Raw genomic sequence first — 123059 nt, forward strand, 5'->3', positions numbered from 1 at the left:
ATCATTTTCTTTTGAAAAGCAATGTTTATCTTTATCGAAGAAAATTGTAAATTCAAGAATTTAAGCTTTAACCTTTATAAAGAATTCAATTTAAAGCATTCTAATTTACAGATGAATGTGTATATTTATCATGCCCAAAAAAACATTCTCAATGAAAATAACAATATTTTTTTAAACTTCAAAAGTAATGAGTTTTTGTTTGTTTTGTGTGTGTGTTTTTTTTTTTTTTTTTTTAGTTTTATAAAGAAAGATGGTCCTGTAAATTTTGAAAAAAATAATAAAATTTGAAAAAAAAATATTTTGAAAAAGTTGAAAAATAAAATTGCGTTTAACTTTTCGCGAGCAAGATTTTTTTTTTTTTTATTTTTTTTTTTTTTTTTATTTGTTAAAATTGTTTTATTTTTATGAATCTTCGTGATAATTGTTCGAAAATTATTTGCAAAAGTTTAGATATTTTGAAATATTATCAACATTGCATTTAAATTCCTTGCATTTTTTATTACGTTTCTGACTCTGATTAACGGAACACCGAGACTCTATTCGGCACTGAAGCAAATATCTAAGCTGTTTTCCTTTTAAAAAAATATATATGCAGAGTGCATGCATGTGTAATGCATCCAAATTGTAAGATTGGAAGGTTCATTTATTCAGGTTCCTCTAGTCATTGCATTTGTTAATTAATCGGTACGCATAAAATTAAATATATCAGTTTACATTTCCGAGTGGTATTTAATAAAAGACCTTTTCTTCTCTATTTCTTTCTCTTGTTCCAATGAAAGATAAAAAGCGGTCAGTATTTGTTAACATGTATAGATTTGTTTCAGAGTGAACACGAAATAAAGATTAACCTGCTATTTAAACGACTGTATTTATTTCATTAACAAAACCTTCAGCGGAATACATTGTTTGGTATGTCCTGCAACTATAACTCCTGTGCGTAAGTGGTGAATTTTCCGTTGGCTCTTTATTGTATTACAACATCAAGAATTCTTTCGGGGAACTGCAAAAAAAAACCAGATATGTGATTCACACAATAGGATATATCCAAAATGAATAGTAACACCAAAATGTAAGTTTGAACTCATTTCCTGATGTAAATTTATTTCATTTTACTGCCATATGAATTTGATACAATTCACGCCCCCACCCCCACCCCAAACCCAAACCCACAAAGAAGAAAACAAAACCGGAAAAAAAACGTAAAAAAAACGTAAAAAAAGAATAAATGAACAAAATATAAAATAAAACAATATATAGTTATGCAACTTATACAGCTGTCAATTGATTTCTGGAAATTTGAGTTTTTTATTTATTATTTCAATAAATATGTATGTACGAGTCAACTTGATAATGTACTTTGTAACGAATAAAGATATACGCACTTTTAAATCAGGTTTGCTATTCCAGAATGTATGTATAAATATACACAAATAACCTGCACCACAGAAAAATACAGTTTTGGTCTTCGTGTATATAGGGAGTTGTAACACGACATTGGACACACGAACGCAACCCCTTTCGGCATCACGACTGTATACTTTATAATACTTAGTAATAAAGTACGTCCTATTCGAGACAAATCATGAAGAAGCTAGGGGAGACCATTTAATTTTCTGTGAAGGGGAGAAGGTATTTTTTTGCGGTTGATAATTTCATTTCCATCTGCAGCAAATTAATTCACACCCTTGCACAAAAGTTTTCTTGATTTTCTTGCAACAGGTTATTGATATTGATTTTCATCCTGTCTTGGGTAGGATTTACCCCCCCCCTCCCCCCCGCCCCCTTCCACCCCCTTTTCTACCGCATATAGTAAAAAATGGTTGCCATCTACTTTCGAATAGAAAACATTAAAGTCTTGGTTCCAAGTATGTAGATTATATGAGGATGTTTGTTTTCTTAGATGTCACTTATGAATTGAAGATTAAATGGAGAGCAAAGACATGAAAATTATCTTATAGTTGTTTGTTTGCCAAAACAAAATGTTAAGTGAAAGGGGAGGAATATACTTGTCTTACACATTGGTTACTTGAGTGACTATATAACAATGCTGTCGAAATTGTTAGCATTAATTAATAAAATTTCATGCAGTAATGTTCCTTCTGCTTTAGCCTATATTGAAAAAAAAAACGTACATCTGAAGGCCTGTTATAAAATTTGTCTTTAAAGAATGAAAATATATACAGAAAACAAAAATCATTTCGTCTTTTTTTTTGTGATTTTTATTAAAGAGCATATTCCATTTAGTTTGAATTTTGAATTTCAATCTTTAAACGTTCCCGTACAATTGTTCAGAAAGGAACATTTGTTCTAAAAGTGAGACCAACAGAATCTTGATGAATTATTATTCTATATCCAAAACAGCAATATCCGCCGACAATATCAGTTTATAATTTCAAACCATACATACTCAATGATTTAATTTATTTTTCTACAAATATTTTAGCTTGGTATATTTAAAGAAGAGAGACCAATATCTCCGTATATAACCGAAGAAGGGGTTATGGATTTTAAACAAAGTAGTAATTTGAAAACTTAACGATTCACTCTTTCCATTAAATCAATATTTTCGAAACCCATGACCTCGCAGCCAAAAAAGATCTATTTGATATTGTTACACTCAATTTCTGTTCTTTCCTAAGCCTGACACGTTTGTTGCTTTTTTCTTTGACTAATTATTGTTTTCAAAACTTTGAGCTCAAAGTCACGGAAAGATAAATCCCCATGTATTTGAAGTTTTTACAATTTCTATTTTAGAAACTTTTCTAAAATATTATAATTTTGTGTTTGTCCAAGAAGGATATCTCATATAACCTCCTTGGTTTGTCCAACTTTAGAAAATTGTATTTAAGTTTTCTGCACATTAGACACTTAACATGCTCTACAGTAACCATACAATTTGTGTTGATAAGTTGGTAAATCCTTGATTCGGTAATTATACCAATATATAATAACTTAATTCTCAAATTCAATACTGATATACTCTGTCTTCGAGTTGTTGTCTCTTTGACACATTCCCATTTCCATTCTAAATTTTATCATTTTAATAAAGTTATTTCTCTCGAATTACGACAATTTTCAACTCGTTCTTTACTGAAATACAAAGGCAGAATATCTATAAGAATGGACATTCATAGGTGTATATGTAATTTTGCACCAAGATAAATGCCTGCATAACTTAAAGGTTAAGTAAAAAAGAGAACTAGACGTCTTATACGATGCACCGACACACTATGTACAATTAAATACTGTTCTAATTTTATCAACAATGGAAGACATCTTTGATGAAAACCCTTGACCAACTCTCATGGAAAAGAGCTTTATCCAATATTTTTCAAATTTGATATAAAAAATGGCAGTCATTATTTATTTTCCACCATAAAACCAATTGAAGCAATGTTAAAGGAAATAGGTAAATGCCAAGATGATCAAACATATATTAAACTACAGATGAAAAGGCAGTCTTATATATATATATACATACAGACACATTTATTACAAGGAATAGATATACACTTCTTGTTTTCCTTAGTTACATTTTTCATTTCATAAACTGAATCGTTTATATTCTATTTTAAGGACAAACACAATAACACTTACAATAAAAAAACAACATTTCGATTCATATTCTATGAGATAAAATTGAGAATGGAAATGGACTCGTTTCTTGGAGGTCTTTTATACAGAACCATAATTTGTTTTTGTTATTAAATTATGAACTTTTCGTTATGACGATTTTTTTATGGAAAACTTTTTTTTATAAGAACGTGAATATAGGGAAAATATTAATAGTTTTAGGAAAAGTTTCAAAAAAAGAGGAAAGGAAGTTATTTATTTGTTTTCTTTTTTATTTCGCTTCTTTTTACAACTATAATTTTATATGGTCTTTCTTTTGTTTTTGTATTCCAAAAATATCTTACGAGTACAAATTGTGTATTTTGCAGTGACCACACAGATGGCAGTTTTCCTCTATGTTTTTTTTTAATTTCATTTAATTTCATTTTGATAACTTTTCCTTATTCTAGATTAAAACAAAATATTGGATAATAATTTCAATATATATACGGTTTTCAAATGTTAATAAAGATGGTTCATTTATCTACTTAAAATTGTGGACGAATATTCACGGGTATTAATCTTGCCGAAAATAAAATTGTGTCTATCATATTAAAAGAAAAACTGTTTATACGATTTTAAAGATTGTCTATACAATTTTAAATGTGTTTGTACGACTCAAAAAGTAAAAAAAAACGACCCTGCTCGTTTAAAAAATCGTTTGTTCAAGTTAAATAGTTGCTTGAACGATTAAAGAAACCGTGCAAACCATGATCGGCTACCTGGCCAAACAGACCATGGCATCCATTACCATCACTTGGCTGTAAGTCATCATAATCAACGGGTTTACTTGTGGAATTAAAAACGCAACCTTTTAATGAATCTTTAAAAAAAACCCTGTAACATCGCTGCTTTAAAAATTGAGTTAATGTGTTTGACTGATCATGAAATCTCCTATTCCCAATTCATGATTTTTTCCTAGAAAATTATATGTTGATGATACATACATTTTACGGATTAATGATATAAAATAATATGTTCATCGACTCCGTTTTTATGATATACATCTTTTAAAGTGGTATAATAAGAGAACAAACTTACTACAAAACGTCAAATTTAACGTAATTGTCATCGCGTAGTAATCCATTAAACGTCGATTCTTGACGTTTTTCAAAATCAACAAAAAAGCTTAATGAGTTATTCAAACACCAAGAACGAAGTTGTAGGCAATATATAGCGTCGATGGGCTTGTGAAACGTCGTTTATGACTTTTTTGGCTAAAATTACGTTTTCATACAAATCGTCTTGGCGGGAGGCACTCTTTGATACTCCAAAATTGTATACAGCTAGACCAATGAAAAACATTTGAAATACGACTTGTGACAAAATTGCCAATCTTAATTTCTTGTAAAGTTTGCTTCCAAAATGTTGTATGTAAACTTATAAAGTGTTGTATAATGAATTTTGGAATCAAATACTTGTACATTTCTTTATTTGTGTTAAAATCAATTTAGTTTTATTGTAATCCACTAACGTCATAGTTTTGGTTTCACTGCCATTTACAAAATTATTCAGGGGCCGTGTCAATGAAAGTATCCTAGGACATGTCCTAAGATAGGTCTTAGGACATTATTTAGGATGGTCTTAGGACGTGTCTGAGACATGTCTTAGGATGTAAAACAAAGCTGTCTTAGGACAGTCCTAACTACGATGGTCCTAGGACCATCCTAACACATTTATTTAATTGAAAATATATGTAGAAATTTGTATGACATAGATTGAATTGTATTTTAGAACATATATGTAAAGAGAGGGAGGATGACTCTTATATAGAAAACAATTAACGCAAAATAAAAATTAAAGTTTTTACGGAATACTAATAAATATGTTATTAAATATGATAAAAGATATAAATGAATTTAATACGAAAACAAAAGTAAATGGTCACAAAACTTTGTGATATTCGTGCTGCAATTTTAGTACATAAACTAGTTTTGTCCTTAGGTCCACTCGATTTCATTACATGTATCGAATCAGGATTAGGTAAAAAAGAAGTGAACTTTTTCCCATATTTGAAAATATGTTGCTTATGATGATAGTATTGTTTAGGCTTTAAAAAAGGTATCACGAAATAATTTATTATAATACAATTAAATCTTTAACAAACATTAAACAATTTTTTTTTTTATTAATTTTATCTAAAATAAATGATAGTTTAATATTGTATTAGTATTTCTAGTATTGAGTTTATGCCATATTTGTTGTTTTTATTACGTTTTAGGACGATGTAACCTTTAGGACTATTCTAAGACACCTAATTGTATATCCTAACTTTAGGACCAAATTTAGGACATATCTTATTTTAGGAGACTTTCGTTAACCCGACTTAGGACTAAGACGTGTCCTAAGACCATCCTAAGGCATGTCTTAATCCTAGGACAGCTTCGTTGACACGGCCCCAGGTTCACTCACGACATTTTGATTGCATGCATTTCAACTTAATTTTCAAAGCCTGTTTGTGAGATATTCTTTTTTTTTAATGTAATTTACAACATTATTGGAAGCCAAGCGACGAATTAGGATTATTGTTTATTTTTAAAACCTTTTTTAAATATAAACCAGTAATGATATGGAATAATATACGCTAGCTCAGTTATGTAACATACCGGTATGTTAGCTATTATCATACATTGAGACTTTGATATATTTCATAACACTGGTGTAAATAAATGATAGTAAACCATAAACAACAGAACAATGTTTTTGTTTCATGTTCGTTAATCTTACGTGTTTTAATTGTCTATAATTGAACAACATGTGACCGGCATTAAGAACAATAAATTCATACAATGAATCGAAACGTTCGTTAAATATACATTACCGAATATAATTATCTAAATTATGACGGTTTCATGAAAAGTCTATGCAAATTAAAGGAGTTGTAGAGTGTAAATTGATTTTATTGGAAGAACGTACAAATATGTTTCGTAGAATATAAATGAAAACTGGAAAATAATCATACTTTAGAAGTTCAATTAATATGGTCAGGTATTTCCTCATAAGACCGGGTACTTAATCGGATTCAGTAGAAAGAAATCACGACGGATAAATATAAATCTTACATAGTCTGATCGATCAAGGACAATTACAATTAGATAACCTATACACTGCATGATACGTGAATCAATTTATAACAAAAACTAAAAAAAAATATGCTTTCCCAACAAGCAAAATATTTAATTCGCTACTAGAAGATTTATCAATAGAATATCTGAATAAGAAAATGTAAAGCCAAGGTACACATCAACTCCAAAGCGTTAAAAGTACCAGTAAAACAAATAAGAAATAAACAACACCAAGTCAAAAATTTCCAAACAATAGTACAAAGCCAGATTTCATGGTTATGAAAGGAACTCCGTTAGGAAAATCTTTCACGAGTAGATTCCAAGTTATTAAAAAGATGACATGAATAAACGAATCAAACAAAAAAGTTTGGAAAAATACAATCATAAATACTCTCTGAAAAATATACGTCCAACGAAAGATAGGAAAGCATTGTTTACAAATCTTACATAGTCTGATCGATCAAGGACAATTACAATTAGATAACCTATATACTGATACGTGAAATCAAATCACGTTTCTCATATAAAAAGATAAAGCAACTGAAACAATCCGTTTTCAACAAACCAAGACGAGGTTATTGGAAATAAATAGAGGACATGTATTAACTCACGAGGATAATGAACATAGTCTTACAGTATTTTTCGCCTACATAAAAGATGACAAAAGTCATAAATTATGGAAACGCACCAAATACAAAGCAATAAAAAAGGAAACGATTCAATAAATAAGGCTAACGTACAAAACGATCTGATCATATATGTCTATTCCTCTGCCGTCAGTAAGAGGGCAACAGTCCTTTTGCGCCAATTACTGTTTTTCTGGTGTATCATTTGCGCCAAATATAGTTTTCCAAATGTATCATTTGTGTCAATTTACCTGTAAGCTACTGCATACATTGTACCCATGCAGCAGCAGTAAGAAGAAAGTATGTTTCAGAAAAGGAAACATTTGCCATGTATAAACTGCCGGTTCAAAGTCCTAATAAAGGAGGAGGGAAGTCATTTTTCTTCTAATTGCGCCAATTAGAAGAAAAAATTATTAGGACTTTGAACCGGCAATTTATACAGGGCAAATGTATCCTTTTCTAAAACATACTTTGGAGGAGGGAAGTCATTTTTCTTCTAATTGGCGCAATTAGAAGAAAAATGACTTCCCTTCTCCTTTATTAGGACTTTGAACCGGCAGTTTATACATGGCAAATGTTTCCTTTTCTGAAACATACTTTCTTCTTACTGCTGCTGCATGGGTGCAATGTTTGTAGTACTTGTCGTATGTTTTATTTTTGGCGCAAATGATACCATGTAATTTTAAAACAGGTGGCGCAAACGTAGCATTGGAGAAAGAAAGTTGTGGCGCAAATGGACGTATTTTTGGCGCAAACTGGTCTCTCCCAGTAAGAGAACCTACTACCGATAAAAATTGTCACGAAAAATTGTCACGACAACCAGGAAAACATTAACCCCAGAGTGGAAATGCCTTCATATACCACTAGTAACGACGTTAAAAAAAAAACAGAAAAATCCACAATTACACTTTTCAAAGGAGACAGGAAATACTCAATGAATGAGGAACTGCACATGTCAGTCCCAGAAATCCAAAGGCCTATATATCTTATATGAACCCTTTGTTAATACATAGAAAATGTAGTCACCAGTGTTAAAGACATTTTACTATACTTTCCATACTTTTTGCAACATTGTTATAGGGAATCAAAGTTTTATTTAAAATACAGCTCTTAATTCATTGGGAATATTACAAAAACCTGGAACACGTCATCATGGAATCAAAAGTATTAACAAACGTTGGGGATGAAGGGAAATTTTCGATTGAATACAGTAAAAACATTAACAAAAATAACGAAAGGAGGAAGTTAATAAAAACTGCCAAAATCAAACGTTAGGATGGTCTGAGGACACGTCTTAGTCCTAAGTCAGGTTAACGAAGGTGTCCTAGGACTAGGACGTGTCTTAGGATGGCCTTAGGACACGTCTTAGTCCTAAGTCAGGTTAACGAAGGTGTGCTAGGACTAGGACGTGTCTTAGGATGGTCTTAGGACACGTCTTAGTCCTAAGTCAGGTTAATGAAGCTTTCCTATAACTAGGACGTGTCTTAGGATGGTCTTAGGACACATCTTAGTCCTAAGTCAGGTTAACGAAGGTGTCCTAAAATAAGATATGTCATAAACTTGGTCCAAAAGTTAGGATATATAAATAGGTGTCTTAGGATAGTCCTAAAAGTTACGATGTCCTAAAATGAAATAAAAACAACAAATATGTCATAAACTCAATAATAGAACAATACTAAAACAATATTGAACTGTTATATTGTTATTAGCATTAAACTAATTAAACAAAATATTTTTTTGATATTTGTTAAAGATTCAATTGTGGTACTTTATTTTCAATTTGTAAACAATTTGATGCATAAAATACTTCCTGATATCAACAAAGAGCGTTTATAGACTAAGTATATTCAGTTTGATCTTTAATTAATGATAGGCATATTACAAGAACTTTGTGTGTGTCTTCTAGAACTTATTTGGTTCATATGTATAAATACATTGAGATATTGCGAAGTCATTTTGGTGAAGTTGCTTTTCTAATTTAAATCACTTGTCTATAGACATATTTGTATTCTCTCCAAAAAGTATATTTTACGATGTCACAGTATTAAGCTCATCCTAAATAAATTGTGATGCCCTTTTTCGAAGCTTTAAAAATACTATCATATATATATATACAACATGTTTGCACTTGAACATACATTGCAATAATAATTTTAATGTGGAAAATGAGTGATCTCCTTTTTAACTCATCCTTATTCAAATACAACAAATCAAATCGAGTGGACCTAATGACAATTTTTAAACAAGTTCGTATACTAAAATTGCAGCACGAATATCGCATTTAATCAAGTTTTGTGATTATTTTATTTTTATTTTTGACGTAAGAAATTCATTTATATCTGTTATCATATATAATAACGTAGCTTTTAGCATTACATTAAATAAAATTGAGAAAGGAAATGGGGAATGTGTCAAAGCGACAACAACCCGACCAAAAAGCAGACAACAGCCGAAGGCCACCAATGGGTCTTCAATGTAGCGAGAAACTCCCACACCCTGAGGCGTCCTTCAGCTGGCCCCTTAAAAATATGTATACTGGTACAGTGAAAATGGACGCCATACTAAACTCCGAATTATACACAAGAAACTAAAATTAAAAATTAAAACTTATATTTTGCGTTTTAAAATGTTTTCCATATAAGAGTCACCCTCCCTTTCTTTACGTATATACTGAAATACAATAAACTATAGGCCTTTCACATCTCTACATAATTTTTCCAATTAGATAAATGTGTTAGGATGGTCTTAGGACCATCGTTGTTAGGACTGTCCTAAGATAGCCTTGTTTTACATCCTAAGACCATCCTAAATAATGTCCTAAGACATATCCTAGGATACTTTCATTGACAAGGCTTATACATTTTTCGCTCGAAACGCGTTTCGTCAACAAAAGACTCAACAATAAAGCTCGAAGAAAAAACGGAATTAAAGAGAAGTATCACATATCGAGTTTTTTTTTCTTTTGTTCATTGTTTTAAACAAAAATGTCTTCCGCCTCATGGTTTAACAAAGTGATATGTAGAATGCGACCCGACCTGATCGTTTAACTGATAGCAAATCAAGATGTTAGGATTAAATTTGTTCGCCTATTGATACTAACGTGTTTTATATGAGGTATATGTTTTATTTTAATTTCTTAAATCTTTAGTAACTTAAAAGAATATTATTATTTCTTTTTTGTTTTGTTGTTTTTTAGGGAGGGTGAAAAGATGCCTGGAGGAGTTTAAACTCTTATTATAGCCACGGAACAATATAGCCTAGATAGTGAACATTTTATTTGGAATCATTGTGTACGACTACATACATTAAATGTGTGCGCTGATTTGAAATAGTCATAACTTTCTTTCACACTATGACATTGTCATTACTTTTCAAGCTTTGTTTTAAATCAACAATATATTCCATTGCTTGATCATGAACCCCCAGATTGTTCGTTTGTTGTTTCACATTTACACAGAGGATTAATATAGACATCTGTATTACATTTTATTATTTTATTTCTGTTTTTAGCCACATAATGCAATTAAATATTATCAAATTGTAGCATGTGTTGTCAGTATCATTGCATTTAAAAAAAAACCTGTTTTTCTAACCCAAAGAATAATAGGCTAATAAATATATGGTCATATGGACTGTAACCGTCCTACAGTAACTCCCATACTTAAATATGTAACCACGTCAATTTACCATTACGGCATTTACTATGATGGTTGCATGCTCTTTAAACAATACATAACCCTTATCATTACAGGTTCCAGGGTTTGATTCAAGGAAAAATATCTTATCCTATCAATCATTTCCTAACCGTTACCTTTTCGACTCACTACAATGAAATATCTTTGAAATATCTTTGAATGTCAAAGGGGATATGATATTCCTATCGTGATTTCCTTGATAGAGGGTTGGTGATAACTAAGAAGCTGGTAAACCAAGAGTTTCAAGTGATGTTGAAATCATCCTTACGAAAATATTACGAACGCCGAAACGATCTCGTCGTAACCACAACCCCGCCTGCCTTTCTCCCCACAAAATTGACCTACCAAATTAGTCTTTTCACTGGATATTTACTAACACGAGTAGCAACACGACGGATGCTACATGTGGATCACGATCTGCCTACCCTCAAAAAGCACATGAGACCAACCCTAGTGTTTGATGGGGTACGTGTTTCTCAGTTTCTATGTTGTGTTTGTATACTTTTGTTTGTCTTTTGGTATTTTTCTTATTTTGCCATGGCGTTGTCAGTTTTTTTTCGACTTGTGCTTGTCTCTTATTTATCTTTCGCCGCTTTTGGATATACGAAGTATTGTTTATTTGATATAGTCCCAATAATACAAGGCATATAGTTGACACATGACATGATACAGCAATCAACCGATCTTCCTTATCATAATGCGGGTATAGAACAAATTAAAATATATAAGGTCAAACAACTACCTACTAGTATATATAGGTATAATAATAGTCTATATAAATGAAGAACGGATTTTTCGTTTTTTAAAGAAACGCGCAGCACAGCATAAACCCATCACAGATACCAGGATTAAACGTTTGTACATTAGACGAGCGTTTCAACTCATCAAAGGTAAAACATGTTCGAGTTGTCTTGTAAAAGTGATACAAGACAACGTGTTGAATTTTCTAATACTGTCTTCCTGAATTTGCGGTTACACAATTATACATTGTTTGTACTAAAAATAAGATAGATTAGGCAATTCAGTTTAATTCTTGCCAGCTCTGAGAAGCAAAAAAATTCTATGTAAACTTTATTACCACAAATGTTAAGACAGTGAATGTATGATCCACTTAAATTGTCATATAAGCGGGAGATTGGCTATAGCCTTAAATAGTTATCAAAGGTACCAGGCTTATAATTTAATATGCCTGACGCACGTTTCGTCTTCACAAGACTTATCAGTGACGCTCAGATCTAAATATTTAAAAAGCCAAAACATGTACAGGTTCAACCCACCATTTTGTCTTAAAATGTCCTGTACCAAGTCAGGAGTATGGCACTTGTTATAGTTCGTTTCTATGTATGTTGGCGTTGGTTTAGTTGCACTTTAATGTTCCAGTTGTTCTTTTGTTTTCCTCAAATACTTGACGTTTTTCTCTCGGTTTTGTTTTTATAGTGTGTGATAACATTGTGTGAGGGAATTCGACGTTTGCTGTACCACTGTTCACTCCAGCGCAATTTATGACAATACCACTGTATCAATCAGAATGATTTTTTTTGCAGTGTTTTAAGAAATGATTTTACTTTGTTGTCGCGTATTATTCGTGATACATACAATGTTTTAAAAAGGCGAATTTTCTGTATAAAGTCAATGATTATGTTGACTTTTGAAGGCCAAACTTTTTACAGCCTTAAATACGCAAATAAAAGATCCAAAAACTATACCAATACAGAATGACATGTTTATGAAATTATAGAAAATCTATTGGTTAATCAATTTTTATTCGTTGTTGCAAAATAATGAACTTAAAATATCTGTCATTTTCTCCCTACCCAGTTTACCCCTATACATTTTTATGATGTGGACTGGTCATTGTTATTGAATCGTAGGCAATTTGATTGGATTAAGTTGTTATTAGTTTACCTTCAAACTTGTTTATGCCTTTCATACATGACTATTGATTAATTGGTACGTGCATGAATGTGTACGGTAACTAAAATTATCTTCAAACTGGACACTGGACGAGTCAATATTATGTTTTATCAATGAAAGTTAAGGTATGAAAGGTAAGAATTGCCACTTCTTCTATTTTCACAAAATTTTCTGAATACACAGTTGAAAGATTATTTTTTAAAAGCCTATTGTGGAGATAAAAGAGAAAGTTTACAAATAAGACGTTTTGTTCCATTAAACAAGTCATTTCTTAAGAGAAATGCCGAAATATATTTTACGCACGACTACGGCAGGTAAAATTATTATTTATCATAACAAAAAAAAAGCATTTTTCAGTCTCATTGGAAAGTGTTAATTACAATTAATCCCAAACTTAAAAAGTCAGTAAATAAAGTCAAAATATGTTCGATCTGCCTATTTCTGGACATCAAAAGTCAATACGATCGTTTTAAAGTCAATTTCGTCTACCTCACAAAATCTTGTTAGGCACTATAACCCGAATTTGTTTTCTCTCAATCGATGTATGACTTTTGAATAGCGGTATACTACTTTTATTTATTAACCAAAGCTCTGATATATCTGGAAAATACAACTGAAAACACTTCTCCAAAGTCAAGGTCATTATTATTACATTCTGAGATTCCATTTTTTTTGTATGCACTTATCAAACACACGCTTGGGCAGGTAATTATCTTGTTTACTTACCGGAAATTAGACAGAAAAATCGAAACTCTGTTCTGATTATTAAAAACTATGGTAAACTAAGCTGCTGTAAAGGCTTGCAATACCTTATTAAACATGTATAAAATCGCGCACGTGTGTGTGTGTTTGTGTGTGTGTTTAAACCATATAATATACAAATAACTGACTTAAACACTGTTTGCAATTAAATGTAACTGTCATTTATATGAATAATAGACTTATAACCAATCATTATGCGCATTTGGATTCATTTGAATTGAGTGCAATTCAGTATTACGTCATAAGATAACAAACGATCTATGAAGATGAAAGGAATTACCTGTTAAATTGACATTTGTATTACAACAAGTGCACATTGTGTAAAAAGAGAACATAAATACCTTGATAAAATTATCTAAACGTGTAAAAATATGTTATTAAACATAAGTGATAAATGACATAATTTAAAGAGAATGTACATTTTGTCCCTGTTAATACAATAAACATGAAAAAGCTAAGTTAATTCCAACTACTTTTATTATTTTCTAATACAACACTTCGTCAAATTCTGCATAACTGCATGGTGTCATAAAATTCGATATCAATCTTTATTTGATTAAAATTCATAAATGACGTTATGTTTTCATGGGTTTAAAAGAGGGGGGAGATATAACAGAGGGACATTTAACATTCTTAGATTATTGTACACCTATTGCTGGAGTATCTGATTTAACCTACCAATTCAGAATGATGCACATTCCTTTATATATATATATATATATAATGGTAATGTGTTTTTCCAAAGAAATCAAACATTTTTAACTCAAGAAGATTTAAAGTTTTGAATATCTTATGTTAAAAAATTCCAATTACCGTCAAACCATCACGAAACTTTGATATTTTGAACGCTTTGAAATAATGTAGAATGTATTTCAAATAAATGATCAACAGTAAAAAATGAAGAATATATAAATATGCCAATCATAAACAATAAGTTGGAGACAAACAGACAAACCCAAAACCCACGGAAAAACAACAACCCACAAAACACTTAACAGAAAACAAAACAATCATCCTCATGAACTCCGGCATACCTGGAATAAAATCAACTTCTCAGGAAGTGTCTGCAGCTTCTGTGCAACTAGTCAAAATCATGCACGTTGTAAGTTGAATATTATATCCAATGTTCGTTTACTGTTGTATGTAACACTGACAATTAAAGGGTAACAGTCAATTGGATGCGATTACTAGTATTACACTCTTTCAGACACAAGTTTTGTGACATCAAAGAAAAAACGCATATGTCTTTTTCTAATCCGCAAGAACAACGATTATTGGAAACTTCTATAAAGTATAAACATTAAAACAAGAAATACATAAATATTACTTTGTACAATTTCGAAAACGACAGTTTAATATTCTTTTGTCAGGTCTGATTTTGGCGCTAGTCTGTGCTGGTGAATAATTGTATTATGAATTTTATATGTCTTTTGTGTTATTCTGTGTTCGAAAAGTAACTGTCATTTGATGGTTAGTAAGTTTTTATTGCAAAATAAATCCAGGATGTCTGTCTGCATCCTTGTCCAATATGTTATGTAAAAGATTATGATAAAATACAGCATAGTTGGTACATGATAGTTATCAATGGTACCAAGCTTATAATTTGATACGCCAGACGCGCGTTTCGTCTACATAAGACTCACCAGTTACGCTCAGTTTATGTAGTTAGAAAGCAAAAACAAGTATTAATTTGAAGTGCATTGAGGATCCAAAATCCCCCAAAAAAACTTGTGCCACACACGGCTAAGGTAATATATGCCTAGGATATGAAAATCTTTAGAATTCAGAATAATTCTGCTTTTGCGTGTAGTAACTTTATAAAAATGACGATACAATTGATATTCATGTCAACCCCGCAGTGCTTACTACTGGGCCTGTGATACCCTCGGGGACGAAACGTCCACCAGCATTTTCATTGACTCAACGGTGTAAAAAAAGTCAATGAATAGTGTTTGATGAATTAATAATACTTAAAGGATTTGTTTCTCAATAAATGTCCCATAATATTGCCTGCTATTACATTCTCCAAAATATCTTCAGAATAATTCGTTCTTTCATTGAAGCTTCTTTTTTATCCCTTCGATTAGAAAATGTCATTTGAAATCACGTTATTCGGATAAACATTAAGTAGTTTCGATATTTTTTAATCATTTTAAGCAAAACTGACAAAACTGTCAAAATGGCCACACTTTGGGGTCTGTCTATTAATGATTGGATTGAGTCAAGGCCTTACAAAAAGACAGTAATATTTTGTTACAAGCTTATGCTAAGATGTAATTGTAATTTTTATATTTTTTGTTGGGTTTATTTATACTTTTGTCAAACACTATAAGAATAAAATGTAAAAAGGCCAAAGAAATCAATTTCTTAAGGTTAATACTAAATTTTGATATCATCGGTGACTTAATGGAGCTAAATTATCCAGATAATATCATTCCATTCAGTTATTAATACAACTGGCTCCTTTCACTTTTCCGTCAGGTTCCTCTTGCATCGGTGAGACATTCTATCAAAATTTATGTCATTTTTAGTATTACTTTCATTGAAAAAAATGCCTGTTCTACAATTTAGCATAATACAATGTAGGACAAATAAAATATTGGAAGTATATGCCAAACTTGTAACGCATGTCTAAACTGCACAGCTATAAAACCAATTTAAATGGACTGTTGGATTTAATATGTATTTTAATACTTCTATACATAATCACCAACAATGAGATTAAATTGTCTGTTTATGAAATGAGTATGACCATTGTTCCCTATTCACTCATTAGGAAATAGGATATTTTTTTTTTTTTTTTTTTTGTTAAAGAATTCAGCAAAATCAGAAAAAATAAACTGGATTAAGCATTATCATGCATGAATGATATTACATATTAGAAGAAAATCTAAAATGCGTTTCCGAAAACGAGTGTTTCTTCGACATTTGTTCTTGTGCACATGGCGAAATACAACATACCTAAGTGAACAATGTTACACTGTCTTTGTAGTATATACATGATGAACATATTTTTATCAATTTCATTTGAATCGTTGAAAATATTTTCGTGAACTATATTTTTAGATTTTTTTCTCGAAAAGGAGAAAGTGTACTGCACTTATTAACAATTTAATTTTACATCAGTACAGTATTGTATTTCTGTTTTGTTTTGTTTTATATTTTTTTTCATTTATTTTCGTTTTGTTGTATAAATTTTTCTTTTATGTGTAGAAAACAAAACCAAAATCAAAAATTGGAACAGATTGGAGACTGCAGATATATGCTTCCAAATGAATGATTATTTGCATTTTGAACTGGTTTAATTCTAAAACTTTAAAGTTGACGAAGGTTAAGTTACCACAACAGAAACTGTGTAGATATACACCCCTTGTGAATAGTACTTTCCGATTTGAACTGGTATAAAAGATATGCTTCCAAAATTAATAGTTGTGCATATTGACCTTTGTTTATTCTTAAATTTAGATATTGACGAAGGTTAAGTTATTACAACACAGAGAAATACATTCCAAATTAAGATTACTGTCAGATTTGAACTGGTATAATTCTAGAATTCAAAGTTGACGAAGATAAACCAATTACAACAAAGACTGCGTATATGTCCAACTAAAAATGAATAGCACTTCTTTAAATATATCTGAAAAAATAAAAAGTGCTATACGTAGATGTGCATCTAAAATGAATAGCGCTATATAATTTGATCTTGTTTAATTCTAAAATTTTAAAATTACAAAGTAATTCCAAGAGACTGCGTATATAAACGTCAAAAACAGCTCTGTGCGAATTAAACTAGTATAATTCTTTAATTTCAAAGTTTACGAAGGTAGGGCACTAAAGAGGGTACTGCTTATTTTTACACCACAAAATAATAGTGCTGTGCGATTTCAACAGCATATATTTTATTAAATATATATGAGCCTATAAAAAGGATCAAACAGCATATTCAAAAAGTACCTGATCGTCTAGATAAGCCAATACTGCGCAGATAAGGACAAAATATTTCGGCAGAACAAATAGCCTTAGCCAATGCGAGTGAATTTGGCTATGTGGATAACTATTTAGTTGTAATATTTAGTTGTATACACCCATTAAACTTTAACTGTACAGATAGTAAATAATAAGTCTGTCGAACGATCTTCAAATGCGCATACAATTAATTTTCGAAATCAAGACAAACATTTTTTATACTTTTATTAGTATCGTCGATCATAGATATTTGCATTATTGTTTACTGTTTATTAAAAAAAACATATCGAAAGTTCTGTTCAGTAAAACACACAGTAGTTAGCATCCTTTTAGAACTACTTTATAACCTTATTATTTTGATATCATATACTCCTTTACTACAGTTGATTAAAATAATTTACTTATAACAATGCATTTTTCACATCACCGTCAAATGATACAAGTTATATCATAAACTCCAAACAACACCGAATTTCAGAGGTCACATTATTTAGTTTTTCTTTAATTTAGGTAAATTTAACCTTTACATTTATTTTGTGAAGTTATTACGTTAATAACCCCGTACAACAACCTCCCGATAAAATTCACGAATATAACAATTATTCAACATGCGACATCTGTGAAGATTGATATGAGGTTTCAATAAAGGACCACCAAATGCTGTGCAGCTGACTTTTATTAAGTGTTTCGTGACGTTTATTTTTAACTTTTCTCTTCAAAATTTAGCAGTTGCTCCTATTGTACAAATACTAAATTTGTTAAAAGGTGTCCAGGTACCTCAGAGTGTGAGTTTGCAGGATTGTGTGTTTTTAGGTGGATTGTGAAATATCATATGACAAATTTCTTGATCATGATCGCAAAGCATAATGCTTTAAAAGCATAAACATTGTGAAGGATGGCTGTAAAAAGAAGTACACTGATTCCATACGATAGTTACTTTTATATCAATTTGATCGTTGTTATATCGTACTATGTAACCCTTTTGCATATATTTTGTTATAATAAAAACCTTGCAGTTTAAATGACATATTAAAGATAATTTTTTCAAAGAGTCGTCTCGTTCAGAACACACCAGTGATATAAATCAGTTACTTCTTTGCTGATATTTTTGAGAGAACAAATACGTATTTTGATTTATTAGTTTTCGTGCAATACAAATACATTTTATGTCGATGAATTAATATTCACATAACACCTGTGACTACCTATCGTTCCTACAAAAAATTAAACCAGGTATGGCCACTTATTGCGGTAGGCAGTGGATAAATATAAACCTTTTCCCTCTTTTTTGTAGATATTGAAGACACGCTGGTTCGATTTAGAAGCATTATCGTATTTTAATGGAAGACTATTCATAATTTGTAAGAATTTGTACAGTAATGTGTATGTTTTATTAGGTTTTTTTTAGTTTAAAGGAGAGGCTAAAGATACTAAACGGATATTCAAAACTCAAAATTAAAACAAACTGACATTGTAATGACCCACAACAATGATAAGGAACCAAAAGATAAACACAGTTAACAAAACACATCATTGAAAACGCTAATTGACATTTCTATCCTATTTGCTCTAAACCAAACAATTACATTCGTCTTTCGGTACTTTTACGTAGACTTTTATATATGAATTTGCTTGGTTCCTTACTATAATAACGTCAAAGAAGTCGGGAAAATGTCAAACGTAAACTAAATATTTCAATCGATTGTTATAATGAACAATATAGTACATTAACAAAAAAATACAAGAAGGGAAAATCATTATTCATGTGGAAATTGCATTTAATATGACGTCATGTGCAGTCGATGACTATGCAATTTTATTTATAATTTGTTGACTTTTGAGGAGCACAATCGTCCGCTGTAACGTTAAAGTAAGAACGGGGAAAAGTTTTCAGCTTTGTTAAATAATTTGCCTTTTTGCAATATTTACTTCAAATTTTTTTTTAAGTGTTTATAAGAATATTTTAACAAAAATATTTATATTGAGATAAAATCTTGTCTTCATGGGTTAGTGGTTATTGTAAAAATTAAAATAACATGCAGCTCAAATATACAATATTATTTTTCAAAACGTCTACCTGTATTAAAATTCAATCTACTTCATTGTTATACGGTAACAAAGTGTGTAGTTTATTTTCCAATAAATGACATAGTTTAAATAGCTGTGTTACCTGCCAATTATAAAACGGCATGTCACAATATCTCATAGATGTTTCCGTGACAAGAACAAATATTGGATAGTGTCGGTCGGACCACGTGGGCATTCATCAAGGTGTTACAGGTAAATCAATAATTAAAAGGGATTTGTCAAAGCTTGTTCTGCTCTGGTTCATATACATGTTTACCTGAAGAAAAATTGATATATCTAATGGTTGTTGGTAGAGAAATCTTTATTTGAACTTTATTTGTTTATTAAGTACCGTACAAATCGATATAAAGATAATAATATTTCAGCAAAAGTTTAAAAATTTTCGGAACTGTTTTTCTATTGTACTTTATATTTTTCAGTAAAATATATGGACAAAGAAATGTTAAAAAAAGTAAATTTATTATATTTAGATTAAATTATTCATCGTTAATTATTTCTTGTTGTGATCTGTCAGGAATCAAGCAATTATAATCATTGTCGGATATTCATGTTAGCACAATAAAAAAAAAACACTGCCTTAAATGTGAACTCATTCATCGGATACGAACCGAAATGATATAACAAAAAAGACAGAATTATTTCTCTTTTGTTCAGCTTTCATATACAGGGGGTGAAACAATTAAGTTATCTGATAGTTTACAATCCTGATATTTTTCAAATTCAGATTAGTTTTTACCAAACGTCTACTGAATTAATTGGAGTCATACAAGTCGAAATTTTTTCGGTGCTTATGGTAATATTTTGTCGCCGTATTTGATGTTTCTGGTCTTCTCTTAAAAATGTTATATAAAAATGCTTCACTACTTACCCGATTTGAGGCAAATATCCGCTTGGATGCAAAAGTATAACAAAAATGTGTAGTGATGCGCGATTTGCACATCATTTTTTCACGAAATAAAAGACCCAAGAAATTAGTATAATTATGAAATTAAGGAGATAAGTATAATGACTTAATTATAATTAACTATCCACCAGTGTTATAATGACGTGGATGTTAGCAATTATTTTTTCATTTTATTTTTAATACCATTTCGTCAAGAAAATTCCTTTCATATCTGGGGAATTATAGGAAGAGGTGATTGTTTACCCAAAATTTTTCTCGTTAAAAGGAGAAAATAAGAAAAAAAGAACGTTTTCTAAAATATTATTATTTTAATTTTTGGACAATTGTGTACATTTTGTAGTGATGGCAGAATTTTAAACATAATTTAATTTTCATTCTGTTCGTCTGTTTGTGACGAATCCTCTTTGACTTTACTTGTATATTTGTGCACGAGAAGATACTAGAAATACTATGAAAGATAGTTACAAGGCAACGCTTTAAATATTGTCATTATTAAATTTCACCACATCTTAATACTAAGTATGATACTATATCAATGATGTGAACAGAATTTGAATAGTTTTGTTTTTTGCTACGATAAAAATGTAAATACAGAAATATTGAAGGCTATTGTTTTTTCATTCTGATCAATATTAAAACATAAGAAATACATATTTAATTATGGAAGACATATTAAAGACAAAGTTATCTTTAACACTTTAAGTGAAAATGTAGGCGCCTGTCTCAATTTTGCACACGCATATGCTTCGTAAGTAAGTACTATTTCTGCTGCATGTTTCACTACAAAACATACCTTCTAAGATATTTCATTTAAAAAAAAGTGAAAATGAACGTAAAAAAGATAATTTATTATGCTGAAACCCCAAGTTATACATTACAGGTTGTTAGATTGACTAGATGCAGATAAGAGGCGCAATTGACGTAGCAAAAAGAAAATCATCAAATATACCAGGCTCATATTTTGTACGCTAGACGCCCATTATGGCTACACACAAGACTCATTAGTGGCACTCGTATCAAACAATTTGAAGGCCAATCAAATTCCGAAAGGTTTTGCCAAGAAGTCTAGAAGTCTAACAAATTTATGCTGTTATTGGAAAGGTTCGATATTTCACAATCATAAAATTTACAGAAATTGAACCTATCAATGATATTTCATGTCAACAGGAAAGTCATGACTACTAGACTGGTAATACCCTCGGTTTGAAACGTCTGCCAACAGTGACATCGACCCAGTAACTGTAAACACTCATCCAAAACATCAAGCTTATGATTATAATTTGGTAATCCAGACGCGTGGTTTTTTTCAATACACTCGTCAATTGCAGTAAAAACTATCATTTGACAGACTCAATCAAATACGAAGTTAAATAACAAAAAAACTCCCGAAAATTCTGAAAACAGTTAGTTCAATACAACTTAGGCAATCTTTGCGTTGTGGAAGAAAAGAACTTAATGTTTTGATTATTACTAATACAATCACGTGTTATAATTGAATTCTGCAAATTTTAACAATTACTGATAAAAAAAATCCCACTTCACGTGCAGAATTGAAATCTAATCATGCCAAATTAATGTTGGTTGTCGAAAAGTTATACTATTAAAATATGGCGAATGCACCCATCGCATTGATGGACAAATACCATAAAGTATTAAAGTTAATCAATGAAAAATAAGTATACATGCTGCAAACGGAAATTGATATTTATCCTGCAATTGGGTGTTCTACTATACAGATACAGCCCTACAGATATCGCTATGCTGTATCTGTATACTATACAGATATCGCTTAAAAGCTCCGCCCACTGCCGGACTGAGTATTGTATGAACCTGCGTGACCTCAGAATGTGTATTGCAATCGCATTCCAATGACGTATCAATTGCGAATTAACGATTCCTTTTATGCGTTCTGTATGTTTTCTTTAGAGCAATAAGAGTCACACCAATTTTCTGATAACATACACACATGAACAGCAGTCTTTTCTAAGATGACAACTATCGATTTCAAAACTTGAATGTGTATGATTGTGTAATTACAAAAACAATTATGTCAATTTCAGCATGCATGTTTAGTGAATGACAAGTCTGAAGCGTAGGACAACTCGTACACTCCTGTTTCAAATTGGACAATGTTTTGTTATTTGTTTTTACTGTTGGAATTAGTTGTTATGTTAAAATAGATAATTATTCACTTTGAGCGAGGTAGTATTGTTGACCATTCGAGATTTTGTTTTGCGAACCCGTCTTCAGCTGAATGTGTGATTACTGAATCGCATTACTACACGGGCCTCAAGGGATTTCAAAAATCGAAAATAAATGCAAAACATGTGGGTTTGTTTTGTCTTTTAAAACACAAATAGCATACAGAATTAATTGCAGGATAAAGACAATAACTGTTTAGTGTCTTTAAATATCAGCTGTATTTGTACTCGGCTCGAAACAGGTGTAATAGCTCGCTAAAAGCTCGCATACACCTTGTTTCCTAGCCTCGTACAAATACAGCTGATATTTAATGACACTAAACAGTTATTGTCTATCTATTCGTTTACAGCAGTCACATGTTCTTCATAAAAAAAATGCCTGTATCAAGTCAGGAATATTACAGATGTTATCAATTTGTTCGATTTCTTCAAAGCTTTTAAAATATCTCAAATGATTATTGACTTTCCGTTTTTAATTTCATCGGATTTGTTTTTAATTTTTGTCTAGTTCTTTGTTTTCATATTTGTTAATTTGTACTATAGTGATTAAGATTATAACACAATGTTGGCTGATGTACCCCTATTTTTGACATTTTTACCTATTATGTCTGTTTGTCTTGATCACACATTGTTTTGAATATAATGAAATTATATCAGGAATATGACAGTTGTTATCCATTCGTTTGATCTGTTTGTGCTTTTGATTTTACCATTTGGTTAGAGACTTTTCGTTTTGAACATTCCTCGGATTTCGCTAAATTTTGTTATTTTACTTTTTGTTGTAGGTAACACATTTTTTTTTTACCTCAGTCTATTTAACTTTGTTTATTAAGTTTTTTTATGCAGCTAAATTAAGCAGCACATATGGAGCAAATATAAAATTCCAAGAAGTTTCATTTGTCGAAGCCATGTGCGATATTGTACTCTTTCTTTCATTAATAATATCACCGAATGTGACTTATCTAGGCTTAATATGTGTACACTTTCCAAAAGACTTGATAATTGGTTTAGAAGTGATTCATTTTGTCGATCTTGAGATGATAGTTTTTTTATTTTCTAGAATTTAGTTTTTCTTTTCCTTTAGTCATGGTGTAGTCGGCTTGTCAACCAAACAACTACAATACTAGTTTTGAAAAATCATTCCGATATTCACAAAACATGTAAGAGTACAAGACAATGCATTCAAAAATAAAGAACGACGGCATATATCTAGAGAACACACTATTCTATGTTTAGCTATAAACTGGTCTGTGCAAACTGTCAAGCTCTAACTGAAGAAAAGACACCAACTCCTTATTGATGATTAAACTAAATATTCCTTACAGAAAAAAAATGGTAGCCAAAGTATGCGAACACTATCCATAATATATATGACCCGAGGAAATGTCAACTTCTAGATAGGCCGATTCCAGGAAAGATGTGGATAAATGAACAGGGACAATAAAAGATCTGTTTTCCTTTTCAAACCCCCAGAAGAGACAAAACAAATTAACATGTGTCAAAATGCAATAAGTTGCGAGGTTATGAACAAGCGCATTGCTAATTTTGAGGGGGTGAAAATATATTTTCCCTTCCAATATGTAACTGGCAAATACTGTAAATATAAATTCACTCATCATAAAACCAGATTAACATTGTGTACGCCAAACGATATATCTATTTATTATATATATTTCTATATATTCAAAATGAAGCTAATTATACTACAATTAAACTATTATGTCATTAACAACACTAGAAATACATTGATGAATAATTAATATATATCCAACTACATTAAGATTATGTATCTGTACATATTAACCTGCTAATGATTGAGTATTCTTGACTTCTTTATACACACAAAGTGTACTGCATTTAGCAGCTGCGTCACAATCGAAAGTATCATTCAAAGGTAATATATAATATGCTGCTAAATATTATCTACGATGTTAACTTTAATAGTTATAATGTGCATTATTGATTCTCGTTGTGTAGATTTTACTGCAGTTAAGACGAATATAATGTAGATTTAATGCCTGTTGATACATGCACTACTTCAAAGTCCATTAAAAAGATTGTAGACTTGTTGATTGTACACGTCTTTCGATAACCCGTCGCTGTTTATCTTTATGCAGCACAGATACAGACTATGCGTAAAAAATTAGGTTGTACTATTTAACTCACCTACTAGTGAAATTTATAGGGCTACTAACATAAAACTAAAAAGAATTTACATGACATGGAGGAAGGAATCGAGTTGAACAAGTTTACAAAATCAGATATCTTAATCACCGTGTAGAACGCCACTTGCGGGGTGTCGGCTATGTTTGACATGGGGTGGCAATTTTGAAGCGACGAAAAAGTAACAAGGTAAGTTCAAGCATCAAAATTTCTTATTTCTAGAACTCTCAGTACCATATAATGTATTGCACGGAAGGAACCTCAACATAATCTATTTCCTGAAAGCAGAAGCAGTCGTTTTCAGTGCTCAGTTTTCTCAAACACCTCGCCCTAGTTTTCCGTGTTGCAGATTTTGAGGCTTTATATGCAAATTTCGGTATAAAAAACTACTTTACACAGCCATCCCCCGTATCATTTATATGGAATTGTATTCCTCTCATTGACTTATACCAAATACCAGTTTCTTAGTTAAAATTAATTGGTTTTAAAACTGTTATTCATCAAAATATAAAGTGTCGCTCGGGGTGTCAAATTTTGCGTCGCAAGGGGTAGAGGCTTGTCATAAAAAAAGAATACATTTTCTTATAAATCGATCTCTATCTGATACTTTTTAATTCAAACACACCTACACAAATATGAACATAAATGTAACAGAAATTCAACCTAGAAAAACACATGTTACATCAAATTCTTCAAATTTTATTCAATTCCGGTTCGTTTACAGATATGTATATAGTCAGAGTAGACCTTCAAAGTAGATATGATATGATAGATATGTAACAGAAAACGGGTAGTTCTAGCTGGGCGATTACGCACGAAATAGCTGTCTTGAATCATTTTTTCTTGTAAACCTGTTCCGTTGTATATTTGTGTACAAGTCGTTGTTTTCTCATTGATAATTATAGTATCATCGTCTTCAGGATTACTTGAAGTTGTGTTGTCATTCGCTGAAAAAGATGCCGGTGAGTGTTCCATTGGAGAGAGTGTTCTAATTCTTTTAGGAGTAATGGATTTTAGCGGCGTGCACGAGTGCTTTTTAGATGAACCTGGTGATGAACTATGATGTATTTTGGCTGGTGGAGGCTTCGGGCATATCTTATATTGAGGACTATTTTGTGATGTTTTGGTTTATTGAGCCATAGCCTTGACTTTTTTACCATGATAGTGACTGAAAAGGAAAAGAAATCGTTTACCAGCTTGAAAACTAAATATTTTAAGCCATTTTTTTTACTATGAATGAAATCAAAAGCACATTTTTTATAAGACCAAAAACAGGCAAAATGAAAAATCCTTATTTTGTCATGGTAAAGTAGATGTGAATGAAATCAAAAGCATATATTTTATAAGACCAAAAACAGACAAAATGAAAAATCCTTGTTTTGTCATGGTAAAGTAGATGTGTTTAAAATAAAATGTATCATATGAAGACTAATTTACAAGCAAATATGTATTTTTTATGACAAGCCTCTACCCCTTGCGACGCAAAATCTGACACCAGGAGCGACACTTTATATTTTGATGAATAACAGTTTTAAAACCAATTAATTTTAACTAAGAAACTGGTATTTGGTATAAGTCAATGAGAGGAATACAATTCCATATAAATGATACGGAGGATGGCTGTGTAAAGTAGTTTTTTATACCGAAATTTGCATATAAATCCTCAAAATCTGCAACACGGAAAACTAGGGCGAGGTGTTTGAGAAAACTAAGCACTGAAAACGACTGCTTCTGCTTTCAGGAAATAGATTATGTTGAGGTTCCTTCCGTGCAATACATTATATGGTACTGAGAGTTCTAGAAATAAGAAATTTTGATGCTTGAACTTACCTTGTTACTTTTTCGTCGCTTCAAAATTGCCACCCCATGTCAAACATAGCCGACACCCCGCACGTGGCGTTCTACACGGTGTTAATTCTATCAATAGTCAAAGCAAGTGAATAGTAGATTCAAAACCCTTTTAAAATCATGATTATGAATGAATTAAGGTTTGAAACACTCATTTACTATTCTCATCGTTTTTCTAAATCTCTCATTGACCAATACTTTTAGAAATGTACTTTATGCCTTTACGGTAAATACATATGCGTGATATTTAAATTGTTTAGATGGTTTATTATTGTATTCTTACTTACCTACACATATTGATATTTCTGTCTTGATTATAATTTAAGAAATGTAATGTGTTGTGTCTTTATGTCTTTTTGTTTATTTTTCTTTATTACCGTATTTGTTTTTATAATGTTTCGAATTATAGCACAATGTTGCTTGCTGCACCTCTACTTCTGACATTTGTGTCTTTTATGTCTATTTGTTGTATTCACACATTGTTGTTAATATGATGCAATTGTATGCAACTGTCATACAAGTGAGATGTTTGGTTAGCTATAAAATCCAATTTAATTTGCCATTTTCTGTAAAAGAAAATGCTTGTACACAGTCAGAATATAACAGTTCCTATCCATTCGTATATTGTGTTTAAACTTATGATTTTGCAATTTAATAGGGACTTTCCGTTCTGAGTTTTGATCACAGTTCGGAATTTTTAAAAACAAAATTGTAAGGGGAAAATCCTTATCAGTTACAATAATCTATTGTGATAAGGATTGATTCCAATTAATGTTAAGACATCATTTAACTGGTTCAATAGATACCGCACGAAAATCACTGAGAAAATAACATAGCGATAAGGGTAATGCATTCGCGATACTTTAAAAACCTTAAGCCACACATCATGACAATATATTTTTGCGCAAAATCATTTAGAAACTTTTTTCTTCATCAGTTTGGATATCAATTCGTAATTTATCAATTTGATTTCAGGCGCCATGAGGTTTTCTTGTGTCACCTCCGGCAATATTTTCTGTCATTGTTTCCATTTATTCAATTATGACTGGACTGAAGACAAGCTGTGAACATTGTTGTAACTGGAAAAACACAGTTATACTTAAGATAATGTACATAGACCATGGACTCCAATATTTCTTTTCTCGTTTTCTTATAAGAAATAAAATTTAATTCACATGTCAAGATAAAATATATTCTAATGGGTATACATAGAATAATTCAATGCCAACAAAATGAGCCATGGAAGTATAAATCCTGATAGTTGTGTTTTAAACAACGTAGGTTGTTGTCATTCTTCAGGTTCACTTAGATCTTCTCCATGCTCTATATAAATAATAAATTCTGCATGTACAAGTGAACTAATAATTGTTTCGAATATACAAATATTTTTAACACATTGTTTTCCATTTCATATATCAAGAGGTGTGTGGTGCCACTGTTTAGATATGAGTATATATTCATATATATAATTTGGTTGTGTTGCTCTCACACATTTAGCATAAAATAAAATGGTCTTATCTTAGAGTTTAATGTTTTCTAATAGATAGGCATTTGTCAAACTAAGATTTCGAATCTTGCTCATAATTATTTGTATATTTACTATAAAAAATAAAAATACGAACTCCGAGGAAAATTCAAAAAGGAAAATTCCAAAGCTCACAATCAAACGAATGGATAACAAGTAGCATTGTTTTGATTTTTTTTCACTTTCATTTTAAAAGTAACAATGTACAACTTTGATTTATATTATTTTATGTTATCTGCTTGTTTATCTTGATTGGTTCGTATGAAACATTTGTATTAACAGTTTAAACATGAAATATGTAAAAGTACATATATATATCCCAAGGTCAGCATTAAAGATATCTTAGATTTAATTAACCTCAGAAAGCGATGTTTCAATGATATGTCGCATGCGAGTTCTTGGATTATTCTTACTAATGACCACCCTATATTTAGACAGCTTAATCTGCTTCTGTAAGCCAGCATCGTTGAATTCTTAATCATAATTCCCACAATTGTATTATATGATATATGTGTGTATCAGTTTTAAGTGTGGGAGATATAAATAATAATAACTGGTGTTATATTCAACATTATAAACAACATAACAGAATTACTTTTATTACTCCATATCCATGCAACATAAATTATAGCAAATATTTCAGATTGAATATTCAAAAATCATAAGAAATCATCTCAGAAGTTTGTATGTAAGACAGTAAGTATAGTATATCATCTTGAAAATCATTATTTCCTATGTATTTTACAGAAATTAATTTGAGAACATAGTATTTTACGTATATGTTTAAAAAGCTGATCTAGTTGATTCAATCTGAAAAAAGACAAAATAACCAGATTTTCCTTTCATGTTAGTAATGTTAGGATTTGAACTCAACTGACTAAAAATGAATACTTAGTTGTACTGGTAATTTAACTAGTCACTTTATTAGGGCTCAGTTACGAATCCATGCTTAGATTTGTCCCTAACAATTAATTTGGACTGTCTTACAATAAATCTAAGCAGAAACTTCAATTAACAAATCAAATTAAAAGAACACTAGTAAACAGATAATAATGGTATAAATGATGAAACTCAACCGTAAAATATAACTACGTCTTATATAAGAGATGAACTGACTAAGCATACACATGTATAACTAAGGTATATTATCGGTACAAATAGATATCTATTGTGTAGCGAGTTCAATTAATTTGATTTGTATCGTACTTTACAAAGTTCAAAGGTAAGTCTTATGCATCATTCATATAAACTATGTGCAGCTATTTCATTCACGTTAAAATATACGCATGAATTTGACGGAATCGTGACAAATGCCGAGCTACCTACTTTTTGAAGAAGACGAAAAATCAGAACTGTTTATCTTAAAGTTAATAGCATAAACAAACATGAGACGTTGTTATTGGTGTCCTAAATTCGGGATACATAAAGAGTTAAGAAATATACGTATGATAAATAACTTTATTGGACCCGTTTTATGGAATGAGTACTTTGATGTCTAAAGACCTATTTTGGGACAGATTTGAAAACACTGGTTGCGGTGCTATTCTAATATAAAACGTATATTCACCTTTATGCGATTGATTTTGGTTTATTAAGTTACAATTTTCAATTATTATTTATCAAATTCAATATTATAAATACCATAATTATTGGTTAATTATTATTTCTAATGCATTTGTATGTTGAATTATTTTTTTACGTACATGCTTTATTCTGTTATTACTAAAAGGCGCAGTACAACATGTTTAGAGATCTAAAAGCAGATAGTCACAGGAGAAATTCAATGTGAAATGTCTTTAGATTATCCCTAATTATAACCTGACATGTCATCGCATATATTTGACCACTCTAGCAAAAAACTATAAGCAAAGAAAAGGTATGTAATCCAACTGTAAACGTAGGTAATATATTTATAAATTGTATTACAGTCATCATACAATTCCTTTGAGGTCTTACACTATCAGAATTGAAGAATCAATGCAGTATTTTCTTGTTTCTGAAAATTAAATGAATTGGTAGTATCAACGAGAGCGATACGCACTTAAAAATGTACACGCCTTGGAGCATGTTAGGGAAAACGTTTTTACAGTTTCAGAGTAAAACTATAAAGATAATATATTATGCATTAAGCTGCAGTTATACGATCGAAAACATTCCTCCCGGCGTCTGTTATTTTATGTTTAGAAATTGATCTGTTTCGTTTATTACTATGAGACGTGCTTGGACGATGAAACACAAGATTTAAAGCAACTGAATACACGTTTTGTGTATTGATTTTCGGATCAATGCACTGAGGTTATAGCTATGTTTAATAGCAATGTTCAATTTGATTATTTCGTCTGCGTGACGTCAAAGCTTGCAATCGTGATCACGAAAAATATGTTTAATCTGGAGGAACATTAAGGATTGTGGTACAATTTTATAGGAAGTGCAAGGTCACGTTGTACTTAACAAGTTGTGTTAGTTGTCTGATCGTAGGTTGTCGAGGTAAATACGATTATGAATGATTGCAACATTTAATGTGTTGGTGGTTGTATAATTGTATCGAGTGAGCATGAAGGATGACCTATATACGATTGCGAAGATAATATTGACTTTTAATGGATCTGTAAATTGTTGATTTCCCTAATAAAAAGAATCAAACAAACTTTTTTTCAACAATCATTTGCAGAATAGGTTAAACAAAATATGTACACTTCAAAAGCATAATTTGACAATGATATTTTTATTGAATTTATAAATGATAAAACATACTTAAATCCATTAAATATATTTAAAAAGGAAATGAATTTTTTAAAATTGTCAAAATGCATATTAGTAATTGTCCGGAGACCCAGTCGGAACAATCAAATCTGTTATTTCTGTTAATATTAATTTGTAATCGTATTTGTCTGCTATTGTATTATTATTATTATTATAATTATAATAATAATTATTATTATTATTATTATTATTATTATTATTATTATTATTATTATTATTATTATTATTATTATTATTATTTTAATCATTATTATTTTTATAATCATTATTATTGTTATTAATCCTTTGCAAAGTACTTAAGGATAGTCATTGAAGATCTATTGGTGACATTCTGCTGTTGTCTGCTCTATGGTCGGGTTGTTGTCTCTTTGGCACATTCCCCATTTCCATTCTCAATTTTATTATCAATTATTATCAACAGAATTAGAATAAAGCCATATTATATTGATTAAACTAAAACCTTCATTCTTTTCACTAACTTATATATTGTTTTTTATACTATTGTTCATTTAACGTGGGTGTGATAAGAATAATGCATTGTTATAGAAAACGTATTGGTTAAAATCCATACATATGCCACTACACCTTAATATAGTTGTTGATATAAAAAAAAAGATGTGGTATGATTGCCAATTAGACAACTCTCCACAAGAGACTAAAATGACACAGAATTAACAACTATAGGTCACAGATCGGCCTTCAATAATGAGCAAATCCCATCCCGCATAGTCAGCTGTAAAAGGCCCCTAAATGGCAACGTAAAACAATTCAAACGCGAACGGTTATTTATGTACAAAAAATGAACGAAAAAAACAAATATGTAACACATAAACAAACGACAACCACTGAATTACAGGCTCCTAAATTGGGACAGGCACATACATACATAAAGTTTATATATGCATGTATGTAATATATTTCATTTTTTTTTTTTATTGCAGCTTATCATTACTTTTACTGCAGAAAGATTAAGTATAACATCATCTTTAAGGTTTAAATTCTATGAGACTTTTTAATGCATTGCAAAATTACACAATAACTTTATTTCCATTGGTACGTGCACTTTTATACGTAATTTCATTGATGAAGAGTTTTTCCGATTGATTACAAGTGACCCGTATAAACGATATATCGATTGAAAAGTAAAATTATATCAAATACTTGGTCACATACAAAAACAACGACAATAAGCTCGAATTATCATGTATGTAGTAATTAGAATTCTGGTGTGATGAATTATACGTAGTTTATAGAACATATTTTGTTTATTCATTCCAATCAATTTTCATGACTTCCGGATTACATATCGGAACTTAAATTACAAAACAAAATATATGCAGTTTAAACAACTTTAAAACACAGGCTACATGATTAAATTACTTGTCTTTATGTCAGCGACTATGACAATTAGACATTTTACATGTGGTTCTTATGGAGTACTTGTGACAAATTTAATGAGAGATAAATAATAATATAAACTTAATAGTTATAACCCACTATATATAAATGTAAAGACAAAGTAAGCCCTCAGCCCTCAAACAATCAAATCTCTCAGAGTAAGTATTTTACCGGTTTTGGTTTGGCATCAGTCTGTTTTTTTTTACTAAATGTATATCATTACTTACATTACTTTTTTCTCAATAATAGATTGCATATTTCGCTGGCAATGATGCAGCAATGTTTTCTTTATAACTTTCAGAACATGCATTTCTAGGGCAGCACAAGTGGTGTAAATCAAGCCAATAAAAACAAAATCTAGTTAAAATAGAACTATTGATTATGCTTATGACGTAGACAGAGAACTCTGCAAACACTTGTGATTTATTTTGTCTGTAACTGATTTCTGGCTAACAACTCAAAAACGTTTGTTACAGCGTAATGTAAATAAATCACCGGATTTTTTTCCCGATGTGCAGAAAGTGTCTAAAATAATAGTTGGGGGCGATTATTTAATAAATCACAAAAGCGTACTTCGTAAAAACTGAATATTGCACTGCAGATTTAAAGGAGGACCGTAAACAACCCGCGCTGTTCATATATGCAAAAAGCCTGACAATAAAAAGATTTTATCAAATGAAATGGTCCTTTAAAAAATCAGATTTTTTTTTTAGCTGCAATCAATATAAAGTATGATAAATACCCATACTGAGTCTACGATAATATTATTAAAGCTCTCAATTTTCTCCTTGAGAACAATTTGCCCTTTTGTGAATTTTCTCTTCACTTCTCTATAAAACATTTCGGCAATTAATTGTATCTACAGATTGTATGTATATATATATGTAAGACTCAGATCGACGTCCGGCCTCTAATCGACGTCCATTCCTCAAATCGACGTCCGTTCCTTAAATCGACGTCCAAATATGATGTCACATTCTCAAATCGACGTCCAATATTTTTATACTCTAATCGGACATAATGTATTGCCAAAACGTCGTCCAATTGATTGTAGTCGTCTTTAATCCATGTTCAATATCAACAAATAATAAATTACTGGACTTGATTTACACTTATACGTACGTGTTTTGTAGGGTTCTTATGACAACTAAGTTTTTAAACATTTATGCATATTTTCCATATACATTTCTTCAACCTGAGAACATACATGCTCCTTGATGAAATGCCTAAAAATGGACGTCGATTAGACAGGCATAAAATTGGCCGTCGATTTGGAATGTTATTTCATTGTGACGTAACATTTGGACGTCGATTTGAGGAAAGGCCGTCGATTAGAGACCGGACGTTGATCTGAGTCTTACATATATATATGCACCAATTACACACCTAAAAAGCAGACCTGTCAGTTAATTGTTTTGTAACAGTTAGTTTTCGTAACCTTAATGATAATTGTTTTTTTAAATCAACTAACATTATTTGCTTATTTTATTGAAATTAAGCACAGGGAACTAACGTTAAAGAAATCTTCAGCAATATTTGTCCTTTTTGGGATTTGAATATTTCACGTTCACGCGCGTTTACTTGTTCTGTTTCATTCCAAATCCATCATTTCAAAAGATCTTCAGGAAGTGTTACTGAATCTGGATAGTTTAACATAATACCACTATTTCTGTTTAATCAAAACTAGTTACTTTTGTTAAAACAAGAGAATAGATAAAATATTTATAACTACTGTGTAAATCGGATGCAGTCGCCTCATATCTTTAATTATTAGAACATAGTTGAAAACAATAGTTTGTGTTAATGGTACTTGTAGTCTGTTGTACAAAGCTTCGTCCCCGAGGTAATCACCTCCCCAGAAGTCAGCACTTCGGTGTTGACATGTAAAGCAATGATAGGGTCATTTTTTATTAATTTTCTGTTTACAAAAATATGATTTTTGAAATATTTTTGAAATACTAAGGATTTTTTAATCCCAGACATAGATTATCATAGGCGTATTTTGCACCATTTTTAGGAATTTAGGTTCTCAACTTTGTACTTGTTTGGCTTTATAAATTTTTTTATCTAAGCGGTTTATGTAGACGTTACGCGCATCCGGCGTATACACCTTTAAGCCTGGTACTTTTGATAACTAGTAAAAAGCGTCTTCTTTGTTAATTTCAGGACCATTGGAGTACCTGACGTTAGAATTAAATAATAGATTGATGCATCGTTATAGTTATTACTTCCTTAACGGTCAATATTTGAATTGTTTAAGTATTATATTCTTATGTTTTACCATTAACATAGAAGTGTTTTCATTTATTTTGCAAAACGATTCAGGTTTTTGGCAATTGAACCAGACACAGACAAGATAGTACAGCGTTTCATATTGTCATACAGTGATAGAGTACCAATTTGTTGACATAAAAATAGACATAATTGAAATTCCATTCCAAATCCATATCTACAATACATGTTCTGAAAATGTTACTGCATCTGGAAAATTTAAGATAATGACACTATGTTGTCCTGTTTATGATCTTTTTTTCATTAAATGCCTTGTTAACACTGTCGTAACAAGTTGAATATGTGAATGATTATTCCATTTGTCCATCTTTAAAACCAACAAACTCCACTTCATTGGTCTGTATACACATGCACTCAAATAGACATAATGCTGTTAATACTAACCCCGTTGTGTCATTATACATATATCGGTCAATAAGTCTGAAATAACAAAGACAAATCGTCTACTTTTTCAATTACCAGACCAATTTGATGTACCAGACGTTCCAATTGAAGAAAAGATAAATACAACCTAATAGACAATATTTCATTTTTTTTAGTTTCATATTCTTATGTTTTACCATATAAAATCAATACTTAATTTGCTAGATTCAAGAACTTAAGCGCAAACTCAGGTTTCAAAGAGGTAAAGCCAGTTTGTCCTATATCTATTTCTCTATCAGGATCATTTCCAAGAAGTCATATATATTATATATAACAATAATATCTCCAGACGTGTTCTTTCAGAAGAAAAACCTTAATGTCATATTTCTAAACATTAAATCAAGTTATTTATGCAGATAAATGCCTGAAACAGCATTTTTATTTATAAAAGATTAAAAGGATAATATAAAAAATAAACTTCATACATGTTTAACGAAAAACGATATAGTACGAACCAAACTAAATCAAAATCTGTAATCATTTGTTCAGTAGAACTATATTATATATCGGTGAAATTTATTTATTTTGAGCTGGTGGTCCTGCAGTACATTTGTGAAGATATTTTTTTTTTATTTTTAGTTGAAATAGTTGAAATTATTTGCCTGCTATTGCGATTCCTTTATATTTCATCTTATTTTCAATTTCGAATTTGAGATTACCTCACTGACACTATCCCTTTGATAGGTTTATATCGAGAAAATCTAATAAGCAAATAAATTCATATGATGTTTTCTTATCAAAACCAATTCATGATTTAATTTGAATTTGCTCTACACGTGTTTCTGGAAAACCTTTAACGTGTATAGTCATGACCATAAGTTTAGATAGTATTAAATATAGAACACAAAATGACATACAAAAAAAGGCATTAGAACAACAAAACTTGTGCCTTATTCAAGGGATTAAAAATTCATTTTTCAAAACCAAATGGAAGCGAAATCATCATTTTGGTGCCGTTTATTTAGCTTACTATGTTTTTTGCTCATTGTTGAAGTGCCACGTTGGTCTATAGTTGCTTACCTTCTACGTCATTTTGTTACTGGTGAAGAGTTATCTCGTTGATAATCATACCACATTCTCTATAAATTTATAAAAGGAGATATAATGTATACTTAATTAAGATAGCAATCAAACAACGCAAAACCCAGTCTTTAACAATAGACAATGGCCAGTTATAAATCATCATTATTCAAGGAAAGCAGTGAATATATTTAACTGTCTATATCAAGCATTTGCCATTAGCTACAAATTCGCTAAATGACAAAAGACCATAAACATAAGATATAAATGTAGACAATCACAAACGATGTTTGACGATCAGTTGAATAACACAAGGTGCCTGACAGAATGCACTAAATAATCAGTGCAAATACAAGTCTGTTCTGTATAATGTCAGAGTAAATAAAAAGACAACAATAACAAAGCCAAGTACGAGAACAAATATATAGATATACCTATTAAAGTTTGTGTCAATACTATAGTTATACGTCTATCAAGACAGAAGATATATTCAAATGATTATTCCTTAATTTGCTTGATTAATAAACAAAGTTATCGCTGTTAAAGACGTGAAATATTATTGTCTAAAAATTGAATCCAAGCAAGATACAAACATGAATTTGCAATATATCTGTCTTCTTGAAATGGTATTTAGTAAACGTTTCTATCAATATCTATATCTTTTTTTCATTTTTGACATCTTCCTCCAACTTAATTTATATATTGTTTCTATTCATTTGAAGATTTATTTTACTATAATTATATTGGTCCCTTCTATGTGGAATTTAAAAAAACTATAAACACTTGTTGACGATCGTATATATATATATATATCTTTTGATTTCATTATCATATCATTGGGTTGACGTCTCATTGACATTTTTCCAATATATACTTTTATTTATATTCAAATAACCCTTATCATTTTAATACGTACATGTGTGTACGCTTAGGCTTTACAAAATCTTAAATACTCGATAATTGTATTTAAGATTTGCAGATAATTTTGTATAGGTGTATATTAATACAAATACAAAAGCAAATTTAGTCTTATCTTAATTTTCAATTATTTGAAGGTCATTGAAGACCGTATGATGACCTATAGTTGTTTACTTCTACGTTGTTTGATATCTGGTGAAGAATTTTATACATTGTCACTAATTTCAAATCTTATACTTATTTTTTTTATATAAAAACAATTTTAAATTTAATACTCGAAAAATACTGTTATTTGCAATTGCAATAATAGTACTGAGCGAAAATGGTGTGTGAATAAAGGCAACAATGGTATACTGCTAGAAAGTCATAGAACGATTGAGTGGAAACAAATATCGGGTGGTGTTCTCGACGCTATCTTTGGATTAGGACGTGTCCTAAGACCATCTTATGATATATCACAATTTTCGTCCAAAATTTATGACACCTAATTAAGTGTCTTAAGGTCATCACATCTTCATCCTAACTTTGTGCATGCTTTTTTTCTCATTTTTATAAATGAAGATGAACATGGAATGAAATGCACCGTCGGTTATTGTGCATGGTTTATAACTTTGAACTTCGTGTTTTACGATACAATGACAATACGAATTCAATATTCTCATTTCAAAAAAAACTTCTAAAATTTTTGATTTGATTTTATAAGTACATTTGAATTCATGCATTTAATTAAATACATGTAATCATGAAATTTTGTTAAAAAAAATATTAATTGGTTTCGTCAATTATCAAACAATTACTTTGAACTATTTACGATTTCGCACATAAAATACGATTAGGACGTCATAACATAAGATGCGAGACGCGTCTGAGATAGCTTCGAGACACAACTTAAGAGTCTCCTAAGTTCATCCTAAAATTTGTCGTATCTCTGACTTAGGACGAATATTAGGATACTTTCGAGAACACCACCCAGGGTTACAAACTAAAACCGAGGGAAAAACAACAGAAGCACTGCAGTGCAATAAAAAAAAAAACAACGTTGCAACATACATAGAAACGAACTATTATATACCTGACTTAGTACATGACATTTAAGGAAAAAGGTGGGTTAATAGTAGCCCTGCAAAAACAAGAACCAACTTTGTCGTGCTAATTTGATGTAACCTTTTACTTCAATAAATTTAACAAAATGATGCAGTCATAGTTAAAGATGCAATCTTTTTATTACAATGACATATTTACTTAGTCCTAGAATCTGGTGGGCATTCATTTTGCCAATAATTCTAAACTACGTTTGCAATTAATTTAAAAGATTATTTCAATAGGATACATATATATCTATAGAATAACAAAAACAAAGAAAGATCATACTATTTTGTTATAATGTAAAGTCGGAATATGGAGTTTTTATCATGTTATTTCTGAAGAGAAATTAACTTGTTAACGCTAAGAGAAGTTCACATCTCCAATGCGTGCTTCTGACTGAGAAAAATCCAATGATTACTTGAACCTTTGCCAAGTCGACTTTACCTCGTTCTGCTGTGATAGACAGCTGATGAATGGGGAATGAAATAAGACCACACATACGGGTTTCTCTTTGTTGAGGTATTCAGGGGAGATTGAAATAAAATCCACTGATATCCGTTTATTGGATAAAACACAATATGCATTGTATTGTATTGTAATCCGTGTATTAAGAGAAATATATGACACAGAGTATACAAAGTGGGAAAGAACTCGTGCTTTAATATATTTCATTCAGCATTATTTTTTTTTACATGTTCAATAGGCACACATTTGGTAAAACATTCCACTTTTAAAGAATTTATAATTATGCATAAATCCAAGACAATGTTCAAAATGTGAATCTATAATATAATATTTAAAAAACATTCTAAAAGGTCTTAGTATATTTAGTTTGGCCATACAATATTTTGTTTTACATAGTTTGATTTATACTAATTAAGAAATAATTTTTGATTGGCCATGTATGGTTTATTTTTTGCATTTTTGGGTTGAAAGTTTAATTTATATTAATTAAGGAATAATTTCCGCATAATATATTATAAGTTAGAAATAATTCCCGCATAACGTACGATAAATATCCACTAGTAGTTCATTCAAATGACGTCCAAATGTTTCTCGTCGTGGTATTGAAATATTAATTCCTTGTGGAAATGCATATTGCTTAATATGAAGGATTTTCAAGAAAATCACTAAACATATTTTCTAGTATCATTGTTTTTGAAATGAATAAAAGAAGAAGTCGTAAAAAGACAAAGACCAGAAGATGATGTAGTTGTCTTTTTTTCGGTAATACAGTGATATTATCTTACAGTTATTTTATAGCACCAGATGGTTTGGTATTTGTTTTTGTGAAAGCTGGATATGGATTGACTTCGATTGCATGCTCCTCAACATATTTAATATATAAAACGGGTATCCCATATCCTTCACATATTGTTATTCTCAATGTCATGCAGTGCCTTATACTTATTTATTTATACCTCTTACATGTAGCACTGGATTGTCTTCAAGTGGGTATCGGATTTTTTTAAATCCAACTTTACTATTTCATATATTAAACAATGCATGTAACCGCGACTGAAGGTCAAACTATCAGTCTATGGATACATTTACGGTTATATCCATTTGGGGTTTGTTTTTTTTTTTTTGTGCGGATAGGGTGTATAATTCATTCCATGCCATATATTCATTTCTATCAGCTATTAGGCCGTTTTAATATATTATATTACGATGTTTCGCTAGACAAATGATTTCTCTTCCATCTTATATACACAATTTCCTACATTTGTGCATTTGTGCACACCATTCATTTTCATTTCTTACAAGGCCAGGATATTACATTCAAAAACAAATGTTCGCCCCGTACCGTTAAAAAATGCCTATTGTCTAATGTTTTGGAGAGTTATCTTTTCATAATTGACAAATTAAATCACCTATTTCATAGTTAAACACATCCACAAATATAATGTATATACCAGTATCACTTTTGTACGCCAGCTGTTGATGCTGTCAAATGACGATTAGTGTAAAATATATTTATATCAAATAGTTAAATATTAATTTAGGGAAAAAAATCTAATATCTTTTGAAAAAAATATTTATGTGTTGTATGAATGACAATTTTATGAAGCATAAAATAACATTTTCGAAGGAAATACACACCTGCCCTCCTTTGTGTATTAATTGATGTAGATCATAATCCTATTTATATACATAATTATATTTGTTTCAGGCATATTCTAAATAAAGGCATCTTTGTAAAATTCCCGAAAAGCTTCAGGATTTTAATAAAATGATTGATTTTTGCAGTGACTTGGAAATTGAATTTCATTTTTTTTTTATTATTATTATTAATTGCAGTTTTGAATACATCTTTTCTGTCAGTGAAAATAATTACGTTGTACAAGAACAGTATCGGTAATAAAAAGGTAAGGAGGCGCTTTTATTATAAATAAATGAACAAATGATTCCCATAACAGATAATGGTGCCCTTTTCTGTAAACCATAAGAACCTAACTTAAGTTCTTGTTTTGTATTACATGATATAATTAAGATTTGTATTAGCAGTGTAATTATGAACCAGCACATTATTCCTGTTTAGGCAATCAAGTCCAACTTATGGATATGAAAAGTCGTTTCTATTTAAAAGGGTGTTATATATTATGTACATGGTCAACAACTACAAAATCTTCAGTACTAATATTACTATGCATACAAATGAATTCCTGTTCGATCTACATCTACTCGTACTATTTCGTCTACGTTCTGTATATATATTTTTAAATTTATCAGTTTGCTAAGTTATTACGATGTAACACATATTTTTCAAGTTTAAATAAAACTTAATTGGGAATGTGGAACTCTGATTAAAAAACTTCCAAATAAATATATATTGCCTTAATCTTTGTATTATTGTTGTTAATTATTATTTGAAAGAATTAAAAAATTGTCAAATATACAACGCTTGTGGTAAATGCACTTAAAATCGAGGTAAAATTCTTTCAAATATATTTTGATTATCATTTTCACAATTAATCCACAGAACCAGTTCCCCATGATTTAAAATATCAGCTTAAGTAGTCTTTCGATGATAACACACCCAAAAACATAGCGTCAGCGTTGTGTGTACGTGGCGGATTTCGGAACACGTAACTAAATTTTGATAGCGGCAAAATTTGTGCTTTGGTAAAAAAAAAGAAGGAAATGTATTATATTAACTAAATTCAATCAGTAATTATTTTACGAAATACACATTTACTTTAAGAAACTGATATTTCAGTAAAACAGTTGGATGACCGATGTTAAACTGATGTATTGTTTAAATATTTCCTTCAAAAGCAATATGTAGTGCTTCATACATACATTTGTAAGAATATAATATAGTGTTTTATTCATTAGAAAAGATCTTTCAAGTATATCATGTAGACTCTGATGGATTCAAATACTAGTACGTTTCGACAAATTTCAAATTGTGTCCTTCTGTGTGAAACAAATTTAAGGAAAACAGGCCATCCGGATTTATATGCTGTTGCTGAATAAACATTAGTTTTCAAAGTTTATGATATTTACTTGGTCACTGAATAATTATTAACCATTAGTTATTTTTTTGTCGAGAACATCCTCGAACAACGCGGTTAGTTCGAATGTTTATGTTTTTTTTTTCAATTAATTTCAATCTTAATGGATTTGAACACGAAAAACTATTTCAACGAGTCTGTATTAAAACTAATATCTTTGAAATAGGTTTGTTTTCTGGTTATGTTATCTTAATGTATTGATTGATTATTGTTAGGATAAAAAACTGAAATTAGGAGGGCTAAATACATATTTTACGTTAAATCTGTTTTAAAAGTTTTGTGACATCATATTTAAAACAATTTAAGTAAAATTCGATTGTATTTGAAATAAAACAAATCATATTTATGAATATGATCAATATTCAATTTTCAGTAACAATTTTATGCAAAATCTCTAAATAAAAGCAACAGTAGTATACCGCTGTTCGAAACTCATAAATCGATAAAAAAAAAAATCCGCGTTACAAACTTAAACTGATGGAAACGCATTAACATAAGAGGAGAACAACGACACAACATTAAAATGTAACGCACACAGAAACGAACTAAGTATTAGACAAAATCCGATGAGAATAACAAATACAACATCAAAACTAAATACATGAATTTGGGATATAAAAGTACCGTGACACGTCTTATAGTAATGTGAATTCACACTCAAATATAAGAGGAAGCAAACGACACAACGAAAACACAACGTTACAATGTAACACACACAGAAACGAACTATAATATAACAATGGCCATATTTCTGACTTGGAACAGGACATTTTTTTTAAAGAAAAAGTTGGTGGGTTGAACCTGGTTTTGTGGCTTGCCAAACCTCCCGCTTTAATGCAATGTTAAATATAACATTAAAATGACAACATAACATTACAGGACTACAATACAAATAAATAGGAGAACATATTGGACAGAAAAACACACGAATAATTGACAACACAAGGCACCAGGTTTAAAATTTAATACACCAGAAGTGCGTTTCGTCCACATAAGACTTACTTGTGACGGCCAGATACAAAAGTTCGAAAGCCAAAACAAGTACAAAACATCCTGTTGCTTGGCTACTTGGTGGTTTTTGGCAGGTAGAAAGAGTTAATAATGAAAACATAATATATATAATTAGGTTTAACTCATTGTACTACTTTACTTTCTGTGACACAATTCCTGAAAAGTTTGTTAATTACTTAAATTAATTAAAAAATCCAGAGTCAATGCATCACTTGGTAGCGTTAATAGTACTATATATATAAACTAATAATACCAATTCAGTGCATATGTGATTTGGGATTAACTTTCATCAGTAACACTCAGAACCTGTAGAGTCAACATTAAATATAAATTGCATCTATGTAGTAACACAACTTATAGATTGAAAATCTACAGTAAAATGTTTAAACACATTGTAAATGGTAGTTAAAATCTTGTTTCTCTGGTACTGGGTGCAATTAAATTATTTCCTCAAATAGTTTGTAGAATTCTATTGTTGTACCACAACCTACATTTCATCAAAGAAGCAACCCTAATTAAGGGTAAATAAAAACAACGCTTCTTTCAAGTCTCTTGTGACGATGATTTATCAGCTGATCAACATAATATTGCCCAATTTATTTATGATGATAGAATAATTGTTGGCCTTTTTTCATATTAGAATCAGTTTCATAGATTTAATGGTCTATCTTGTCTCGGATTGAAATCCGAGGTATAGAAATTTGACTCTGACGTAGGAGTTTAAAACAAACGCATAGTTTTCCAGTAAACACATGGCTTATAAATTGTCATTTTGTTAATTTTCTGTTTTCTCAGGTAACGATTTGTGGTAGCTTCTTGTTTTAAGATTGGTGTGATCTTTTCAGCACTTAAAATCTAAGAGATTTTGTTATATCCGACTATTCATCGACACTCATCTAACGTTTATTTAGGTAATTTCTTTTTTTAAGTTATATATGTCAGAAAAATATTCGACTGTCAGAAAAGACAATCTCCTAATTCGTTCAGTAGTGGTGCAAGTAGTAATCGTAAAAGAAGTGCTGTCTTAAAGGATAATTTTGCAAAACTTTGAATGAACAGAAGTTATCAATTTACATTTCAATTTACCAAAATGCATATTACGAAAAGTTTAAATGTAAAATAAGTCTTTACATGTATATCAATCTTTCATGTGTTTCAATCTTACAACTTTTTGTTTCTATTTATTTAAGCCTGAAAAATCTTGTTTATTTGTTATCCTTGTGCTAAGTTAGGAAAATACGTTATGTGGTACAGAAATGGTGAATGTAAAAATTGTGCATGCAACTAGAACTTGGGAAACTAAATTTAGATGTCGAAAATGATAAATGTAACTTTAAACCTTCTACATTAAAGTAAATTATATGTTCGGATGATATTGATTCTGATACATAGAATACACGAAGATATCGGTTAAATAGCAACAATTTTGTATTTCTCAATATCAATTTATACGAATTCGTTATCCTCCATACAAAAATAAATATTAACACCGACAAAGTTTATTTTAATTAATATCAAATTTAGATATTGTTTTTAGTCTTTATTAATTTAAGAAATATAATATTCGCTATATATTCAATTAATGCAACAGTAGTTTGATCAACGTTTTTCATTAATACTTATTTGTAACATTTGCCTAACATTGATACCATATTTATAAGTATATTTTAATAATGTGTCCATGATAACTATTTATATATTGCACGAAAGCGTAATTAGATCAGAAAAGGAGACCTATTTCAAAGTGTTAGAGTAATCTTTATTTGGTGCTGGTCAATAGAACATGTGTATTTGTGTTCTATAACGTTAAATTTCAATGATCAAATAGTAATATATTTTCATTTGGATCCAGAGAGTACAAAAAATTATCTTAACCAGAAAAAAATGAAAACAACATTATACATCCTTGGCTTTCAATTATGCTGTTTTGAGTTAAGGTTAATCCACAAAAGCGCCTCGGACCGCAACTTTTGGTATTGGTTAAAAATCAGGTTGATCCCACGATGTTCTACATAAGAAAATGCCTATGTCAAGTGAGGAAGTTACGATGATCTGCATTGTAATCCGATAAATGTTGCTACGGATAAGAGTGTAACCTGTGCAGATTGGTAATCGTAATCGTCGGTGAAATGAAAGGAAGGCTAAACAAACGCATGTGCGGTCATAGATCAGACATTAACCTCAATGTAAACGACATTCTTTACCAGCATTTTAATCAGTCTGATCATTCCATCGTTTCTATGACAGTTCGCATTATCGAAAAAATAAACCACAGTACTAACAATCCTCATCTTGTAACGCCTCTCCGTATACAAAAAGAGGACTACTGGATTGGTCAATTGGGAACTGTGACACCATATGGTTGCACCGACAAAATTGATGGTAAAGATATTCTATCTAGTCCTTCGTGTATCTCGGTGAATGTAATGAATATTTTTCACTCTACTCCTCGACGTAGACGCAGTCATGGTCATCGTCATTGTACATCACCTACTCTGCATGATGTCTCTATTAATGACTTGCTGCCATTTATACAAAAGCCGCTAGGTATTCATCACATTCGCACGAAACTTTATTCATTACCCCTTTCAAAACTTCATTCTGTTCAATTTATGTTTGGAAACCACTGTTACAAACCCTCATTCGAACCAATACAAACTTACAGCTACTAGTATCATTTTGGATATTGCAAGTCACACTTTTCAAACCAGTTCGCATTGGAAAAGATCAAAAAGAGAAATGGTAATTTCTTAATATTTCCATTGCCAACAAAGGTCTCGATGGCGTCAACTTAGGCAATATCCTTCATCATAAATTAGTTTAGTCGAAAATACCTCCTTATTTCAAATATCGGTCTGTACCAATCATTTCTTATACCTGGTCGATTTTGGCACAGCTTTTTTTAACTTTTGGTCCTCGATGCTGTTCAACTTTGTACTTGTTATGGCTTTCAAACTTTTGTATCTGGGTGTCACTAGTAAGTGTGAGGACGTAACGCACTTCTGGCGTATTTGATTTTAAAACTGGTGCCTTTTGTTAGGTATTATTCATGTGTTTCTTTGTCAAATATGTTCTCCTATTTATTTGTATTGTAGTCCTGTAATGTTGTGTTGTCATTACAAGTTAAACATGGTTTGGCATGCCACAAAACTAGGCTCAACCCACCATTTTTTGCTTTAAAAATGTCCTGTACCAAGTCAGGAATATGGTCATCGTTATATCATAGTTCGTTTCTGTGTGTGTTACATTTTAACGTTGTGTTTCTTTTGTGTCGTTTGTTTCCACTTATATTTGAGTGTGAATTCACATTATTATAAGACGTGTCACAGTACTTTCTATCCCAAATTCATGTATTTAGTTTTGATGTTATATTTGTTATTCTCATCGGAATTTGTCTAATGCTTAATTCGTTTCTGTGTGTGTTACATTGCAATGTTGTGTCATCATTCTCCTCTAATATTTTATGCGTTTCCCTCGGTTTTGATTTGTGACCCGGACTTTTTTTTTCTATCGATTAATGAGTTTTGAACATCGGTATACTACTGTTGCCTTTATATATACCTATACCAAACCTATTGCAACTAATTTTTTCACTTACAAACACGTTCTGCAGGATCTCAATATTGACGACTTCAAGTCTAAACCTCCTGATTGCACTTGTGCTAGTTCCTAATTCACATATTATCCGACTGGTCACGTTATTACCGGTGACCTCAACATTTCCCTGCGAAATGTGTAATCGAAAGATTCCAAATATCGTGAGACTAAATCCATCAATTGGAAATACAACTTCAAAATGTTGATTGATTCAGCCGAGGATTATGCCAGGCACTGGGCCAAGTGCGAGAAGGAAGACGTAGACACTCTTTCCGAATGGATTAAGGCTGTGAGGTCGTTGATACAACTCAGAATTAAGAAATTGAATGGGTCTATCAATCTTTAAAGACCCAAATGTTGCAAAACACTTATCCCACCTCCATAAGAAATATGTAGTTGTCCCCGCAAACAACATTGTTTTTGTGTGTAAAACTCATTACATTAACTGCTTGATAAACGAATTAGGTATTGACAAAACACTTGGAAACTCAACATATACCCTCACGACACTTACCAAAGAGGAAATCCTGGATAAACATAGGTTCGTACTATGTTCCTTTGAAATTTCAACCAAAGATGAATAACTGGATCTTCCATCACTGTATTGGATACCTAAACTACATAAGTGTCCTTACAAACAACGGTATATTGCTTGGTCTTCAAAGTGCTCCACGAAATATCCTTCTAACTTATTAACATCTATTTTATTAGCAACCAAAGCCGGGCTTCACTGTTATTTTGAAGCTGCCTATTTTAGAGGTGGCGTGAATCTGATGTGGATACTAAGAGTACATACAATATAACTCTCTTTTTTCTTGCAATAGTATTAAAACATTTGATTTTCTACACTTTACACAAGTATTCCACATTCTAAACTTAAAGACAAATTGAAAGAGTTGGTATTGCTTTGTTTCATAAAAAAAGAATGGCCAACGTAGATACAAGTATCTTGTCTTAGGGAAGGATAAATCCTACTTTGTAAAGGATCACTCTGACTCAATCAAAACATTCTCTGAATCTGACATTATCAAGATGCTTGATTTCTTGATTGACAACATATTTGTTACGTTCGGAGGACGTATTCTTCAACAGACTTTCGGCATTCCAATGGGAACCAATTTTGCCCCTCTTGCCGATTTGTTTCTTTATTATTATTAGGCTGGCTTCATACAGGAACTTCTTAGGAAAAATGATAAGAAGTTAGCATTATCTTTTTACACAAGTATTCCACATTCCAAACTAAAAGACAAATTGAAAGAGTTGGTATTGCTTTGGTTCATAAAAAAGAATGGCTAACGTAGATACAAGTATCTTGTCTTAGGGAGGGATAAATCCTACTTTGTAATGGATCACTCTGACTCAAACAAAACATTCTCTGAATCTGACATTATCAAGATGCTTGATTTCTTGATTGACAACATATTTGTTACGTTCGGAGGACGTATTCTTCAACAGACTGTCGGCATTCTAATGGGAACCAATTGTGTCCCTCTTGCCAACTTGTTTCTTTATTATTATTAGGCTGGCTTCATACAGGAACTTCTTAGGAAGAATAATAAGAAGTTAGCATTATCCTTTAACTTTACTTTGCGCTATATAGATGATGTTCTCTTACTAAATAATTCAAAATTTGGTGACTATATTGAACCCATCTATCCAATCAAACTAGAGATAAAGGATACAACAGATACAGTTAAGTAAGCCTCAGATGTTGACTTAAATCTGGAAATTGACAATGAGGGTCGGTTGAAAACAAAACTTTACGACAAAAAAGATGATTTCAGCTTTCTAATTGTGAACTTTCCATTTCTAAGTAGCAACATTCAAGCAGCACCTACATACGGGGTATATATCTCCCATTGATACGATACTCCCGTGCTTGAATTTCCTATCATGATTTTCTTGATAGAGGGTTGCTGTTCACAAGGAAGCTATTAAACTGGTGAAGTTGAAATCATTCCTTCGTAAATTTTACGGACGCCATCACGAGTTGGTTGACCGTTATGGAATAACCGTTTCACAGATGATATCGGATATGTTCCTTACGTCGTAACTACAACCCCTTTTCCTTTCATGAATGTAACCTACCGAATTAGACTATTTACCGGCTATTGTAACACGAAGCGTGCCACATGTGGAGCAGGATCTGCTTACCCTTCCGGATCACCCCAGTTTTTGGTGGGTTTCGTGTTGTTTATTCTTGAGTTTTATATGTTGTGTCATGTGAACTATTGTTTGTCTGTTTGTCTTTTTCATTTTTAGTTATGGCGTTGTCAGTTTATTTTCGATTTATGAGTTTGACTGTCCCACTGGTATCTTTTCGTGCCTCTTTTGTTGTCCTTCGTTTGATGTGTTTTAGCTTTTGATTTGCCATTTGATTAGAGACTTTTCATATTGAATTTTCCCCTGAGTTCGGTCATATGTGACTTTACTTTTTTTGAAGAGCTACACACTACCAAGAATCTGTCCGCGCATTTTGGTACATGTTTACCCTGCAATATATCAGTACTGTTCGGCAAGACTGAAGACCTGTCATGTAATACTTTCTAACCTTTCTAATCTTTGTAACTTAAAAGAACAATCCATTTAAGGTCAACTTTGCCTTAATTCCTTAGGGAATTGAAACCCTAATTTCTAACATTGTTTAAATAAATGTAACTTGAAAAAGACATCATACATAATACTAAACGGAACCATGCTTACTGCACAAGGTCCTCATTTCAACAATTCATATCTTTTCATTCATGCCGAGGTAATAAATTTGTATATTCAAAACTAATCAAAGATATAATGAGGGGATACATTCCTCGATTCCTTATTATCTGCATCTGATAAATATAACTCTTAAGATTAATCTTAAATATTGTTATTTTCATTCTTTTGGGTTATATAAGCTTTTTGACATGTTGATATTGTACATCATATTGCATATATTTCATATAAGTAAGAGTTATTCAACTATTCTATTTCTGCCAAATTATTTACTCTTAGATATGAGCCAAATTTACAGCTACAGAGTTTCAGACTCTAAATGTATTCTCAATAATTCCTATAGTCCATTAGCAGTCTATTTCAACGAATATTAACTGACCTTCTACTTACATTATATATAATGTGGCTCTAACGTTAGAGCAGTATAATGCTGACTCCTGAACTGGTTAAACATTCTTGGACCAAACGTCCATTGATAGTATTGAATCAAACAAAACCTTAAATAACAAAAATATCAAATATCGAGGAAAATTCAAAACGGAAAGTCTGTAATCAAATGGCAACATCAAAAGTAAAACCAAGTGGTTTTAAAAACTTATCAAAGATACCAAGCGTTTAACTTTCTACGCCAGACGCTCTTTTCATCTGACAAAGACTCATCAGATGAGCTTTTATCAATACAGTTGACAAGCCAAATAAAATACAAAGTTGAAGAGCGCTAAATACAAAATAAAATTAGAAAAGTTTTGAAAAATACGGCTTAAGGTAATGTTCGCATCAAAGCCGAAAAACCATAGTCGAATAATTCAACATTTTACAAACATAAAATTTACGAAAGAAAGATCATACCATCCAATTATATTTCATGTCGACATAAACGTGTTGATTACTTATCTGATAAATTACCCTCGTGTCATTAGTTGCAATTTCCGAGTGGTTGTAAAAACTTATCAAAGATACACACAAAATTAACCCTAGAAATGAAATTCAGATATAAAACCCTGTTTTTAATAACATACTATACGCATCAAACTCTAAACACTCACTTAAAAATACAAGACGTAATGGTATCAAAAGGGGATTGATGTTACCAAAACAGATAAATAACCAATTATCAGCATTTAAATCCTTTGTTTTTTTCAAGATATATTTCAAAACACAATATCGTTAAAAGTTGCCAAATTAAGTCAGAAATGATCAATTATAACATACCGTTTTATTTATTTAGGTTAAAGATACACAGATGCAGAAGCAAACGTCGAGAACAATTATAAAACCACTGATAATAATAGTATATGTATATATTTAAAATAAAAAGAAGATGTGATATGATTACTGTTGATTTTTATCTGGCAACTTTTTTTAAGTTAAAATGCCGAATCACATGCGTTATTAGTAACAATAAGTTTCCCATACATAAACATATTGCGAATAACACCTTACTAGTGCTACACAAAGTTTCTTTTTTAACTATTGCGTAATATTAAGTAACATTGCTGTCAGCTATACATGTTAAACTGTTATTAAATTAATAATGTAGTATACATTGAAAAAACAGCAGAGTGAATAAAAGTTACATAATTTTTCCAGAGAATGCGTTATTCGGTGCATAAATAAACCTTAATACAATTTGCACACCAATTACTATTTGCATAACACCGTTTTAAAAAGGGAGGTTCATAAAGGGTTTTATCTATTTAAAAGCCAGATGAAACTAAAGATAGCTAAATGAATTGGTGATATAATCGGTATGACATAATTAGATATTCGATATCAGTCACCTCGTGGGAAGGGTATAACCAGCTCAGTTGCTAGTACTGGGGTATTGGCATTAACTTAGTTTGGTATCCCAATTTGCTGTAATAAGGTTTTGAAATAATTTAAACTAAGGAATGAATATCCCTCATGCATAGCTCCGCTTCCTTATCTTAGGTCTCGTTTTAATTTTGTGTGTTTTCTGTTTTGTCTTCTCTTCAATGTTTGTATTGAGATATGGACTTTCAAATGAATTGGCCTGAGCCCTCGATCAGCACTTAAGACAAATTAAATGTCGAAATACGCATCTGGTTCAACGAAATTGGTTTCATTAATGTCATTACTACAACTAGTTTGCTACATCTGCTGGTTGACTGTGATTTCTTGTGCTTGGATTTACTTTTGTTTAATTAGTTTTGTCTATTCTTCAATCTTTGCATTAAGTTTTGGACTTTCTAATATTTTGGTCTTCAGTTTACATACACATTTATGAAATTTTAGAAAGAAAATGCCTACCGATTTATGAATTTCGAACAGCGGTATACTACTGTTGCCTTTATTTGCAATACAATTGCGGCTATTAATGTTATAAATAACTAGATTTTTCAAAATTATCTGACATCCTAAAGTGGAGTCTGAACTGTACAGTGTCTGCTCTATGGTCGGGTTTTTTGTCACTTTGACACATAAACCATTTCCATTCTCAAGTTATGGTATGTCTTACGGTATAAAAGTAATTTTCAGAAAAAAAGTAATGTTTATAATTTCGGGGTTTTTTTTCTATGCTTTTGTTTAAACCAATTTTTCTAACAAAAAATATTTATGCGACAAAATCATAAGGATGAATAATAATAGCTTTCTTTTTTTTTTTTTATTTTGAATTATTGAATACTACCCAACCAAATAATGGTCGTATTTCTAATGTCATAAACTCAAATTAGTTTCTTATTCACTGATGTTCCCATAGGAGCCTTTGGATGATAGCCTATATGTCAAGTTACTTCCGGTATAAAATAGCTGTATAATAGCATATAGAGTATTGATCGTGACATAATGAGGATAACAATCTCCGGAGAGAACTGCAGTGGAGTCTTATCAGATAAAGTGCATTCAGTATTGACAGATAATTGTGAAGAGGCCCTACATTGGGGATGTATGAACAATTAACGAATTGGCAGGTTATTAAAGGGGAATAGAAAAATGAAAAAAATATTTTACAAAATAATTAGATTTAGAATAATTACTAGTAAAGAAAAACCTTAATCAGTAGAAAAACTTTATATATATATTCCACCATCGAACAATAAACCGACAATTTTCAGCATTGGATTTTTCTGAAGTTGTTAGCAAAGGAAAAAGTGACAAGAAATCATTGGCCTTCTGGAAAGGTTAAAAGTTCTTTGATATTGTAATGTTAAAATCGTGTAATTCGATAATATGTCGAAAGTGGTAAAGGATCATAACAACATTCGAAAAGATTCTTTTTAGTATGCTTAAAAGGCATAACACAATTGTAAATTTGCCATCTTGGTTTTTTTTTTATAAATAAGAAATGTTATTGAGGCAATAACCGCAAACAATGTTTAAAAATAACCATAATATCTAGAAGAACAGATTTTTTTGGTTTTATTTTGAGATTGAAAATGAGGCAAAGCTGTTAAATATGCGCTAATGATCAAAACATAAATAAACATATAGGCGTGCTCTGAAATAAATATATTATTTGTATAAATAAGGATGAAAATGTAATGAGAAAAAGTCGAAAAGTAACAAACCATTTTAAGTAAAAGTCTCTCCTCATAAACGTAACGAAAAATACAAAAGGCATTTAACCTCAAAGTCCAAAATAAACTGACATCGCCATGGCACAAAAAAAAGACAAACAACAGTATACAATATACAACATAGTAACCTAAAAACTGAGCATCACATCTTCAGAAAGTTAAGGAGATCCTGCTCCACATGTTGCACTCGTCGCGTTGCTCATGTAGATGTAAACCCAGTGATAAGTCTATTTCGGACGGTCACATTTGTAGAAAAGAGATGGGGTTGTGGTAACGATGATTACAACATCTCCGTTGTCAACTTTGATATTATATAACAGACAACCAACGCGTGTTGGATTCCGTAAAATTACAAAGAGAAGATTTCACCTTTCGCAAATGACGGTTTGAAAGCTTGTGAGCAGCAACTCACTTTCATGGAAATCATGAAAGGGAATGCAACTTTTCTAGAAGCTGTACACTCCATGTGTAGGCACTCCTGGAATGTTGCTTCATAGAAGAAGAGGAAAATTTACAATAAGAAGGTTGAAAACATTTCATTTGTCGTAAAGCTTTGTTTCTAACTGGCCTTCATTGTCGATGTCTATGTGTTAGTTAAGACATGAGACAGTCTAAATTGTATTTATTGTAATCTTTATCCCAAGGTCGATGAATAGATTCGTGCAACATAATCATCAAACTTGGAATTATTTTTTGAGAGGACATCATCTACTTTAGCTGAGAATGAAGTTAAACGATAATGCTAATGTATTTTCATTCTTGCTAAGAAGCTCCTGTATGAAAAAAAAATACAAAAATACTGAACTCCGGGGAAACTTCAAAACTTAAAGTCCCCTATCAATGAAGTCAGCTTCATATAAATAGGAACAAGTCGGCATGAAGATGAAAACAATTGCTTCTAATTAAAATGGCTATTGTTTGTTGAAAACCACGTCATCCAAACGGAACGAATGTCTTAATAATTCCAGTTTCCAGTTTTCTTTTTGGTTCTAATTGTTGATTTTTTACAAAGTACGATTTACCTCTCCGTATAAAAAGACCTTTGTATCTACGTCATTTTTGTGAAACACAACAGGACCAACTCTTTTGAGTATGAACTGGAAATATCTGTGTAAAGTATAGAAAAGTCAAATGTATTAATAGTTCTTTATAACTTCAGTGATTGAACCAAAGTTTTGTGTACTGTCTTAAGGTATCGATTATTTGAATTTCAATCCTGAGTTGTTTTCCCTATTTCCTAAAAAAAAATATCCAATAAGAATTGCTAAACATTTGTGGTTGTAGAAATATATTTGATTTTAGTAAAACGAGGTCGGAAATTAGCTTTGTTGTTTTGTGTGAGGGTTCTTTGTTTTATGTCTTTTATATTTTGATCATTTACCCTTCAGCAGAAAGTGCTTCATTGTAAAAAAAAAATAAATCAGAGTCATTTTTTGGTCTTTAATAAATAAAATAAAAATGAAGGTTTTCTTACGGTCTCTTTCGAATCAGAGATTTGATAGACGATAAAGGTAAAAAATCCCCAAAACTGAATTTTATTGTCAATCATAAGTCTAAATGATATTCCTTATCTGTATGTTTTATACTGATGTATCCTAGCTCTGATGTTTTGTCTGATGTTTTGTGGGATTAAAGGGGTATATCAAGTTTAACTTAGCTTAGTACATTTTGAATTGTCACAAAAATTAAGACATTATATTAACTTGATAATTTCCAAATATGATGATAATATTAGCATAACAAAATTAAAAATGAATGTTCTTTTCGCTAATGCGCTTACATTTCTTTGTTGTACACAACTTTAATATAGTATTACAAATAATTACGGGTAAGAAAGTTAATTCTAATATGTCTTTAAATAATGAATAAAAGAAATAGAAAATAAAAATTAAGAATAGGCTGATGTGCTCTAACGACCATATTGTAATAATAAACAGTTTGCATGCAAGTATTACGTATTAAATTCATCATAAGGTTTCGCATTTTTACCGCCAACTGAAAATATAGAAATGAGCGGTTAAATCATACTTTGTCCTTCGAAATCGAATACAAAAAAAATAAGTAATTAAATCTGAGTGTATGATTGCTCGAGAATGGTAACGACATTTTTTCGTGTACATCATTATTCATGAAACAAATTTGTTTATTTAAGGGAAAACCGAAAATCTATCGAAATCTGTTTGGTTTAGATATGCTCTCATAAGAATAACCAAAGCTTTAAACTAAGCAAGATAATTTACTGCAAATGTTTTCCCCGTAACATTTGGGTCTATTTATAAATTTGTAAATAGAAAATTGCATAACATTGTCATTTTTATTAAAAAAAAATACTCGTCTGTGTGATAGTGCATTTCATTGTCCACAACCGTGCCCGAAATATTTTATTTGCATTTATTTACCAATAAAATAAATTTAAATAATTTAAGTAAGATTTAATATTTGATAAAGAATTTTGTTTCGGTATCAATTTCAGTGTTTTTATAATTTGATTGACTGTTGGATAAATAACTAACCGAAAGTTTAATAGAACTTCACTTTATAATCATTTTGAAGTAGTTATTTTTACCAAAATAAGATATTTATTAACACTATTAGAAATATTTTCGCTCCCAATACTTTCAATTAAAACCAATAAAGTAAAATAAATGATATTTCTTTGGCAACTTTTGATTGTAGATTGTTCTTTTGTGTTTGCAAATTTCGCTCAACTTTGTTTTTCTCCTTTGCAATGTACACATATCTGTTTGGTTAATAAAGTGGTTTCAATTCAAAAGTTACTCAAAGCGGTTGCATTTATTACCGTTAAAGGATTGGGTGTTTGTAAAAAATGTGTTTAAGGAGAGATAACTCTTGTTATTATAGAGGTAGACTTAAATAAGTTGATTCATGTTTTGAAATCGAGAATATTTGATCATTTTCTAGCACCATTCCAGCTGCATAGATAGTTGTCAAAAGTGAAGGTTCCTGGTGATAAGACTTTCCTATGGGAATTTTCAACAATTTTTAACAAACATTTTCAATAAAAAAAAACAAAAATATTGCGGTTTTTTTTTCCTTTTAACATTATTGCAATTACAATGAATAAATGTTGTCGAGTGGTTTTCTTGACTTTAATCACAAATAAAACACTCCTCAGGTTTTGGATTCTGTGTATTATGATAACGAAAAAAGTTGTAAACAAAAGACCCTGTAATTAAATATAAAATTATAACCAATGGTTCAAGAATTATAACAAAGTGACCAATACTGACCATCAATACAATGAATAAGCATTTAAAGGGATCACATACCAGAATTTAGGTCATCACCTTAATTAGCATATAAAGATAAACAAAACAGCATGCTTTATTCTTTTATTATTGACATAAGATTATATTCTGTAAATAAGTAAACAAATCCAATAAATACGTTCCAATGGATATTTTATTATACAGAAAACATCAAAATACAATTCTGAAAGTTAAAACTATATACATGCAAACCATTTAAATTTCACCCTTCCACATAAACACAGTAAAATGTATGCATTTCATTTGAGTTTAAAAAAAAATGTGTCTGCTTTTTCATATTTTTTTTTTGTTATCGATTCTATCGATGTAAACAGTAAACGCCATGGTTACGTTTTTGAATACGGAAATGCCGTCTCTTATGCTTTAAATGATTGTTGTATCTATAAATGGGTAAACGTTTACCAATAAAGTTTACTTTTAACTTAATCACCGCATGACTCATACAAGTTAGAGCTGACAATTTTGCAAAATTAATTTATTTTCTAAGCATGTCAACTAGGCAATATATCTGTGATTTGGAAAAAGGTACCAGTGGACATTCTTTTAACACAATACACTTACACGAATGTATGTAAATCAGGAAGAAGACAAAATACACTGAAAATGCATATTGGTATATTTTCAGGTAATTTAATTTACATCCAAAAGAACTAAGTACTAATACGCCAATTAAGAAAACGTGATATTACCGGTATAATGACAGTGACAAAATATCATGATGATCTGTTACCGTGACAGTTACAATGAAGTTTATAGCTCTGTTGTTGTCTGATTGGTCTAAATTTAGGCAAGGAAATCAAAGACGGAATGCAAAACAAAAAAGTCACCACGGAAACTAACTATTGTAACATATATTTTTATTGGGAACTAACATTTTTAGATAAATATATCAAGTTCAATAGGCAACAGTAGTATACCACTGTTCAAAAATCGATTGAGAGAAAACAAATCCGGACTACAAACTAAAACCGAGGGAAACAAAGAAACAACAGAACACTGAAATGAAACAAAAACCAAACGACATTGCAACATACATAGAAATGAACTATTAAATATATATTGCCATATTCATAATTTGGTACAGAACATCTTAAGAAAAATGGTGGGTTGCACCTGTTTTTTTTTTATTACCAAAAACCTCGCGCTTCTTTGAAATGTAAAATGTATTGCTAAAATGACAAAATTACATGACGGGAATCCAGTATAAATTAAAGCAATAACACCTAAGACAGGGAAAAAATAAATAGATAATATAATAGTTCATTTCGACATGTTAATCCCCAGAATAACAACGAAAAAAATTAAATTAGATAAGACCAGTTCACAAATAGCTAAATAGAATTGTGAACTGTATGTTTGTCACACGAATGCACCAATGTCACAAAAAATAACGTCACATGTAAATAAGATAAATAAGTTCTACTTTCATACTAGATATTTGAAAAGGAATTGTCAAAAAAAGGTGTGAAACCTATAACAACAAACAAAAAATTCATGTCACTTAAAAACAAATCTTATCTTGGCCATGCAATACTATGGTAATAAATAAATAATAAGAAAAATGGGATATGATTGATAAAGAGACAAATATATATCCAACAAAAAGCAAATGGCGTATTTTTTATCTAATTGCTATTGATTAGTATTGCAATGTGCATTGTGTTTAAATGTAATATCAGTATTTAGTTCTATTATAATCTTAATTTAATCCTATTTCTATCTTATTTTTTAGAAATAATTTTTCAAATATGACGTCATATTTATGCTGTTTCAGAAATTCAAATTCAATGCATTATGTATTATGGTTTTGTTTTCTGTAATTAGTTAACGTCAGTTTGATCATGTAAATCTTTTATATTCATTTGATAAAATTTACTGTTTGCAATAGCATAAATTGTTCTATATAATAAGGATGTTCTTATCACAAGCAGAAAACCCTAGCCGTATTTGGCACAACATTTTTCAACTTTTGATCCTCAGAGCTGTACAACTTTGTCCCCCTTTTTTTGACTTTCGAACTTTTATATCTGGGCGTCACTGGTAAGTCTTGTTTGGACGAGGCGCGTTTTTGACGTAATGAATTTTAAACCTGATGCCTTTTGTTATCTATTATTCATGTGTTTCTATGGCTAATACGTTCTGCTATTTATTTGTATTGGAGTCCTGTATTATTATGTTGTCATTTTAATGTTATATTTAACAATGCCATCAAAGTGCGAGGTTTGGCATGCCACAAAACCAGGTTCAACCCACCATTTTTTTCTATAAAAATGTCCTGTACCAAGTCAGGAAAATGGCCATTGTTATATCATAGTTCGTTTCTGTGTGTGTAACATGTTTACGTTGTGTTTCCGTTGTGTCGTTTGTTTTCTCCTATTTTTTAGTGTGAATTCACATTACTATAAGACGTGTCACGGTACTTTTCTATCCCAAATTCATGTATTTGGTTTTGATGTTATATTGGTTATTCTCATCGGATGTTGTCTAATGCTTAGTCCGTTGCTGTGTGTGTTACATTTTAATGTTGTGTCGTTGTTTTCCTCTAATATTTAATGCGGTTCCCTCAGTTTTAGTTTGTTACCCCGATTTTGTTTTTTGTCCATAGATTTATGAGTTTTGAACAGCGGTATACTACTGTTGCCTTTATTTATCTACTGTAGGTAGTCATACGGTCTCTAACAATGAACAAAGCCACTTCAGCAAAGAAGGTATCAACATGTTACACAATTAAAATGAGAAACCAACAGCCTGATTTGTTTTCACAAGGCGGATTTAATTGGTGTTTGCATACACAATATCTTATCCCTCAAAATGTATTTCAAATGACATCATATAACGTGTTCCTTCCATCTATAGAACTAGTATGATGGGATGTTTAAACCGAACCGTTATCTTATAAAGGATAAGCTGTTCCCTGTAATAACTGAACAGAAAAACAAATAACGTTGTCTTATATCTTTATTGCACTTCAATCCTGTTACTTTAGCTATCATTTCCAGGAGAAGTTTTTTTTTTTTTTGTTCCGAGGTAAGAAACAAATTAATCGGCTTCAAATAGTAGATGGAAATCCGACTTGTAGTACACAAAAAGTGGACTAAAAGGTATCAAACTGAACCTGCATACTCAGAAATTTGAGGGATTAAAAGATCCCCCAACGGATAAATATCAAGATTTTACCGAAGCAAAGAAGTTAATACGGGTTCAATCAGCTATATATAATGAAAGTCTTAGTCATATTAAGTTAATTAACTATTTGAGGAAATTTCAAACAGGCACAGAGCTCTTCGTGTGTTTCGATACTAGTACATCCAAAGCTTTCTTTTTACTTATGTTTTTGCTTTCAGGGGTCCTGATGAAGGTAAATACACAAGAGCGTTGTCATTATGATTACTTGAATAGATGAAAATCCTGTGATACTTTAAACGTTGTTTTATTTTCACAATGGTAGCTTTTAACATTTTTTAGTAATAAACTTGCAAATATCACTTTCATGCAGGAAAGTGCCGTTTGCTGTCAATGTGACAACCTCTTGTTCGACTTAATACCATCATATTTTCGCAGTCTTAGATCTACATACATGAATGTGCCTCTAATCTGTTAACCGACTGTGTCCTCTCTTCGATTACAATAGTTTAACTGAGTGTTTATTCGAATGGGTGGTTGTGCATCCGTGACAAAGGGGTTACCCCGTCGACGCACTCGGTCTCTATCCTCTTTGAATCCAGTTATGGTTTGTTTTCTTAATTGCTTATCTTAATCAATTAATCTAATTCGAACGTCGGTCAATAACTGTTGCGTACATTTTTATATACCTTATCCTGAAACCTGCAATATCAACGTTTGCTACCTATTTTGGCTAGTGCGATTTGTTATTATGAAAACGTCGTAATAAGACAAGCACGAGAGAAAGATTGGAAAGGAAAATACATAAAAGGACATAAACAGAATAGTCAACAGATTTAGAAATTAATTTGAACCCATGTTTTCAATACTTTAAATTAAATTGTATTTGGATAAATAGTAACATAAGTCTACATAAGAATATGCCTATATACCAATTTAGAAATATGACAGTTATAGTCCATTCGTTTGGTGTGCACATGTATCATCCTTCAAAAAGTAAAATAACAAAATTGACAGAGCTCTCGGTAAAAGTAAATATTACTGTAAGCATTTATCGCCTTCTCTAACAAAGAGCTTCGATTCTTTTGTTCTATTTCAACTGAGTTTCCGCCTGTTTTGGTACTGTTGCAGTTTTGTTATAATTGAAATTCTATTAAGTTATCCCCTTGTTTTTGGGGCCATGTGTGATGTTTGATTGGTTTTAAAATCATTAACTAATTAAAATGCTTAATAATGATCAAAATGTATGGTCATTTTTATAAATTTCCTGTTTTCAAAACTTTCAATTTTACGAAAAACTAAGGATTTTCTTATCCCAGGCATAGATTACCTTTGCCGTATGTTGCACAACTTTTTGGAATTTTAGATCCTCAATGGTCTTCAACTTTGTACTTGTTTGACTTTATAAATATTTTGATATAAGAGTCAATGATGAGTCTTATGTAGACGAAACGCGCGTCTGGCGTACTAAATTATAATTCTGGTACCTTTTATAACTATTTACACCACTGGGTCGATGCCACTGCTGGTGGACGTTTCGTCCCCGAGGGTATCATCAGCCCAGTAGTCAACTTTTAGGTGTTGACATGAAAATCAATAATATGGTCATTTTTATAAATTTCCTGTTTTCAAAACTTTGAATTTTACGAAAAACTAAGGATTTTCTTATCCCAGGCATAGATTACCTTAGCCGTTTTGGCACAACTTTTTGGAATTTTAGATCCTCAATGCACTTCAACTTTGTACTTGGTTGACTTTATAAATATTTTGATATGAGCGTCACTGATGAGTCTTATGTAGACGAAACGCGCGTCTGGCGTACTAAATTATAATCCTGGTACCTTTGATAACTATTTACACCACTGGGTCGATGCCACTGCTGGTGGACGTTTCGTCCCCGAGGGTATCACCAGCCCAGTAGTCAACATTTTGGTGTTGACATGAATATCAATAATATGTTCATTTTTATAAATTTCCTGTTTTCAAAACTATGAATTTTACGAAAAACTAAGATGTTCTTATCCCAGGCATAGATTACCTTAGCCGTATTTGGCACAATTTTTTGGAATTTTAGATCCTCAAAGCTTTTCAACTTTGTACATGTTTGACTTTACAAATATTTTGATATGAGCGTCACTGATGAGTCTTATGTAGACGAAACGCGCGTCTGGCGTACTAAATTGTAATCCTGGTACCTTTGATAACTATATAAATTTAGAAAAAAATTAGAAGCAAAATAATTCATATAAAATATCTGGCTTATAATTTGCACGCCAAAGTCTTATCGGTGACGCGTGAATCAAAATAGATAAAAGGCTGTTGAAAGTACGAAGCCTTGACGACCTGAAATTCCGAAAAGTTTTGCAAAATACATTAAGATTATTTATTCTAAGTGCATATAATACTTACGATTATGAACATTTCTAGGACAAGTAAACAATTAATTAAAGTTATGACCATATCAATAAAAGCTCATGTCAACACAGAAGTATTGAACTGTTGCTATCCTGGAGGATTTTAATCATTTGCAATGTTCTTCAACTTTGTAATTCATTATGCCTCTTGACGGGATTAATTCAATTTCCACTAGTGACTGTTATGTAGACGTACCAAATCATACACCTTGTATGGTTGACGATTTTGTACAACCACTGGGTCAATGTAATTTTTGTTGACCATTTCAAGACATATTGAGCATTGATAATATATATATATATATATAATACTAAAATTACGAGGTCCAATTTGTCAGCCGTCATCACGTAAAAACGACGAATCAAAGAATTCAACTTTATATATAACTAATATAGTACTAAGGTGTAGATTAAAAATTAAACCACTCCAGGCCCTTTTGTTTTCCACGTAATTAATATTGCCAATAATTAAGAAGTTCCGGGTCGAGTCCGATACCGATACCAATAGTATATTCACCTGTTACCTATTACCTTATCTGTACGTTCCGCATCTGACAGGCGCACCAACAAACGGTGTATTCAGGATTAATATGCTATATACACGGGTCATAATCACAGGGTTGACACTACTAAATTGTCGAATTGTTACCTATTGTATGTAGTATTTTAATCAGTAAGACCTTCTAAGATAACAATACGAATACTAAAAATCTGGACTAAAAATAAGGCGTATAGGTACAGTTTTCAATTTGTTAGCGAGCATGACGTAAAACAGCTTTTATTTATAACTAATATAGGACAATGCTGTTGATTAAAAAATACTCCATTCCAGGACCTTTTGTTTTCCAAATAATTAATATTACCAATAATTGATAAGTTCCAGTTCGACGGGTTCAAACAGAAAGATTTGAAAGCAGAGAAAACTGTCTATCTTATAATCGGCATGACTTTATCAGATGACAATACTAATACTAAAATAATGCTTACGCATAGTTATATACTTTAATTCAGTCACTGACCCGCGATATCACGGGTGTGTTCTAGTATATATATATATATATATATACCAACCAATAACTACATTGTAACAATGATATAAAAAATTGAAAACAACACGTTTTATAATTTCATGCGTCCGAAGCGCTTTTCTGGATTTAGTTTCATCAGGAACGCTTAAAGCCATACATTTGAAATCCGAGGGATGTATAAGTACCGAAACATTTGAAGAGCTATATGACAAAAATACCTAAAACAAATAGTCAAATTCATCTAAGGTCAACTTTGCCTAAGGTAGTTGAAACCTTAGTTTCTTATAATTCTAAATTTATAAACGGACAACTTTAGAAAGGTTTGTTATAAATCACGCCAGTACCGAAGTACTGACTAATGAGCTGATGATACCCTCAGGGACCGATAGTCCACCAGCAGAGGTATCGACCTAGTGATGTAAAAAATTGAAAACAACACGTTTAATAATTCCATGCGTCCGAAGATGTCGATAACTAAGTTTGTTTTCTTACCATCACATTGATGACCACAAATTTTTGTAGCATATTCAATAATTAATACACACACATGTTTACTTTTGCATGTACAAACAAGTCCAATAAAATGTCAGAGATACATATCTTACCTTGAAAAACATAAGATCGAAAGACCTGATTGTTCTTGCATATATATTTGTACTATATTCCAAGTAACGTAATGTTGTCATTTTAGCGGTATTTCAAAAATTGTAATATGCGCGGAAGGTTTGGCATGCCATAAAACCTGATTTAACACATTATTTATTTTCTTTTATGTAGTTTTAAAATATCAAATAGTGTGTTTATAATTATGTTGGCATTTATAATTGTAACAGTTCAATGTTAATATCAAATAGTGTGTTTCTAATTATGTTGGCATTTATAATTGTAACAGTGATTCTGGTGTTCAGTTGTGTTTCCTTTGATTTTAGTTATGACTATTGTACAGAGGATCACTACTGTTTCCTTTGATTTTAGTTATGACTATTGTACAGCGGATCACTACTGTTTCCTTTGATTTTAGTTATGACTATTGTACAGCGGATCACTACTGTTGCCTTTGATTTTAGTTATGACTATTGTACAGCGGATCACTACTGTTGCCTTTGATTTTAGTTATGACTATTGTATAGCGGATCACTACTGTTTCCTTTGATTTTAGTTATGACTATTGTACAGCGGATCACTACTGTTGCCTTTATTTAAAATTGTTAAAAAACATAAAACCAGGTTCAACCCACCATTTTTTTCACAAGATGTCCTGTACTAAATCAGGAATATGTCAATTGTTATCAAATAGTCCATTTATATCTATGTTGGCAATTGTTTTTGTTGGTGTGTTTATTTTCCTCTTATGATCGTTGCTGTGTTTCTCTCCGTTTTAGTTTGTAACCCGGATTTAATTTAGCTTAATAAATGACCTTTGAACAGCGGTTTACTACTGTTACCTTTATTTAAATCCACAAACATTGTTCCACAAAATTAGTAAAAGACTGGAAACGCAACATTCAGCATGTTTTTACGTCCGTTTAGGGGCATTACTCTAGGACAGCAGAAGTGACACCACCAAAATTCAAAATTCATTTGTGTTTTGTGGTAATAAGCATTTAGTTTAGACTTTTGAAGCTTAAAACAGACAGGCATTTCCGAAATCTGCAGTTATAAAGTTGAATACAAGTATGCTTTGGCAAAATCAGTATTCACTGTTTAAAACAATTAAAATTATGTTACTGTTCTAAACAAGAATTAATACATTTTTTTTTTTAATCTATATTCCAAATGTAGTTATCCTATTACACAAAATAGAAATAAAAATCATGTGTTTTTTTTCAAGTTGTAATTGCATCATTAAAATGAGGTGAATTGCAACTGGCATATCCTGGACTAAGGATCTTCTTTATCTCACACATTTTGAGTTACTTGTAACTAGGAGACAAGAATATTCATAGAAAGGTCACAACATTCTTACTCTAACTTGAACATTGGTTATCATCCCAATACCGTTATCTTGAGCCTTTTTTAGCAGTTCAATGAGCATAAGAACCAGAAATCTTTTCGACAGCTCTTTCAGTATAGAAAATAGTTATGAGACATACTTATAAGTTCTTAGTCTGCAGCAAACTAAAGTTGTGATCTTCAATCTGTTGATTACAGACAAAAACGCAAAGATCTAACTATACATTGCCACCCCAAGTTTTAGAGGGGATAGAAATTACATCTAAGCTTTAGTTTATAAATTGATTGTTGGTGTTTTTAACTCACAACCTCAGCGCTGACTGGCTAATGATTACAGTTTTAACTACTTAGACCTCTCTGCCCTGTAGTTTATAAAAGAATATATGAAATTTAAAGAATGAACAACGCTAGTGACAAAAGTTTAAAATTTTATATGTTTTTATTATCATTTTTATGTAACATGACCAATTGTAAGAACTGCAAGGGTTGGAAAAAAGGTAACCATATCATACAAAAATAATAGATAATTGCTACCATGCAAAATAATACATCAACCAGCACAACCATTTTGTTTTATATATATGTTACATCATTTTATTGAAAAAATATAAAAATTGATATTTCAGCACTAAGGAGATGTGCTGGGGAAAAAAAATAATTAATTCTATGCACAGTAGGAAATGCAACACTGATGCAACAATTGCATATTAAATCACTTGGTAACATATTTCTTTTCTCTGGACAGGTTGTACAGCGATTCTGGTTTAAAAGCCATATAAATGAAAATCAAAGCAAAAAACACATTTTGAATATTTATTCATTTCAAGAAATATACATTTAATTAATACAAATTAGTTGTTCGCAGGACTTTTACTTGTATGCTGCTAATTATTACTAGTGAACCTTTGAAGGGATTATAAAGCTCAATCTGATATTTACTCATTTCATGTATTATGTCATCATTTGTTATCATGCATAACCCCCTCATAATTTAACTGACAAACATACAGAATTGTTGTAACAGAATGGCGATGTTGAGTCAAGATCAGAAGAACATTTGTATTGTTAGATGAATGATTATTATGTATGAGGCTGTATAAATGTTTCTATTAGATGAATAATTGTGGTGAATAAACATTCTTACAATTTTTAACAAAACAACATGATCCAAAAATAACATTTAAAACAAAGACTAACAAACATTCAATTTCCTTCACATGGTCCAATGAACATTTAATATAAAAACAAATGTGAGTGGTTTTACAGTAATGAGGACATAAGAAGTCCAGGCGTACGCAACATAAAACTATTTTCTGTATATGTCAATTTCAATATGTGATTATTTTGTTATTTGTGATAATTAATCCAAAATTTTGGGGGAATTCTAAGCATAGTTTTTATATTGTTCCCCAATGCAGTCACTAGTAGCTATCAAAACTGGATTTTTGATTATTCTAAATCAGGTAAATCTTCATCATCACTATCACTGGATTCCTTATCATTCTCCTGCAAAAGAAACATCAAAATCATAACAACAAGCACCCGGTATAAAGAGGATATATCAATCAAGGGTATTACTAAAACATATTCTTTTTAAATTACCTATATAGGTAATACTTTACTTAACAAAACCAAGGTTTCTACTGGTGGCCGCTATTTTAACATTCCTTTACCTAAGACATTAAATTCTAACACACACACACAGTAATTTGCAAAAACATACCTTTAATTTTCATGGAAAATAGTGTGAAAACAGAATTTTCTTTATTTTTCATTTTGTCCTATTCTTCAAAACTAATATGTTGTTCCTATGTGAATAATGGAATGAATATAAAGAGTTATCTCCCATACACTACAGTTAAAGGCAAAAAAAAGGATATGTATGACTATGTCGAGGCTCAAAATAATTTGGGCATAAATTTAAGTAGTATTCTGTAAAGAACAGTTTATGTGATGTAATCAATTTTGGGTAAGCTATATTATCAAAAGACAACTATAACCGATAAAAATCAAAATAAAATACGGGAAAAAAATTCAAATTGGATACAGTCTGTCAATCATAAAAAAGCTTCCATGTAAGTCATAGAATTCAATGAGGGTGACAAAGTGATTGATGTCTAGAGAAATCTTTAACCACTGACTAAACCCTACATGTTGATGACGCAATTGTATGATTTTCTAACTATTATCAATACTAACCATATCACCACCTGCATCCATACCTCCCATGCCGCCCATGCCACCCATGTTCTGCATCATCTGCAAAATATCACATGTCAATGTAAAATATAACTCCTATATAAAGGTGTCGACTAATGATCTATTGCCATATTATCAAACCTGTAGATTCTGTTTTGTTTATTATTTTTGCTGTTTAAAGATTAACCTACCATATTTTTGGCCAAAAATGCTAAAATTGATAACTTCATAGTTTATAGGCAATAAGGTAGTTTTCTTGTTTTACATTTGTCATTTTAGGGCCTTTTATACATTTTGTAGGTGACTATGCAAAATGAGTTTTGCACATTGTTAAAGGCCATACAGAGACCTATATAGTTGTTAATTTCTGTCATTTGGTCTCTTGTGAAGAGTTGTCTCATTGGCTATAATACCACATTTTCTCCTTTATAATTACACAAATACTGAAACTAACCATAATTTGGCCATGTTTGCCAAATTTGTATATCTTTGTGGAGGAGACTGCCAGAGAGTAATCCTCCAAAACAATATCATCTGGATTCATTTATTTGTGTTGATACCAAAGGTCATGGAATGAAGAAAACTTATACATTTTCATGGATATATGATTTGGTGGATTTGCCAAAGCCTGTATAACAAAAATTTGAACATTCAAATTTGTGGTTCATTCATATCCCCGAAATCATGGTGTCCCACAAATGGTCATGAATTTACAGTATTCTCTGATTAACTTACAGACTCCAAATCCATATCTCCTGCACCACCTTCTCCTCCTCCTGCTCCTTCATAATCGGAGTCATCTTCATCTTTCCATTTATTAAAATCTGTCTTTAACCAATGTACCTACAATCAAAGATAATCACATCTATAAGCACATTATTCTTTAAAACATGTTTTACAAAACTAGTTTCTAGGAATAATTCTATCAAACTTTCAAATGTGAAAAACAGAATGTAAATCATATACATTTAACAAAACCATTTGTTTACATCATTTCTACCAACATCTTTCAGGAAATAAGGCCACAATTAAAAATATGTTGGTTTGCCCAAACCCTACCCAAAGGCATGTAGACAGTGGGTAGGTAGGTAGGCAATTTCTTTTTTTTTTATTTGGAAACAGTGAAATGGAAGTGTTGGATGTTATTTTTTGTCATGCAGATCTGATGAAAAAAAAATCTTTATCTAATCAAGGCAATAAAAGATTTTGAGCAGGCAGATATTTTCTGGGTAGGTAGGGTTAGGGCAAACAAACATTCTTACTTTATGGCCTAAAAGAACAAGACCAGATACAGATCTGGACATGCGAGAAGGTGTATAATTGATTGAAATATGAAAGTATCTGCCAACAGGAAGTAGCTACAGGGCAGATATAAATATTGCTTAATACACACTACATCTGACCATTGTCAAACTGAAAAACCAACCATAAAATTATTCTATTTCAAAGAAGCCAAGAAAACTTTGAAGTTTTTTGGACATGTGGACAGAACGATAGATGGAGTAGAGCAGTTTCACCATATGCAACAGGGAAAAAAAGATTTTTTTTTGTTCTATTGCTATTTCACAATTTCAGGTATTATTTTTATATTTTTCAGAGATTATTCTTTGTCTAAAAGATATATGTATCTCACCTTTCTAATTGAACACATTTGTCAAATAACGACAAAGTGTATCCCTTTGTAAAATAATGATACATTCTTGGTTCATTCCTTAGAATTTTAACCAAACAGAATATGTTCAACAAAGATTCAAACACTTACTTTAGTTTTTTCTTTTAATAATCTCGGCCAAAAATGTTCTTCTGTGGCATCTTTCTTTTTTAAAATCAATGATATATGTCTAGGTAAAACTGCATACTTTGATTCCTGCAAGATATAAAAAAAAAACTTGTGAAATATGTAAAATTTCCTCATATATTCAACATCCTCCACCCAAATAAAACAAGAGGGATTACATACAATCCTTACCAAAATTTAATCTATGAAAAATTGTAAAAATTTATCACCTAAAGGACTTACTTTGACATGGTGTTTAAATAATGGAAATTATTTGAAATCTTCTTTATCATTCTTACATGGATTATTTACCTGATATCAACAAAAGCCAATTCATAATTCAATTCCTTTTGAGGTACATGTACATTTGTACAGGCATATTTTTTCTACAGAGCAAAATATTTTTTAATTCTAAAGAGGACCTGTTTCGATCCTGTTAGTTTTGCTAGAACATCAGATTTAAATTTAAGATGCTATATTGATATTTTCTTACTTTGCTATCTATTTCTTTGAAAAATTCTATTTTTGCTTCATGTAGTTTATTTTCTGTTCCTCCTTTGCCCCTGAAATAGATATATATATATGCTACTATTTATTGATAAGATAAGTATTATGTAGTGACATATCAAAAAAATTCATGCACTAAGAATAAGATGGTTGCATATTGTTATACTGTAATACAAATGTATATTTATTCTTTATTGATTTCATAGACTAATGAAGTGGTCAAGGTACATTTGTTTAGTCTATCCTTTCGCACATTCATCTATATGTAACTAATTCACAAACAGAATGTTTTTAATTTCTCATTTACAGACTTAAAGCAAAAGCTTTCATGTAACCCTGATTAATTACAAAATTAAAAAATTACAGTGCAAACCAAATGGTGAATTTATAGTCAAAAATTGGGAATGGAAATTTCAAAGGGTTCCAGTGGCCCACTTATGGCCTACTATTTTTTCCCCTTATTTTTGCAATTGCTTGATCATATAACAAATACATTGATTGCAGTGAATTTGGACTACAACTAAAAAATCTTATATATCAAATTGTGTGTTGCATGTTCAAATGGTAAAATATAGTATATATGATCACATCACCAGGAATTTGTTCATATCAACTGACTTATTTAGTCCTTAAGTCATAATGTAAGTTACTAAAAACTGATTTCAGGAGTAATAACATTGTGGAAATACTTACTTGAAGTGTAAACCTGTGTCTGTTATTTCTATGTTTGGTTCTTTACAGTCTTCTAATACAATGGTCAGTAACACTCTATCTTTTCGTTGGGCCCATTCCATAGGTGTATGTAATACTTGTCTGAAAAATTAATCATGTCATTGAACTTTTTCTGCTTCTTGATTTGTGCATGAATAATAGAACAGACCTATCTTAACAATATACATGTAACAACTTTACCTTAGAAGCCAAGGATATCCCTCGAAAATCAATATTTTACATAGAGTCTACCTTTGACAAGTTTTAAGACACAAATTAATTTTCTAACCTATCAAGTGTTTTGACAATCTGTTACTACAGCCAAGTGCTCCCTCAATTATTCAAACGGACCCTTCACTGCTCTGAGGGATATGATTGCCATTGTTTTCATTGATACATGCATTAGTTTTATTTTCAAAAATAATTCAACTGCACGTGTAAAATGCTTGTAAAATGTAATTTACGTAATCTGAATAGTTATTCAACTTTAAAAATAGCTAATCCTCGATACATTCTGATTTTCTGTGTTGATAAAAACATGCATACAAGTCGAGGGAAATATCGAAACATGAAGATTATGAGAAGAACATTTTAGGACAGTTGTTTAAATTCAATCCTTTTGTTTTTTATACCATTTAAAGCAAGACAATCTCAAGAATCTGAGATGTTCCTTGATGTTTAGAATAAAACGGTTGACGTGAGGGCATGGCCCTGAGTCAATGGTATAAGTCTACAGATTGCTTAAAAGCTATCGTATCCCAAAAGGGCTTCTAACATGTATAACTTCATAAGTGATGAATTGTCAACCATATGTTATTTCATATCCAGCAGCATCCCTTGTTGAAATTTTTGATATATTCAGCTTCTCAACAACAACAGGCTATAATTGTGTACAATGGTGTAATCAATAATTATTTTTTTGAACTAAAACAGCAGAAAATGAAGGAGTTGTGTCAGGTCTTTTTTGAGTTTTAAGTATACAGACTGCATAGGCTATTCTATTTACAAGTTTTACACTCCAAACGTTAGCTTGACAGGGGTCCCCCTTTTTAAATCCTGGATCTGCAATGAAATGTGATTGAATAGGGAGAGAACTGCTGTAACAGTTAGTATATATTTTAAGTTGTTTCTCTATTTCTTCTACGAAAATACATTAAAGTACTATTGTTAACATTTGTGCAGGGATATGTGTTTTAGGTTTCTCAAACTTTCTAGAATCTTCTAGAAGCTGTCTTTAGTATCCCCTCCATTTTAAAATTACGTGGGATTTACACCACTATTTCTTGTTCAAATGAATTATACAAGAATATATGATTAAAATATAATGATATAATTTCTTCCATTCAAACTATCATTGATAAACGTTCTTGTTTTAATATTTTCTTTCGTTTCCACATGTAACTTACTCTTGATCGGCCATTTTCAACGCCATGTGAATTAGACTGGTACTAAAAATATAATTCATACGAGGAGTAGAACAATAGAAACGAAATCAGGATAGTAAACCAGTTTCCTAAAGTGCTTGGACTGGTTACTCAAAGATATTTTTCACAAGGAGTAAAGAAGAAAAAAAGAGCCAGATGTTTTTTCAAAGCGAAACCACGTTTTATTGTAAAATTACACTATCGGTATCACAAAAGCTCGATGACAAATCAAAAAATATGACAGCATGAAATAGAAAATATAAGTGATTCCTTTGATGATTTTTAAAAATAAAAATAATTGACTGCAGAATTTGTTGACCTTGACACTTTGAATAACTGGATAGGTATTTCACGTAAAAAAGATCATAAAATGGAATGAAAGCGACATGGCTCTCTTTACGGAAAATTTTAGAGTAAGTAACATATTCAAAAGAAAGTATATATGAAGGGTAAACATCAAACATATTGATCTCCTGTAGTTGGTGATCGCAATACTGGTATGTGTACTGGTATAAAAATGTTGTACCAGTGTTGTAACTTAAAAAAAAAAAAAAACAAACAATACTGCCTTTACTGGTACATTACTGATATACCACTGTAAGATCAAAGGGAAATTAAATGAACTCAAAAAGATTATAGAGGATAATTGTGAAATCGATCATATTTAACTACAAGTTAAAAAAATAACAATGTATTATACTTGTACATATAAACAAAAGAATATTGTAATTAACTCATACTATATACATACATTTATAAAATATAAACAGTTGTTAATCATATATAATAATTGCTAAACATTTAATCATATTTCTATATCTTATTTAATTTGATTTATATAAAATAAAATTATCTGAGATTTTAAATTTTAATGTTGAAAATAAATTTAAGCAAATTATTACACTTTCTGACTGTAAATTTATCATTTACATGTATGTCATCATATTTTTTTTTACAGATATTTTAATACATGTATATGTCATGTATGTATACTAGTCTAAATATGTGTTTGTTGGTCTTTAGTTTCTTCATAATAACAAAAAAAGATATCAATATCCATTAAACATAAAAAGTTGCTTAATAGCGGTACCTGATTTTTATCAAATTAACTAGTTTGTCTACATGAATGTTAAGGGTAGTTAAAGAAGTTGATTCATAACCATGGGCAATACAATTCGTAGCAGATATATTTGTTCTACTGGTACCAATACTAATACTAGACAAGCACACCGACAGTAAGGAACTGTACAGGTGCTATCTGAAAAAGCTTGTAATCTAGTATTAGCGTAAGAGAAAGTCCACTGAGACTGAATACTAAATATCAATATAGGAAGTGTGTGTGTGTTTGTGTGTATAACAGCAATGTCAATATAAAATTTACTAGAATATACAATGAGTCTTGGAAAGAGAGAGCTGAAAGAAAACATAGATAGGGTCCCCTGAAGTAAAAAACATCAGAAGATTTAAAACTTTCTTTAATGACAATCGCTGTGTACCATCAATAATGTCATCATCTGTTAAACATACAATCATTCCCTGTAAAATTGTCATGTCATATATGTTAATTTCATTATGCATATGTATGTGACACCTTTAATAAAAGATTAATATTAATAACCTATAGGTATAGGTATTGTTTATTTAAAAAAAAAACACAATACTGGTACAATACTGTAATACAATACTGGTACAAAATTTTTACCAGTATTGCGATCACCAACTACAGGAGATCCGATTAAGGATATAGACTAAAATAAATCAATTATCATGATCAACTGATTAAAAAATTTAAAAACTATAAGAAATCTGCATGATATAATGATTATACACAACCCTATTTGTACACAGATGGATCTTTGGGAGGATACTACATGTCATTAGTCTTTTCTTCAGTTGTTTTCAAGCTTCATCAAGTTCATGGCAATGCGTTTAGACAAGACCTCTCTAACTTAGTAACTTACAAAAAAATGTATATGAGGCAGGTGTTACCTTAGCTTTGAACCGTAACTACATGTATTATGGTCCTTTTTTACTTATTTTTTTATTTTTGCGGACCTAAGAGCTACAGTTCCGCAACTACATGTAGTGTTTCCTAAGAAAGGGGACGCAGTCTGTATCAAAATACTTTTTTTAATTTTAAAAAAGAACCGGAAATACCATAATGTCCAGATGTTGGTCCTATTTTACTCAAAGTCTCATGACAAATCAGATTGGAATAAAGAGATTTCTGAGCAAATGCCGAAAAATAAAAAAGTTAGTTTTTTTTATTGATTTTTCTACTATTTTAGGGGACTTCTTCTCTTTACTATCAGAGTTTCTGTACAACCTCTGTCCTTTTTAAGGGGATAGTTAAAAGGTCAAACACATGTAAACCAACCAAATACTTGTGACGACTGTATACAAGTTAAAAGGACATGCAGCTTGAATAGGTCTACTTTTCAAGCTGGAAAGTATGTGAATAGGTCAGGAAAACTATCAGAAATATATGATAAGGTCAATAAAGTTCTTACAACATTGTCATCTTTCTTGTCATTCCGGCCTGTGTTTTATCAACCAATTTTCTCCCTTTTGGCCTTTCTTGTCATTCCAGCCTGTGTTTTATCAACCAATTTTCTCCCTTTTGGCCTTTCTTGTCATTCCAGCCTGTGTTTTATCAACCAATTTTCTCCCTTTTGGCCTTTCATGTCATTCCAGCCTGTGTTTTATCAACCAATTTTCTCCCTTTTGGCCTTTCATGTCATTCCAGCCTGTGTTTTATCAACCAATTTTCTCCCTTTTGGCCTTTCTTGTCATTCCAGCCTGTGTTTTATCAACCAATTTTCTCCCTTTTGGCCTTTCTTGTCATTCCAGCCTGTGTTTTATCAACCAATTTTCTCCCTTTTGGCCTTTCTTGTCATTCCAGCCTGTGTTTTATCAACCAATTTTCTCCCTTTTGGCCTTTCTTGTCATTCCAGCCTGTGTTTTATCAACCAATTTTCTCCCTTTTGGCCTTTCTTGTCATTCCAGCCTGTGTTTTATCAACCAATTTTCTCCCTTTTGGCCTTTCATGTCATTCCAGCCTGTGTTTTATCAACCAATTTTCTCCCTTTTGGCCTTTCATGTCATTCCAGCCTGTGTTTTATCAACCAATTTTCTCCCTTTTGGCCTTTCTTGTCATTCCAGCCTGTGTTTTATCAACCAATTTTCTCCCTTTTGGCCTTTCTTGTCATTCCAGCCTGTGTTTTATCAACCAATTTTCTCCCTTTTGGCCTTTCTTGTCATTCCAGCCTGTGTTTTATCAACCAATTTTCTCCCTTTTGGCCTTTCTTGTCATTCCAGCCTGTGTTTTATCAACCAATTTTCTCCCTTTTGGCCTTTCATGTCATTCCAGCCTGTGTTTTATCAACCAATTTTCTCCCTTTTGGCCTTTCATGTCATTCCAGCCTGTGTTTTATCAACCAATTTTCTCCCTTTTGGCCTTTCTTGTCATTCCAGCCTGTGTTTTATCAACCAATTTTCTCCATTTTGGCCTTTCTTGTCATTCCAGCCTGTGTTTTATCAACCAATTTTCTCCCTTTTGGCCTTTCTTGTCATTCCAGCCTGTGTTTTATCAACCAATTTTCTCCCTTTTGGCACTTTGGTATTACACTGTTACATTACACACCAATGAAACCCAAACAATATTGGAAAAGGTAACATTTTTACATACGCAATATATGAAAAAGTCTACATTTTGAAATTAAAATTGTATGAAAAGGGTGGGGTAACAGAAACCCAGCGGCACCCACTATCAATTAAGTATTGAAGTGGCCCCCGAGCTATGATGTAAGCAAATTTAGATTGTGGTATTACTCAATTTATTTCATTTGACTGGGCGGAGTTTATCCAGTTCGCTCATAATGAACCAGTCCATCTATAGATAGGTGTTTTAGGATATCTAATAAATGCATTGTCCAGTCATTCTTTTGTAAATTCTTTTGAGGTCACTTATAGGTGATTAGAAATCAGTACTAACTATAACGGCAATCATTGTAATCACACACATTTTCAAATCGACTGTTCTCATGCAAATTAAAACGTAAGCTCCGCCCGATCAGTTGAAATAACATTGGTAATACAGATTCAAAATTTGTAACAGCAATTGCCTTTCAAGTCTTATTTATTGCTTTTAAATGACAATTTTAATCAATTGGATAGAGTTATTGCCCTTTGTCCTTTAGCCATAATTTTTGCTAAATTAAAGTAATTTATTCACTTTTGGCAAAACAACAAAAATCATCAAGGCAAAAAAAATCTACAATTGTGTCCATATATATCCAATTGTTTTTCAGAAAGGTTATAATGCATGTAATGGTAAAACATTCTTATTACAGTTCTTGTGTTGGTTTACAATTGGGTAGGTATATATATATAGAAAAAAAAGATGTGGTATGACTATCATGACTATGATCATGATGATTACCAATAATACAACTCTTCAAAAGAGCCCAAATGGCATTGAAATTTTACAGCGTTTGGTCACTGTAAGTACTGCCTTTAACAATGAGCAAAGCCTATATCTCATAATTCGCCATAAAAGTTTGAGAAATCACAAATATGAAACAACTCAAAGGAGAAAACTAAGGGCCTAATTATTGTAAAATAAGAAACGAAAAAAAAAATGTGTCACAGCAACAAATGACAACCACTTAATAACAGACTCCTGACTTGGGACAGGTACATACCTACAGAATGTGACAGGATTAAACATGATAGCGGGATCCCAACCTCTTGAACAGTAGCTAGTGTAACAGTACAACACAAGACAAACTATAAAAATCAGCTGAAAAAGGCTCAACTCATCTGATGGAAAAAAATAGAATTTCATTATATAACAAAACACAGAGTGCACATGGTTGGTTTATTTGTTTTGAATTATACATATATATGTGTTAAATTTGTTGGTATGAAATGTAGTTTAGATTCACAAATTTGAATAATCAGAAAGGTCCTATGTGATGTTGTTATTTAGCAAGTAACAGATCATTATAATGTATTTTCACACAGTTCAATTATCTCAGTTCTATAATTGCATTAAACAACTCCAAAGTTTTGACATGTCTTCAAAATGTTTAGCAACTCTTTTAATTGTTAAATATAATATATAGCACCATGTTCAGTATCATTGCACATATTTTTTTTTAATTTCCTAGATATAATTATGTTCCTCATTTTGAGGTGCATTTTTAGGGATATTGATCCAAATAAAGTTAAACAGCTTAAATTGCCAGTAAACTCCTTAAAACACATGTTTATTACTCTAATGGAAAACTTGTCCAATGCCAAAATTGAATTATTTTTTTACATTTGATAAAAACTTCAGAAGATAAAATAGATTTTGTTAGAGGCAAAATGATCATCAAGACAAGTTCTAGTAATTAATTTTTTCTATTTTGAAATATTACATGTATTATATTTTGGGCTAAAACTGTGGTAGTTAGAGAGGAAAGGTAAACATAATAGAGATTAAAGTTATGAATATTATGATATAAAAATCAATATTTAAACATAATTAATTCTACAATGTTGCCATGTTGGAGAGTTGCCATTGTTGAAGATGCACAATAACACAAGTGACCCTGAACTAAATGTCAGAGTGTCAATCTTATACTTACTACATGTTACTGCACATGCTGCAGTTTATGTACAATGCAACTATCTTTACATGTACTATCTTTCACAAATGTAGGAGACAGCTTTTTGGTGGGGTTCGTGTTGTTTATTCTTTAGTTTTCTATGTTGTGTCCTGTGTACTATTGTTTGTCTGTTTGTCCTTTTCATTTTTAGCCATGGCGTTGTCATTTTTTTTTTTTGATTTATGAGTTTGATTGTCCCTCTGGTATCTTTCGTCCCTCTTTTACATGTGTACCTTGATTCTTCTGCAAAATCAATGTCGTGAATGATCATTGTGATTACTCAATGTAATTCAAATTTAAAATTCAACAGTAAAAGACAACAATGGTAGGACATTCAGTATAATAAAATAAATAAAACTTAGCTGAGAGGGTGATAGAGTAGATTGGTACCCCTAAAAAAACATTGTCAACCTTGGCTTCACCTCAGTCATTTTCAGTTGACAATGTTTTCTTAGGGTAACAATCTGCTCTATCACCCTCTCAGCTATGTGTTATTTATATAATATATATGTGGCAATCAGATTTTGAAAATGAATATTCAGCTACTAGTACATGTTGAATATATATTTAAATAAGCAGTTAATTTATTCATTTTTTTTTTTTTAATTTTTATAGACTGATTTGAAGATTAAGTTATCCAGTCTTAATTATCTATCATTTAGGACTGTCAGTGTTGCCTTCAATATGTCTTTTGGTTATTAATATTGATGATGTAACTCAAATTATTTAATGAAAAAAGTCTTCCTTGTGTAATCCATAAATTTCAAAACTTTATGAAGCACAATAAGCAGCACGATATATATAGAACAGTCCCAGGGTTAACCCCTTATCTTACTGAACAGATTCAAATTTCTGTTGTACAGATCATCCAAAGAGGCAAGGTATCTAAAATATTGTTCAACTATTAAATGTTGTATTGTAAACGTGATCAAAGTACAAATGTGTTTACTTTCTCAGCGTCTAGAAATGTTCAGAAGTTGTTTTTTCCTAAGGTGCGAATAAACTGCAAGCATCATTAATATTGTTATGGATATAGTACAGGTAGAAGGCTCAGGTCTTTATCTTGAGGATAAACTATAAACAATGATGTCAGATTCACCTTTTCTTGTACAAGTATGATCAAAATGATCCTATACTCGTATGAATGGTGTTTAGTAAACAGTTCTGATCTTTTGAATTTAGCAGTGAATCAAGAAATTTTCATAAAAGAAGGGGGGGAGGGGGGCACTGACTGCCCAAGAAAGGGTCTGTTCATGCTTTAGAAATTCAGTAATTAATCAACCAAATTTTTGCCTCAAGGAAGGGCCCTCTTTTCCCCTTCATCTGTGACTAAAATTTCCCATTTTAGTAATTGGCAATAATTTATTACGTGTATGTTTCACAAGAATCTGTTACTGTTCGTTTGATTGGCTTTCAAAGACAAAACGACAAAATTAATTATATTTTAAAGTTTTTTTTTTTTATACAGTTACGGGGAGGTAATGACGTTGCTAACGTATATTGTTTTTTTCGCAACGTCAAACTATGACTTATCGGGAAAAGATTCAGTTTTCGACTGATTTTTAGCATTCAAACTTATTTAACTTCATGAACTTGAAAACAAGTTCATTGACCCCTCTTTTTTAAAATGCCATTTGGTTTGATTACGTGAGAAGATTATTTGTGCCAATTTTCATAAAAACGTAAATAGTGCAATTTTTTTAAATTGGATAAATGTACATAAAAAAATGATGTTTTTTCTACATTCATCAACGTTTGATAAATATGAGTTATTTCTGAATAAAAAATGTATAATTTTTAAGGATACTTATAAAATACAGAAATTACAAATTGTTTAACAAAAATCAGTTTGTGTTTATCTTTTAAAGGGAAAATTCACGATTTTTTACTTATGGTTTAAATATGTTCATTATGACACAATATATATATTCCCAAAGTTTTGTTGCTATATGTGCAGTAATAAAGGAGAAATTCAATATTTAATGAAAAAATATTGACTACTTCCTGTAAGTCGTGACGTTTTCTCCTGGTTTTTGCATGCCGGGATTTAAAATACAATCATTAAAAGTCTTGGTTTTTAATCATATTTTAACGTAATCGTAAGCGCGCCGTTGACTAATGCTATATCTTATAACCATCGGATGATAAGAAAATAAAACGCACAGACGTGTAGTTGTACACATTCATGAGATAAATTTTCTATATTTACCGTATATATTTCGATTTATTTTTGCAGACAGCACAAGAAATTATTATTATTTTTTTTGCTTTAATATATGCTTTTTCAGACTGATAAAGTGAATAAATTAAAGTATATAACTTAAACTGTTAAGACAATATATATAGGTTTACGCTTATTGACCTCTTACTACCTACTATGACTAGGTATATGTGATGTGATGTGTGTATTATTCCCCAACAATACCTGTGAAAGGCCTGTATAAAGGTGAAATGTTGTTTGCAGATCGGTAATAAGCTTGGCCTCTGGGGCACTTATACACAAATTTAAAATACATTTTCAAGGTGTTGACAAATACAAGTGAATCGCCGTGGAATTATTTAATTATATTTGGTGATTCTGTTTTATTTGAATTCAAATAAGTTTCAAAACTAAGAAATGAACCGGGTAAAGTCTGGAAATTAAATTTAGTTGTAATGTCGGAATGAAATGATATACACTTCTATCATTTATTTATGTTTTATAAAAAGGGAAAATAGAACTAGTTTGACAAAATCATTTTAATTGTCCTAAATAGGCAAAATATGTACGGGAACACTTAAATTTAGACATTTAAAAGCCATGACCAAACGAAAGGTGTACCTGTATTTCATTTTTATATGACCGCAAAAATTGTAATTTTTTGGTCGTATATTGCTATCACGTTGGCGTCGTCGTCGTCCGAATACTTTTAGTTTTCGCACTCTAACTTTAGTAAAAGTGAATAGAAATCAATGAAATTTTAACACAAGGTTTATGACCACAAAAGGAAGCTTGGGATTGATTTTGGGAGTTTTGGTCCCAACATTTTAGGAATTAGGAGCCAAAAAGGGCCCAAATAAGCATTTTCTTGGTTTTCGCACTATAACTTTAGTTTAAGTGAATAGAAATCTATGAAATTTTGACACAAGGTTTATGACCACAAAAGGAATGTTGGGATTGATTTTGGGAGTTTTGGTTCCAACAGTTTAGGAATTAAGGGCCAAAAAAGGGCCCAAATAAGCATTATTCTTGGTTTTCGCACAATAACTTTAGTATAAGTAAATAGAAATATATGAAATTTAAACACAAGGTTTATGACCATAAAAGGAAGGTTGGGTTTGATTTTGGGAGTTTTGGTCCTAACAGTTTAGGAATAAGGGGCCCAAAGGGTCCAAAATTGAACTTTGTGTGATTTCATCAAAAATTGAATAATTGGGGTTCTTTGATATGCTGAATCTAACTATGTATGTAGATTCTTAATTTTTGGTCCCGTTTTCAAATAGGTCTACATTAAGGTCCAAAGGGTCCAAAATTAAACTTAGTTTGATTTTAACAAAAATTGAATCCTTGGGGTTCTTTGATAAGCTGAATTTAAAAATGTACTTAGATTTTTAATTATTGGCCTTGTTTTTAAGTTGGTCCAAATCGGGGTCCAAAATTAAACTTTGTTTGATTTCATCAAAAATTGAATAAATGGGTTCTTTGATATGCCAAATCTAACTGTGTATGTAGATTCTTAATTTTTGGTCCAGTTTTCAAATTGGTCTACATTAAGGTCCAAAGGGTCCAAAATTAAACTAAGTTTGATTTTAACAAAAATTAAATTCTTGGGCTTATTTGATATGCTTTATCTAAACATGTACTTTGATTTTTAATTATGAGCCCAGTTTTCATGTTGGTCCAAATCAGGATTCCATATCAAGTATTGTGCAATAGCAAGAAATTTTCAATTGCACAGTATTGCACAATAGCAAGAAATATCTAATTGCACAATATTGTGCAATAGCAATTAATTTTCAATTGGAGTTATCTTTCTTTGTATAGAATAGTAGTTGATAATATATGTTGGAAATTTGCCAGACATGACTATGATGTCATTTTCTATTTTTATTTGCCAATAACTTTATGTAAATAACTTCATTGGAAATTTGCCAATATAAAATGTTGCTGATGAAGCTTTTTATACGACCGCAAAATTTGAAAAAATTTTCGTCGTATATTGCTATCACGTTGGCGTCGTCTGCGTCGTCGTCCGAATACTTTTAGTTTTCGCACTCTAACTTTAGTAAAAGTGAATAGAAATCTATGAAATTTTAACACAAGGTTTATGACCACAAAAGGAAGGTTGGGATTGATTTTGGGAGTTTTAGTCCCAACATTTTAGGAATTAGGGGCCAAAAAGGGCCCAAATAAGCATTTTCTTGGTTTTCGCACTATAACTTTAGTTTAAGTAAATAGAAATCTATGAAATTTTGACATAAGGTTTATGACCACAAAAGAAAGGTTGGGATTGATTTTGGGAGTTTTGGTTCCAACAGTTTAGGAATTAGGGGCCAAAAAAGGGCCCAAATAAGCATTATTCTTGGTTTTCGCACAATAACTTTAGTTTAAGTAAATAGAAATCAATGAAATTTAAACACAATGTTTATGACCACAAAAGGAAGGTTGGTATTGATTTTGGGAGTTTAGGTCCCAACAGTTTAGGAATTAGGGGCCAAAAAGGGACCCAAATAAGCATTTTTTTTTGGTTTTCGCACCATAACTTTAGTATAAGTAAATAGAAATCTATGAAATTTAAACACAAGGTTTATGACCATAAAAGGAAGGTTGGTATTGATTTTGGGAGTTTTGGTCCCAACAGTTTAGGAATAAAGGGCCCAAAGGGTCCAGATTTAAACTTTGTTTGATTTTATCAAAAATTGAATAATTGGGGTTCTTTGATATGCCGAATCTAACTGTGTATGTAGATTCTTAATTTTTGGTCCCGTTTTCAAATTGGTCTACATTAAGGTCCAAAGGGTCCAAAATTAAACTTAGTTTGATTTTAACAAAAATTGAATCCTTGGGGTTCTTTGATATGCTGAATCTAAAAATGTACTTAGATTTTTTATTATTGGCCCAGTTTTCAAGTTGGTCCAAATCGGGGTCCAAAATTAAACTTTGTTTGATTTCATCAAAAATTGAATAATTGGGGTTCTTTGATATGCCAAATCTAGCTGTGTATGTAGATTCTTAATTTTTGGTCCCGTTTTAAAATTGGTTTACATTAACGTCCAAAGGGTCCAAAATTAAACTAAGTTTGATTTTAACAAAAATTGAATTATTGGGCCTCTGTGATATGCTGAATCTAAACATGTACTTAGATTTTTGATTATGGGCCCAGTTTTCAAGTTGGTCCAAATCAGGATCCAAAATTATTATATTAAGTATTGTGCAATAGCAAGAAATTTTCAATTACACAGTATTCAGCAATAGCAAGAAATCTTCAATTGCACAGTATTGTGCAATAGCAAGAAATCTTCAATAGCAAGAAATCTTCAATTGCACAGTATTGTGCAATAGCAAATATTTTCAATTGCACAGTATTCCACAATAGCAAGAAATATCTAATTGCACAATATTGTGCAATAGCAAGAAATTCCAATTGGATTTCAATTGGAGTTATCTTTCTTTGTCCAGAATAGTAGTTGAATCAACTTAAATCATTGTTTTATACAATATACAATGTATATTCACTTTTACTACCAACTGATAGATTAAAACAATCTTTACCATTCAGTGATAACAAGCACTTTTTTTACATTTTAATATTTTATGATGTATTTAAATGAGTAGTTATTGTTGCAAACTTCATTAGAAATTTGAATTGAGATCAGTTTTGAAATAAGGGATAGGGGGATGTGAAAAAAAAATTGGAGGGTCAATTTTTTTTCATTTCAGATTTCATAAATAAAAAGAAAATTTCTTCAAACATTTTTTTGAGAGGATTAATATTCAACAGCATAGTGAATTGCTCAAAGGCAAACATTTTTTTTTTAAGTTCATTAGACCACATTCATTCTGTGTCAGAAACCTATGCTGTGTCAACTATTTAATCACAATCCAAATTTAGAGCTGAATCCAGCTTGAATGTTGTGTCCATACTTGCCCCAACTGTTCAGGGTTCAACCTCTGCGGTCGTATAAAGCTGCGCCCTGCGGAGCATCTGGTTTTCCTTATCTTATCTAAAATGTTTTTAGATAATGTATGTTGGACATTTGCCAGACATGACTATGATGTCATTTTCTATTTTTATTTTCCAATAACTTTATGTAAATAACTTCATTGGAAATTTGCCAATATAAAATGTTGCTGATGAAGTTTTTTTTATTGTTTTATACAATAAACAATGTATATTCACTTTTACTACCAACCAATCTTTACCATTCAGTGATAACAAGCACTTTATTTTACATTTTAATATTTTATGATGTATTTAAAAGAGTAGTTATTGTTGAAAACTCATTAGAAATTTGAATTGATATCAGTTTTGGAAAAAGGGAAACGGGGATGTGAAAAAAAAGGGGGGGGGGTTTAAATTTTTCTCATTTCAGATTTCATAAATAAAAAGAAAATTTCTTCAAACATTTTTTTGAGAGGATTAATATTCAACAGCATAGTGAATTGCTCAAAGGCAAAAAAAAACTTTTAAGTTCATTAGACCACATTCATTCTGTGTCAGAAACCTATGCTGTGTCAACTATTTAATTTTAGATTTAAAAAGTTTGAAGAAGAAATCTTTAATTGATTTGTAAAATCTTGACATTTGTTTTGTGTAAAAAAAAACCATGTAATGTCAAAAATTTGATCACAATCCAAATTCAGAGCTGTATCATGCTTGAATGTTTTGTCCATACTTGCCCCAACTGTTAAGGGTTCGACCTCTTCGGTCGTATAAAGCTGCGCCCTGCGGAGCACCTGGTTACTTCTAGCGTTTGGCATTAGATTTTAGCTGATACTACTATAGCACATAGTCTCAGATTTTAGTGAGGTCGGAAGGGTTAATCTTATGAAATGATATTGATTATTTGATATCATTTGGATAATGGAAGGAACTATACTATAAAAACACAAAAAAATATTACCAATACACTCGATATCAAATATTGTTAATTTTGCTGATTCACTTAAATTTTTTTCACTTATTTTTTTCTCTTTTGATTTGAGCGTGCTTGTTTTTATATGACAGTTTTTGTTCAGTTCTCTTATCTCGTTAGACGAAGGCAAACTTGCACAGAATATTCTGCATTTGTATAGTCCGAAGTTTACTAATAGAGATTCTTATTCCACATGTAAAATAAGTTATGTCTTTCTTTTGAAAGGCAAAATACTGCCGCAAATCCGATTTTTGAGCAAATATACAAAATTTCGACCTCATTTTACTCAAAAAGTAGCACATGAAGGTATATTTTTTATAACATATTTGATTTAATCAGGTTAAAATATTGTCTATATAGAAATTTGTACAAAATGTAAATATGGGATCAAAACTGTATCGTATGCCCTTAATTTTCTTTTGATTTCCTCAGTAAGTGGAAAATGGTCAGGTATATAGGTAACTCTCAGTTTAACAGTTTTGCCTGCTTTTCTTCTGAAGTTCATATAGTGTTTCCGGTAATTTTGAATGTGTTTAATTTCTCTAAAATAATATTCTGATTTAAACTTTTTGTTAACATGGTTAACATGGTTAAGAATGAAAGATACTGCCAATGTATAGTTGCTATAACATATACTGTCTAAAATATTCAAGAAAATAATGCTTTGATTGTGTAAATATTTATCTGTTATCTTCTAGTTGTAGAGATAAAATAATTTCTTATAATGAGCAGGCAGGCTCTATAGGTATTACATCTTTGAAGTATTTTAGGGTTAATATTTGAAAACTATAGCCATTTGCCAAAAAACAAGAACAAATTGTTGTTTTCAATGATAAGGGGATAGTATTCATGGTATTCAGTACCAATGTTTGAATTTGTCTATGTAAATAAACACTAGAAATTGCATAGAATGATCAGTTATATTTTAGTAGAAACATGGTGGTTCTTATAAGTCTTTTAAGGATGATACCTTGTAACTATTTGTAGATGGTTTGAATAATGATAAATATATATAATGACTTTAATAGTTGTTTTTCAAAGGATAACAATACCCCTTAGGAGCCTTTATTACAATCATTGCCAATTAGTTTGATTAACATTGTGGCACTTTTTTGTGATGTTATAGAACAACCTGTAGGCTTATGTTTTACATAATAATGTTTTCTGTTTATTTCTGATATCTTACCAAAATCTTCAGACTTTTCGTGTAATTAAGTTGTGTCCTCAGGTCATTTCATGTACAATGTATTTGACTTTTCTGATGATCGGCTATTTATATTTTTTATAATTGATTGGAAATATTAATCTTATTGATGTGTATGTAGGGGGATATGGTGACAGAATTTATTAGTATATCAGATGTCTGCTGTCCTGGAAATGTCTCTATCCTCACTGTAATAAAAAAAAATATGGACAATACGTAGATCGATATGAGTTATAATGTTGGAATACAATTGTCAATACCACATAGTATAGACCAGAAGATAACAATTTGTGATTTATCTTGGATAGTATTATAAACTGCAATTCCATTAATATTAATAAATGGAATTTTGAAAATATTTGTCCTTGCAATTTTTGATTGATGAAACTTGTTTTTACAACATTTCAACAAAATAGATAAATGTTTGGACAATATAGTGAATATAATATTTTATTCCATATTTCTGATGCTTATACATACATGAGAAAGGTGTTGTATATTTTGCAAAAGTGGAATTAAATGAGTTAGTAAGCTATTATCTACACAGATTTGGATTTTATTACTACAGTGATCAATAATGGATGTTATACTTTCATGATAGGATTGGATATTTTTGAGAATTTGATCAGAATTGAAAACCTCAAAATTTTGTTATGTTTCAATCAACAAATCAGTGGTTTTTAGGTCTGTTGGAAATCACATGTTTTCAATTAGCATAAAATCTAGTTTGAATTAGATGATTGTTTTTTTGGAATATTCCATTTTGAAGTTGTTAAAACAAAATGAGTAATACCCATCCTTTCTGTAAACATTGCCACATATGTAACCCTCCTAGGACTCGTCCTCTACAAAGACAGAAAAGTTTCTTTCCAGAATCAGTTCAAAACTGGATTAGAGGAATGAAATCCCCTTATGGATTACATGATATAACACAGGTAATTAAACAATACATTGTAGATAGTGCTGTTATTATAATTGACCTATACCATCTATACCTGATGTATTAATCATGTTTATATTGATCAGGTAAAGGTATTCAATAACTGTAAGTGTGTAGAACTATAATGAATACTTGCTAGCATCTTTATAACATGATACATACATTTGGTTATTTTTAAAGGAAGATTTTAATTGAGAAATAACGTTTTGGACTCTGGGTCGGGATGGAGGCAAGTGAATTCATAGAAGTGTGTGTGTGTGGGGGGGGGGGGGGGGGACATCAGGAAGAGATTGATGTGAATCCTACTTTGCACTTGACCTATATCTTAATATGCCCAATGATGTTGTAGACTTCTTTTAAGAAATCGAAAGTGTAAGGCATTTGTAAGGTGTGTTTATAACATACATGTGTCTAAACCAATCATGCCAATGTTTACAGATTGTTAATTTTGAAAAATTCAGGAAATTATTGAATTCTTAATAAAGTAGACTGTAGAAGAATTTTATAGCAGAAATTGGTTATCTGTAATCAGCTGTTGAGTTTTTAAGGGTCCTTTTCAATATTTACTCAGGAATTACCAGTTACATATGTATGAGGTTTACAGCATAGTTTTTTTTTGTTAGTCAACAATATCTTCTGAATTCTACAATTCATCGGAAATGGGTTCCACGAACTGAATTATCAAGTCAAATATTTTATTTCTCATAACAAACATATTTTTAAAAATCTTTTATGTTGACGCATGTGCTCAGAAAAAAATATTGAAATTTGCATATTTTAATTAAATTTGTATAAAAAAAATTAAGATTTATGCTTGTTATGACATCATACAAAGAAACCTGATATGTAAATTTACAAAGTACCTATTTCCTTTATAGTCATTGTTAAATATTTGATACATCTTGATTTTTGCCATTCAATCCTAATTTGAAAGTTAAGATAGAAAAAGGGGCCAAATAAAGGGTCTTATCAGTCATACTTCTTTATAATCTCTAACATTTATAACCTAAATTTTCAATAAACAAACAATGTAAAAGTTCATTATTTCTTCCTGCTATCTAATATGGCTAACTTCCTGCTTACCTGTATATAGAAATGGAAAATCAGGTAAGATGGTTTATTTGATGCTTATCAATCATTTTACACTTTTGCACATAAGTAAAAGATGTGCTCAGCCTGGTCATTAAAATACAGTAGAAGTAAAGAGGCTTATATTTGGACTTGAGTTGTATTTATATTCAGACCTGGTATTGATTCATTCTGAGACTATAACACCAGTAGTCTCAGATTTACTTATTTGTATTGATACCAAGTTAATGTTCAAGTCGGGTCTGACTACTATAGATTCCTTTATTTGTCAGAACTAGTTTATGTGGAATGAGGAGACAGTTATTCACAATTTATTTCATTCTACTTATAATCTTATAACTAATAGGAAATTTTTAGATTTCTTACAAGTAGATAGGAAATTTTTATTTTGTTTAACATGTGAATTTATGGTTCATTTAAACCCACTTACAACCATGATTGTACCCTAATAAAGATATTAAAACCACAGCTCATTGAACATGTAAACTATTTCTCAGTAATCATATAAATGTTTTATTTCACTACATTGTATTTATTTTTGCTTTATGATTTAAGATTCAATATACTTTCTTGCTTGTAAGAGTTTGAAACTGTAATACCTTCTTACAGACTTAAGGAATCTCAATATTCAAATATAGTTTATGAATGTATAGAGGCATGATTTTTTTTTTTTCATTAGTAGTAAGTGGCTTTGAAAATAGCTGCCAGTAACCGCCAGTACTCTCAGATCTGTACTTAGTGTCTTTTTGTTGTTAAGATGTACAAAGACCCAGCCATTTTCACTCTGTTTTTGTTCTAGGTGTATTTCTAATTGGTTTCCATTCTTTTTAAACTGATTTTTATACGACCGTAAAAATTGAAAATTTTTTGGTCGTATATTGGTATGATGTTGGCGTCGTCGTCTGCGTCGTCGTCGTCGTCCGAATACTTTTAGTTTTCGCACTCTAACTTTAGTAAAAGTGAATAGAAATCTATGAAATTTTAACACAAGGTTTATGACCACAAAAGGAAGGTTGGGATTGATTTGGGAGTTTTGGTCCCAATATTTTAGGAATGAGGGGCCAAAAAGGGTCCAAATAAGCATTTTCTTGGTTTTCGCACTATAACTTTAGTATAAGTAAATAGAAATCTTTGAAATTTTGACACAAGGTTTATGACCACAAAAGGAAGGTTGGGATTGATTTTGGGATGTTTGGTTTCAACAGTGTAGGAATTAAGGGCCAAAAAAGGGCCCAAATAAGCGTTATTTTTGGTTTTCGCACAATAACTTTAGTATATGTAAATAGAAATCAATGAAATGTAAACACAAGGTTTATGACCACAAAAGGAAGGTTGGGATTGATTTTGGGAGTTGAGGTCCCAATATTTTAGGAATTAGGGGCCAAAAAGGGCCCAAATAAGCATTATTCTTGGTTTTTGCACCATAACTTTAGTATAAGTAAATAGAAATCTATGAAATTTTGACATAAGGTTTATGACCACAAAAGGAAGGTTGGGATTGATTTTGGGATGTTTGGTTCCAACAGTGTAGGAATTAAGGGCCAAAAAAGGGCCCAAATAAGCATTATTCTTGGTTTTCGCACAATAACTTTAGTATAAGTAAATAGAAATCAATGAAATGTAAACACAAGGTTCATGACCATAAAAGGAAGGTTGGGTTTGATTTTGGGAGTTTTGGTCCCAACAGTTTAGGAATAAGGGGCCCAAAGGATCCAAAATTGAACTTTGTTTGATTTCATCAAAAATTGAATAATTGGGGTTCTTTGATATACCGAATCTAACTGTGTATGTAGATTCTTAAGTTTTGGTCCCGTTTTCAAATTGGTCTACATTAAGGTCCAAAGGGTCCAAAATTAAACTTAGTTTGATTTTAACAAAAATTGAATCCTTGGGGTTCTTTGATATGCTGAATATAAAAATGTACTTAGATTTTTGATTATTGGTCCAGTTTTCAAGTTGGTCCAAATCGGGGTACAAAATTGAACTTTGTTTGATTGCATCAAAAATTGAATAATTGGGGTTCTTTGATATGCCAAATCTAACTGTGTATGTAGATTCTTAATTTTTTGGTCCCGTTTTCAAATTGGTCTACATTAAAGTCCAAAGGGTCCAAAATTAAACTAAGTTTGATTTTAACAAAAAATGAATTCTTGGGCTTTTTTGATATGCTGAATCTAAACATGTACTTAGATTTTTTATTATGGACCCAGTTTTCAAGTTGGTTCAAATCAGGATCCAAAATTATTATATTAAGTATTGTGCAATAGCAAGAAATTTTCAATTGCACAGTATTCAGCAATAGCAAGAAATCTTCAATTGCACAGTATTGTGCAATAGCAAGAAATTTTCAATTGCACAGTATTGCGCAATAGCAAGAAATCTTCAATTGCACAGTATTTTGCAATAGCAAATATTTTCAATTGCACAGTATTGCGCAATAGCAAGAAATATCTAATTGCACAATATTGTGCAATAGCAAGAAATTTTCAATTGGAGTTATCTTTCTTTGTTCAGAATAGTAGTTGAATCAACTTAAATCATTGTTTTATACAATATACAATGTATATTCACTTTTACTACCAACCAATCTTTACCATTCAGTGATAACAAGCACTTTATTTTACATTTTAATATTTTATGATGTATTTAAAAGAGTAGTTATTGTTGCAAACTCCATTAGAAATTTGAATTGATATCAGTTTTGAAAGGGAAAGGGGGATGTGAAAAAAAATGGGGGGGGGGGGGTAAATTTTTCTCATTTCAGATTTCATAAATAAAAAGAAAATTTCTTCAAACATTTTTTTGAGAGGATTAATATTCAACAGCATAGTGAATTGCTCAAAGGCAAAAAAAAAAAAATTTAAGTTCATTAGACCACATTCATTCTGTGTCAGAAACCTATGCTGTGTCAACTATTTAATTTTAGATTTAAATAAGTTTGAAGAAGAAATCTTTAATTGATTTGTAAAATCTTGACATTTGTTTTGTGTAAAAAAACCATATAATGTCAAAAATTTGATCACAATCCAAATTCAGAGCTGTATCACGCTTGAATGTTTTGTCCATACTTGCCCCAACTGTTCAGGGTTTGACCTCTGCGGTCGTATAAAGCTGCACCCTGCGGAGCACCTGGTTATAGTTCGTTCTTATGTTGTACTTTGACACTCCTGTCCCAGGTTACGGGGAGGGTTGGGATCCCACTAACATGTTTTACCCTGTCACATTCTGTATGTAAGAGCCTGAAATTCAGTTGTTGCTGTTTGTTGCTGTGTTACTGATTAGTTTTACATGTCTTTTCTGGGTCTTATATAGATGACTATGCGATATGGTCTTTGCTCATTGTCGAAGGCCATAAGGTTACCTTTAGAGTTGTTAATTTCTGAGTCATTTGGTCTCTTGTGAAGAGTTGTCTCATTGGCAATCATACCACATCTTCTTTTTTAAATTTTATGTAGGTGGTATTATCCTCTGGACTAGCATCAAAATAAGCACTTATTAAACCTTATACACAAGTTATGCAGGAATATAATGGAATCAACTTGTCACTCAATCTGTGTGTAGTAGTCAACTTTTGACCCCTTAATTGTTAACTAAGAAAATGTGTTACTATTCAATTTCATGCATATTTCATTTTGTAAAACTCTTTCAAACAGATTTTAAACCACAATGTCATGAAATATGTCTTGCAGCAAAATACCTTACTTCTGTTAGGTTGTTGCTCATATATACATGTACAAAAATGTATATCATGTATATACAAATTGTGAAAATGAGTCAGTAGTTCAAAATTAATATTTTAATGTATATTATTTTTATATTCATGATATTGTTTGAGGCTTGAAACTAAAAGAAGCTTGAATATGCTAATACCTAAATTTCTAACAAACTAACACCATAGAATTCACTAAAAGATAATTATTCATAGTCAAAATCAAAACCTATAAAAAGTTACTTTACTTTAGTACCTTCTCCTTTGAAACTATTTACTGTAGATTTATACAGGTGCCACATGTGGAGCAGGATCTGCATACCCTTCCGGAGCACCTGAGATCACCCCTTGTTTTTGGTGGGGTTCGTGTTGCTTATTCTTTAGTTTTCTATGTTGTGTCATGTGTTCTATTGTTTGTCTGTTTGTCTCCTTCATTTTTAGCCAGGCGTTGTCAGTTTATTTTCGATTTATGAGTTTGACTGTCCCTCTGGTATCTTTTGTCCCTCTTTTATTATTATTTGATGGGAACCAATTTTTTGTGAGTACAGGTATTCTAAGAATTCAAATTTTCAACAAAGTTTTAAATGTCTGTAGTTTTGTAAGGAGACATCATGAACATTGGCAAATTATTTAATTATTCAGAAAAATAGAATATATTGCCAATCCATAAACATTGATATCCACAAAATTAAATAATTCCACTTTAAGAAATTGAACCTGATTTTACTGGGATAGGAGAATTAGCTAATTTTATTTATATACATATTGTTACATCTACCTTATAAATACATGTAGATTCTGATGATAAATAACTATGTATTTGAATTCAATTGCAGTACATTGTTTCGTTTCCATGAGGAAATCAGAATTAAGTTTTTTCCCAGTTCATATCAAAATTAGAAGAAAACACTTAAAAATCATTGATAAATTCAGTAATACATGTACATGTAGCTGTTGTTCTTTAAAATTTAAAAAGATGAATCAAGCCATGAATTGGATATATGGAAAAGTTTCAAATGATTTTGTGAATGAAGAGGCAAACAATTAATTTAATCAATTAATTTTTATATTTACAGCCAAATATTACCAGTGTTTATAACAAAGGTGTTTATTGGAAGAATTTTATTTGAATGTAATTTTGTGCATAACAGGAGAAGGAGGGATCCAGGAATGATGTCGGATGTATGGACAAAAAAAGCTTGATGTCTTTCTTAATGAATTGCTGTTTATGATACATTTTAATTCATTTGAATATTTTGTTTCTTTTTTTCAGAGCCTTAACGGGTTTGAAGAGCTGAGGAAGTACATAAAACATGGAAGTGAGTTCTGTAAAGAAGTGGCTAATATCTTACAAGAGAGGTTAGTCTATATAATTTATTTATTTTTACATGGAAACTGCTTTTAAGATTTTAAAGAAACTTATCTCAATTTTATTATGAAAGAAAATGGATCTTGTTTGACTTTACCAACACTTTGGGCATTTGCGACTACATGTACATTAATATCAAATTCAAGGAAGGATCAAATGCATCCAAGGTTTTTCATATTTTATAATTTACAAATTAAGATATTATTTATTGGTACATGTATTAAATGAGTCATTGGTTGTCATGATATACATGCATATCTTAAACTTTGATAATTTTTATTTGTCAAGTTGAAGTTCAAATACATGTAGTATAATATTTTGATAAAGACTTTTTTAGATTAGAATATTAGATCAGATTCTATCTGTAGTGTTGTATGTTCTGTTTGTTATTACCTGAATTAGTGATACTCATTACCATACTCTTTATATTTGTATAACATTGTCAGCTAGATGACCATTCATTTTTAAGTAGTAGAGAAAAAAAAATTAAATCCTATTTTTTGGGGGAAACTTAGTTTAAGCTCATTGAGTTTAGAATCTGAAGAATCTAGAGTTTCATCTAACAGTAAAAACAAAACGTAAGGAGTTGAACAAAGTTTGTTGTTGATATTACACAAATAAAATTAAAACTGTATCTAACAAAGGGGTTGGAAGGCGCACACACCCTCTATGTGCCCACAACATTCAGCCACTGCTTAACTATTTTTAAATGTTAGAAATTACCATATTTAGTCAAATAGTACTGTTCACATGAAAGTTTGTAATTAAACAGAGGAAGTTTGATTATTTAGTTTGTACACATAACCCAGGAAGACATTCTCTGTAGTACACTGCTGTTGTCCTTAGTGAAGTTATGATGTCAGATAAAATTTGGGAACCCTCTGCCCTCATTAAAGTTTGCAATTCAGGAAGAAAGAAAATACAAATCTTTTTGATCATTCACTTCAAAGGAGGAAATTGAAACAGAGAATAAAAAAGAAAAAAAAGATGAAGTAGAATTATTTGTAGATGTGCAAATCATATAAGAACTATAAGAATTTTTATATAATTTTTTTTTTAATATATTTAATATATAATCATGATAATATGCAAATATCTTAGGAATGAGTAAAAACATAGTTTCATGGTCTCTTGAAAACCATTAAAATGTACTTATTTGCATCAGATTTTCTGAACATCTTTACTGTGTAAGAAAGAGAAACTCTTGTGCTCTTATCTGACACTACATTTTAAATTGATCTAGATTAAAATATGCTGGTTGATGCATTCAAACAAGATAATGTAATCTATACACCAATCTACATTTGTTTTTATTAATGAGTCAATTGGTATAAATGACATCATTGAAAAATCAGTTCTTACTGTGACCTAATAATATATGCATTTTGACATAGGAAATGTACAGGGAAAGTGCATGAAATATGAATTTAAATTTCCCATTTTCAAGAAGGTTTTGAAATCAAACTCTTTACTTTAGTCAAGCTTTACTGGTTTTGATAAATGTTACATTATCTATAGATGTACCTAGAAAGTAAAGTATACACTTCTATATTCATTTAAACAAAATTGTAGTGTGACACCCATCATGTTGCTGCTTTCTTCATATTTTTGATTTATATTTACTATTAAAATGAGCTACATTTAGTCTGAAAACTGTAAAAGTTGTACGTTATAAGAACAAATTATAAAAAGAATAGAGCTTGTTTTTCACAGGATACAACATGTTCATTGACAAAAGCTAGAATAATGTTTTATAGAAAATTCATGAAATAATAATATACTTAATAAAACCTGTCATGCCTATTACATTGTATTATAGCTAATATTTGACAAACAGCAATGAAATGGTATATTTTAATAGCTCTGTGCAGGCCTAGAATTTAGTGTCTGTTGTTATAGAAAATATTTTATACAAAAAATGAAATGCACTCAATAATAAATGAATGAATTCCTATTAATTTAGGCTTCAGCTAAAAACAATACCAGATGCTAACCATCATTTCTTAATTATTTCAGATCTGATTTAGAAAGTAATTATGCAAAAAATCTACAGAGACTGAGTGGCAAATTGTTAAAAGTTACTTCTAATAACATTGGGTAAGTATACTACAGTGGAAAGAGTACATAGAGTTCTAGGGCTTTATTTTAGAAATATAAAAGTACAGATAATGCAAGCACATATCCTCCGGCTGTTATCTGCTTTTTGGCCGGGTTGTTGTCTCTTTGACATATTTCCCATTTTTATTGTCATTTTTTTTATACGACCGCAAAAATTGAAAATTTTTTGGTCGTATATTGGTATCACGTTGGCGTCGTCGTCTGCGTCGTCGTCGTCGTGTCCGAATACTTTTAGTTTTCGCACTCTAACTTTAGTAAAAGTGAATGGAAATCTATGAAATTTTAACACAAGGTTTATGACCACAAAAGGAAGGTTGGGATTGATTTTGGGAGTTTTGGTTCCAACATTTTAGGAATTAGGGGCCAAAAAGGGCCCAAATAAGCATTTTCTTGGTTTTCGCACTATAAATTTAGTTTAAGTAAATAGAAATCTATGAAATTTTGACACAAGGTTTATAACCAAAAAAGGAAGGTTGGGATTGATTTTGGGAGTATTGGTTCCAACAGTTTAGGAATTAGGGGCCAAAAAAGGGCCCAAATAAGCATAATTCTTGGTTTTTCGCACAATAACTTTAGTATAAGTAAATAGAAAAATAGAAATCAATGAAATTTAAACACAAGGTTTATGACCGCAAAAGGAAGGTTGGGATTGATTTTGGGAGTTGAGGTCGGAACAGTTTAGGAATTAGGGGCCAAAAAGGGGCCCAAATAAGCATTTTTCTTGGTTTTTGCACCGTAACTTTAGTATAAGTAAATAGAAATCTATGAAATTAAACACAAGGTTTATGACCATAAAAGGAAGGTTGGGATTGATTTTGGGAGTTTTGGTCCCAACAGTTTAGGAATAAGGGGCCCAAAGGGTCCAAAATTAAACTTTGTTTGATTTCATCAAAATTGAATAATTGGGCCTCTTTAATATGCCGAATTTAAAAATGTACTTAATTTTTTTATTTTTGGCCCAGTTTTCAAGTTGGTCCAAATCGGGGTCCAAAATTAAACTTTGTTTGATTTCATCAAAAATTGAATAAATGGGGTTCTTTGATATGCCAAATCTAACTGTGTATGTAGATTCTTAATTTTTGGTCCGTTTTCAAATTGGTCTACATTAAGGTCCAAAGGGTCCAAAATTAAACTTAGTTCGATTTTAACAAAAATTGAATCTTTGGGGTTCATTGATATGCTGAATCTAAAAATGAACTTAGATTTTTGATTATTGGCCCAGTTTTCAAGTTGGTCCAAATCGGGGTCCAAAATTAAACTTTGTTTGATTTCATCAAAAATTGAATAAATGGGGTTCTTTGATATGCCAAATCTAACTGAGTATGTAGATTCTTAATTTTTGGTCCCGTTTTCAAATTGGTCTACATTAAAGTCCAGAGGGTCCAAAATTAAACTAAGTTTGATTTTAACAAAAATTGAATTCTTGGGCTTCTTTGATATGCTGAATTTAAACATGTACTTAGATTTTTGATTATGGGCCCAGTTTTCAGTTTGGTCCAATTCAGGATCCAAAATTATTATATTAAGTATTGTGCAATAGCAAGAAATTTTCAATTGCACAGTATTCAGCAATAGCAAGAAATCTTCAATTGCACAGTATTGCGCAATAGCAAGAAGTCTTCAATTGCACAGTATTGCGCAATAGCAAGAAATATCTAATTGCACAATATTGCGCAATAACAAGAAATTTTCAATTGGAGTTATCTTTCTTTGTCCAGAATAGTAGTTGAATCAACTTAAATCATTGTTTTATACAATATACAATGTATATTCACTTTTACTACCAACTGATAAATTAAAACAATCTTTACCATTCAGTGATAACAAGCACTTTTTTTACATTTTAATATTTTATGATGTATTTAAATGAGTAGTTATTGTTGCAAACTCCATTAGAAATTTGAATTGAGATCAGTTTTGGAATAAGGGAAAGGGGGATGTGAAAAAAAAAATTGGGGGGGGGGGTCAATTTTTCTCATTTCAGATTTCATAAATAAAAAGAAAATTTCTTCAAACATTTTTTTGAGAGGATTAATATTCAACAGCATAGTGAATTGCTCAAAGGCAAAACAAAAATTTTAAGTTCATTAGACCAATTCATTCTGTGTCAGAAACCTATGCTGTGTCAACTATTTCATCACAATCCAAATTTAGAGCTGAATCCAGCTTGAATGTTGTGTCATACTTGCCCCAACCATTCAGGGTTCAACCTCTGTGGTCGTATAAAGCTGCGCCCTGCGGAGCATCTGGTTTCATATATATAATCATTTCAAAAAAGTTGGAAAGTAAATTTGTAGACTAAACTGTTACGCATCAAGATAAAAATAAGGTTAGTTATCGTTATATATACCTATGAAAGAAATAAACAGCTGTTGGGGCACTCAGCCAAAACACCCTGAATACATAGTAGATTTTATTGTAGTTGATGTATTGAATTCCAATTAAAAAGCAAATTTCAGATATAAAACTTTATATTTTAGTAGATAGATATGGTGTCTTATTGCCTTTTCAACGTTTTAATCAATATGTTTTTACTTAAAGAAACCACTGACTTTCCGGGAGCACTGAAAAATATGTAGTGTATCATGTATCTTATTGTTATATGTTGAAAAAAGCAGGTTGAATTTACTATAATTCCATTTGCAAATAAAACTTGTAAAAGGTGCGTGGGAAAGGAGATCAATCAAAATAACTAATTTAAGATATGAAAATTAGAACGTATTTTTTTAAAGTATTTTCAGTATGATACAAAAATCATCAGTTTGCAAATTACTACCAAGTCATAGTATAATTCTTAATTATCACTTTTTTGTACATTTTTCCTTTGATCTTTTTTGTGATAATTTTTCATATCATGCTACTCGCTTAGGATGGAAAATTATCGCTAGAAACTAAGCAGGCACGTGGCGTTGCTAACGAAATTGACATGAAATTGACACGTCGTCAAAGGTAAAATAGCGATAAACAGATTATCATTGGTCATCTCAACTCAATTGCTTTTCTCGCTTTCGCTGTCCCGGCTCAAGCGAGAAAATCAATCTCATTGAGATGATCAACGATAATCTATAAATATACTAATTTTGATTATATTTGTATCTCGTATAAAGTTTCTATGATGATATGATATGTCTTGCCAGAGTTAAAGTTGCTATGATGATTTGATACATCTTTTAATATTTTGTAAGAGTTAAAGTTCTATAATGAGTTGATATATTTTGGCAGAGTTGAAGTTTCTGCATGTATATTGAAAACAAAAGTTTCATTAAACATGGCATAAACTGACATAAATACAGAAATTTATCTAGTTGGATTTACATAAACTGTACTGTTATTTTTTAGAACATTGGCTGAAGGATGGAAGGCTGTAGCTTCTATGATGGAACAGGAGGCTGAACTCCATAAGTAAGATGTTAGACAATGATACAAATGCATATATTAGAGTATTCTTTAGTGTGAAAATCACAGCTAACTTGAGAACTGAACTCAGATCAATAAACTAGCTTCAAAGATATCAGAAGATGTTGTATGAGTGCAAATGACACAACTCTCCATCCAAGTCACAATTTGTAAAAGTAAACCATTATAAGTCAAAGTATGGTCTTGCCTCACACCAAACAGCAAGCTATCAAGTTGATTATATATAGTTTTCTTGCAGTCTTAAAAACTTTTAAATAACTTTATGGGGTATTGTGTTTTCCGAAACCAAACAATTCAGTCTTAGAAATCAAGTACTTAAAAAAGAAATAACTTGCACTATAAAATAGCAAAGTAAACAGACTTGATGCATTGTCTTCCACATTTCTTAATATAATATTGTTAATTGAGCCAGCTTTTATAAAATTCAAGCAGACTATTTTAAATGATCAAGAACATAACATGAAACAGGAAAAGCAGATTAAGAAAACTTAGAAGCCAAATCTGTCCTAACATATAAAATGTATGCAGAGCCTGAAATTGATTGACAAAACCTTGTGTTTCTATATCAAACAGCTATTTATGTATACCTGAATTGGTTCATGACTTATAATTCTTTAAAACAAATGTGTTTGGTTTATTGCTACATGGAAGGACAATTTTGACTTGCACACACTTTAAGGTAACTTTACCCCCAAATAGTCTTTCTCCACCATGGCTACTCGAAAAATAAAAGCCCAGATGAATTTTAGGCCTCATGTAAACTTTCAAACAGTTTATTTTATTCCTTAGGATTATCTGACCGGGTTGGATGGACTGGGTGGCTTCAAACTGTTTGCTGGAATGTTATAAAATTGCGTTCAGCATCTGGATTTACATTAAAGCAGGAATAACACCATATACAACATGTACGCCTTTCATCAAAACTGTTAAAAGATTACTCATAAGAATTAAAACTTCCTTAATTAATTGTATTTTTGTAGTACTGTATCTTTAAACAAGGATGTGTTCTTTGACATTTGATACCCTTTTATTTCAGAAATCTAGCATTAGCGTTTGTTGAAGAAATTAGTAAACCTTTAAAGCTCTTGGTAGAAGCACAGATTAAAGCTAGAAAACCTGTGAGTTTATTGTAAATGAAATAAAACAAAGAGAAGTTTGAATTTGCTTAGAACATTGTATTGTTTTGCACCACCTTGACAGGATATTTTGATGTCCATATAAAGCAACATTAATACCTTGACCTGTGGTATTTATAGTATCTATAGCACAATAACAATACAAATATCTAATAATAAAGATATCAAATTTCATGTCCTATAGCGTTAGGTTAATTGTTTAACATAATTATGACCAGTGATAAAATGATTATGACTTTTTGATGTATTACTTATTGCCTGTAGATAAATATATAAAAAAATATTTAGTTATTGAAGATACCTAGCTAGTTCAGCTGTTATTGATGAATACTTAATACCAGATTTTATGAATAAATTTACCTTGAGTTCAGTCCATATTTACCTAGAGTTCAGTCCATATTTTTGAAATAATGTAATTTAAGAATTTATCCTGAAAAAATGGAAACTGATGAAAAAAAGCAAGTTTTAAAGTAAATTTTTGCTTTATTGGTATAGTATGAAGACATTCAGTAACCAGTAAGCAGTCATTCAGTCTTAAATTGTGTTCTTACTTGTGTTTGCAGATTGAGGTAGTTGTTGATAAAAGTTTAAAGAATCTAACAGACAGAAGGATGGAAGAATATAGAGTAAGTTGCATTTCAGATAATGTTATAAATACAATACTCAGGTTAAAATTAAACAGGGTCCCAAAACAAACAAGAATTATTAAATAGAGAAAAACAATATATTTTTATTGTTAGTTTAAAAGATTATAGAAATTATCAGACTATATTCAATATTTGCATTTCATAATACAAAATTGAGACTGAAAATAGGCAATGTGTCAAATAAAGAACATCCTGACCAAAGGGCAGAAAACAGCCCAAGGCAACTAATGGGTCTTCAACACAGCGAAAAAAATCCTCACCTAGAGGCGGACTTCAGCTGGCTGTCCGTATCCTTATTGAATCTCACACATATCAGTAGAAATGAAGTAAAAAATAGAAATCTAGAGGACAATACATGGAGAAGGCAAATCATAACCAACGAAACAGCTATATGGACATGACAGGGTAGACAAAGACCAAGTCAAAATGAATCAAATATAATCTTACCATCCACTTTCAGTATGTGATATGTTAAAAAAAAAAGTGAAAGGCCTAATGTACAAGCATGAGAGAAGTAATTATTTATATATTTATTTATATAGGCAAAGAAATCTGCATATGCATGTGCTAAAGATTATGAGAAAGGAGAAGAATCCAAAAATGAATCAAAGGCTGGAAATAAAAAACACTCTGACAAAGATAAAATAAAGGTATAATTGTCAAGGTACACTCCAACAAAGATAAAATAAAGGTATAATTCACAAGGTACACTCCGACAAAGATAAAATTAAGGTATAATTCACAAGGTACACTCCAACAAAGATAAAATAAAGGTATAATTCTCAAGGTACACTCCGACAAAGATAAAATAAAGGTATAATTCTCAAGGTACACTCCGACAAAGATAAAATTAAGGTATAATTCACAAGGTACACTCCGACAAAAATAAAATAAAGTTATAATTCTTAAGGTGCACTCCGATAAAGATAAAATAAAGGTATAATTCTCAGGGTACACTCCGACAAAGATAAAATTAAGGTATAATTCTCAAGGTACAAAGATAAAATTAAGGTATAATTCTCAAGGTACACTCCGACAAAGATAAAATTAAGGTATAATTCTCAAGGTACAAAGATAAAATTAAGGTATAATTCTCAAGGTACACTCCGACAAAGATAAAATTAAGGTATAATTCTCAAGGTACACTCTGACAAAGATAAAATTAAGGTATAATTCACAAGGTACACTCCGACAAAGCTAGAATTAAGGTATAATTCTCAAGATATCGAAATGTAACATTCCTGTTAGGATTACAATTTTTTGCCTTATTACTTGAAACTGATCAAAAGAGAATAAAAATACATTGTAATATCATTTATTTACATGCATCTAATTTATTGACAATTATGCCTAGAGATATTCATTTTATACCAGAATTTATGATAAACATGTGTCAAAAAGTTACTTAAAGTCATGTCAGCTGGATACAACTTCTCTAGGGGAGTATACACTATAAATGCCCTACATTTTTTTTCCAAAATTAGCCAAGTATTTACATTTTAAAGTAAGTGCAGAAGCTTATAGCTTTGTTTATAAACTGGGTCAAATAAGGCATTTGCTTATTTTCCACTACGCATTCAGAAAATAACAGTAAAGAGCAAAGATTAGTTTTCTTAGAGTCTGAATGTTGTGTCCAGGTCTGATGACTTGTTTTCAAGCAGACTGTTACCCTGTCAAATAGTTCTTTTAAAATTCCCTTAAAAGGTTAGTCTAGTACAAAGCAGATTACATTCATATCACACTATCATGATACTATGCTCAGTTGAAATATACTTATATATCTAAAATCATATAACTTATAATAGAATAAGTAATAGAATGCATTTAAGTATATCATTTTACTCTCAATATAAAGTTACCATAGCCTATATTTCTCACTGTATTGGGCAAGGTTTAGTTTTAGGTCCATGTTTTTTTTCTCCGATACAATTTATTAACAATTATAATTATAGTAGTATCTTGTGTTGTGTTTAATGAGTAGTATGTATAGGTAAAAGTTTTTATGCCCCATTTATGGGCATTATGTTTTCTGGTCTGTGCGTCCGTTCAACCATTGTTTGTTTGTCTGTTCGTCCGTCTGTACCGATTCAGGTTAAAGGTTTTGGTTGAGGTAGTTTTTGATTAGGTTGAAGTCCAATCAACTTGAAACTTGGTACACATGTTTCCTATGATATGATGATTCTAATTCTAATGCCAAATTAGAGATTTTACCCCATTTTCACGGTCCACTGAACATAGAAAATTATAGTGTGGATGAGGCATCTGTGTACTTTGAACACATTCTTGTTAATACTTATTATGGTGAGTTTTATACTTGTAGCTGGAAAAGAAATGTGACCAATACAGTAAGTCATTAAAGAAAGCTGACAAAGACTACTGTGAATTATGTGAGAAAGCTGAAGCTGCACGACAAGAATGGGACTTAAATGTATTAAAGGTGTGTATTACAGTAAACAAGAATGGGACTTAAATGTATTAAAGGTGTGTATTACAGTAAACAAGAATGGGACTTAAATGTATTAAAGGTGTGTATTACAGTAAACAAGAATGGGACTTAAATGTATTAATGGTGTGTATTACAGTAGACAAGAATGGGACTTAAATAAATGTATCAAAGGTGTGTATTGCAGTACACAAGAATGGGACTTAAATGTATAAAAGATGTGTATTACTGTTAACTGAAGTGGGGCTTAAATGTGTAAAAAATGTGTATTACAACAAACTAAAGTTGGCTTTAATGTGTGTAAGTTGTGTATTACTACAGACTGGGGTTGGCTGAAATGTGTGTAAGTTGTGTATTACATCAGACTGAGTTTGTAGTGTCCAGTTTTTATAAAGAAATAAAAATGACTAATTTAGAAATTAGACCTGTACAATTTGGATCATGTTTTGGTGCAGTATCTTATATACATTTGAAAATTGAAAATGACAGCAAGCAAATTCCCCTCTCTCTCTACATATTTTTTTTGTTTTTGAAATCTTTTATATGTACCTGCCATAGCCAAGTAGGAGCATTACATTTTACCCTTGTCAACTGTACTTCTGTCAGTACATAGGTCGGTACGTTCCGAAATTAGTTTCTGTTCTCTAACTTTAGTTTGTCTCAACCAAATGTTATAAAACCTATACACAATGTTTTATACAACAAAATACAGATCAAATTTGAATTGGGGTATCATCACTGTTACCATTCGTGAGATATGTCCCTTTAAAACATTCTATGCAAGCAGGGTCATTATCTGTGTCCCATGACAACATTCACCCTTTATTTTTAACCGGATTTTTTGTGACAAAAATGTCGGTTATTGATTTGGGGATGTACGGCGGGCGGCCGGGCGGCCAGGCGGCAATCAAATGTTGTCCGTGCATTAACTCATGAACCGTTCAACCAAAGCTTTTAAAATTTTAATATGTTGTTACTGACAACTAAATGAAGGTCAAGTTCAATAATGGCGATTTTGACTTTTACCGTTCAGGAGTTATGGTTCTTGAAAGATTGAAAAATGGAGTTTCCAGTCGTGTCTGTGCATTTACGCATGAACTGTTCTACCAAAGCTTCCCAAATTTTAATATGTTGTTACCGATGACAAAATGGAGGTCAAGTTCAATAATGACGATTTTGACTTTTACGGTTCAGGAGTTATGGTTCTTGAAAGATTGAAAAATGGAGTTTTCAGTCGTGTCCGTGCATTTACGCATGAACTGTTCTACCAAAGCTTCCCAAATTTTAATATATTGTTACTGATGACAAAATGGAGGTCAAGTTCAATAATGACGATTTTGACTTTTACCGTTCAGGAGTTATGGTTCTTGAAAGATTGAAAAATGGTGTTTCCAGTCGTGTCCGTGCATTTTCTCATAAACCATTCAACCAAAGCTTTTGAAATTTTTATATGTTGTTACTGATGACAAAATAGAGGTCAAGTTCAATAATGACGATTTTGACTTTTACCGTTCAGGAGTTATGGTTCTTGAAAGATCGTAAAATGGCGTTTCCATTCACGTTGTTGCATTTACTAATGAACCATTCAATCTAAGCTTTTCAAATTTTAATATGTTGATACTGACGACAAAATGGAGGTCAAATTTGATATTGACGATTTTCACTTTCAGCATTCATCAGTTATGGTTCTTGTGATATTGCCAGGACACAAATAAATGTTAATAAATCCGGTTTGCTGTCGTTGTGACAGCCTCTTGTTTAAAAGATAATTTTGTTCCTGAATTACACATTTATATATTTTTAGGGAAGTGCCCAGCTACAGTCTTTAGAAGAGGAACGAATATCAAAGATGTCAGAATATTTAAACCAATACAATAGTCACATGTCAGTGATGGGACCAAAAATAACTCAGGTATGATCTGTTAGAAATAAGTTTTTGACAGTTATTCTTTTATCTTTCTGGGATGAAGGAACCACAACAAAAAATATATATTGTATGGAATTCTTTTTAATCTCAAATATTGATTTTTTTCATTTGCTTGGAATGTAAATGCACAGGTATTTGGGGCATGGATCCCCCTTTTTTATATATGGATAGTAAAAAAGGCATTGTGTAAATGCACAAACTTTAACCTTACCAATTCAAGATAAACCAAATCCCCCTTAAACTTTTTGCACAATGCAATAGCCATTAAACAAAATATCTATGAGATTTTATGTATACTTTATGAAAACATGTGAAAACAAAATATATATCATTGTAGATAATAAGCTACTTTTTAACGTGAACTTATTAAAGTAAAAAAGGAGAATTGCTGTGGAGACTAATTGGCATGGTTGTAAACAGCTATTATGACCATGTACAGCTTTCAACAATGAACAAAACCCATGCTGTATGACCTGTTACTTGTATGCTAATTAAATGTTGACTTTCTTTAGACGAAGTTCATTTTTGGTTTAAATTTTGTATAGTAAATTCAGCTTATCAAAAGGATAAGTAGTTGATCTATTTTATATATGATGCTCTCATTTTCTCTGTTCACATTTTTCTACAATAGTAGAGGGACATTATGTTTTCTGGTCTGTTCATCTGTGCGTCCGCCCGTTTGTTTGTCCATTTGTCCCACTTAAGGTTAAAGTTTTTGGTCAAGGTAGTTTTTGATGAAGTTGAAGTCCAATCAACCTGAAACTTAGTACACATGTTTCTTATGATATGATCTTTCTAATTTAAATGCCAAAATAGATTTTTTACCCCCCCCCCCCCCCCCATTTCACAGTCCACTGAACATAGAAAATGATGGTGAGCGTTTCAAGTTAAAGTTTTTGGTCAAGGGAGTTTTTGATTAAGCTGAACTCCACTTAACTTGAAATTTAGGACACATGTTCCCTATGATATGATCTTTCTAATTTAAATGCTTAATTATATTGTTGACCCCAATTTAACGGTCCACTGAGTATAGAAAATGATAGTGCGAGTGGGACATCTGTGTACTATGGACACATTCTGTTTTTTTTTAGGTAAAGATTACATGCAATGCAATCAAAACCTTATGGGACTGACTTGATAACTAAATCTTCCAAGACTAATCACTACCTTTTTGATACACAAAATATAGTGCATTGATCATTACATTCTATACATCCTATTCTTGAACATTTCAAAAAATTTATGTATGTAATATATGTTCAGATATATGCAAGGCACAACATGTCATTGTAAAAGTCATCTCAATTTAAAAATTGGAGTTATCTTCCTTTGTCTAGAATTGCTGTTGAATCAACTACAACCAATGCAATATTTAATTTTACTCCCCACTGTTAAATTTAAGAAATCTTTACCGTTCAGTGCTTACAAGCACTTTGATTATTGTATCATAGTTCAAGTAATAACAAATTTTTTAATGATTTTGTTTATATAGTGTTGTGATAGACTGAATGAGGCAGTGGTGTCAGTAGATTTACAGGGAGACCTGAGGACAGTAGTACAACAGAAAGGATCACGAGTAGCAGCTTCAGAACAGATATTAATTGACTGTTATGTAAGTAAAGAAAATACTATGTATTCAACTTAAGGTCTGTTAATTACTTTTCATCGTTTGTTCTTTAAAAATAGAATGATGGGATATGATTGCCAATGAGACTACCTTCCTCCAGAGACATCCCTTCAATGGCTAGTAGATGTTAGCAACTATAGGTCACTGTACATCCTTCAACAATTCCCATATCTAGCTATAAAGACCAAGACATAACAAAACATATAAGGCATTATGGTGGTCTATATAGTTATGAAAGGTACCAGGATAATAATTTAGTATGCCAGATGCGCGTTTCGTCTACATAAGACTCATCAGTGACGCTCATATCAAAATATTTATAAAGCCAAACAAGTACAAAGTTGAAGAGCATTGATATTCCAAAGTTCTTTAATTTTGGGTCATTTGATCTATGGTGGAAGTTGTCACAATGGCAATCATGCTACATCTTTCTATAATAAACAACTCAAATTAGAAAATCAACAGTCTGATTTATGAACAAATCAACAAAGAAAACAAATATGATTTTCAGCAACCAACAACATCCCACTGAATTACAGCCCTTTTCCTAACTTCAAATGTTCTTTAAAAATAGAATTTTACTCCCCACAGTGGGGAGTAAAATTTAATGTATGTAAATGTACAGGAGATACAATTTTTGAGTGAGAAATAAAGGTCAAAAGTTGGAGACTGACACTATCATGGCAAACATTTTTAAAACCATTAAAAGACAAACAAATCCACAAAACTTAAGTTGGAGCAAAATGAAACTAACAAAAACAGGTGTGATATCAGGGGTAAACAAAATGTAAGCAGATCCTGCTCCGCATGTGGACCTGATGTGTTATTCATGTTAAGGATATTACAAATCATGAGAGAGAATTTTGTTGCATTGTTTCACGTTATGAAGACTGTAAAAATCGTTTCATTTGAACTTTTCTTAGTACACATAAATGTGAATAGATATCGTCATAAGCTTTGATCTTCTCTTATATAAATGTGTTAGAAAATTTTAAAAAGTTAAAAAATATATCATGTTTTGGAATCTTTATTTGGCAATTTTGATTTCAGGCAGAAGATATGCAATTTTCTATGAAACCGGAACGACGAAAAAATTCATTGCAAAATTATTTATTGTTTATAAGACAATCTATAGAAAGAGAAAGAAAAGGACGAGAAGGTATTCATATTTAAGGCTGCAGGTTATTTTATAAAAAGTTATCAGGAGAATCTAACAGAAGCAAATGAAGGTTAAATGTGACATTTCTGTAAAATTTAACCGTTTCCCTTGATAAATCATATGTGGTACATTATGTGACTCTTCTGTAAAATTTAACCGTTTCCCTTGATAAATCATATGTGGTACATTATGTGACTCTTCTGTATATACTAAGCTATGTTGAAAGGTATGTGTTTCAATGAATGATGAAAATTTAGCATATAAGAAAACCTATTTCATTTTTGCAAAAATGGGGGCAAATTGGGTATTTGGTGCAATTTGGATTCCATGGCGTTTGATTTCTTGTTTAAATATATTTTTATACGACCGCAAAAATTTTAATTTTTCGTCGTATATTGCTATCACGTTGGCGTCGTCGTCTTGCGTCGTCGTCGTCCGAATACTTTTAGTTTTCGCACTCTAACTTTAGTAAAAGTGAATAGAAATCTATGAAATTTTAACACAAGGTTTATGACCATAAAAGGAAGGTTGGGATTGATTTTGGGAGTTTTGGTCCCAACATTTTAGGAACTAGGGGCCAAAAAGGGCCCAAATAAGCATTTTCTTGGTTTTCGCACTATAACTTTAGTTTAAGTAAATAGAAATCTATGAAATTTTGACACAAGGTTTATGACCACAAAAGGAAGGTTGGGATTGATTTTGGATGTTTTGGTTCCAACAGTTTAGGAATTAGGGCCAAAAAAGGGCCCAAATAAGCATTATTCTTGGTTTTCGCACAATAACTTTAGTATAAGTGAATAGAAATCAATGAAAATAAAACACAAGGTTTATGACCACAAAAGGAAGGTTGGGATTGATTTTGGGAGTTGAGGTCCCAACAGTTTAGGAATAAGGGGCCAAAAAGGGGCCCAAATAAGCATAATTCTTGGTTTTCGCACCATAACTTTTATAGTATAAGTAAATAGAAATCTATGAAATTTTAAACACAAGGTTTGTGACCATAAAAGGAAGGTTGGGTTTGATTTTGGGAGTTTTGGTCCCAACAGTTTAGGAATAAGGGGCCCAAAGGGTCCAAAATTGAACTTTGTTTGATTTTTCATCAAAAATTGAATAATTGGGGTTCTTTGATTTGCCGAATCTAACTGTGTATGTAGATTCTTAATTTTTGGTCCCGTTTTCAAATTGGTCTACATTAAGGTCCAAAGGGTCCAAAATTAAACTTAGTTTGATTTTAACAAAAATTGAATCCTTGGGGTTCTTTGATATGCTGAATCTAAAAATGTACTTAGATTTTTGATTATTGGCCCAGTTTTCAAGTTGGTCCAAATCGGGGTCCAAAATTAAACTTTGTTTGATTTCATCAAAAATTGAATAATTGGGGTTCTTTGATATGCCAAATCTTACTGTGTATGTAGATTCTTAATTTTTGGTCCCATTTTCAAATTGGTCTACATTAAAGTCAAAAGGGTCCAAAATTAAACTAAGTTTGATTTTAACAAAAATTGAATTCTTGGGCTTTTTTGATATGCTGAATCTAAACATGTACTTAGATTTTTGATTATGGGCCCAGTTTTCAAGTTGGTTCAAATCAGGATCCAAAATTATTATATTAAGTATTGTGCAATAGCAAGAAATTTTCAATTGCACAGTATTCAGCAATAGCAAGAAATCTTCAATTGCACAATATTGTGCAATAACAAGAAATTTTCAATTGCACAGTATTGCGCAATAGCAAGAAATCTTCAATTTCACAGTATTGTGCAATAGCAAATATTTTCAATTGCACAGTATTGTGCAATAGCAAGAAATTTTCAATTGGAGTTATCTTTCTTTGTCCAGAATAGTAGTTGAATCAACTTAAATTACTGTTTTATACAATATACAATGTATATTCACTTTTACTACCAACTGATAAATTAAAACAATCTTTACCATTCAGTGATAACAAGCACTTTATTTTACATTTTAATATTTTATGATGTATTTAAATGAGTAGTTATTGTTGCAAACTCCATTAGAAATTTGAATTGAGATCAGTTTTAGAAAAAGGGAAAGGGGGATGTGAAAAAAAAATGGAGGAGGGGGGGTAAATTTTTCTCATTTCAGATTTCATAAATAAAAAGAAAATTTCTTCAAACATTTTTTTGAGAGGATTAATATTCAACAGCATAGTGAATTGCTCAAAGGCAAAAAAATATTTTAAGTTCATTAGACCACATTCATTCTGTGTCAGAAACCTATGCTGTGTCAACTATTTAATCACAATCCAAATTTAGAGCTGAATCCAGCTTGAATGTTGTGTCATACTTGCCCCAACCATTCAGGGTTCAACCTCTGCGGTCGTATAAAGCTGCGCCCTGCAGAGCATCTGGTTAGAGAATATTGCAGAATAATTTATTTGGTGATTATATCTTAATAAATAATTTTTGCAATTACAGTTTTCATTTGTAAATTTGTAATGTAGAATGGAGAATGTAGAAATTTACTTCTAAAGTTTAATAAAAAACATATTTATTAAACCTTTTGTTGAAAGGGAAATACTGTCCATTGTGTTTGTTTGACATCATGTCTTAAACGTTCCTGGTTTTCAATTTGGAGAAGGTTTAAAAAAATTGCTCCTTTAGAATAAATTGTTAAATGATTGGAGGATATTTATTTATTATTACTTTTGATGCTTTTGATCCTGAAGACCACAAACTAATTCGTAAAACATGTCAACCAATAAAAGTTACAAAAACCTCAATTGTTGTTGCCAATGAAGTGGTATTTTGATAACTTAGTACAAAATTCCACTTGTTATTTAAATTGTGTTTTGAAACAAGAATATGTATAACCAGAGGTGAAACAATATTTTGTAATTAGAAATATCCGTGATTTTTCTCAAATTGTTGTAAGGACTTAAACAGCTATCACAAAAATAGTGTTTAATAAATTTTAATCTTAAATGAAATTCTAATTTCTATGCATCTTAGACATTAAGTCATTCATGCAAACATTTTAATATAATTTTGAATGTTCTTAGGTGTAGAAAAATTAGTCGAAGTATATAACCAAAGACCTGGTTTTGCAGACCCAGAAACACAAATTGAGACCAAACAGAGGTTACTTCAGGTATGAAACCCAATTATTTTCTAGTTTTGGAAGCCTTGGTAGCCAAGTGGCATAAGTAGTTCTACTACTGCAATCACTAACCATTCAACACTGCAGGTGGACTCAACTCCAATCTTAATTGACTAGGATTGTCAGTTTTCCTATTGATGGTCAGTGGTTTTCTCTGGGAACTTGGGCTTCCTCCACCAATAAATCTGCATGCCACAAGTGGCGTTAAAACACCAACAATCAATATTTATTATTTCTATGTTAAAAACAAGTACAAACAAGTACACAATCTAAATCATGTTGTAGATCTAGTAAAGCCAATGATACCTACTTTCTGTTTGCTAATACTTTGAATATTTGAACCAAACGTTATCAAATTTATGCACAGTGCTAATTACCAATAAAAACAGATCAAGTTTGAGTTTGGGTGGTATCACTTTCACTGTTCTTATATTTGTTCATTTATAAATTAAAAAATTGACAGATTTGCTGTTCCACACTCCCTATCTATATTTTAAATATCACATATTTATGTTGAAAAAAAATATTTTCAAAATTAAGGAGGCATATTTCTTTCATAACAGCCATCAACACAGATTAAGTACATAACATGACAATAATATTTTCTTTAAGGTGGTACCCAACACTTTCACTAAAATTAATTTGGCTCGTTTAATTTTCATAAAATTTTGTCAAAGTATTTACTTTGAGAATAAAAATATCAAAATTTTAAATTTTTTGAACCAACCGTTTTGTCAGAAAAATTACACTGGTTATATAGCAATTTGACAAACACCAATTTTGATTATTGAGAAACTTGATATTCCTTTTACAACACAACGTAATTAAAACGTTTAGCTGACTTTACAGAGTTATCTCCCTGTAGTGTTAGGTACCACCTTAAAATAGATTATAAGTAAGTAGTCATAAGTAATTGTAATAACAACAAAAAAGACATGTGCTGGTATTCAATAACAGTTTTTCAAAAACATTCCATACATTGTCTAATTTATGGAATGTTTTTGAAAAACTTTATTCCACACTCTTACTTACTTTGCATCAACCCACGGTTATGAAACTTGTACACAATGCTTAATACAACAAACACAAATTAAGATTGAATTTGGGTGATGTAACCTATCTCCAGTTACCCTATTTCTGTTTCTAATTGACAAATCTAAGCACTCAAACTCAGGTGAAATCTCTTAACAACAATATACAAAAACATGTGTCATTAAGTTTCACAGAAAGTAAATCCTAATTAGGTTTGAATTAGGACATTGAGTAGCATACTCACAAGTGGGGCATCTGTGTCCTATTGACACATTCTTCTTTTATTTAAAAAAAAAACACTGTTCTATTTAATGCAGACAGAGAGAAATAATTGATATTTATTATAAATGAGTCTAAAATGTTAATTATGATATTTATCTTATAGGTTACATATATGATGAATTTCTTAGAAGCTAGCCATTTTAAATTAGCCAACAGTTTTGCTTCGTTAGATAAACAACAGAAAATGGAACACAAATTTGCCCAGTATATAGAAACTACAAGAGATAAACAGGTAGGACCTTCAGTATGTAAATCAATTTGACTGTTCTAAAAATTTGCTGAATCAGAATGTTTAGAAGAGTATGGACTGTTGAACACTTTAAATAAAAATATGATATGGTTGATTATATTCTTGTAATTTTTGTGTACCAATCACATTTAATAAAATCTAGAATGTTTTTTACTCGGCAATATTAAAAAACGATATCAGATTATCTCAATTTGGTAAACAGACCTTTACTTGTGAAAAGTTTATTGTCAGCATCATTCAGTAGTCATTGAATAGTCTTTGATATCATTAATTGCTCAAAAGTCACACAAATGAAAGAAGTAAATTTATGATAACAGTGTAATTGTAGAATTAAATCCATGTGATTTTTTATGCCCCACCTACGATAGTAGAGGGGCATTATGTTTTCTGGTCTGTGCCTCCTTTCGTGCGTCTGTCCATCCGTGCGTCTGTTTGTTTCACGTTAAAGTTTTTGGTCAAGGTAGTTTTTGATGAAGTTAAAGTTACATCAACTTGAAACTTAGTACACATGTTCCCTCTGATGTGATCGTTCTAATTTTAATTCCAAATTAAAGTTTTGACCCCAATTTCACGGTCCAGTGAACATAGAAAATGATAGTGCGAGTGGGGCATCCGTGTACTATATACACATTCTTGTTTTCTCTGAAGTAAAGTTAGTATCTTCAGCTCCTACTGTGGATTAGTTGTTTTTGGCATAAAAATACTTGTGAATTAAGTGGATATACCGAACTGTAAAGTTAATATGATTTTTTTGTAAATGGATACCTAGGTAAATGTTTATAATGACCCCATTTTAATATCATATTTTTAATATTAACTTGAACTCAGACACTTTAAACATATCATTTACTTATCATAATGATATTAAGACAGAACATAACCTCTTTTGTGACACTTTAAATGAAAATGGTACAATAGAAGTATAAACTGAATTGTATAAATAGTCAAATTAAATTTACTTACCAAGATATATTGTAATTTCTATCTTGATTATTGATTTTGACAGGGAGTAGCAGTATCAACATTACGGTTACCAGCAAACATGGCAAGCGAAGGGAATTCAGGATATGATGTGACATCAGTTACACTTACTACCCTTGCTAGTCAAGGCAATGAGAATGAAACAGGTTTTGGTAGGTACACTTACTACCCTTGCTAGTCAAGGCAATGAGAATGAAACAGGTTTTAGTAGGTACACTTACTACTCTTGCTAGTCAAGGCAATGAGAATGAAACAGGTTTTGGTAGGTACACTTACTACCCTTGCTAGTCAAGGCAATGAGAATGAAACAGGTTTTGGTATGTACACTTGCTACCCTTGCTAGTCAAGGCAATGAGAATGAAACAGATTTTGGTAGGTACCAAATCTGATAATCACAGTGCTTTGTTATATTTAAAAACATCAAAATAAAATATAGTTTAATGTTATATTCCATTTGAACATGTTGTGAACATGATATTTTAACTGAGACACTTAATTTCTTTAAGTATTCCTACTCTTCTTATTTACATGATTCTTTATTTTCATGCCAAGTTTCCTTAAGGAGAATGATATTTTCCACTTAAATAAATATTTAAAAGAAACAAATTGTATTTTATTTATTTGTCTAGTTGGTAGAATTTAATGTAATTGATTAATTTCAGCTGATGATGAGTTTGAGACAGAATCTATAGGACAGTGTAGAGCCTTGTATGGTTATGAAGCTACACAACATGATGAGTTGACCTTAACTGAAGGTAAAATTCAAATTACAGATATACAATATTAGGTCAATGTCAGAAAAATATAAACTTTTTTGTATGAGGCTGAGTCCTTCCCCAGATTTGCGCAGAGTACAAAAAAGTTTATATTTTTATGACATTGACCTAATATTGTTTTTTTACTGCAACTTAAACTAATACATTGATAGCTTTTTAAATCGTAACACAAATGTCAAACTTATTTGAATACCTTAATGGACCCCTGATTGTGGAGAAAGTCTTCCATGATGAAATTGACATTATAAAAAATATAGATATGTTACTATATTTAGGAAATAAACATGATAATTCTATTAACTATTTTCTTGCAATACTTTGGACAGTTTCTTTATTTTACAGTATCAGGTTGACTCTTATTTAGCTTGTTCACGAAAGGTTAAACCATTGTTGAGGGAAAAAGAGACAGTACTTTAATCTATTGAGAAGGTTTAAGTGATTATGGGGATAAATGTTCTGTGATATATGGGATATGTTTTATTATAAGAAAGAAATTGATTTGAATATTGTGTTTTACAGGAGATATAATAAACTTGTATGATAAACAACAAGATGGCTGGTGGCAAGGAGAATGTGGAGGCAAAATTGGTATATTTCCAGCAACTTATGTACAGGAGATCTGATATTCTCCACTATCAATAGTGTTAAGATATAAATGGTAAAAAGATATTTAACATGGCATTCAATAGTTTTTAAAATATGTAATTGTGGTATTGTTCTACTGAAGTGAACTAAGCTTGTAAAGTAATAATACCAAATATTTTGATGAAAGGTTTGATGAACCTGTTGTACTGTCTTTACATTTTTAATTGAAGAAATGCTGAATAAATTTAAATGTAAAAGAAGACTTGTTACACTATATATATAAAGGAAAGTCATGAAAAATTTTGTCTGTGAAGTATTTGTGATCACAATTCAAATTTTGATATTGTTAATTAGGATATAAATACAAAAAAGTTATGCTGCTAAAATGGTGATTGTATTTTTTTTTATAAATTGTCTCATTACAAAATATATATTATAAGTGCATACATTACACATTTTACATGATTCCTGCTTACCAGTGTAGTTCATTTTCAAATATAATTAAAGTTTTGACTTTATATAGATTATTTAGCCTGCCATTTTTCACATTTTTATTTTATTAATTACATATATTTAGGCTTTAGCTTTATTATACAATTTTGTTGTATTTCTTTAAATCAAACTCTTTAGTTGTTTAGGTTTTTATAAAGCTCCAAAGTGTGTCAGAATTTATTGTTAGAAAAATTTTACTGTGTTGAAATATTTTTTTGATATTATTATGAAGTTATGTCATATCAGAAAGTGCAATAAAATTTTGAGATTTGCCAGTTTGCATAATCTTTCAACATTTACCTCAAGTGCATGAATGTATGTGAGAAATACTAATAAAATTAACACTGTAATGTGAATAAAGATGTTGGGAAACTTACTAAATAGCTGAATGATTTAATGTTAGTTTCTTATCTGTGTATAAAAAATGGAAATGTTGACAAAAATATAGAAACAAGTTGATATTAGGATGAAGTTGATGTATAATCCTAAAGAATTACTTCCCTTTAGTAAGGTGCAGTGAAATAATGGTAAAGTAAAGACACATCATATTATATTATTTTTCTCACAAAAATATTTTACACTGCTGTCTTATGTGTAATTTTCAAGTTTAAAAAGTTTGAATTGAAGAAGATATAAAAGTAACTATTGTATTGTTGCATAATGTATTGTACATATTTAGGTATCAGGAATAAGTGCTATTAATGTAAATGTTTGTTAGCTTTGTCAAACATGTATTGTTCTATCCCAGATTTTGCAATTCCTAAAGTAATTTCTGTTTTTTGAGTGAGATACATGTTGACATGTTCTTATCTTAATAATTTAGATAATTTCCTTTATTTTATCATATTTCACCAAAGATAAAACAGATCATTGTTATTACTTCATTTTTTGTTTACATTGCTGAATGCCACTATCTTCTAAAGATCTAGTTTAATAGATATCTCGAAAACACCATCCCAATTTGAACCAAACCTATCTTTAAAATTATATCTATGTTCCAACAGTATTCTACATGTCTGAGGATCGCCATAACACCCAATCATCTACAAGCTGATGTTAACACTAAACTGTATTGATAAACTTCACCCTGGAAATTCCTTTTAAAAAATTCCCCCATGAATAGTTGTATGACTCAACAGTATTGAACCAAATATTGATAAGATAATCCTATCGTGGTCCTCTTTTACATTAATGGAATAAACACCTTGGATCAAGACAGCAGATATGTGTTGAAGAAATTATGAAGAGAAGTTGAATATTCCAGTACATGTCTTAAATGAATGCTAACACACTTTTAGAAGCAATACTTGTGCTGTATGTCAGGATTAACAATGAAGATTCCTGTCTCCCTATCAAGGTGACAAAAAAAAATTCTTTGCTTTTAGATCATTTCACTATTATTAACGCTTTGTTTTTTATACAATTTTTTATTAGACAGACAGGTTTTTGTTACTGTAGTTTACCAATATCTTAAAAGGATTTTCAAATCATCATTACATAACTTATTACTTTTATAATATACCTTTCGTGGAAAAAAAAGTTGAATACTATTTGCTACATAATATTTCAATTATTTTAGAAGATAAGATGTTATATTTTCAAAAGATATTAAATGAAAGTACAACATTTCTGAATATGCCTAAAATAGCGAACTGTGACATTGGAAAAAATTCACAGATCTTTGTTTTATTCCTGATATAAATTACAAGCAGAAGTTTTAGAAGTCTGCATAACAAGTTAAACTAGTATAATTAGTGATAAATATGTTCACGATGACCTCCAACATAGAGAAAAAAAGGAGATAGGAACTAGATAAGTGATTATCTAGAAATATACCTGAAGGTTGTACATGTTTATAATATAATCTTTCTTTAAAACAAATCACAAACTTATTCTTAAATGAAGAATTTGAATGAAAGCTCACTTGTTTACTTGATCATATCTTTAGTTTTTGTTACCTGTTGTTTATGTATCATAGTGATTTATGATAGTTACACGTTTGTATCTTCTTGTTATATGTAAATAATGTTAATGTTTACACTGAAACTCATTGCAGAATATATATTCAATTGTTACACTGAAACTCATTGTAGAATATATATTTAATTGTTACACTGAAACTCATTGCAGAATATATTATATTATTACTGCTTACAATATATATGTGTTCATGTTGTTATCAAATTGTGATCTATATCATGTTTGCAAACCCTGTTTCATTTAAAAGTAAAGAAATTCTATTGACATGTTTTATAACACCAGAAAACATATTTACAAAATTGAAATAAGGTTTTCATAGTGTGATTTCATAAATTATGATATATTGAATAAATCTATTAGAAGAATAAATGCTACAATATTTGTTTGATTAAATCTTCTGGATCTGACAGATTTTTTTATGGTTTCCTTTATCCAAATCATGGGACTTTTTCTAATATTGGAGATGTTGGGTATACTTTGTTGTAACATCAACTCGATAACAAAACTATCAAAAAAACAGAGGGCAACATACATTCTTCAACAATAGACAGGTGTCTAAATGTTATTTCAAATTCCAACTGGTCCTGAGTCTTGTAAAAGGATCAATTCAGCAGAAACAAAATGTTGTGGTTATCATCAAATTCTCTGAGTTAAAAACAAAACAAAAAAGAAATAACACAGGACAATCACTGATATGGTTCCTGACTTGGAACAGGCATATAAAAATATATTCCATCTACTATGACAATTTTGGGAATTCTATAGGAACTAGCTTTAAAATGAACATTGCAAAAATGATCAGCATGACAAGATATTTCTATTCTGGATATTGGAAGAAAATTTATTAACTTGGTTTGGTGTCAATGACTTGAAATATGGACTAACCTCTGTTTTTAGATGTGATTGACTGGGATTTAAAGGAGCTAGGACTAAAGTTTAGATAACCAAAGAATCAACACAACAAGAACTATCTACCCTGAAAGCTGAAAAAAAATATGTTAACCAATTTTTGTAGTCTTGCCCCTGAAATATTAGGAGGTTGTTTTTTTTTGCAGTTTTTGAGTGTTACTGTTAAGACTTAAGGAAATATTTTACGAGTGTAAACTGCAAACATTATCAGCATGGCAAGATCGATCTACTCGGCAAGTTTCACAACATTTCTTATGCGTTTTTTTATACGACCGCAAAAATTTTAATTTTTTGGTCGTATATTGCTATCACGTTGGCGTCGTCGTCTGCGTCGTCGTCGTCGTCGTCGTCGTCCGAATACTTTTAGTTTTCGCACTCTAACTTTAGTAAAAGTGAATAGAAATCAATGAAATTTTAACACAAGGTTTATGACCACAAAAGGAAGGTTGGGATTGATTTTGGGAGTTTTGGTCCCAACATTTTAGGAATTAGGGGCCAAAAAGGGCCCAAATAAGCATTTTCTTGGTTTTCGCACTATAACTTTAGTAAAAGTGAATAGAAATCTATGAAATTTTGACACAAGGTTTATGACCACAAAAGGAAGGTTGGGATTGATTTTGGGAGTTTTGGTTCCAACAGTTTAGGAATTAAGGGACAAAAAAGGGCCCAAATAAGCATTATTCTTGGTTTTTGCACCATAACTTTAGTATAAGTAAATAGAAATCTATGAAATTTAAACACAAGGTTTATGACCGTAAAAGGAAGGTTGGGTTTGATTTTGGGAGTTTTGGTCCTAACAGTTTAGGAATAAGGGGCCCAAAGGGTTCAAAATTGAACTTTGTGTGATTTCATCAAAAATTGAATAATTGGGGTTCTTTGATATGCCGAATCTAACTATGTATGTAGATTCTTAATTTTTGGTCCCGTTTTCAAATTGGTCTACATTAAGGTCCAAAGGGTCCAAAATTAAACTTAGTTTGATTTTAACAAAAATTAAATCCTTGGGGTTCTTTGATATGCTGAATCTAAAAATGTACTTAGATTTTTAATTATTGGCCTAGTTTTCAAGTTAGTCCAAATTGGGGTCCAAAATTAAACTTTGTTTGTTTTCAACAAAAATTGAATAATTGGGGTTCTTTGATATGCCAAATCTAACTGTGTATGTAGATTCTTAATTTTTGGTCCAGTTTTCAAATTGGTCTACATTAAGGTCCAAAGGGTCCAAAATTAAACTAAGTTTGATTTTAACAAAAATTAAATTCTTGGGCTTATTTGATATGCTTTTTCTAAATATGTACTTTGATTTTTGATTATGGGCCCAGTTTTCAAGTTGGTCCAAATCAGGATTCCATATCAAGTATTGTGCAATAGCAAGAAATTTTCAATTGCACAGTATTGCACAATAGCAAGAAATATCTAATTGCACAATATTGTGCAATAGCAATTAATTTTCAATTGGAGTTATCTTTCTTTGTATAGAATAGTAGTTGATAATATATGTTGGAAATTTGCCAGACATGACTATGATGTCATTTTCTATTTTTATTTGCCAATAACTTTATGTAAATAACTTCATTGGAAATTTGCCAATATAAAATGTTGCTGATGAAGCTTTTTTTTCCTTATCTTATCTAAAATGTTTTTAGATAATGTATGTTGGACATTTGCCAGACATGACTATGATGTCATTTTCTATTTTTATTTGCCAATAACTTTATGTAAATAACTTCATTGGAAATTTGCCAATATAAAATGTTGCTGATGAAGTTTTTTTTATTGTTTTATACAATAAACAATGTATATTCACTTTTACTACCAACCAATCTTTACCATTCAGTGATAACAAACACTTTATTTTACATTTTAATATTTTATGATGTATTTAAAAGAGTAGTTATTGTTGCAAACTCCATTAGAAATTTGAATTAATATCAGTTTTGGAAAAAGGGAAGCGGGGATGTGAAAAAAAAGGGGGGGGGGGTTAAATTTTTCTCATTTCAGATTTCATAAATAAAAAGAAAATTTCTTCAAACATTTTTTTGAGAGGATTAATATTCAACAGCATAGTGAATTGCTCAAAGGCAAAAAAACAAACTTTTAAGTTCATTAGACCACATTCATTCTGTGTCAGAAACCTATGCTGTGTCAACTATTTAATTTTAGATTTAAAAAGTTTGAAGAAGAAATCTTTAATTGATTTGTAAAATCTTGACATTTGTTTTGTGTAAAAAAAAACCATGTAATGTCAAAAATTTGATCACAATCCAAATTCAGAGCTGTATCACGCTTGAATGTTTTGTCCATACTTGCCCCAACTGTTCAGGGTTCGACCTCTGCGGTCGTATAAAGCTGCGCCTTGCGGAGCACCTGGTTGCATTATGTATTAAAAAGTATGATAGATAGATAAAATTAGCATGATACAAAATGATCAACAAGACAATATCTACATATAAGTCATCATGGCTCCTTATTAAAGTGATTGCTCTTTAATGACAAGTTTATTATTTTAGTGTTTTCCAATTATCTTGAAAATTACAAGATAGATAGATTCTTTTAAATGCTATTAAGCTCAATCGTCCTTAAACTCATTCCATATGTGTAATGAAAATATGACAAATTTTATGTACTTGGAGTTAAAAATCAGAAAACTTTTGAGAGTTAGTAATAATCAGGTGGGTTGGAAGTCATTTAATGGCTACTAGGTTAATGGTATGGTCTATATGTATTAACTATTTTCATAAATGAATGCATAGGTAGTTCAGGAACAGAAGGGGGTATTATATTGACAAAAAATCTGGTCTTATAACTAGTTCACTGTTTTGTGAGAAAACTAAAAACGGACATTTTTGCAGACCTTGCTTGTTAATAATACTACCCTTGTAAGACAATCAAGTCACGTTTACTGCCAGTAGGAATGAATGGGTTGCTGTAACTGCAAGGTTATAATTGAATGACAAAGAAACGCAATGACCAACATATAATTCAACCAAAGTATAGTCTGGCAAAAACTAGTAGCAACTATGTACAATGTATATAATTTGAAAGTATTTGGCTACATTAATTTCATTTATAAAAAGGAACAAATTTCGATATTCCCACGTAAACAGCAAAAAGTTGGATACGAAATACCACTTTTGTTATTGAATTTGTGCAGGGAATTTTAAAGTAATGTATCAAAAAGTGAAGTATATATTCATTGGAACTATTATGGAGGTTCTATTCTAAAAAGGAAAATCACAAAAATATTGAACTCCTAGGAAAATTTAAAAAGGGAAGTCCCTAATCAAATGTCAATATTAAAAGCTCAAACACGTCAAATAAATGAATAACAAATGCCATATTCCTTACTTGGTACAGGCATTTTCTTATGCAGAAAATGGTGGATGAAATCTGGTGTTAAAGCTAGCTAAACCTCTCTCTTCTATGACATTCGCATCAAATTCCATTATATTGACAATGATGTGTCAACAAAACAAATAGACAAAATAGGTAAAAGTGTCAAAATAGGGGTACAGCAGTCAACATTGTGATATAACCTTAATGACTATAAAAACAAACAAATATGTAACAGAGAAGCACATTAAAAAATATTCAATTTGTGATATGCATAACCTTTCTGTCAAATATTTTTTAGTTATAAACATTTTCCTTTCAATGAAAAAATGTGCATATCTAACTACCTTGAAAATTATCATTGCGTAAGAAAAGGCCAACAGAACCAGAACCTTAACATAAAAAAAAGAAAATTCAACAAAGGAGAATAAAAGTAGCCCTGTTTATCATTAAAGTTTGAATAAACATTTCCATTCGAAATTCTTATATCATTGCCAAATTAAAGGACATTGGTCCTTATATTGTTTCATCTATTATGAATGAGTTCATGTGAGTATATTTCGAAAGATTTGTATTGATTACAGAGAATGTTTCATTTAAGTATCTGCAGGTATTGGTACAAATTCCTATGAAGTTGTGCTATGCTTGGTCTTTTTGAAGCTTTGTCATAAAATTATATTCATAACAGTAAAATTAATCTGCAGTAAAGGGATCTTTTCCATGGTGAAGTGTGTTCGTTTCTAATTGACACAGAGATACCAGCGGTATATTCAAACTCATTTGAGTCGAATATAAACTAAAATAACAAAGACAAGCAGATAAACAACAGTACACAAAATACAATATAGAAAACTAAAAACTTAGCATCACGAACCTTACTAAAACTGGCGGTGATCTCGGGTACTCCGGAAAGGAAAAGATTGCATGTTTTTCTTGAAGAGTTCGGTGATCCTGTCTGGGTTCTCCAGCTTCCTCCACTTAGAAAAACCTTGCCTTCATGAATAAAGGCAACCGTAGTATACCGCTGTTCAAAACTCATAAATCCATGGACAAAAACAAAATCGGGGTAACAATCTAAAACTGAAGGAAACTCATTAAATATATGATATATCACAAAGGTGTCTGAAAGGTGCTCGAACAAAACTTATTAACCCACAATTAGAATATACATCTATCGGTGGTTCACTTTATCTCCTAAGCAAACATTAACGCTATAATGGTATTGATCTTCAGCTTTGTATTTGACTTTTGTTTTTGACCGCCACTGATAAGTTTATAGAAGACGAATGGCTTAAAAACTTTACGCTTTAATATTCAAATTCAAACCGGACGTACAAAGATTGCTCCATTTTCAAATCATATGCTCATGTTTTTCACCCGTGACGTGTATGCATGCAATGGTTGGTACCTTACATCAGTTTTTCTAATCAGTACTTGCGAGCCAAGTTTTATTTTGGAAAGTTTGATTACTGAAAATGGTATACAGTGTAGAGAAATAACCTTCAACAGAGGTATACTGACCTTGAATAGATCGCATTTGTTTTCAAGACTTCCAAACGGGGTTTCACACTACAGGAATAGTTATTAACACTATTAGCGAAAAGACAATAACAATCAAAACCAAGGAGTAAACAAAGACTCACAAAACCAAAGGACATTTACATCAACAGATTTTCCTATCCCAGGCATAGATTACCTTAGCCGTATTTGGCACTTTTTGGAATTTTGAATCCTCAATGCTCTTCTTCAACTTTGTACTTGTTTGGCTTCAAAAATATTTTGATATGAGCGTCACTGATGAGTCTTATGTAGACGAAACGCGAGTCTGGCGTACTAAATCATAATCCTGGTAACTTTGATAACTATTTACACCACTGGGTCGATGCCACTGTTGGTGGACGTTTCGTCCCCGAGGGTATCACCAGCCCAGTAGTCAACACTTCGGTGTTGACATGAATATCAATGATGTGGTCATTTTTATGAATTTCCTGTTTACAAAACTTTGAATTTTTCGAAAAACTAAGAATTTTCTTATCCCAGGCATATATTACCTTAGCCGTATTTGGCACAACTTTTTGGAATTTTGGATCCTCAATGCTCTTCAACTTTGTACTTGTTTGGCTTCATAAATATTTTGATATGAGCGTCACTGATGAGTCTTATGTAGACGAAACGCGCGTCTGGCGTACTAAATTATAATCCTGGTAACTTTGATAACTATATAGATAAGAAATAAGAAATAACACGAACTCCACTAAAAACCGGGAGTGAAATCAGGTGCTCCGGAAGGGTAAGCATTTCCTGCACCGTATACGGCACCCGTCATGTTATTTCTTTGTTCTGTTCGGTAATGATGGAAGGTTGTTATGACTCAGGAAGAATATCAGATATTATTTCTGACACACTTTTGTCATAATGGCCAATCAGCTCATGATGGCGACCGTAAAATTTCTTGAGTGATGACCTTAATTTAATTGATTCATAGCCTTGTCATAGCAACTTTTGAGAAAGCAGTATTCCTCGTTCAACAAAATCAACGTACTTTGAGCTAGCTCTAGAGTAGCGTATCAATTGAGACACATATACTCCATATGCTGGTGCAAAACATTGCACAATATTTAGTAACGAGTTCATCAACAAAAGTTGTAAAAAAATATTTGGTTTATTTGATTTGAACATCGATAAGCTACCG

General features: G+C 30.9%; 2 protein-coding genes and 1 long non-coding RNA gene across 5 annotated transcripts; 2 read left to right on the forward strand and 1 right to left on the reverse strand.

Annotated features, from left to right (window-relative positions):
* The first annotated feature begins 24927 nt into the window (after positions 1-24927).
* Positions 24928-33248, forward strand: LOC143062470 (uncharacterized). The gene is made up of 4 exons (XR_012974769.1): positions 24928-24980; positions 29013-29065; positions 30099-30245; positions 32074-33248. It is a non-coding gene; the product is annotated as an uncharacterized LOC143062470 (long non-coding RNA).
* A 32005-nt stretch (positions 33249-65253) lies between these two features.
* On the reverse strand, positions 65254-71179 carry LOC143065024 (prostaglandin E synthase 3-like). The gene is made up of 7 exons (XM_076238304.1): positions 71055-71179; positions 69631-69750; positions 68924-68993; positions 68416-68520; positions 67389-67496; positions 66654-66713; positions 65254-65960 (listed from the first exon to the last, which is right to left on the reverse strand). Exons 1-7 carry the CDS (start codon positions 71111-71113, stop codon positions 65904-65906), a joined length of 579 nt encoding a protein of 192 aa, XP_076094419.1. The 5' UTR covers positions 71114-71179; the 3' UTR covers positions 65254-65903.
* Positions 71180-71283: 104 nt separating this feature from the next.
* LOC143065023 (nostrin-like) lies at positions 71284-116494 on the forward strand. Of its 3 annotated transcripts, none has more exons than XM_076238302.1 (16): positions 71284-71485; positions 92058-92143; positions 94170-94250; positions 97611-97673; positions 98725-98806; positions 99388-99450; positions 100014-100121; positions 101792-101908; positions 103719-103826; positions 105334-105453; positions 106519-106627; positions 109650-109738; positions 111165-111293; positions 112318-112444; positions 112955-113047; positions 113588-116494. In XM_076238302.1, exons 1-16 carry the CDS (start codon positions 71459-71461, stop codon positions 113689-113691), a joined length of 1506 nt encoding a protein of 501 aa, XP_076094417.1. In that variant the 5' UTR covers positions 71284-71458; the 3' UTR covers positions 113692-116494. The 3 variants fall into 3 exon arrangements, with proteins under 3 accessions (XP_076094417.1, XP_076094415.1, XP_076094418.1); XM_076238300.1 differs by lacking the exon at positions 71284-71485 and adding an exon at positions 85595-85981; XM_076238303.1 differs by lacking the exon at positions 71284-71485 and adding an exon at positions 87038-87093.
* The last annotated feature ends 6565 nt before the right edge of the window (positions 116495-123059 follow it).

This window comes from Mytilus galloprovincialis, chromosome 2 (assembly GCF_965363235.1).
Source record: "Mytilus galloprovincialis chromosome 2, xbMytGall1.hap1.1, whole genome shotgun sequence".
Lineage (NCBI taxonomy): Eukaryota > Metazoa > Mollusca > Bivalvia > Mytilida > Mytilidae > Mytilus > Mytilus galloprovincialis.

Coding starts and splice junctions, on each gene's coding strand:
- LOC143065024 (XM_076238304.1), bottom strand. CDS start 71,113: ATGAATTATATTTTTAGTACCAGTCTAATTCACATGGCGTTGAAAATG. Junction 69,751..71,054: donor TTGAAAATGGCCGATCAAGA/GTAAGTTACATG, acceptor TTAATTTTTCAG/ACAAGTATTACATACACCTA. Junction 68,521..68,923: donor TCAAAGAAATAGATAGCAAA/GTAAGAAAATAT, acceptor TATATCTTGCAG/GAATCAAAGTATGCAGTTTT.
- LOC143065023 (XM_076238300.1), top strand. CDS start 85,829: ATGAGTAATACCCATCCTTTCTGTAAACATTGCCACATATGTAACCCT. Junction 98,807..99,387: donor AGATTAAAGCTAGAAAACCT/GTGAGTTTATTG, acceptor TTGTGTTTGCAG/ATTGAGGTAGTTGTTGATAA. Junction 99,451..100,013: donor GAAGGATGGAAGAATATAGA/GTAAGTTGCATT, acceptor TTATTTATATAG/GCAAAGAAATCTGCATATGC.